General features: G+C 47.9%; 4 protein-coding genes across 10 annotated transcripts; 2 read left to right on the forward strand and 2 right to left on the reverse strand.

Moving 5' to 3' along the window:
* The first annotated feature begins 2,346 nt into the window (after positions 1-2,346).
* On the forward strand, positions 2,347-75,964 carry LOC139327709 (beta-1,3-galactosyltransferase 1-like). 7 transcript variants are annotated; one of them, XM_070957632.1, is made up of 4 exons: positions 2,347-2,449; positions 20,382-20,540; positions 34,080-34,135; positions 73,743-75,964. In XM_070957632.1, exon 4 carries the CDS (start codon positions 74,006-74,008, stop codon positions 74,990-74,992), a length of 987 nt encoding a protein of 328 aa, XP_070813733.1. In that variant the 5' UTR covers positions 2,347-2,449; positions 20,382-20,540; positions 34,080-34,135; positions 73,743-74,005; the 3' UTR covers positions 74,993-75,964. The 7 variants fall into 7 exon arrangements, with proteins under 7 accessions (XP_070813733.1, XP_070813732.1, XP_070813731.1 ...); XM_070957631.1 differs by lacking the exon at positions 20,382-20,540 and adding an exon at positions 23,655-23,705 and having other exon boundaries at positions 2,351-2,449; XM_070957630.1 differs by lacking the exon at positions 20,382-20,540 and having other exon boundaries at positions 2,351-2,449.
* A 17,121-nt stretch (positions 75,965-93,085) lies between these two features.
* abcb11b (ATP-binding cassette, sub-family B (MDR/TAP), member 11b) lies at positions 93,086-105,517 on the reverse strand. The gene is made up of 28 exons (XM_070957629.1): positions 105,439-105,517; positions 105,310-105,328; positions 104,648-104,677; positions 104,513-104,564; positions 104,149-104,435; positions 103,978-104,065; positions 103,186-103,319; positions 102,928-103,099; positions 102,718-102,842; positions 102,470-102,644; positions 102,042-102,155; positions 101,826-101,936; positions 101,594-101,719; positions 100,992-101,195; positions 100,733-100,903; positions 100,450-100,651; positions 100,304-100,367; positions 99,801-99,921; positions 99,471-99,641; positions 99,139-99,243; positions 98,679-98,840; positions 98,324-98,527; positions 97,446-97,687; positions 96,884-97,040; positions 96,385-96,582; positions 95,100-95,306; positions 93,786-93,932; positions 93,086-93,378 (listed from the first exon to the last, which is right to left on the reverse strand). Exons 1-28 carry the CDS (start codon positions 105,515-105,517, stop codon positions 93,178-93,180), a joined length of 4,068 nt encoding a protein of 1,355 aa, XP_070813730.1. The 3' UTR covers positions 93,086-93,177.
* Positions 105,518-109,827: 4,310 nt separating this feature from the next.
* LOC139327839 (retinol dehydrogenase 7-like) lies at positions 109,828-112,893 on the forward strand. Its single transcript, XM_070957843.1, has 5 exons — positions 109,828-109,847; positions 110,739-111,053; positions 111,980-112,238; positions 112,329-112,492; positions 112,577-112,893. The coding sequence occupies exons 1-5, from the start codon at positions 109,841-109,843 to the stop codon at positions 112,798-112,800; spliced, it is 969 nt and encodes a 322-aa protein (XP_070813944.1). The 5' UTR covers positions 109,828-109,840; the 3' UTR covers positions 112,801-112,893.
* Positions 112,894-116,085: 3,192 nt separating this feature from the next.
* atp5f1b (ATP synthase F1 subunit beta) lies at positions 116,086-119,477 on the reverse strand. The gene is made up of 10 exons (XM_070994148.1): positions 119,331-119,477; positions 118,285-118,458; positions 118,023-118,197; positions 117,752-117,873; positions 117,474-117,658; positions 117,214-117,372; positions 116,972-117,094; positions 116,618-116,830; positions 116,332-116,533; positions 116,086-116,209 (listed from the first exon to the last, which is right to left on the reverse strand). The coding sequence occupies exons 1-10, from the start codon at positions 119,431-119,433 to the stop codon at positions 116,112-116,114; spliced, it is 1,554 nt and encodes a 517-aa protein (XP_070850249.1). The 5' UTR covers positions 119,434-119,477; the 3' UTR covers positions 116,086-116,111.
* Between the last annotated feature and the right edge of the window lie 4,745 nt (positions 119,478-124,222).

Below are 124,222 nucleotides of genomic sequence, written 5' to 3' on the forward strand. Positions count from 1 at the left end.
TCACCTTTTGCAATACGTGCTTTAATCACGAGCTGTGTTTTCCTTTGATTGGACAGCTGCCAGCATTCATTTGCTGAATATATTCGTCTGAATAAAGAGGTTTCCCCTTTTTTTTTTCATTTCTGTTACGTCTTCTGGTTGCAATAAAGCTTCATGAACTCGACAGTGCGTGTGTTTAATCAGAGGGTGCACGGAGCAGTCGCAGCACTTGGCTGAATCCCGCTCGTTTGATCCATGGCCGACCTCGACGCCGCGGTCCAGCTGAGATCTCTTTGGCGAAAGGCGTATTGATTTTCACTGATAGAGCAGGCCTGTTGTAGGACTTACAGATTTTTCCATTAGGTGGCTTTTGTCACCTCTGACAGATTTTTTTCCCCTCGCTCAGTTACAGCTCGGACACGTGGGGTAATTGGCTGCGAGGAGAATATACTGCGATGTTAATTACAGCAGCACAAACTGTACTTTGCTGTCAGAGCAGCGATGGCGGCACAGATTCAGTGTGGGCCGCTCCACGCTGAGCTGACGCTTTAAAGTTGGGAAACACTGTTTGCTGGTTCAATAATTCACAATCCTTTCCGGAAATGCTGTTTGGCATCTTTTTAATTGGACTATTTTTCTCCGCCGGTAACGTTTTCATTGACAATCCAAAGCAGATGCACTTTTGTACATTTTTAATCGCTTTACCCTCCCTGCCAAGCAATTATACACCCGGACAACTGCCCATTCAGTCACATCGGACGGGCAGCAGATGATGAAACTGCTGGTGATGACACTCAAAATGCTGTTAAATTTTCCTGTGAAATGCAGTTTATCTAAACCAGCCAGGGTGTTCAGGCTCTCTGAGGTCCAGGTCCTATGTGGCCTAGCAGAGACAGAATCCAGCGTCCAGCCTCTGCTCAGTGTCTGCAGGTGAGTCAGGCTGCACAAAGCCTTTCCTTCCTCCAGAGGGAGCTGTGTAAAGTCCCCAGGTGATGTCACTCGAGTTGGGTGGAGGGAGCCGGCCAGACCTCTGCAGCTGCTCCTCATCTGAAGGCCGCGTTAGCAGCTGCTAGCTAACAGCAGGCGACAGCAACGCAGGCGACGTGTAAGAAGGAAAACAGGAACAGGAAGTGTGCGACAGGACGCCAACGCCAAAGCTCGTTTACTCTGAGGCCCGAGCAGGAGGCGCAGAGGTGTGTGCTGTGTGACACGGTGACACCATGTGATGCTAACAAGGCCGCTAACCATTTCTGACACACACACAAAACCTCCTGGTCAGCTGTCCGATCAGTCAGCCTGATTGTTTATAATGTTTTTAAAGTCGTGAGGTTCACTGTTCAGTGCTCGTTAGGTTTGAGCTTTAAGGTATTTTTATTATAAGTCAGCTCAAATAGTGACGATAGCATGATAGTCTGGGTTAATCCCTGATGCACCGCACGCCCTCTGTCACATGATGCTCAGCTCCTGTCAGCTCTCTAATAAAAGCACAAAATGACCAACATGCACTTAAACTCTGCAGCGGAGCAGGAAACTCAGACAGCATCTCTGGAAGATAACGCTCGCTTGGTCTGCTGCGGGAGTCTTCTCACAGCAGGTGTGGAACTGCAGCTCATGATTCGTTTCGTTATCAATGAATCTGCCAATTAGTTTCACAATTAACTGATTAATCGTTTAGAAAACAGCGAAAAAGCCGCTGAGCTCCCTGAAGCCTGAGATGACATCTTCAGGTAAATGGACTCAGTGATTGCAGTGATTAATGATTATTCTCATTACGGATCAATATGCTGATTATTTTCTCTGTTAACTTTGTGATTGATTGGTGTGTAAAAAATCTGAAAATAGTGAGAAATGCTCAGTCACACATTCACCTTCCAGCAGAATAAAACCTATTAAGAAGTGATTATCAAAACACTTATCGATTAATTAATCAACTGATTGACTGATTGATTAATCATTTCAGGCCAAAATACTTCAAATATACTTCATTTGTAAAGTAACTAGTAAGTGAATACTCGAGTACAAGTAAGCCCCCCTCAAATGTGTACTCAGCTGCAGTACTTGAGTTAAAGTACTTGGTTGCATTCCACCACTGAGAGCTGGAATATTAATTAAATTGTTAATTAATCTGCAGTCAATCGACTAATCAATCAGTCAGCAGCTCTCCCAGCACAAGCATGAGCTCCATCAGCCTCCATCAGCTGGCTTCAAAGTCATTCCCGTTAAACAAAGCAGCAGCATCCTCCTCCGCGCTCCTCGCTCCCTTCCATTGGCTGTATCTCTCCACGTACGGCGGCCGCTGATTGGACGGCTCCTCTCCTCTCCGCCGGCGGCCGCCTCCCCCTCCACGAGCGTGCAGCGCGAGGCGCCGAGCAGAGGAGGCAGCGGCGCGGCGTGGAGCGGAGCGGAGCGGAGAGGACGGAGCTCGGCGTTCAGGACAAGTTGTGCAGCCGGGACGCGGACGGCAGCTCCGGTAGGTGTTTGGAAACGCTGAAAACAGCGCGTGTGCCCGCTGCCCGCGCGCTTTCTGGGCACTCATTGTTCGCTCTGCCGCCGCCGGACGGATGCTGTGGTGCTCGGAAGTGAGCGGCTGGCGAAGTCCATCATGAGCCGGTGTGTCAGTGCGCCGTTTGACCCCCGCGCCCCCGTCTCCTCTTCTGTGGTAACCGACGCTGCTTGTTAATCGTCGTTTTATTGTCATTTTCCAACAAACGCTGACTCGAGGGACGTCTTTTTTTAAAACTTGCCGTCGGAGGAGTCAGTTGGTCTTTTCGGCTGCACCTGTGCTGCCTCGCGCGCGAGGCTGCTCCGTAGGTGAGCGTGCACGCGCGCACGGACTTAATATGTTAAGCGCACGCATTGATTTGGCTGAAGTTGGCTCGATCATCTGTCTCACTGGCGTGTGCGTGCGTGCGTGCGTGCGTGCGTGTGTGTGTGTGCGCGCGCGCGGCTGAGACGGCAGGATAAATCCAGATAAGTACATGAGAGCGTTGTGCGTTTTCTGCTGCTGTGCACTTTGCAGCCTCATATCAAGCACAATGATTTATCTGGCTGCTAATCCGCGTCACTTAACGTGAACTAGTGAAATGCATTAGCCCTCTGTTCCACTGCACAAAGGATGAGTGTGACCACGCTGAGCTTCATCACTTCCACAATACTCCAAGGAAGTGACAGGGACGTGAACCTGGGACGTAACCCTCTGTTCAGCTGCTCAGTGGGATTCTGCTTCTCCTTGTTGTCAAAGGGTCATACCTGCAGTCCAGAGCCGGCGTCTGTGCCGGCCTCCAAAAAGCCACGTCCAGAGATTTATATTGACAGCTGCTTTGAAACGTGAATGCCACGGATCTGAAGGCATCAGCCTCCTGCAGGACTGATCCTCTTCTTGGATTTACTCTGGCCCTTGAAGTGGCTCCATCAGGGTGTCTCGACGCCGTGGGAGTGACACCAGAGAAGCCGTCTCTTTTGTGACCACCGTGGCTTTCAACCTTGCAACGCCGCCCGGGTCGTTAACACCAGCAGCCCTGCCAAATTCGCTCATTTAAGCCTGTGTGCTGGCGCGTGACCAGATACTGATATTGTTAGAGTGTGTGGGGGGGAAAATGTTCCATTTAATCTGAGAAACGTCCCGCAGTCCCCCTCCATTCATCTCCTGTGACGTGAAGTACGGCGGCTTTAATCTCAATTAGGCAGTGACATATCAAAATGGGAAGCTCACACACGGACGGCTTCAGATGACAGTAATGAACACGGGTTTGGAGGCCTGCTTCGTGGAGCCGGAGGTGACAGAAGGACCGATTCTGTATTTTCTCAGCGAGGATGTTAATTGATTTCAGCTTGCTTGACTTCCTCTTATGATTTCCTTTTTTCCCTCGGCGGACTAACGCGTCTGCTTGATAAGCCCGAATCTTGATAGAAGTCGTTTTCTGTCACAGAGGCGCCGACAAACGCTCAGATTTACAAGCTATTTCCAGAATTAAGGACGTTCAGATCACAGCTAATGCAATCCCCACCACACCACAGCTGTTAGTCTTTTAAAAAGGATCATGATCATAATGATTGTGGGTCAATAAGTTCCTGCTTTAACCCTGGAAAGAGCCACGCGGACCCCCCCTCCCTCATATATCAGTGAGTTTAGTCGTATAAATCGCTGATAAACAGCTGGAATCACAGCCTTTCTAACTACAAACAGGCTGTTTACGTCTGCTGTGTTGTGAAGTGCACCCTATTGATATCCTGCTGGAGGAAGCCAGCCCCCGGGTGTGCGTCTGAGGAGACGCTTTTAACGTTTCTACGTGAAGCCATCCCGCCTGTCAGAGTTATTGGCTGATTGCGACACGCAGCATTGATCTTCTGAAATGTTCTGCACTAAATAATTTGATGCCGTTCTCGCTCGCAGCACACTAAACAGGACACAGAGGCCTTTTTTCTGGGGGGTGGGGGCTGAAATGAATCTGCGAGAAGTCCTCAGGCGAGACCAGATTCTCTTAATTACATCATATTTTTATCCTGGAAGTGATTGGGATTTGATTTGCGCCGCGACGCCGCTCCCAGCTGAGATAAAGTGCATGTGACAGTGATGAATGGCGTTTGTTAGCAGGAAGTGGATTACAAACCAGCTTATTAACTCGTTCACAATTTGGGTGCGCTTGCACTTTTTTCCTTGTCAACACAGTTTAAGGGGAAAGCCTGTCAGTCGGCGGGCTGCCGTTTGTTATCTTGTGCAGCGGCGTTTCGGCGCCCTCGGGGAGCACGCGCTGTTTTCTGGGAACTGACGCTTTGGTTTAGTTTCAGTCGCCACCGTTGGTTTAATTTCTGCCAGCAGGATTTGGCGTCATTCACTCGGCAGGTATCGGTTTGTCATCTGAGTCGGGGGCGTGGCTGCAGGATGGATTCGCCCAGATGCTCATTGGCTGCTTGGGAAGCGTCACATGCCCACCTGTGACTGACATCATCGGCTTCAGACGCGCTGTGCTGTTGTGGGAAACACGAGGACTCATGGATGGTTCCTGTTTGCACCGAGTGTGACAGGATGATAAAGTGCCTTCACATATTAAGGCTGAGTTTTCCCTTTGAACACACTCACATCACAAACCACGGACAGAAAGCATCTCATCACAGCGGTGGAGGTGCAGTCCCAGCGTCACACACACCATGACTGACCATGGACATACTGTGTTTATAGGACACAGCTGATGCTCGGTGTACCACGGACAGCTCCATGGACTGATCAGCCTGCTGATGTCGCCGCACACAGTGTGTACATGCAGCACGCCTCTGATACACACCCTGCTCTGTGTGTGAGTGTCTGCTATTGGCTGAACAGTGTTTTGGTCAAGTTAAAGATGGCTGCCGCCTGTAAAGCCAGTGGTAACGAGCCCTCTGCACGCAGGTGTTTGCACCTTAAAGGTGTGAAAAGACAGGTTGGTCTGCCTGATCGCCTCACACTCTGATCATCAGCGTTTTAATGAGCAGTGGTTTTCTCGTCTCTGAGCTGCAGCTGTGTTAGCATTTAGCCGCTCTCCAGTGTGGGAATCAGAGCCAGCTGTGCAGGCCGACTGAGAGACCACAATGCACTGCAGCTCGAGAAAACATCAGCAGGTATCTGCGGCTAACGTGGCCTCAGCCTGTTGCTTATTATCAGCCTGCAGACGAGATGCACGCGACGAGCTTCCCAAACCAAACGCAGAAATGGACGTACAGCTGAGAACAACAACAACAAAGCTGAGCCGAGAGCGTTTGATTAGTGTGCACGCGAGTGAGTGAAGACGATTTATGTGAAGTGTGCATAAAAAGAAACGATGAATAGCAGCGCAAAGTGACTGTACTCAAGTCAGAGAGCAGGAATAAGTGTGTTTACTGTGTGCAGCATGCCTGGGTTTGGACATCATAAACAGAAGAACCAGCTGGATGTGAACACAGTGTGCGCTGTAGGCCAGAAAAGAGGCTTCTGTTAAGCTAGCGTTGATGTCGTCTTTAGCAGCTTTAGTGCAGAGCTCTTTACAGCATTTGGGGTGCCACCATTGTTTGCCATCATTACCATCTGTGCTCCCTCGTCGGAGCATCGCTGAGCGTTGCTCCGGCCGCCGCCGACCTGTTCCCGAGGCGGTGGGTTCATCCTCATCCACTCGGCCTTCTCCCCGAATGATTAATTACCCAAACTGTTCAGCTTAATGGCAACACGAGGAAACGAACCAGTGGAGGGGAGCGCGGCCCAGTTGCTCGTTTTCATGTGGAATTAATGGTTTTTGTGCAACGAGTCATAATTTACAAAGCGTTAGATGTCACGGCGCTCTGGCTGACAGGACGAGGCTGTAGCTCACACGGCTGTCATCTTTTATAAGGTCCTGAATTGTGCGCCGCAGTCAGATTTCTCTGATTCTTTTCTTTCTCTGAGGGCGTTCGCTGGGTTCACACTGATGTGCTCTGACCTGTCTGCTGCTCCACACTGGCCCCCTCCCCCTCGCTCTCTGTGGACAGGCTTTGGAAAGCTGCGCAGGCGGCTATTTGTTTCATGTGTGGAGCCGAGCTCGCGCGTTGTGATCATGTCTGTGACTGCCGTCCAAACTTTATTGGATCATTTGATAATCTTGTTGGCTGGAGCTTAGCTGCATGTGTCCCCGGCTCTGCGTGTGACTCCAGAGGCACAGATGATGAAATCTAATCCAGCAGCGGCGCTGTGATCGTGCTGGTCTTCAGCCACCGGTCCTTTCAACACACGGCTCGTGAATAACACCATGGACGGCCTGGTTGTTTGTTCTTATGTCAGGATGTGTTTATGGATTTGACACATGCCACAGCTGAAGTAATAGCATCGCCAAAGAGGAAGCAAATAATAACACGTGTTGTCACCCATTGTCCTGCTTTTGTTTACAAAAATGACAAATGAGGAGGAATGGCAGAATAATAGGCTGTTATCATCCTAAACGCTCAGCAGGCGGACGTCTTGTTGCGTCCTCGTCGCTGAGCTTCGTCGTACGAGCGCCGGTGGTTCCGGCTCGAAGGGTCGCGGCGGTTCATTTTTCTGATCCGAGGCCGTGCAAGCTTCACGCCGCTCCCCCGCACCCTGTTATCTCAGACCCTACCAGCCGCGGGGCGCGTTGGCTGCCGCGAGGCTGTGCAGCAAAGCCTGCTGAGCCCCCTCCGCCACCACACTTGGCGCGGGATGAGTGCAGAGCCGAGTCTCCCAGCCCCGGCTTTTTTTAATTGGGTTCTGATGATGGGACTGCTGGTTTGCCAAGCTGGCCGCTGCGACTGCTCGTGTCTTCCAGTTCCCCCCCTCGAGTAGATGATTGGGTTTTCACTGGAGTGGTCAAATAAGGGGGGTGGAGGGCTGAGGACCCTATCAGCCGTCTCCCTGTGCAGCTCTACAGGCTGTTTGGCCTCTGAATTTACAGACGCGATGTGAGGAAGCTGTTTGTCTCAGGGTGCGCTTCCCTCTTATCTCGGCTGCCGCATGGATACCTTGTCACTGTAATTTCGAGGCTGTGGGTTGGAAGTTTCCGCAGACCGTTGTGATGAGCACATTCGGAGCCCCCGTGGCTCGTCGAGCGCACTCAAAACCACCCTTTTCAGAATCCATGATCCAATATGAAGGCTGCTTTTCTCAATTAGAGAAGAAGACCTCTGCGAGACGTTTTGGACAGCAGCATTGTGCCTCCCCTCCGCCTAGTCTGACTCCCCCCTCCTCACCCTGATCCTCTTCATGGAGGCCCAACACGGCTCTGCACTGATATTCATGTGCAGCAGGGTTCTGGGGATGAGGAGTCAAAGTCATGCTGCTTTTAGTTCTTCAGCTAAATTAATTAAGCACAGAGAGTGCAGCTCGCCCTCACGCCACAGAGGAGGTTTCATTTTTGAGGCAGTATATGGCGTTCTGTAGGCGCCATTAACATTTTACTGCATGCACGGCTGATTTCAGTCATCCTCCGCTCCCAACAAACACGGAGTCCTCGGCCTGGTTGAGCCGCCGTGTGTGCTCACACCCAGGCGGGCGAGCTGTCGCAGGGTCAGAGAGCACGCTGCAGGCGACCTGCGTGCACCTTCGTGACAGTGCAGGACAAACGTTACTGTGGTTTGATTTGGTGCAGAGCGTGCAGAGCGTGCAGCGTCTAATGATGCCGGATACGACATTCACAATCTGCTGGGCAGCTTTCTGTTGTGGTGTATGTAAATGTCAGCGTACCTGTAAAGTCAGGTGAAGTCATTTGAAAGCCTGCAGGGAGGTCTTGTTGCAGCACACAGATGAGCAGGAAGAAATAATGAGGCCTGAGCTCTGCAGGTTAAGTCTCAGGATTAAGGCAAACTTTAGGTTAATGAGCAACTTTTTAGGCCGAGATTTCTCCAAAAAGCCGTCAGGAGGCCTGTGCACATTAATCTAAGACAAACTGGATGCAGCACCTGTTATGTCAGGTGTGTTTGAGACACCAGCTGCATGTTTAAGTGTCTTTATCCTTCGAGGCCTGTATGCAAATGTGGCTCTCAGAATGATGTCGACCAAATTGATTTTGAGGGCTGCTGGATTTAATGTGCGGCCGTCTCATCCCCCTCTTATCCCAGTTGGTCTTGTTAACGGGCTGCGATCTCAGCAGCAGGAAGAAAAATATCTTTACATGAGACTGACAGACCTGGAAAGTAAACTCTCTGTGCTGATCTTCTGGACCGAGCAGATGTTTCCCAACAGCTCGATGCTAATGAAACGAAGCCGCAGGTTACGGCGTGCACGTGCATGTCAAGCTTTGTGCTGTTTGAAGCTTGACTTCGGTGGAGTCAGTATCTTCGGGGATTCGCTGCTCTTATTTGTTCTTCAGCTTCAAGTCGATGATTGCAAAAAGGATGAATTACTGTGGGAAGGTAGAAGAGAGTGGAGAGCGAGTCAGAAAGTTTTTATTGGCTCTAATTGTCTTATTTGCTCCGTGAGAGTTCCACATTCAGCGAGGCTGCAGCTCACCAGCTTTTAGTTTTGGTTTACCCAAAGATAATCAGAACAGCAGCAAATCTTCAATGTGAGGTGCTTAAAAAAGTCTATTCAATGAAGAAAAATAGATTTTCTGTCGCGCAAATGATCGATTAATGAAATTTCTTTAAGGATGGGATCAGATTTAAAGAGAAATGACACTTCTTGCTTTAATACGCTGGATAAATACTGAGCGAGGGGCTTGTCGTCGGGTGCATCCACGCCGGAGCGTTTAGTTCACTTCTCTGCAGATACCTGAATCGAAGGAGAGACGCGATGTGCGTACGACAGATTGTGAATGAAAATTTGCTCTTTCAGACTTGATCTGACGTCTTCAAGGTGCTCGCAGGGTGAAGAAATCCATCCCAACAATGCAGGCTTCAGCCTTGAGGTTTGTTCTCTTAACAAAGTCGCTCATTGTGCGTGTTCACAGCAGAGTGATGCAGCAGGCTTCAAGGTTTAACTGTATCTTATATACGTGTGTTTTCTCCATTTTCAGACCCCTGTACGCCCTTAAAGTGCATCTACAGTGTTTGCATTGAGCTCTCAAAGAGCTTTGTCTCTTACAGCTGTAAGGAAGCCTCAAAAGGTCAAATAACACCACGTTAAGACGCCTGAATGAGAATAAGATTTCTGTCCAGTGCGTGTTCTTCTGGTTTGGAGTCGACCAGTGAAAGCATGTGTGCACGTTTGTTGATGCTTTGATCACTTTGGCCCTTTTTCACTCGTTTTTCAAGCAAAAAAATTAACAAAAGAATCGCTGCTTCTTGTTTTCTGTTGGTCGGGCGGGAAAACATTTGTCCGCTCAGGCTCTGGGAAATCTTGACGGCTATTTTTCACCATTTTGGACCTTTTTTAGACCAAATCATCAATTGGAAAATAATCTGGCGCTGCGTGAGGAAAGGAAACAGCGAGCAGACGCGTTTAACGATCGGCGAGCCCGCAGAGGCCGCGTGGTTGAAGCAGTGACAAACGAAAAGCAGTCCTGGGAGTATCTGAGCGAGTGTGCACACACTGAATTTCTCTTTCTTATTTATTGCTCTACACGTAGTTTATTTGTTGTTTGACTGTGCTCTGGTAGAGGCAGAGTGGTAAAAAAGAAAAACAATGCTTCCCCTTGAGCTCCTGAGAAGACATGGGGATAGAGGCAGAACACGTTTGAGGTTTGTTTGGTGTAATCATTTCTTGGAGCGTGTTTATTCTCAGGCGTCGGGACGCTGTTTTGTTGTTTTTGCACTGCGGGCGAGCAGGCGCGTTTGCCTCTGCCTGGAAAGACGCGGCGTGTAGGTCTGACACATGCACACACGCTTTGTGACATGTGAGGGTGATGAACGACTTGTCTGACGCTCCCCTTTCATCTGCTCAGATTACTTCAGGAAGGTCTGTCTTATCGAATCGCCTTCACGGGAGCAGATGACGCAGCAGGGCCGCGCTGGCGTGCTTCGCCAGCTGCACGCCGCGTCCGCGCTAATATGTGAACCCCATGCATTTTTCACCATGCGGTTGATTGCGTTCACTGGATGGTTTTTCATATTTAATCAGCTCCAGGCGCCGTGGGTTTTACTTAGACGAGGGCGGCCATTAATATGCAGTGGATCCATATCACAGGCGTTTGCTTTGTTTGCGTTCGGCGTCATGACTTTGTTTTATGGACTCGTCTGGTTGGAAAATAATGTTTTTAATGCTGCCCCCTTATTCTGTTTATCACTGTCGTCTTTTCCAATCAGTTAAATGTAGTTTGATTCAGTCTCAGCAAAATGGTGAACAAACACAGGTACGATGATGAGGATCATAACTGCACCTGAAAGCAGCGGCGATGTGGGAGGGAAGCACATCGTGCGTCGTGATTGGACGTTCGGATGCTCAGCAGGCGAGCTTTTGCCTCGTCTGTCATTCATTCGTCACTGTCGCTCCTGAGGGAGAAACTCTACGAATAAAGACGCATTCACCTGTGAATGCACCGAGACGTCGTCTGTTTTCTGCCGCCATGACAGTCCCTGTGTGACGAACCACAGGATCGTCGTCCTGCTCTGTCTTTGTAGACAGCAACTGTCCACATTTGAGCTCAAACGTTCAGCCGTGCTGCGTGCTGAATGCTAACACCAGCGATGCTAACATGCAGGTGCTAACAAGCATGTCCTGTGTCTCAGTGTTAGCATGCTAGCATTTGCTAGTCAGATGGGAAAAAATGCTCCTCAGGTAACCTCAAGGTGGCGCCGCAGGTTTTCATCTGGGACCTTTTAGCATTGTTTTTCTGCAGTGTGTGGACCAGCTGTTGGCTGCCAGTGGAAGTCTGATTTTCCAGAAATGACAAAGCTGAACCGGCTTTGGATGTTCTGCGTGTTCGGCCTCTCGTCTTATCAGGCAGAGCTGCGAGCGCGTCCCTCTTGTTGGCCGTTATTACTTATTTTAGTGCCTCCTCAGCGACAGTGTGTCTCCGTGTGATGTCGCGCCCGCACACGGCGGACAGCTCCTGTGATGCAGAGTTATTGCCCCCCTCCATCATCCAATGTGTGGCAGTAGGCCCGCCGCTTCCTGCATTCATCACCATTAAGAGAGCAATCAGCAGAGCAGGAGATCAGCTCAGGCTGTAGGAAGCATGCCATGAGCGTAGACGGCATATTCCACATTCATCCCGCCTCCTCCTCCTTACCGCCCCCCCCCCCCCCCCATCGCTTTATCGAGCGCTGTGATCTATTGAGGGAGAAAGCCGAAGCAGTCTTCAAATAAAAGCAATAACTCTGCGGCGCTGGAGAAGGAAATCAGGAGGCAGGCGTGTCCGAGCGAGCCAGACAGCCGTCCCTCCCCGCCTCAGCCACGTATGTGGACATACGTCCCCCCCCACCCTCCCCTCGCTGCTGCTGCTGCTGTCTCACTCAGGTTTATCATCAGCTGCTCCGCGTACATGGCTTATTGCCTTTTTCCACCCTCGTCTGTCCGCCTGGCTGAAAAGGCCTCCCAGGAAGAGATTAGCAATCCAATAACTGGTGGAGCATCCGCCTCAGCAGCAGGTGCTCCCCCGAGTGAATGCTGATGAGAGCAGCCAGGACTTTATAATAACAGGCCGGCCGCTGTTTGCTAACAGCGAGCGGCCTCCCAGCAGCCCCCGCCCGCTGCTGAGCCTCACTTGTTGTTAAGTTATGGCAGGTTTCGCATGTGAGTGCACATTGTGTCACTGATGCAATCGCTTCATAATTACTGGCTTGCGAGCACTTCCATTCTGATGGTAACGAGTTAGCGACAATTAGACCAATTAAGTGTTAGAATGAAATCCTCTGATTGCTCACTCGATGTGACCCGACTCGGCTCCTCGGAGACGCGTCCTCGTGTCGGCCTGGACCCTTAAAGACACGTGGAGCTGGATTTAAGCTTTCTCCCTCACGCTGACGGATGGCGTTCGCCTCGCCTCCGTCTGCTGTTTGCAGCTTCTGCATTTTGGGATCCCCTCGTGTTCGGTTTGCCTTTTCCTTCATATCCAGCTGCAAATCAAATTTTATGCAAAAGTCTTTTTATGAGGCCTTTTACTCTCTGTTTTCCGTTTTATTGGCTTCTGTTTTATTGTTTGAACTTTTATATTCTTTCATGCTCCGTGTTTTATTGTTGTTTCAGCTCATCGTGGCTTCTTTACCTCGCTCTTTTGTTCAGTAGTTAACTGTCACCTGTGGTTTTATGGAGCTGTGCAACTTCTTTTTTTTTTTACTGTGGTGTTTTGCTGCTCATTATAACAGCCCGTGGGTCTATGCTAAAAACGCTTGTGGACGCGTCTTCACTGTCTTTTAAAGCTCTGTAAGAAGACAGATGACTTGCTGTGGACTCACGTGTGAACTGAGCAGTGAGACAGATCTTATCAGTGTGCTCTAAATTAAATGTACTTATTTTGTTAAACCAACTAAGATCACGGCTTGTTTGGGCGGGACAAGCGTCACCTGGAGCCTCGAGTCATTTATATACCTGCAGAGGTCGTCTGTGATCTTAATCTGCCATACGTTCCCCAGGTGCAGAGGGTCATGTGACCATATCAGTCCAATGCGGCTCCGTGTCTTTTCTCTTTTTTTCAACATCTGTTTGGTGTTGTCAGACAAATGAACGCCAGCGTTTGATGGCAGCTCGTAACACGGCGAACAGCAGTCAGCAGCTGTGCGGCGAGATCGGGCGCATTGATTTAAAATGAGCGATGGCGGAGGAGGTTAGGAGCTGCAAAAGGTCGTCACGCGGCCGCAGAGCATCTGCTGCTCGATCCAAATGAGCTGCGAATGTGTATTTATGCCGGCGACGTGCAGAAATGTGCATCCACCGGTGCAGGCTGGGCTGACGCCGCTTCGCTCTTACTTTATGAGACCTGCTCCTGATGCCTCCAACACAAGCACACACTCAGCACAAAGCAAACTGCCGGTGTGTGTTTTCTTTTCACGGCCAACGCTAAAGGACTTGAACGCCCCGTAGCGTAACTGCAAGTCATCTCCCTCGTCCATAAATCCCCTCCGGCTCTCTGCTGCAGGGCGTGCGGGGAGCTGACGCGCTCTGCTCGTGTTATCTGTGTTTTCCTCAATTTCACGGGGGCTTGTGTTTCATGATAAAGAGTCGGTGGGAGTCACTTCCTCAAGGCCAACACACAGCGCTGTTACGTGAGTGATGCGTCGTCTGCAGTGCAAACTGACCGCAGGGGTCAGCGGGGATTATTTTTAGGATGGATAGAAATTAAGATTGGCAGTTGCTGCATTGAAGTACTTCCTCCTGATCGTCTAGTTTTTGTTTTTTTGAGATCTTGTGTTTCCCCCGCTGCTGCAAGAATCATCCAGTATCTATTTTTGATAACTGTTTGCAGTTTAAATATCTGAGAGGTGGGAGACGGAGAGGCAGGCAGGCAGATAAAAAGAGAGACAATGATGAAAGGGCCGTCTTTGCGATGCCGTTGGATGTTTGCCATCTTCAGTGAGGGAAAGGGCGTACGCAGGCCGCCTCACGGAGGCACAGGTGCAATAAAGGCCTCACTAATTGAGTGAAGTGCAGGAGCCCAGGAGGGACAGGCCAGGTGCACGGATGCTTGTCAGGGTGAGCCGAGGTCTGCGGCAAACCGAGCGAATCCTCCCCTCCGCTGTTCCCCTGTAATATCGGTTAGCCTAATCTGTCCCCCGGCTTCCTGTCTGCAAAGAAAAAGAAATAAATAAAGAAGCAGAGAGCTAAGCAGTCATCTGGCACGAGCCTCGCTACGTCGGCTTGGCATTCGGCAGCCAGCGAGATGAGGAACAAATGAAAACTGAATTAGTAGGCTGGCAGATTAATGGAGAAAAATGAAAAAGGACGGGTTGGACCGTATGGAGACGCAGGCGCTACAGGTGTCCCGGGAGCAAAGATGGATGCCAGGCGTCGGTCTTTGGCATCCAGAGGTTGGTGGCGTTCCAGCAGACGGCGTCAGAGTAAGAGAGGCTGCTGAGAGGCAGCGTGGTATTAACTGCGACAGGCGTCCCTCCTCCTTCATCCCAACAAAGGGGATCCGTCCTGAACGAGTTCACGTCTCATTCCTCCGTCATTGTAGCAGCGAGAAATATCTGCAGAAGCCAGAAAAGAGGCGACAGAAGACACATTTCACAGCTGCTCGGCGACAAGCGTTTCATTTTACCGCACGTCCACAGATATGATGCAGTGAAGTATCGTCGTTCCTTTGCTCTCTAAACGGGTCTTCAGTCCGTTATTAATGAGTTTTTCCTCTGCTGGTGACATCTCGGCCTTTCAGCTGCCGTCCGGCGTTCATACGGAGCTGAACTTTAACCCTGATCCTGTTTTATTTGATTACTTTTCAGTCTAATCAATAAAGATGGTGAAAGCTGAACTCCAGCCGCAGTAATCCAGTTTTCAAATGTCACTGTGGATGTTGGCTTTATTCAGAGATTGGATTAGAGGCTGAGAAGTCGCTACACATTACCGAGCCGCGTCCTGCTAACGTGCACATTTGCATCCAAGTGTGCATCACAAACTTGTTATCAGCCGTCGCAGCTGTCGTCCTCTGCGTTGACGGTGAATGAGTGAACGCTTACAGAAGCCTTCCGGCAGCGAGGCGCCCCCTCTGTGTGCTTCTGGATTATAGATTGGGCCTTTAATAATCAATGACAGTGTGCTCGTCGGAACAGATTAGTGGCATAATCTCCAGTGTATGCCTTTATAATACTCTTTACACAGTAACTCTGAGAAGCAATAAAAAGCCCCAGATTAGTGCGGCGGCTGCAGCTAATGTTTGTCACGATATTGGTTTCCGTCGAGCGGCGGCGGCGGCGGCGTCAGAGCCGCCTGCTTTCAGGGTTTCAGGAGGTTATTTTTGAGGTGACATTTTTGGAGGAATTTGACATTTTGATCAAATTGAGATTATTGGACAGCAGAGTTGGCAGTCTGGGGGAAACGTCAAAGGTTATTTTAACTCTTCACCCTTCTCCTCCTCCACCTGTTGTAGCCACGCCGGAGCAACGCCCTCCATTTGCATTCCTCCATGTTTGTTGAGGTGTGAGACGCCGGCCCGCAAACACAATTACTGATGGAGCTGAGCCCCGATGGAGGACCGGCCGCGCTCTGCGGGCAGCACAGTAATTACGACCAAACAGACAGCAATCAAGCCCGGACCCTCTCTAAAGAGGCCGCGCTGCGTGACATCACAGCTTATATTTAGTGAATTGTGGGAAACAGCTCTTTTATGTGAGGAGCTCTCAGCGTGAGAGGGATTGTAGCTGGATTGGCAGCCGGGATTTAGAGGCTGAGGTTCACAGAGAGAATCTTTTTTGGGATTTTTGGGGAGAGGATGAAGCCAGTTTGAAGACACAGCTCGGCTCAGCCGTGCCCTCCTTACTTTAATCAAAGAGGAACAAACTGGAACATACTGACGGTGAGAGCCGTACTGATGATCAGGAAGTGTTCGCCAACAGCAGCTGCTTCTCCTCCACGTTTTCCCTGTTTGGGAGCGGCGGCTCAGGGGTAGTTAGTGCCTTCAAAAATGGCTAACACATCACTAATAAGGAAACATATTAAAGTGCACATTTAATAGCAGAGAGCTGGTTATTCCCGTCAGTCCCAGCAGGCCGGCAGCCCGCCCACGTTTAACTGGAGCTGCCTCCTGAACTGACTGATGCCTCTCGGATCAGTCGACGTGTCAGCAGATGTGGACGTGCCTGGATTCCTCCTGGTTTGATCAGTTTCTTGTTTGTGTCGTGTCAGAGCAGCACAGCTGGAATCCTGTTGCGTCACAGTGGAAACACGAGCCTGGAAATGATTGATTTCAGCTAATCTGAGTTAGCTTTGCTTTTGCTGCACGCATGAGATTACAATAGCTCATCAGAGGAGCTGTGTCTGGTCCAATCATAATGAAGCCCCCCCCCCCACCCCCCACCGCAGACTCACAAATAGAGTTCAGGATGTCACACATGCCGGGGCAAAAAATAGCGCAATCATGCTGCACATGGGTGCGTGGAATTAAATCCATCTTTGGGTAATTGAATGAAATTCAAGTGTCTCGTCCTCACAGCTCTCAGGGCAATTAGAAATGAACACGGGGGGGGGGGGGGGGTGGTGGAGTGGAAGAGGGAGGTGCAGACGGCCCTCTTCCCTCCATCCTCTTTGAGAAGAGAAAGTCAAAGGAACTTTGTTAGCAAAGGTTAACTCGGTCGTTGGGATTCAGCCCACAGCACGTTTAAATTAATCCCAAAGTGGCGTCGTTCATTTATGGATCTGCTCCACATTCAGGGCGAAGGCGGCGGCGAGATATCCATCGCACAGCGTCATTTAAAACAACGGCGTGCCTAATAGGAGGCACTCAGCTCGCCGTCTTTGTCTTTGACTCGCAGGTCAGGGCTTCGCCCCGGCTGAACCTGCAGCCGAGTCTGAATCATTTGACGAAAACGCAGCGTGAGGAGGACGCAGATTCAGACGCCTCGGCCTCGACAGACGTCGTCGGTCTTCATTTTCCGTCTCCCCGAGTAAACCATGGAAACAACAACACTTGTCAGCCTGATGCGCTCTCAGCTCAGGAAAGGCTTTCTGCGGCGCCTCCGTCTCTCCCGCTGATTAATGGCTGGAGGTGGAGGACCCATGTTGTGGCTTTGATGAAGCAATTTGTACAGTTCTGCAAGAAAACAATGGCAGTTCATTTTATTGCAACGCGTCTCCAGGGATACATCAGCACGGCTGCTGCGTCGTACAGTGAGGAGTTCAGCCCGATAATACATCAAGAGATGCCGGTGTGCCGGGGAGGGGCGGCTCTTTAATGGCCCGTGTGCCACTTGTAGCTCCATTTGGATGCCGAGTTTGAAGCCGGCGTCTCGCTGTATTCAGTGATGAAAACAGAGCCGGGGAGCGTCGCCGCCGCCGTGTTTGATGCCTCCCTCTGGGCGTGCAGAAAGCCTGCAGATCATCATTCAGCCATTGTGCTCTAAACATCGCATTTTCCAGCAAAGCATTTCCAGCAGTGTGGGTCCTGCTTCTCAGCCTGAGGACGAGCTGCAGCGCACCTCAGTGCTGACGGCCTCACCTCACCAGCACACACCCTGTGTATGTGTGACACACACACACACACACACACACACACACACACACACACACACATACACACACACACACATACACACACACACCCCGTCAGCTGCCGTCCAGCTGGGGCCCGTCGAAGGGAAACAGTGGACAATCTCTGCCGGGTAAATTGGCTTTGAATCTCCTCCGTCTCCATCTGTTGTCTGGAAATTTATGTTGCGTCTCAGGTCCAAAACACAAAGTGGTTATTGATCATATAGCCGCTGCTTCAGTGGGGCTGCGAAGAACTAATTTTCAGTTAGAGCCAAACGTCGATTATTCAATTAGCTGATCTTCAGAAAATGAATTGCCAACTGTTTTTATAGTCTGTCAGCGGCTGGAGTCCATTTTCAAAGCAGAAATGGCAAATGTTTATCTCCTTGGTGGTCAGGAAAGACGAGACGTGTGAGGACATCAGCGTGGACTCGGGAGAAAACACTTAAAGGATTAACAGGATGACGTAAAAACGCATTTAAAAAGCAGTTAAAAAGTCATTAAAGGTCATGAAATGATCTCATATACAGGCCGCAGCCTCGGACTTCTTCACCTGATGAGTTGATGGAAGCTTCTGCTGCACCTCCGCTCGCTCGTTCAGGTGTTTCTTTAACTGGTCTGCGTCCGTCCAGCTTGGTTTTACAGTCACTGTCATTACTGTCATCATTATTCAGTTGCTCAGTGAGAGCGACGGGACACTTGGCTTACTCTCCGAGCTGCAGGATGGTGAATTAACCACTGCGGCGTTAGCCAGGAGTGAAGGTGTGTGTCGATGTCCACCTGCATCCATCAGCCTGGACTGCAGGGACGTTCATTTCCCTTTTGTTTGGGGACACAATGGCGCGGTGAAACGAGTGCCAGGTCACAGCGTGTGCAGCGTGATGAATATTGATCTGGCAAACGCTCATTATGGGGAGTAATATTTCACTCTGTAGCCTTTCTAGCCTGCAGATGTTTTCATCAAACCTTGAGTTTTGTGAAGTATTTTTGCAAAATGAAATGCTAATTATGGTGTTTACCTGTGGGAAGGTGTGCCTATAGCTGCTGCTGCTGCAGCGTTTCTCCTCCTCCGCTCTGCCAAGTTTGTGTCATGTTTCCCGTCCACGGTGACAGATTCAGCCGCTAATGTTTCCATGTTAACAAATGTGGCAGCGAGCAGCGTTGAGGTTTGGTGCCAGGGCCGTTATTACTGCGTTAGCACAGGATGTATGAGCAGCAGCTCCACAGCAGTCAGCTCGGAGTCGAGCAGGACCACTTGATTGACTTCACAGGGTTTTCCATTTTGAGGGCTGTGCAGCCCCGCTGATGCCTCAGAAGAAGAAGAAGAAGAAGAAGAAGAAGAAGAAGAAGTGTCACAGCTGCACGCGGGACTGAATGATCAGTATTTGTTTGATTTGAGAGAACGATTTTCAAAAACAAGCAGCTTTAGTTTTAATCAGCGTCATCAGCACTGTCCTAAGAAGCAGGAGGAAGAGGAGGAAGCTGGAGGAAGGGGAGCACCGAAGCTGACCGCTGCACTCTGCTGTGAGCTGGCAGAAACGACTCAATACCTTTTTAGGAAGTTCAGGTGTAAATAATCAAAGGCTGAGTTCCATTTAGCTGCTGCACTTTCAGGGAGCTGCTGTTTGTGTTGGCTGAAGACGGGTTTGAGGAAGAAGACGCGTCACTCCGCATCGTTTCTGATGTCTGAAAAACAGACTGAGCCGTGTCTTCGGTGTGAGGACGAACAACTGGCAGACAGGTGTGAGTCTCCCAGTTTGACCTGCGAGCATGTGATCATTGCTGAGACCTCGGGGCTGCGGCTTGGGAAGCTAACATTAGCATAAACAGCTACCTCATCAGGGTCGTCGCTCACGGTTAGACGTCTCTGACCTGCAGTTCTTCTAAAAGTATTGACAGCAGTGTACCACTAATGTAATGTCATTTTAAATCTGAGCTTCATTTCTCTAGAACAACTTGGCAAATCTTCTTAGAGGTCGGCTTTCCTCCGGCTGACTGGTGAGGACCTCAACATCAAGCGGCTGCATTCTTTTATCTCCTTCTTTTCATGTAGAAGAAGAAGAATTTGTCTTTATACTCAATCACATCCTGTCGTTTGACTCACTGAAAATAATCTCAGTTAATCCAACAAAACAGATCTGAGGCAGTGTTGTTATTTTTCCCCTTTCTGCAAAAATGAGGCACATAATTGCGAGAAATGGGGCTGAAAGCCTGATGATCATGTGTGATCCACAGCGGTTTGCTTACACTCTGAGGCTTTGCTCCCTCTCAGTGTCATTTAGTCATTTCGTTCCTGAACAGTGGGCGGCTGCACGGCCGCATTCAAAACACAGAATCACGTACAAAAGACAGACAACACCAGCATCTTGAAACGTTATTTCTCACGATGTTGAAGCGAGACGGAGGAGACGGTGGCAGTGAGCGCTGGGGGAGAAATGGAGACCCTGTGAAGAGAAATATTCTGTTTTGCACACCGCTCATCCTCCACAGTCGCTCCATGCATAAATGAATACAGATCGCCGGCTGAAATCAGCACAGCTAAGAAGTAGCTTGGCACAAGATGTTGCTGCTAATCAGTCCCCTCAGCCGGCCGCCGTCCAGCCGTGCATACAAACCAGCTCCACACACACATTTGAGGGGACGTTGCATTCATTTCTCACTTACATTTACTATAACCATAACCCTTAACCCAAGTCTTTACCCTAAAATGTGCTGATTTACATCACGGGCTCTTCTGTTTTTGCTGCATTTGCTTTGCATTCGGCCCCATGCGTCTGCAGGGGACTGTGCTCTGCATCCTATTACACAATACAGACTGTAGCTGTTGTTTTGCATACACAGCATTGGCTTGGTGCTATTCTTTGTTGGCACATGCTGTCATTAAGTCACTTATCTCGCTGCTGTATTTTAGGTATTTCTCGGGTTTGTCGGCGCTGGAAAGGTGGAAAGTGGAAAGAAGAGCGGCGAAGCTGTCACTCCATCAAAATGACAAACGTGTGGTGGCTCCTGAGAGAACACATTAGGGAGGATAATGAAGGCGACGGAGAGCACCCAGGAGGATTTCCCCGGGGTAACGGCGCGTTTTCTACTTCATAAATTACAACGGTGCCGCCGTTTGTGCAGAACAAAAGTCTATATAAATAAATAACATCACAAATGCAGATTGAGAAAACAAATCGACTTTTCAGAGCTGAGAGCGGCGCTGTCTGTGAGTCTGCTCAGGTACAGCAGAGCACATCTGCTCACACACATTTCCTGTTTGAGGCTCCTGCTGAAAGTGTAAAACAATGCTCCTCCTGTCAGCTGTCAGCTGTCTTGTCAGCCTCGTCCTTAATTGGAAACCCAAAGTGCTGACACGCAGCAGACCCTCGACTTGAGCCGTGGAGAAACACCTTATTTCACTCCCGCCTCAGTCCGTCTTGTCACTTGCTTTGTGCTGTCGGCGGCTGAGTCGTGCTCGTCCCGCCGTTAAGCGTGATGACACGTGAAAAAACCTGCTGTTCAGCCTCCGCCGAGGAGGAAGCTCCTGTCCAGGTGTTGTTTCTGCGCCGCGCCGCACAGCTGGAAACCTCCGTGTGAGAGATCATCTGCAAACCAAACAGAGAAAACTGAGTGTTTCCGCTCAATAATTCAAAGTAATTTTACCAGATTGATTTGAAGAGTCGCGCTTGGTGCACAGAGGGCCACAACAAAAGCAAACAGAAAATGAGGTTAGCGTGGCGTGGCTGACGACGACGTGTTTGTAGATTTCTGCTTTTCATTTTGATTCATGCGTTGATCGGCACTGCAGGAGTCACATATTATGTGAACTTTGACCTCTTTAAATATTATAATTTTATGTGTTACATCATTCACTCCTGCTGCGAACCAAGTTAATCAGCTTATCATCATCAGGTCAAACCTGTTATAATCATTGATTTGGAGCACATTAGCATGTTAGCATGTTAGCGTTTCCTCAAAGCAGCACTGCACCTGAGCACACACAGCAGCTAGCATGGCTGTGGCCTCTTCCTCTTGTTCATAATGACCCTTTAATGCTTAATGCACCTTCCGCCGGTGTTTAGCATGTGCAGTAAAGGCTGCTTTAACTCTTTGCTAGCGTCCAGTGGTTGAACTCCTCACGCGCTGCAGCAGCATCCTCGGCCGCTCCTGTCTGAATCTGCCTCTTAATTGGACAAATAATGTTGAAATAGAATCTGTAAGCAGAGTTAGACACAGCACAAAGTGTGATCAACATCCTAATGACTCGCTCGGAGTTTGCACTCAGAGTAATCCCAACGGTGACTTCAAGGTTGTCTTGTTTACAGAAATGAAACGCACCCAAACAGAATGCTTAAAGACCCGTTCAGATATGATCACAGCGACATGGAGTTAAGTCCGTTAGAAACCTTAAAGCTGCTTCGTGAAAAACATGTTGCCTGCATGTAGCTACGTCCTGCATCTTTCATCTATGTCCTCCCCATATTATGCTTTTATTCATGGTCATGGGTTCCGGCCTGTTTGGAGTCACGTCAGTACAAATGAGAGTAATTCCTCTGAAAACGAGGGTGAGGGCTGCGTTTGAAACGCTGTTGTGAACATGTAATAATGCTTTTAAAGTTGCTGCTTTTGAAGAAGACAGTTCACAACGGCAGCCTGCAGACAGCTTATTACCTGAGCGCGCGCTCGCAGGAAGTGCTCGATTATGCACACGTCAACTAAAACAAATGTTTGCCCCTTTTTTGGGTTCGCTTTCTGTGTTGTTTGTGATGCGAATCTGTCGGTGAGTTGCAGGAAAAACGTTCATGCTGCAATCGCTACCTGTGTTTAATAAGCTTCAAAGTGGGGGGGTCCACGAGGGGCCCGTGAGCCCTGAAACACAACCTCTCGCTGCTCGTTCAGGGCCTGCGTCTAATTGCTGCTGTTTGGGACTGATAAAGGTTTGACGCTCGCTAGAAGCACATTTATGTCCCTCTGAGAGAGCCACTGTGTGGGTACAGTGTGGGGGTGGTGTGGGGGTGGTGTGGCGTTCACTGCCACTGCAGAGGAACCGTCTCTCAGCCAGAGCTTTTCAGTGCAGCCAGCCAGCTCTCACCTGTAGCAGCATCACACGCGATGATGTTTTCCTCTTTAAGGAGCCACGACAAGCTGTCGAGCTGTTACTGTCCTCTGAGGACACACACGTCTAAATGTCTGCCTTTAATACCAGAGCGATAGCATGTGATGCTTTTAGCTCGCTCGGCTAACCTGCGTTTGTTTTGCTGGGCCCGAGTGCAGAAACTTGATGTTGCACCGGAGGGATGATTTGTTTTTACATTAAGGAGAATTGATTAGCACTGTGGCTCGTAGCTGCAGCACACGCTCAGTCTGACACTCACATAATTACATAAGCGAGCAATCAGCGGCACAAATGGCCACCATGTGACCCTGACGCATGGTACGAATGGCCTCTGTGGACAGCCGTCTCGTATGGACCCTGCAGTATTAGCCAGGACTGCGCACCTTACAGTAGCGTGTACTATAACTGTGTATAACTGCTGTATTTATTCCTGTGTGCGTCTGCTTTGCCTTCTCTTCTCGCGTGTATATTGAAATATGTAATAGACAGTGGATGATTTGATCAAACAGTTCAGAGTGACGGCACAAAGGGGAGGGGGGAGGAGACAGGATGGCACGCCGTCAGCCCCTCACACCCTTTATTAGCTGCTCTGTGTGCATAAAATGAGTTTACAGACAGACATAAGGAGGAACCGTTCACGCTCGAGCGCGCTCACTTTGCCTCAGAGTAAGAGTTAATGTTTGCTACGTGTTTGTATTATTTGGACTCTATCTGCACTCCACACGCCCCCCCCCAGCCCGCCACTTCCTCATCAGCCATCAGTCTCATGAACACATGTTTAGTGTTCACTGCAGCAGTGCATCAGCCACCTGGAGGGGGAAATGCCTGGGTGGCATTTTGACATGCTGTTTGCAGCTGACAGCTTCAGGATAATCACTTCACGACTCCCATGAAATTTCCTAATAAGCCGTTCGCTGAATGTCAATCCGGCTTTACCTGCGCGAGGTGAATTCACGGGGATTTTTTTCTCCCCTCCTCCTCTCTCCTCCTCCTCCTCCTCTTCTTCTTCTGCTTTTTCCTCGCGCTCACTTCGCTCACTGATTTGACAGCTGTTGTTCTTAATTTTCTCCCTCGCTATTTCCCCAGGATCCATCTGGCGCTGCTCAGAGTGAGGGGCTGATGTGGGTGCAGTGCTCAGTGAGTCAGATGCACACACACGCACGCACACACACACATCCACAAATCAAATACTTGCCACACACCTGGTCAGGAGTATGCTGTGTCGAAACAGGAAGCATTAAATAGTCATGTACAGGAAATAATGGGCAGATCTCTGCTGCAGGGCCAATCAATAAGCAGAAACCATATAAACAACGCACTGAGCACATCCCTCCTCGCTTTCTTCTTCTGTGATTTTGTGTGTAAGCACAGAGCAAATAAAGGAGGGTGCGGGGCGCAACCTTCTCTGTAATTTACCTGCAAGCCGTAAGTTTTAAACAGCCTCAGCCTCAGTGGATGTAATGGGCTGAAAGCAGCTCAAAGTGGATTTGATGGTAGGTATTGACTCGTGTATGTGCACTGCAAAGCAGCCAATTATCGTGCACGTCTGGAAGACACGGCTCTCTATGTTTCTCTTCCTCTCCAGAGGTAGAAATGGAAGAAAGGCAAGCCAATTACAGTGAGTGATTTTTCTATTTGGGCTCTTCGAAACAATCAGAGCTTTCTTTTCTTTCTTTTGCAGAGTGCTTTTGGTAATGTTGTGCTGCGGGCACTTTGCTTTGTGTCTGCTCCCCAGTCCGGATTATTCCTGCTCGGAATGACTGTTTTCGCCGTGCAAACTTCTGGTGGACTGTCCTCCTTCTACCCGCAGCAGACTATTTTATCTGTGCCGCCCCTTGTTTTCTCTGTAGGTTGTGATTCTTTCATCTCAGAGGGGTTAACGACAGCTGTAATCCTATTGATCCAGAAAACTGATCCCTCCTAATCCTGTAACATGAAAGTTGGGCATTGTGATGTGCGGCGCAGTGCAGCGGCGCCGGCAGCAACGGCTTTATGAATTCTTAGCCAACGCTGCGAGCCCGCCGTCAAAGCCGCTTCAGAGACGGGGAATATCCAGGACTGCACCTCATCTGAGCAGAGGCAGTTCTTTATGAATCCATTATTTGTTTCTCCTGTGGAGGGAGGCACGTCTGTTCAACGTGCTGTTGTTGTGGACTCGGCAGACAGACGGCAGAAGACGAAAGAGCATTTTGAGATGAGCCTCGGGGAGTGAGTCAGCCTGACTCCACTCGCTCGCCTTTCTTCCTGCTCCCACTCTGCTTCTCACTTTCTCACCTTGCGTTGTGGGCTCTGACTCTCCGTCTCTAGAGCTGTGCTCCCGGCCTGCCTCGCACTTATCCCTCCCTTAAAACCCGCCATCATCTCTCTGTCCTCCTCTCTGTCTTTGCCTCTGATGTCTTTTCCTCTTTCTCACCTTACTGTGGCTCCGTTGAGATCTGTGCCAGCCACAGCTGTGTGTGTGATGGCGGAAAGCATGTGGCAGCGCCCTGCCACGACCGGCACTCATCCATGCCGGTTAATGACACTTGGAGGCATCCCATGGTGCACATCACCATGGTTGCCGGGCTGAGTGCCGGCTGAATCAGCGGTAAAAGTCGCTCTCTGGCAGCGCTCCCGGCGCAGGGTACAGTGGAGGTGACATCAGCGGCTCTGGATGACACTGCTCTGGCAGCCTCTGCCTCCCACACTCTGTCACTAGCATCGATTTTCACAGTGTACGCTGCGAGAGACGGAGCGAGAGCGAGGGAGACGGGGGATTGGGAAATTTGGGGGATAAACTGGTTATACTTGCAGTGTGGTGGAAGTCGTCATGAGTGAAAGAAGAGAAAAACATCTTGAAGTGTCAATTCATAAGAAAAGCCTCCTGCTGGTGCAGTCATCACCCCACCATTGAGACTGTTTACAGAGCGATGCCTTTAAAGACCTCTTATTCAAGTGCTGACATCCTCTGACAGCCAATCTGTTCATTTCAGGCTGTAGGCATGTGTGGACCTTTGTGGGAAAAGAAGAAACATCTGAGTACAAGCAGGTGTAATTCAGGTACAGTGAGGTCATAAAAGGGTCAGATTTAATGTCTGATTGTTCTTGCAGCGCTCTCCACTCAGTGCTAGCGTGCAGCTTTAGCAGTAGCTTGTGGCTAACGGAGCGACCTCCGCTGCACCCGCCTCACCTGGAATCAATAGAAAATGCTCCTCACTGAGTGATTTTTCTCGCTGCCGGCATCCTGTAAAAGTGCCTTTTCACAGTCCCGATGATGGTTCTCTGACACAGATAGTCCAAATGTTAATGCAGCGATCTGTTGAAGCTGAGGGAATATAACAGCCTGTCCTCGCTGTGGCACGTGCTCACTAGCTGTAAAGAAACTCTCTTTGTTGTCAGCTCAGCGTCTTGTCCATCGTCGGTCTGGGGAAAAGCAATCGAGGCTCGTCAGAGTGTGTTAGCTGCTCGCTGCTTTTAACACATATTTGAAGCCATTGATTCCTCAGAACTTTTAATGGCTTTGCTCGAAGAGAAGCGATGACTTTGGAAAAGGAGTGAACGAATCCCTTTCATGGAGATGCAGGAGAGGGTTCCTAAGGCAACCACTGGCCGCAGCCTTTTGTTTGGCGAGCTGTGAGTCATGTTCGGCCCGCTGTTTCAACCCGCTGCAGAGCAAATTACACATCTGTGCAGCCCTGTCACCTTACATGATTGGATTACACAATCTTGACGGTGCAGATAATGTCTGTGTTGGAATTAGGAGCTCACATGCTGCTCCTGAAGCTTGAAACCCAGTGCAGCGTGCGCACTGCGTGCATGTCGGCTGCAAACGTGTTCAGTTACATGTCACATAAGATGAAGAAAAGCAGGAACAGAGCATGCACACATCGCAAAGTAACACTGGAAGCACAAGCAGTAATTGAACACACATTTAACGCTCTAATCTGAATCAGTATGCTTCTAAAGTACAGCGTGAACTCACTGCAGAAGCTCCCTCGTGGACTGCTTTTAGCATCTTCGACGTCAAACGTTCCTTCATTATTTGTGTCACAGTAAAGCTCCTTGCTGACACTTTGTTGGCAGTTGTATTAATATTTTAGAATATTTTCAGGTTCCCTAATAGGACTGCTAACACTGTCACATCTGCTGTGTTTTCATCTGCTGATGTTCAGCAGCAGGACTTCCAGCTCGGCGGTGTGAAATAACATTTGATTAATAAAACTCAAATGGAGAAGAAGAACAGCCTTGATTAAGCTAACGATCGCCACCCTCGTGATCGGCCGGCATTTACCGAGTTGAGCTGAGCAGCTCATGATCAGGTTGTGCTGTTGCACCCGGGCGGCTCTTACGTTGGTTGGAGGTGAATGAAAACTGTTTTTCTTCTTGTAAATGTAATGATTGTCCTGACGCCACGCGCTTGATTCAGGCATTTTCTGCACTCCCGCACTGTTATATAAGGCCTCTCCCCTCACACGTGCGACCCGTGTCAGCGACGCACAGCGTGCCAGCTACACGCCTCGTCCTTGCTTGCAACATTAACCTCCACGAGTTTTCCCCGCAGCAACGAGGGATCCAATCAACTCGCACGCTTTGTCAACCCCCACTGTCTCCTTCTGAGACTGTGACACAAAGAAATTAATGGCCTGCATATTCATCACTATCACCAGCGCGGAGACTACAAATTTAATTGAATATGCAGCAGCACGAGGGATTGAAGTGGAGCCCGGCCGCTGGATCTCTTCATGGGAAGATAACAAACGCCGAGTCCCACAACGAGTCCAGCTGTTCTTCTAATAAGTGAAACATTGCTTCGAGATCTGTGGAGCGATGATAAACAAGGAGGTCGGGGCGCATAGTGCAAATAACAAGGCCGAGCTGTGAGTGAGGCGCGCCCCTCTGGGCCTGATTGATTGGCCGTATCAGCGCTGACAGCTGAATAAATAAACAGAAAAAGCAGAGAAATGATGTGTTGACCTATTTGTTATGCGCGTTTAATGTGTGAACCTGATCAATGCGAGCGCGGCGCCTCGTCCTCTGCGCTCGTGCGCCGCTGTCTGTGCCTCAGCGTGGTGATTGGAACAATTAGCTGTTAGCGCTGACGAATGAGCCCTCGGTGCGGACTAATGGCGGCGCTTTGACTGAAAGAAAAAGCCGACTCTGATTAACCGAGGGGGGCTGAGGGGCGAGGGGGTGGCGGTGGCGACGTGGCTGAGGCTCGAGTTTGGGTGGCGGCGAGCTCCTCCTGGGGCTGCAGCCACCTTGGTGAAGCACTGGGACAGACGGAGCCCTCAGAGCTCCTGTCAGCAGAGGGGAGAGCGAGGATGATGGGAGGCAAAGAAAGGAGGAGGAGCAGACAGATCAAAGGCGCACTCATCAAGGGGCTTGTCTCTCCTTTCCTTTGACAGGGGCAAAGAGGTGGGGAGGGGGGACGGGGTGGGGGCACTTCAATGGAAGCTCAGCGGCGATGACAACTGTTGGCTGAGGCTGCAGAGGCGAGCGTAATCCGTACCTGTAGCTCTATCTGCGCGAGCTCAGCCTGAACGCTTTATGTTTGTAACGTAGCAGCGTATGTACGGAGCACACTCTCAACCCTCGGCTGAAGCGCCGCTGCAATTATTTTTTCCATGCGTGTTCCAGAGAGCGGTGGGATAATGACGTTTGGCAGAGTTTCAGTTGTTTTACTATTACCTGAGAAAGGTATTTGGCATTGTGACTGTTCTGCTGCACACCCTCATTCTAGCTGTGATTGTGCTGTTTCCACAGGGCTGCAGGATGTATGAGATGCAGTGAAAAACAAGCCCACAGCGAGTGAAAACACCCAGAAACTTCTTGGGTTAAAGAAGCAGAAGCATCTTTTAACGTGAAGTGTTTGTGTCTTGAGTGGCGTGCTATTGGTTCCAGGGGCTCCATCGGCCGTGAGCCAAAATCACTTAAATCTTCCATTTCTGAATATTCACTAATTTGTTTTATTTGTGTGAGTTTCCTGAAACTTGAGGGCGCGTCTCACCACTTCATTACCGTGCAATATTTCCACAATTTACACCCATCAACCCAGGTTTTGGGGGGGGCTCGTAATTTGTTTGCTCACTCATGTGTCACATGCAATATGTCAGCCTCCGCTGATCTCGTTTTGACTAAACCCGAGGAGAAGATGCGTCTCACAGCTGCACCCGGCTGATTGGCCCTGGGCACGAATCAGTGTGTCCCATTTGTTATTTTTCAGCACAGGCTGAAGCATATTAGTTAATAATCCTGTTGCATGGGGAGACGGTGGGGGTGGGCCACTTACCTGCTGAAAGGCTCAGCGAAGATGACACACATCCACGCTAAAGAAAGCCTGGAGAGCGTCTCACTCATTAAGCGTAATCATAATGAACTGAGAGCTTACAGAGGCGATCCAGGAAGATATGACCTACTTCCCCCCCCTGAGTGCAGCTGCTCAGCACTGAAGGCAGCAGAGGAACAGGAGGAGGACACCGCGCAGGACGCGCCGTCTTCCTCGAGTCACTTTGCGTCAACAGCTTGAAAAACAGACTAAAGGAGGCTGGATGGAGGATGTAAATGTGAGCATGAAGTGGATGTTTTATGAATATTGTTGATGGATGTTGAGCACGGCTTCATCCGGCTTGTCTCTGGTGTAAATCTCTGTGAGGACGGGAGGAAAACGCTCCTTCAGTGTCTCCAGCACACGCCTGTTTTCAACATCTGAGCGTAATTGACAATATTTGGACGAGACTTTGAGAAAGAAAGCGCGCTGTCAGTCATAAGTGTTAAAACCCTTTGATAAGATTTCAGCAGCTGCTTTGAGGTTTGGCGCCGCGGCGGCCGTTTGTGCCGCTTCCTCTGTGACACTCACCGACTTCTAACTGTCGTGCTGACATTTGCCTTCGATGAACTGAATCTTTGTGTTCGAGGACTTAATTGACAAGTTCTCAGATTCTAATGGGACCCTTAATTAGGCCTTTAAAAAGTGCACGTGCATCGAAAAGGTCAACCAATTAAGCCTATAGTCATGTTAAAAACATGAGGCAGCCCCCACTCTGAGGCGAGGACACCGTGTGTTGTCTGCTCCAGGTGCATAATTAGAGTAATCAAGATCTAGGCCATATCCAATTAGATCTGGGTCATTTCCATCAGAATAAAAAGTCACAAGCAGCACTTAATTCACCGTTCATAACACAGCGCTCTGACCGTGATGCTAGCCGCCTGAATAAAGACCAAAGCTGTCAGCTTCTCTCAAAACCTGCATGAATTTAAACACTAAATAACTTTTTTGAGCTTGTGAATCACTCGTACTGTTACTTTGATACACTAGCTATTGATTCTGGATCTCATCCTGCATTTTTCACCTATTTCCAGAGTCCGTCCAGTAACTCTGTCCTCTCCACCCCCCTAATAAATCTGTTTTGTACCCTGGGACACTCTATATACCCCCGGTATATAAACACCAGCTGTCAGGCTAATACCGCTTCTGCTGCTTGTAAGCTAGCAGTTTAAAGTGTTGATCTCTCCACCTCCACCTCCACTTATGCACCATCTACCATTGCTGAAGCCTCGCTAAGCTAACATTAAGCTCGCAGCTCGAACGGCTCTGACCTGTCAGTCGAGGGACTGAAGTCGCCGTTGCTCGTCCCAAAAGATAAAAGAATCGATGAAACGAGACTTACATATGTAACTACGGTCTCGATGTCTTATAGATCCATTAAAGCTGCAGAGACAGAAGGACTGTGTGTGGGAGCAGAGGTTACCTTAGACTGTCCATCATTTGACGGACCGGGTCATAGACGTTTGTCAATCATGGGAAGACAAGACGGAAAAACAAGTCAATCACAGTAAAAAAACAAAGTTTCAGGGCAGGAAGTCAAGGCGGAGTCAGAGACGTAGGCGGGAGGCAGGAACCAGAGTGACCAGTGAGGGCTGAAAGTGGCAGGTGGCAGGAGCTCATATAAAGCCAGAGTGTTGCTCTGGTTTGATCTGGATATGTGGGGGGGGGGTGACCTTGACTTTCATCCCCCATGATGAAGTGAACGCACTGAGGGGCAGTGTGGCCTGGTCCCGGGCTCAGGGCGTCTGCAGAGCGTGCACCACCTGCAAAACTGAAATGAGGCTGGAGGAATAATCGAACGTGATTTCCATACCCGCCGCACGTCGTCAACAACGCTAACAGCAGCTGACAGGAAGTCCTGAGGACACCTTCGAGCTGAAAGTTAATTATCTCATTCTCCCCGGCGGCTATCTGAGGATCTGACGGTATCTGTTTGAACCTATCAGACCACACAAAGACGCACTTTGATTTGTGACACCCCGCACCCCCCGGTTAGCCGCCCTGACCGGCGCTCAGCGTCAATAGGACGTGGAGATGAGCGCCAGCGGAGACAGATGTGTCGATTAGATCATTACTGGAAGGAAACAGTGATCCATGAAACCCTGACGAAGCCGCTGCGTTGTTCCCTCCGTCGCCTCTTCAAAGCCGTATTCGCTCATTCTGTGACTTCATCTCCCTTTGAAGGGCAGTGCTTTATGGCCGTGAATCATGTCTGCTGTAATCACCGTGTCTCCATTAAGACGCACTGAAAGCTGATTGGCAACTCGTTGTGAAAGGTCAGAGGAACCCTGCAGGACTGGAGGATTTGTGGATTCAGCTAAAGCCTCAGCCTGTCTCTGTAATGAGTTTGACCTCGCCAACCTGGAATCACGACACGCAGACGAAACTCCTGTTTGAACTTTACAAAAATGTGCATCGCTTGTTTTAGCGTGCGTTTGAAATGAGAGCCGCAGAGCCGGATCAAAGCCGGCGTGCGCTCTTTGTCTTTGGAGGTAATCAAAACCACCCACAGTGATATTAGAGGTGCAGCGATGGTCAAAATAAATAATAAATAGGCGTTAATTATGTTTGTGGTTTGCCGTTAGCTGCAGAAATGTCACCAACTGCTGCTAATTGTGTTGTTTTTCTTCTTCGGACGCCGGGCTGGAAAAGCAGGCCTTCGTCTCGCAGTCGGCGTCTCCTCCCGCGTGTTGTCGTCACTCATCGGGCTCGTTATCCTTCCAGGTGAATCTTGTGTGTTTGGCCCATAAAAAGTCCAAGTCTGAGCGCAGGGCAGGAGGCGGCGCAGCGGCTCTGGTGTCTGAGCTCTGTGAAGTTCAGCAGCAGGTGACTTTCGTCTCGCTTTGATTTCGACCTGCACCGCCGATCCCACTCCCATCAGCTTCCTTTGTACTCTGTGTTTTGTCCTAATTAGCGATTGTTAGCATACTAACAAGCTAAACTACGATGGTAAACATTACAGCAGCCTCACAGAGCCTCTTAGCTTGTTAGCTGGAACATTAGACATGAGAGAAAGTCCATTGTGGGTCAAGCTGCTCGTCCTTTAAAGTGAGTCATGGATGTCAATGAAGAATATTTCTGTTGTGATTCAGCTTCAGCTCCAAGCCTGGGACCAGAACCGGACTGGGAACGGTCCTTCGCCCTCCCAGTCGTCACTTTAATAACAAAAGCCTGAAATTAGAAGTGGGAAAAAGGGTTTGCGAAGCACATTTTTATTGGGCTCTTATGGTAATTTCCGCACCGAGACAAAACACACGAGGTGTATATTCGGGTGGAAAAACAAGCTCATCACTCATCACGATCTTAGAAATGATTTCCACAACAGAGAACCGGAGCGTGCTTCTGCTCCCGAAAGGGGAGAGAGATACAAACTCTAATGACTGCTGGCAGAGGGAACTGAAGGTGGATCTGCGTTCCCTTTATTATCCCTCGTTGGTGAATAATTAAGACCTATTGTTATTTCTCGGTCACCTGCTGTAATGATGGCAATAATTCATATTATGCTGATTAGCGCGGTGACGGGGGGGCGTAATGCATTCCAAACGACTCGCTTTTTTCCCCCCACTGTCAGAAAAATTATGTTAATGGCGAACAGAGGCACATTTCCACAACGAGGTGAATGTGTGAGAGAAACGTCTGAATTAGCCTCAATGGCGCCAAAGCGTGTTTGTAAAGCACTAATAAGTATTTCTCTGCATCTGTATGCTCAGTTTGCAGGGTGGTTGCTCATCCGCCGCCCCCCCTGGTGCTTGTGCGTGGGCCGTCCTAAGCGGTCCTGTCGTGGCGGCCTAACCGTGAGCCGCGTTGGCGCGTGAGCGGCTTGTTAATGGAGGCCTGTGATTACTCCTGAGCTGAGCTGACAGCTTGAGGTGTGTGAGCGCCGATCAGGTAACTGACTCCACGCCACGGCGGCGACACACCACTCAAGGCCGAGGCCAGGAAGTTCTTCCCAATTACCCAGCACGCACTGCTCTCGGCCTGTCAGGGGAGCGGTGACAAGGCTCCATCCCGACGCGTCGCGGCGTTTCCTCTCTCTTAACCTTGATGGCGGTTAGATAGCAACGCCGCGTCGCTCCAGGCTGAAACACCTCGGCAGCTGAGGCAGAGCTGAAGCGATTTGTCCGCTCATTGATTGGTCCATCAGGAGGAAATCAATAAGCAGCTCCTTCGCTAATAGATTTAACAGTTGAATCTCACATCACTGTAAACAAAACACCTTCAGGATCAGTCGCAGGATGTCACCTGGAGACACGCGAGAAAAGAAATCATCGGTTGCGACCTTAATTATGGGATGGATTACCATGACAGTCGTGGTCCGCAGAGGATGAAGCCCACTGACTCTGAATTCTGCGTGTGACGTTGATCTGCTTTGGTGTTCGGCCCCACAATGCAATGCATCACAGCCCCACAGCTGAGACGCGAGCGGTTTCAGTCCGCCTTCGTCTCGGGAGGAGACGAGGCGACGGCGTGATGGAGCCCACCCTCGAGTGTCAACCTGAAATATTTTCCTTTGGGATGTTTTAATTAGACTTGGGCGTGATTATGTGCCGTCCTCGGAGGTAAAAGGAAGCTGAAAATGTCTTGAAACTCGCCGTGTGCGGGCGCAGCGTCTGCCACGGAGGCTCACTAATCAGGCGAAAAACTCAATTTGGTATGAGAGAATTTCATTTGACCTTTTCTGGCCGTAAGTGGGTCTTGAATGATAAGTCCTCATAAAAGAGCATATATCAATAGACTCCTCCGCCGTCCCCGCCTGTTTGTTGCCGTAGTTAGGAGGCAGCGGCGGCGGCGGCGGCGGCGGCTGCAGCATACTGATGAGCCATTCTCTGATTACACTTAAAACTCCCCTCATGGTCTGTGTCAGGATCGCTTGGAGCTGAGTCGAGCCTTTATGCAGCTTTTATGGAGTAAACCATACGGCGCCGCGTGAAGACGCACAATGCTGATTCATTGTTTCATTTCCTGACAGAATGGGTTCAGCTTTCAGCCCAACTGAGTCAGAATTTATTTATGTTAAAGAGGTTCTCTCTCCTTAATGATATTTAAGCCTCAATAAAACATTCGCATTTGGAAAGTTGGATTGTTTTTCAGGTCGCACCTTCGCCGCATCGTCTAATCTCCTGCTTTCCTTTTCCAATATCCTGTCTTTCTCAATGCCTCGTTTCAGCTCTCCTGACCTGGCGCTGTCTTTTTCTTATTCCTCGCAGAGATGGTGTGAAGAGACGGAGCCCATATCGCCTTGGACGAGAGCCAGCTGTGTCAGGTACGGCATGCTACGCTGACCTCAGCTCGCCGTCCGTTCGTCAAATAGCTGCTCAGTCAGGGATGTAGCCTATTCCTGCTTTTAAAGGGCCTTTCATAATAGGTAGACACAGCGGCCCTGTATCTCACACAGCTTTATCTGCTGCAAGAAAAGGAGCCAGAGAACTGAAACAGAAGCCTGGAATAAAAGTTATTGTTGCCTCTGAGGTTCACTGCTTCAATCTTGCCGTTTAATGAAGCAGACGCTTTATCGCCCTCGCATGCGTTTAAGTCCTCTGGGTTCGCTTTGTCATCAAAGGGAATTACTAAGTTCATTATCGAAGGGAAAATACGCCGTGCGGTGGAGCTTTCGCGGAGAGGTGGACTGGTCGACCGCCAGCGTGGTGCAGCGGTGAAGCAGCGTGGAAATACTTTAGCAGAGCAGACGATAAGCAGAATTTAGAGCGTTTAGAGGAGGAGGGACTTCCTGCGAGGAAGCAGCCGCCTTGTTACTCACAGTGGTTCACATCCTGAACAGTGGCGTTTTCTCTTGGAGGCCAAGGGAAGCCATGCTTCCCCTCTTTTTTCAGACCGTAGCTGTGACTTAATGAAAATACTCCTTTTAACAGTTTCGGTAATTCTTCTGAGTTTCGTCACTGTCATCTCTTCCTTATTTCTCTCCTCTACTTATTGAGCATTTTACGATGTGTAAAACAGCGCCCTCCTAAATGTTACGTGGCGAATGAGTGGTGAAATACGATATTGCACACTGTTGTCCACAAGGAGGCCAAGCCGAGTTGGTGTCCCTTGGTGAAAAAAAACAAGTGATTAACCAATCAGGTGAGGCTGCCGTCATGACACTGCTGAATAGCCAGGACTGTGTCAAGGGAAGCCACCCAGTCTTTGGCCTCAAACCAATCAAATCACAGTATCGTCATCATCAAGCCACTGAATGAAATCAGGGAGATTAGCAAGTTTGTGTTGACATTTCATTAGCAAAATTAGCAAGTGCAGTGATGGAGGGTGGACATTTATTTAGTATTTAGTAAGAAACAATTTTACTAAACTACCTCTACAGCAACAGCTAAAAATAAAATCTGACGGCAGGCCAATGCCTAAATTAGAGCTGCGTACGGAGAGGAAGAGAGGTTTTCGGACTTTCAATGAGGAGAATTATGTCCAGTGGCTAGCTGGTAGTGCTAAACCTCAGCGGTTATTTTGCAAGCGTGTGTAAGTAAAATGAGCGCTCTCTGGGCGCTCTTAATATGTCATTTCGTTACAGTGATATACAAGCTGCAACATAGTCTTTTATGCCCCCCACTCCCTAAAAAACATACAGATTAGAGGTTTTGTCTCACTTGGCTTCCTCAAAAAAAATCCCCACGCCATGCCACTGATCCTGAAGGTGGCGTCTCTCAGCCTGCTGTTTATATAAAAACAGCTCTGCAGGTCCGTCAAGGCTTTTTGCGTCTGCTTTGAATTCTGGATGTTAATGACTGAATTGAATGAAAGCTTTTTCTAACTCGCGACCTTCATCGCGCCTGTTTAACTGCACTGTGCGCTCTCTGAGGCCTGCTGCCGTTCGTGGGAACGATACTCAGCTCACGGCGTAATTATTGCAGATCTTGATGGGTCCAACCAAAGTGATGTTGGGTGTAACTGGGTCGAGTGGAGTCCTGTTGCATCGCTGTGGGTCTCAGTCTGTGTGTAAAACACGAGTGGCTGTTTGCTGGGATCGCGTGGAGCGTCGTAATCATCAGAGGAGAAGCCGGAGAGTCGAGTGGCTGCCAGTTGATTGATGGCGCATTATGCTGCTGCTAACACTGGTCCTACATCAGGCCTCAAAATAAAATACTCCATCGACCACTGATCAGCTTTCCACAGCTTGTCCCGGAGGCTGTGACGACCTCTCAGCTGACCTCCGACCCAGGAGAACCAGACGGGTGTTTGTGATGAGGCTGAGGCAGGTAGAGCGTCACGTTCAGTCTGCTTCAATGCGCTGGCCTATTTGTAATTGGATAAAGACGCATGAAAATAGATGCTGGACAATTCCCATGATGCAACTCGATCGCGCTTTCAGTCCCCTTCCTGTTCATGCTCACTCCTTCAGGCTTTATGTTAAGAATTCTCCAAGTTGAGGCAACCCTGATGACATCACTATGACATCATTCATCTGCTGTTTTCTCAGGCTGAGCAGCGTCTTTTTTTTTAAAGATGCTGCTCAGCCTAGCTGCCTAGATAGCCCGCAGAGACGCAAACAGTTAGCATACATATGTCAGATGCTCCGTGCGAGCTAAAGTTCAAACCCCCTCATACGTGCGCCCCCTCGGCGCTGCAGGCGGGGCCCCCGTGAAAAGGTCACGGCTCACACTGAGTAAATGAAGGAAACTGCCTGCTTTGGCTCCTTGTCTCATATTGTTTTCAGCCGCCGCTGAGCATTAGTGACTGCTGCTTACTCCCACTCACCTCATCATCGCTCAGCACGCTGCTTTAATACCTGAATCATATTACCAATCTGCATACCATTTACATTTCCCTGCCTTCTTTGAGCGTGATGTCATGTTTAACCGCAGCCGCTCTGCAGCCCCACGCTCTGTGCTTTCCAGCTGTTTTGTGATATTCGAAGCGCTAATCAGGCTGAAGTTCCAGTTTCTGCGCTGAGGAGAGCTTCGAGATGAGAGACGTTCAGTGAGGATGAGGTCCATCTGGCTTCAGTGCGTCTTTTCAGGGGCTTCTTGTTGTTGTCTGCAGTGGAAAAAAACAAAGCTGCGTCTAATCACACACGACAAATGGGTGGCTGAAATTTCCGCCCCACACAAGCTATTTCAGCGAACCTAAAATCTGAAGGCACGGGCGATCAGTGCGTAACCTCGTGCTGAAATATTCAGCGAAGCAGACAGCGTGTTGACGGGCCTTGGGGAGGAACAGCCAGTATCTAAGAGGAGATTCAGCTTTCTTTGATCTGCTTCCTCCACTTCCCAGACCAGGACTCTGGGACTTACTATGAATTCTGTATGAATATGTACAAACAGTTAAGAGGATGTCCGTTTTGCAGCACTTTATCTCATCTTTTCATTTAGAAAGCTCGTCCACCCTCGAGATAATTTGTCCGACACGTCGGAGGGTTTGATTTCTTTCTCTGAACGCGCCTCTGATCCGCATGTAGGAGTGCAAAGCTCACATGGTTCACGTGCTTTATGAGGGTCGCGTCTTTAAGGCTCCCATGCTTAACATGCTCTAATCTCAGCATCATCTTGTTTACATCTGCACCAAACTCTTAATATTGCCTTTGATTTCATCATAATGCTGCATATCAATCGGGCAGGAGTTTCAGTAATAGATGGATTCATCGCTCACCCGGTCCGAGTTCTAGTCTGCAGTGACGGCTAATTGAACAGTGCGCGCTGGAGCTCCAGCTGCAGGCCTCATTTGCATAGCTTCATCATAATTTATCAAAGACACCTCAGCAGGCATTTCATCATGTCTCAAGACCAATTTCTCCATCTTTTTCCCCATGAATACATTACAGCACCGGCTCATACGTCTTCCCCAGCTGTCCTCGCCCCCACGCCGGCTGCAGTTCGTCACGCGCGGCTTCCCGTGCGCTGTTTGTTTACCGTAAATGGCAGCCAACCACGGCGAGATATCTGCCTGGGCGCTGGCCAATGGCTGTGAGATATCAGGCAGCACAATGCTCAATACAGTCGTGAAGAAGCCTCTGAGATTAGAGCCTCTGTCCTGGCGTGGCGGCGGCGGCGGTGGCGGCGGTAACTCATTAGTCGATTTCGCTGATCAATCAGGGCTGAATTATTGAGGGTCATTAGGAACGTAAACCTTGAATGCTGGCCTCAGGGGGAAATCCATTCTGGCGCAGTGGGAGGCGAAGGGCCTGATGAGTGGGAAAGGGTGTGTGTGTGCGTCCCTCAGACTGCATGAACTCAACTTAATGACTTTGATCGTAAATGAAAATGGTAATTTATCCCCTAAGATAGCAGATTAAACACCCCTTGTTTCCTTCTATACGGCCTCAACAGCGGCAGCTACTGTGGTTACATTAAAGCTGCTGCTGAGCTGCTGGCAGATTTACACACACACGCACGCACACACACACACACACACACACGCACGCAGACGGACTGCGATGCAATGATAAAACTATTAAGGCTTTATTGCGTGGCTGCCTCCCTCAGTGACTGCCATTGTTTGGCGTTATTCCCTCTCAGAGTGTCTGTTTGTGATTATGGCATGGGAACAACAACGAGGCCTCTTAAAGTGTCTTCAGATCAATGAAGTGAGTCTTTTATAAGCTTTCCAAACATCACAGTGGGAAAGGGCAATCTCTGAAGATTATCCCTGTCAGATTAAATGAAACCGTGGTGGGGTTTCAGCCGAAGAGCCGCTCCCAACAATAACACCTCGCCGCTTTGAAAGCAGAGGGCTGTGGACGCACCTCGCAGGTCTCCTTTGGCCCGCCGCGACTTGATTTATAATGTGCGGCTGAGTTCAAACAAGTGCTCTGCGGGATGAGAGGTTATTCGTCTTGGCTCTCTATCTGCTGATGTACAAGATTTCAGATCATATCTGGGATCGAACGGGCGCCGGGGTCGAGCTGGAAATGCAAATGAGGCGTTCATCATGCAACCATCAGTCGCCCCGTGTCATTCAGGACCCATGGAGACGTGATGGGGTGACTCCATGCAGCTGTGCCCTTTGTTCTCAGCAAAGATAACCAGAGTGACGCTGACTGAAGGTTACAGAGTGTCCTGATTCCTTCAGTTTGACTGTTATGTGTTTATCGGTGGGGCTGCAGAGCCGCTGGGAGAAGAAGAAGAGCTCGCCGATGCCGTCCTGCTGACCTTTATCTCACTAATATTCAGCTTGGATCTGTTTTTATTAGCTGCTCTCGTTGTTAATGATTGCTAAAGGCTGTTTGGGGGGGGGCATGAACTTTTTCTGGCTTCAGAAGGGGGGCCGTGCCAGAGTCAGTTAGCACAGTTGTGCTTTTGTCTGTGTGGGCTGCTGGTGAAGCTGCACTTTCGTTCAGCTCGTGCTGCGTGGAGGCGGAGGCGATGCTTGTATTTTTAGTCGAAAGATTTTAGGCGTTTGAACAAGTTGTACATACAAGAAAGAGCGCGGAGCGTGAAGGCAGCCCCTGACCTCTGGCTGGAGAGCACACGCATGTGAAGAGGACTCTCTGAGCAGGTTAAATGGTCCTTACACGTATCGCTGAGATCAATCACTGCACCTGAGCGAGCCGTGCGGAGACACACTGTGTCACTGCAGCCTTTCACCCCTGACAGCCTGGACGAGCTGCGCGTCTCCCGCAGAGGTCAAACCGCCATCACTTCCTGTTCCCGAGGTTAAAATGTGTTTGAACGCCATGTTGTTTTTGTCCTGTGGCGACACAGATCCACTCCAGCTGAGGGCTCCGCCGTCCTCGCCAGTCAGAGCATTTCTTGACAAATGAAGGTTTCATTTGAAGTGAAGGTCGCGAGCTGCTTTTGTTTTGAAATCACCCGACTGAATCCCCCCCCCCCCCCCCCGAGCTGTATTTCACTTTGCTGCTAATTTAAAGTTTTTGGCTGACACATCCTCGTGAGGAGTCCATAAGCAGTCAGTCACCAGCGTGAGCTGTCTGCACTGTTTAACTGCTTCTGCTTTGTAGGAACTTTAATAGACACCGAACCACCGGAATGAAATCGAGGTTTTGTTTACTTGTGTTCTCCCTCGACCCCAGCGTGCTTCAGCTGAAAGCCCCTCCTCACGCACCATCTGACGGCGCCATCAAACGAGCACGCCCACGTCACGCAGCCGCCAGGTGTGCGGGGATGATGATGAAGGCGGGATTCGAGCTTGACACGACAAATTCTCTCACTGTTTGCAAATGCAGAGGAAGTCAACGCCCTCAAGGAAAGATCGTGCAACAGTTAGCCCACGTTTGACTGACAGCTGCTCCTCGCCTCTCTCAAAGACGCCACGGCGTTCGCCTGCTTCTGACAGGGCGCTGCAGGTCTTGAAAAGTCTTAAAGGCAGTGTTTCCTCAAAGTAATAAAAAGCCTTACATTTAGTTTCCTCTCGCCTGGATGAGATTGTGATCTGTTGTTGCACACCTTTAAGGTAAAAATGGGATTGTGCTGCAGGAGGCTTTCCACTCCCGTCCTCCATCACTCCTGTGGTTAACGCCGTCTCTGCTGGCTCATCTTACGATGGGTTAAATGAAGTTAAATGAATGGTTTCCATTTGTTGAGGGACCATCCAGAGGTGAGATGTAGCGTGCAGCTGACTGAGTATCCCTCGCCTTCTTTAGACGCGATTGGACGACTTTCCTCCTCATGCTTTTAATAATCTGATCTCCCAAAGGGAACGAACCCTTTTGGTTTTGAAGAGGTTGCGGTCGTCCTCTGAGCGCTCGCCAGGTTCGGTAACAGCATGTTTTTTGTCGCTGTGTTGTGGATTTAAATGAACCTTGAAGCCTCAAGGGGCCCTTTGCTCGGCTCTCGGCTGCTCCAGTGATCTTGTTTATGCGGACGATGTTTGAAGTTGACCATTGATGACAAGGTATCAAGGTGAAAGAGCCGGAAAATGTAAATGTCATTGCGCAGCGATGCACCTTCGGTCCATTTTTCCTCCTCTGCCGCAGTAAATCTCCTCAGCCCACTCCCGCTTCAGCCGTTTACCCCCTGCGTCTCTCTTACACTTTCCATTTCTTGGAGGTGTTTTCACGCACACACACGTCTCTCTTTGAACAGTGGTGTTTGATGTTAGGAATGAGCCAGTGTGTGTGGACTGCGAGGCTTTCTGCTCACCCAAATCCTTTAGTCTTTGTGCATTCAGTGAGCGATTGTGTACTCTTAACCATGCATGACTTTGATAGAGCTGAACTCGGCGTAGATGAATAGGCCCTCCCTCTGCACGCTGACAGCACACTTCATAAGGGGGCTTTTATGCACTGCGCTTCCTTTACTCCAGCGTGGGGGCTCGGACTTTGGCACAGTAGCGTTTTGATGCTGCATAAAATTAGAACTGGGTTCAAAAGGCAATATTTTCCAAGGCCATTCATCGCGTCTGCCTTCATCAACTAGGTCATTTTTCATTTTTCCCCAGTTTTTTGTGAGAGACGGGAAGAGAGAAAGCAAAAGGGAAGCAGGAGAACAGACCAGAGTGAGGAGGGAGGCGAGGTAAAGGATGAAAGGAGCGACACAGAAAGGGAAATTGCAGCATATATGGTGGATTGTCGCGTCTTTCCCACCACGCTCGTCTGTGAGTTTCAGTTTCACCGCTCCGTCTTTGTAAACATGTTGACATTCGCTTTCACATTTCGGAACATTTCTGTTGTGCTGAAGTGGAAAAGACAGCCTAAACTTTCAAAGTTCTGCCCAAAACTATTTCTCTGGACGTAAGCACTCAGCCACACATGCTTACTCTCCACTCCTATCCGTGGGAGTGCAGGCTTTGTAGCCGTCTCTGGTGGCTCCAAGTGGGTTGCATAGCATACTAAGTACTTTGTGTCGGTGGTATGTTATGTAAAAGTATTTCTAGGGCTAATTTCAGTTAAAAAGGGCACAGCTGTGGGCTGTGGTCGCCGTGCGCTTGCATGCTTTTAGCTGAAGTGACGTCTCTTCTTGCTGTGCAAACTGGAAATAGGTTAAAAAAAAGCTGGAAATATCAAGCTCACACTGATCACAGGGTCCTGTCCAAATCACGGATTTGCCAGTGTTTGCAAGCGATGAGCCAATTCGTTCATAGCCGGTGAGCTGCTATAAAGAGCCCAAGATGCCATTTTTTAACCAGCCTAAAACACAGAGCATCAGTATTCCTGCTTCAGCTCTGAACCTGTGCTGAGGTTTAGCCACTTAGCAGAGCTCGGAGCAGCTTGTCCATCCAGAACATTGGATTACTCTGCAAAACTGCAGTTAAAAATATCTGCACACGGTCTACCATACAGGTCAGGCTGCCGCTGTGAACTGTGCGTACGAGCTTCCAGGGGCGCGTGGAAGTACAAAGGAATGAATATTTCATAGCTAATGCAATAATTTATGTGCATGCTGTGGATTATGCACAGTATATGCAGGCTGATATAAACATCCTGCTTGGCTTTAGCACGATGTGTAAATCACACACAGCGCCGTGAGTCATCGCCCAGAATTGGTGTATGTGATTCTTGACTTGGACAGCTGTTGAGCTGAGCTATCGTGGCTGTCGGGGCTGCTGTAACCAGCACTTGATGGATGGGTCGGTGCTTAACTCACCCGGCAATGAAGTTCACCTGTCACAGTTATGGTTGCCCCTGCACAGTCGCTTGACCTGTTACAGCACAGAACATATCATTCATATCATATCATTCTCCTGTGTGTCCTCCTCCTGTGTGTCCTCCTCCTGTGTGTCCTCCTCCTGTGTGTCCTCCTCTTATGTGTCCTCCTCCTGTGTGTCCTCCACCTGTGTGTCCTCCTCCTGTGTGTCCTCCACCTGTGTGTCCTCCTCCCGTCTGCATCTGCAGGACTGTGTTTCAGAGAGGCAGCCATTTGTTTTGTGTTTGTGAGCAGGCAGAAACTAGAGGAGTTCAAGGACTCGACAAGGACTCAGGTCCCCCGAGGCCCCCCCGCAGAGACAATGATGACTCTCCTCCCACCCCCACCCACCCACCCACCTCCTTCCTGTCCTCCGTTTTGACACTGAGCAACGAGGCCCGCTCTGACCTTGCAGTGACTTGCAAATGTGCACCTAGCTGCTCCTCTCGCAGCTACCAGGAGGAGAAACGCCTGCAGCTGACGGAGCAACGCTGGAACATGCCCAGACTCTCGTGCACGCGTGCACACACACACACACACATCTGCAGAGGGGTGCTTTTTCTAGTCCCTGGTCTCCCCATGGAGCTCCCTATCATCACAAGGTCCAGCAGTCAACATAACCCCCAGACAGCTCTGCCATCCAGCGCTCCCTCTGCTCGCCCTCCCTGCGTCACACCTTCAGCATAATAAGTGTCTGCTGCAGTCTCACCACGGCAGCGTGTGACCCTCACTCATCAGTGGCGTAACCCCCACCTCCCTCTCCAGGGCAAGACCAATTTACAATCTGCCCGCCTTCGCCGGTGCCTCCCAGCCGCCTGTGAGGCCGCGCCGCCGCTCGCTCTGTTGTTTATTTATGACCGATGGCCCTCCAATGAAGGGCATTATGAAAGAGATTACACAGCCAAACAGCTTGGCTCAGACCGCACTCTCATTACTCACAGCTTGTCCAGGAAGATAGGGGAGGACTCCGACAGCAACGAGAGATGTGTTGGACTGTTTGATCGCTCTGTAAACTGAACCTATACGCTCTCGCCGGGTGAAGAGGTTCGTCTTTCCAGGGACACCTCGAGCGGCGCAGTGCTGTGGGGGCTCCTGTCGCAGAGGCGGCTGTAATTGAACTGGAAATGACAAAAGGGACTCTGGAGCCCGAGCTGCCAGGAAGGACTGAGAGCCAAGAGAGAAGTTGGACGAGCCAGTCTGTGGAGGAGGAGGAGGAGGAGGAAGGACGGTGATGCAGCAGGAGCTCGTCTCACCTTGTCATGCTTATTCACCTCAGCATAATACAGCGAGAGCATCACAGGAGGCGGCAGGCAGGAGACGGAGGTGAGCCTCGTGTTGTATGCAGGGACAGAGGTGCAGATTCAGCTTTAACTTGGTAACAACACGCTGTTCTTATTGGAGGAATTTATGTAACTTTGGTCTTTTGAAACCCGTTTCAAAAGCTGAGTGAAAAGTATGTGGCGCTCAAGGCTGGAAGCAAGGCTGCCTGATATTTTACAGATAGAAGGTTTCCACCTGACGGGGTGCACAAAAGAGGGCGGCCTTGTGCGCGTTGGCAGATTTAGGAGCCTTTTCAGTTCAGCAGCTTTTCTGCACGCAGGCAGACTCACAGTGTGCAAAAACAATGACACGCTCATCAGCGTAGGGCGAAACGGGCGCTGCTGGTGAATCAGGCAGGTGTGAGCTGAGCTTCTCGTCCTCGCACACAACAGATCTCCATGAAGGGTCGCATGCGGCGAGCTGACAATTAGCTTTGTGCCACGTCCAAAAGCAGCAGGTGGACGGATCCTTGTGTCCAAACTTTCTCAGCGTATGCAGGACGCCTTCCAAACTTTATCCTTTCTATTATTTTCAGTATTCTGGCGTTCGGCTTTCATATGAATCCACCAGCAGAGAGGCTGATGTTGTACATCCAGAGATTAGAGAGATCACACAGGCTCGGATTGTTTAAAGCAGTGCATGTCAGTGTGTGTGCGTGTGGGAGGTTGTGATGTGTGCCGGCAGCGTGGCTTGCAGCAGGTGGGTGTGTGCGGTACAGTAGCAGTGTAAGGACGTGGCTGGTTTCCACCTTTTTTAGTGCAGCTTGCTGTAATGCAGCGCTGCTCTCCTGCCCCGTCATCCAGCCTCTCCGCCTCCCCGTGGTAGCTCACCGCGGGACCCTCTGCTGGCAGCGAGCTGGAGAACAGAGGCTGGTGTCAAAGCGTACAGGAGAGCCGTGTAGCATCCCCCACCCGTCTCCATCCTTCCTTCTGTTCTTGATTCTTCTCGTTTCCTCTGCCTGCACTTCACGCACAGCTCAGTTCAACACGAGCTCCTCCTGATCGATGCGTGCACGCGTGACCTTCAGCTGCCTCCACCTTCATCTCAGTGCAACAAAATGATGCTAATTCACATCTCATGTGTGTAAACGTGGATCTTTATTTCGATAATTGCTGTGAAAGTGAAGATTTACAAACAGTGCTGACATTTGTTGCCGTGGAAAGGTTCTCGGTTCGGTTAGTTTCTGTTTGTTGGTTTGTTTGTCAGCAGGATTTTGGAAAAACTGCTGCCCTGAAGGGTGAGCATGAGCCTGAGGAAGAACCAGTTAAATTCTGGAGTGGTGTAAGAGTCAGGGGGCAGTCTTCATGGAGCATCTATATCAGGCTTTTGTCAAACTCAGGTATCCATATCATGCAGCTCGCGATGGCCGAGTGTGAAGCGACTGGAATGAGAATCTGAGGCCATGGTCCTCAGCCGGAAAAGGGTGGATTGCCCGCTCCGAGTCGGGGAGGAGGTCCTTCCCCCAGTGGAGGAGTTTCATGACTTGGGATCTTGATCACGAGGGATGGTAGGAAGGAACGGGAGGTCGATAGGTGGACTGAGGCGGCGGCTGCAGTGAAGTTGTGGTGAAGAATCTACGCTCTGACCCTCACCTGTGGTCATGAACTTTGGGTGATGACCGACAGAACGAGATCGTGAACACAGGCGGCCGAAACGAGGGCGGCTGCGCTGAGCTCGGACATCCAGGAGGAGCTCAGAGTAGAGCCGCTGCCGGTGAGGACGCCTCCTGTACTCCTCATCAGGGAGGCGTTCAGTGCATGTCCGTCAGGGAGGAGACGACCCAGGACACGCTGGAGGGGTGATATGTAGTGTCTGTGCTTGCAGAGGTGCATGTCAGAGTGTGGACAGAGTGCATGTTGTTGTTGGAGGTCTGCGCTCTCCAAGCCTTCGAGTGAGTTCGTGAAAAACAGATAAATATTACTGTCTTTGCTTCCTCCTACATGAAACTGGGTCATCTTACAGTGTCAGTTCGAGCGGACTCCACACGCAGGGCCTCAGGTGCAGTGACCCTGAGAGCTGAATGTGCTGCAACGCATCCGAACAGAGGAAACACGAGCGAATCAAGAAAACATCTTTACAGTCTCACAACAGAGGCACAGCATTCAGATGTCAGAGGAGGCGTGCAAACGCAGGAAACACACAGTTTAGAAGAAGTTTGAAGGCAGCGCTGCTGCTTGTGTTTCCTGTTTCTCTATTTGTTTGTTTTTAATCTGTTTTTGTTGCTCATTTCTGTCTGCTGACAGTCGCTTCCTGTTAGCTGAAAACATGTTTTCACACTACTGAAGTTACACATTTGTGATTGTCATGCGCGTGTAGCTGCGTGCAGTTACAGTACGTGCACCTCTGTTTATACCTGTGCATTATTTGTGCGAGGCTGCGTGTTTACTGAACATCTGCTCGGCTGCTCGTTTATATTCATATGAGGTCAGTATATTGTGCTGTCAGCTGCTGGTGCACGCACACATCGGTATCTGTGGTTTGTTGCTGATTAATGATTCATGTAAATGAGCAGACGTGAAAATAAACTGCATGTTTTTTCATGCTGCTCTCCCTCTTCTCTCTCCATACATTTCCTCTCCTCCATCCTCCCGTTAATTGGATGGAGCAAATCTAATGACACACTATTTCACGAGAAAATAGATGGGCTCCGAGCAAGTGGCCGCGTCTTCGCAGGGAGACTTAATGTCACGCCGCACCTGATAACACTTATGACATGCACAGAGGGAAAATGAAACTGTAAACTGTGGCCGTGCATGCGCGATGCCTATCTGGACAGCGAGTGTCTGAAGGGCTGCTGATACTGCCAGCGCTGGCCTGCCTGTGTGGGGGCGTGAGAGCAATTTAGAAGACAAAACAAGAAGAACAACGTGTGCCTCAAATGTTTCCACGATCAAAGTCCAATTAGCAGGAATCAGCTTATTTCAGAGCTGTAAATTCTTGCTATTAAAAGCCATTAGCTACTTAAGCGTGATTAGCACCCACCCGAATTATTGTTCCTCTGTAAGGAACACTAGAAATCCTCCAACACGTCTTTGAACTCAGACAACAGCCCACAGCCGTGTAAACATGTGTTTAAATCTGTGTCATGAGCAAATCCGCCGCAAGGCTTTTTGTCGAGATATTTGCACAAAAATAATTTCAGCCCAGCGATCGCGTTCCGGTCGTCTGATGCAGGCGCTTAAAAGGAATCTCTAAATATCAGCCCATTTAAAATGTAATTAAAAATTGAATATGGAAATGTAGTAAGATAGTCAGTAATAGTTCATGCGTTGTATCTCTTCAGCTGTAAGCCCTTCATCTGAGGAGGTTATTGTGCATGAAATGAGAGGAGGGAGTGGAACAAGCCTGGGTGAGTGCAACAGAAAATGATCTGCCATCCGGCGTGAAGACCTGCCATCCCACGCCGCTCTAATTTAACGCTGCCTCTGCAGGACACGCTCCGCGCTCGTGTAACGCGTAGCGCTTCGCGTGCAGGGTCGCGACAGAGGCGCTGATTGGATTTGAAAAGTCGTTTTGCCTGAGGGGAACGCTCGCCGCCATCGTTGGTGCTGATGCTGATCGCAGGGCTCCTCTCTCACCTCTGCGTGTTCACTGGTTATGGAGTCAGCTCACAAAGTGGATCCACGCTGGTGTTTCGCTGGTTTTCTTCTTCCCGTGTGGGCAGCTTTTTTTTTTTATCTCTCACAGCATTTTGACTCATCGTAGCAGGAAAAGCGCAGGTGTTACTAACAACAGTAACGACGAGAGCCAGACTGAAGCGGCTTAATGGAATCCAGCCATCGCTCCTTTACACAGTGAAATCACATGTAGCATCGCTGATAGCTAAATAATGTCCTGTTCTTTTCCTGATTGTTCTTTATTGTTTTTTCTTATTGTGTCAACACGTGCTGTGTTTTCTTAGCAGTCGTATTGAAGATGAGAAGGAGACTTTAGCAGGAGGGCTAACGTGGTTGTTCAGTCTGCCGCAGGCAGCGATGCGGCCATCTGCTCTGCTCGTCGTAGCGAAGGGACGTCGCTGCTTCGTGCAAATACGGTTTAAATTGAAGCCGTTTGATTGGCTGCGTGTAAACGAGGTGTCCAATTATGCAGACAGAGGACTAAAAGTGTCCTGATGAATCAGTGCGAAAATAGAAATCCGCCATGAAACTGAAAAATTCTATGAATATGAGGACATTTTGTGTCCAAAAGGTCAAAGGTCAGCTTCACTGTGATGTCATAATGCTCTTTTCTAATCTTCTGTGCTGTCAGCCTGAAGCAGCGTCCACATTTGAAGCTTTGTAGTGCAGCTCGAGCTCACCGGGTTTGCTGATGTTGAGCTCCAGGTGGTCGTTGGACAGTCGTGGATGTAAGAACAGCCTGAGTGGATGTCAGAGTTCATATCTTACACCACGACTAAATGAGCAGCAATGCAAGAGCAAAGATGAAAAAATGTGAAATAACCTTAACAAATGTGTGCACACGCTCAGAGTGAGCAGCAGATTGAGGAGAGATATCCTCAGCGCCTTAAAAACTGTAATTGTCCTCCTTGTTTTTGGTCGGGCATGAATCATCATCTGGAGGAAATTGGTTTCTCATCAGACGCTGGAACGACTGCGGGTAGAAAATGGACACTGAAGGTCGAGGTGGAAGACGGAAAAGGGACTGAACGGCGTTTTGGAGCTTTTAGCAGCTGCTGGTGATCGCAGATGATTAAGTCTGAAGCTCAGAAATCCATCTCAGACGCAGGTTAGTGCTAAAAATACTGCCGAATATCCACAAAGCAACAGCTCCACATAGAGACGATGGACAAAGACAGTCTTCGTTTCACAGGACCAGATCCATGTGGGAGTTATTGTCCTCAGCGCCTCTTTGATGTACCTGCAGAGGAATTTAAATTCTCCGCACCGAGTTGTGGATAAAGGCTTTTGCTTAACATATGTAGTTAGCCAAAGAGGGATTAGCGCTTCCTACATGACTGTTGTATCACTTGGCAGCGCGGCGAAGATAATTAAGAGTCATTAAGACGTTTTCCGCGAGAGCTTTGTTCATTTTCCGTTTCATTTCACCCAAAGCACGGGGTCGGCATTGTCATTCAAGTGCTGTAACGAGACGCTGCGGGTCACGCTCGCTAGCTTTAAATATTTCACTAATTTCCAAGTTAGGAGGAACAACGTTGAATCCATCAGCGGTGCAAATTGTTCTGAGCTGACGCAGAGCAGGAGTTCAGCCGTGGCCCGCTAATTGGTGAGACACTTTGTCACGTACACGCCGCGTCGTGAGGAACAGTTGGACACATAACGAGTCCAAGGACGCCCGCGCCAACGCCTACACGCCGCCTCTTTGTTTGGCCGCTTGCACTCGCAGGCTGTGCTGCGACTCGGCTGTGAGAACACAGCTGCATCCTCAGCAGCGTTTGTGCAGCTTATTTACGCTTGTGCACAAACAAGACGCCGGGAGATCAGCTCTGCCCACGTGCTGAAGGTGCGAGTGTGCGCGCAACAGCGAATCAGAGGGCGAGTTCACGAGTGCAGCCGTCGCTCTGGCCCGGCGCGGCGTCTCAGCGGGAGGCTCCTCTTCTGCTGGGTTTTGTTTCCTCCTCTATGCGTGGTGACATCCGCACGGGGAACGAGGACGCCGCGACGCCACCGGCTGTCACAGGGGACTCTTCAGTTTACAGGCCGGGGTCACGGGCGGCTGTGTTTCTGGTCCCCTCCCCTGTGACATCACAGAGGCAAAGCTGTGTGATATTTCCGTCTCCTAACAGCCGCTTTTGTCTTCTTCCTCTGTCATTCTTTGCACATCTATTGTTTGGGCATACTGTATAATTTCTGTCATGCAAACGATCCGTCTCCCACCAATCAGCCGCAGTCTCTCAGACAAAGGTGGAACGACTGCTGCATTGTCTTCAGTAGAGTCGCTGTTGTCGCCCATTGTGCGTGTTCTTGATGTGTTCCACATGTTTAAGAGCAGGAGGTGGAGAGCAGCTGCAGAGGAGCAGCTCTGAAAGTGGAAAGCCGTTATTGGTACGCGACATGTTGTTTCTGAAGCTAGTGACATTTCCAGTTTGAGCAGCGGCACTAAAAACATTTGACACAAACACACGCGAGCAGAAAACACAAATTCAACATATCTCCTTCTCTCCTTCCTCTCCTTTGTCTTCCTCTGACACACACTCACTCTGATGGCAGTGTGTGTGTGTCAGCCCAATATGGCGCTGTACCTCTCAGCCTCTCATGTATTCCCTTTGATGTCACCAGCATGTCGACGCCGGTCCAACCTGCGACGCAGCCACATGTTCAAAGAGCAGTGCAACACCTCAGCAGCTAATGAGCCAAACACACCCCCAACGCCTCTGCAGTGTGCGGCCTGATGTGCACGGTTAGTGAGGAAGAACCCACACCTTTGTCTCTTTATTCACTTTATTTCATTACATTTATCCTTCTGCAGTGTTTCAGAGACTCAGGCATCCTTTAAGGCCCTGATTTGGTATGTACAGTCACATATATTTGACAGATTTTGTCTTATCTTTGGAAAATAACTGCTTTGTGTGTATCTGAATTAATCAGAACTGAGAATATATTCATGTTTTACTCCCTTATTTACCAAATGAGTGATGTAAACAAACCTCATCACAGCCTTAGCGCCGCTGGCAGCTTGGTTTCAAACATGAAATATTCATTCACTAAACGAGCAACAATCACATCTGAAGTTAAAAAGCGTCTTTATGCTCATTATGTCCGAAAAACTGATCTAACGTTGGCGAAAGATCTCTTTCTGGATTTGGAAAACAATCGTGGACGCCGTCACAGCTCTCAGAGCGGGGTCAGTGCTGCCAGGTGAGCTGGTTTTGGACGTCTTTTCTTTGATGGGGCAGGAAAACGACGCTTTGGCTAATCCAATCTGCCAAGTTCCAGATGGAAGTCTGACTTATTATTCGTGCCGTAGTCGTCGTGCCTCCTCATGGATCCCAGTCTCAGTCTGGTGGTAGTCTGGGTCCAGCTCGATGTGCCGAGCTTTGGCCGCGGAGCCTCTTTTGTTTGCATGTGCAGCTTCGGTGTGAAGACCCTCTTCTTATTTATGCTCCTGTCGTATCTCACGGCTGCAGCGTGGATGCGTGTCGTCTGCAGAGTCAAAGGCGTTCGACCTGCTCTCGAGGTGACCTGCACTCAAAGCGCTTTCACTGCTTTTGGTCTTTTCAGCGCTGTGATAAATCTGTGGGGGAAACAATGCAGCGCAGATACTGAAATACCTTCAGCTGAGGACCAGTGAAAGCTAATTCCTCTTTGATGGGAAGAAGAAATACGGCTCTGCGCTTTATGTGGTCCTACAAATGTCAGTGCTGCAGAGGAGCCTGTTGGGGTTGAACCTCGTCTCCCCATCACTGACGGCCTCCGTACACGTGAAGCGCAGAGTATTTGCAGCTAAAACACTTGCCAGCCTCACTGCTGGAAAAACATCAGAAATAATTGGCCATTAGTGTATTTGGGGTAAAGAAAATAATGAAAGTCTCTTTAAACAGCACTGTTGTTTGTCTGGACATCTCCCCACGTCTGTATGTGTGTATGTTTGAGGAGTGACGCGTGGAGCCATTACTACACAGCAGGTTACTGACGGGGCATTAGGCTCTCCTGCAGCGAGGGCTGCAAAACTCTGCTCATTATGGCGTCTCACTTCAGATCCAGGCCTGATTTGCTCGCCTTTGCGCGGCTCCCGGTTATCATCGAGTGAGGCAGACGAAGAATCGGCAGAACAAATCTCATTAAGGGAAAAGAAGAATTTACAACTGCAGCTGAGATCAAACTGCAAGAGGTAAATATTGACGCAGCGAGGCAGGCCAGACTCAGCAGCACTTTTGTTTGTGGCCGGCAGTTTGTCTTTGTTCTTCTGACTCCCTGCATCAATGCATCGATGCTCCACCCTCCTCAGCTCCAGCACACGAGGAGTTAACCTCCACCCGCTCCTGTCCGGTTAGCTTAAACCGCCTACCCAAGGCGCACAGCGAGCGCGTTGAAAGCTCGAACCTCCTGGAGTTTCATGCACGGTTTTGGCCTCTTTCCAAATCTGCGCTGAAGGTTTTTATTTCGCCATGAATATTTCTTTGCATGCCTTCAGATGACTCTAGCTTATTGAAAATGAAACCACAGAACAGAAGAGTACGTTAAAAATAGGCCATCTATGCTTAATCTAGATCTGTACTTGCAGCATTTATCATTTCAAACCTTGTCTAAATCTCCTGTTTTGGCTGTAAAGTTGTGTTAGCGTGCAGTGCAACGTTTCACCGACACATGAATCTTTTGTATGATTGAGAGAACGGAGAAAATTGGCACGACTGCTGCCTTCCTTGGATTATTATAGCGTCTCACTGGATTGGATCATCTGGAGCTTTGCCAGTGTAAGCAGACTGTTTCATCAGTCAGTTTCAGGTTTGTAATCGTGGGTTTGTCTGTTTGTTGGCACTGATTGTACCTTGAAATGGTTAGCGTCGGTCAAATATCTACAAGGAATGCAAAGCTTGTGAGGTCTGCAGAGCCTCAGAGAGGTCTGTGGTGGACAGCTAATTGTTAAAATGATCCAGGCTTTGTGCAGACGTTTCTCAGGCTGGTGTCGGTGTAGAGGAAAAATTAAGAGAGATATTCACCGCGGAGCGAGCTCACCTGTTTACTTCCCGCTGCACCGCCGCTGCTGTGGCAACAATAAAGCCGAGCTGACAGCTCTCACTAACGGGCCAGCCGAACCAGAAGTGAGCTCTGACCTCAGGCGCTGCCTCACGTGGATCAGCGGCGGGTTCCAGCAGGGTTTCAGACGTGTGTTTTCGAGCTGACACATGGACGTATGCGGGTGATTTTAATGGCTCCCAAATATCCTGCTGCTTAGCTTAGCATGTAGCAAAAGAAGCTGTGTGAGAGGTCGGCTTCTCGTGGTGCACACGGACAGTGTGTGTGCACACGGAGGCCTTCAGGTCGGCCAGCTGATACACGCTGCAGCACAAACGACGCTTCCCCCCTCCCCTCACGCAGTTTGTCAGCCGTGTCGCTGAAGTGCTGGCTGGACTCTGCACCTTGCAGCATGTGCAATACAGAGCATTCAAAGACTTTCAAGGGACGAGCACACGTTTCTCCTCTTCCTCTCTCGCCGTCAGCCATACTTCTATCATGTAATTAAATCTATTTGCACACTCGAAGCAGTGAAGCATGATGGTCTTGGTAATTGGTCCCACATTAGAAGCCATAATTACCAGTGCAGCCGCAGGATAATGTGTTTTGCATCATCGTTGTCACTTCTTCTTGGCGAAACTGTTAACCATCAACACCCACGGTGGTCTCTTTCCTACGTGTGTGCATGTGTGTGTTTGTATGTAAATGAGATCAATGCAGTGCACGTCAGGGCTGCAGATACGGCACGATTAGAGGGAATGACCGTTTTTTACATCGCAGTCTTCATTTCCACTGAAAAGCTGTAGAAATAATGATGCAATAATGCTTCGTAGACACACGTTCGACCTTAGATGCTGCACTTATATTTCAGTTAATTGTTTCGCCGTCACACGTTCAAACACAGCGTCGCTACATCATGATGAAAAGGTCTTTAAGCTGCAGCAAAAGAAGAAGAAGTGTGCGTTCTTTCTTGGGTGAATGGATCGCTTCGTATCTCTGGGCATGTTATCTTGAACGTACACCACTTCCACCCATAAATGACACCCAGGTGATGATAGTAATAAGAAGAAGAAGCAACAAAGCGCAGACATCCTGCACTCTGTCACTGTTAGGACTCCTGCGCCTGGAGTCTGTGATAAGGTGAGCACATCCTCGCCTGCACACACCTTGTTATCTACAGGAGGACGGTGATAAGGCGAGCATTCAACACACGGACACCTTCTAAAAATACCCAGCAGCTGCTCCTTTTGCACCATACATGAACTCGTTGTTTATATTTACATGTTTTCCTCTGCAGCCGAACAGGAAGTGAAGCAGGGGCTGCTCTGCCTGCCGCCTCCTCCCTCATTGTTCTTGCCACGTGGAGGAGTAAATGCACCGGTGTGGGCAGCACACCTGATTCAATTTGTTCCACTTTAAGTGAGCTGTACGGGCAGACCTGAGCAGGAAAAGCACTTCAGGGCCTGTTTTTATTGAGAATCCCTCGCAGGAACCGAGCTGGAAGCTCTGAGAGATATTCATGAAACTTCCTGCACTTCTGCAGCGAGACATTATGATAAGGTGAACAAAAGCACGATGTGCTGATGGTGCTGTTCAATCCCCCTTTTTAAGTGACAAACATATTTGTCTTTACATGCCGCAGTAATTTGTCTTTAATAGGAGTACATTTCTCAAATATTATGACCCCCCCCCCATCAGCAGTTTTAAATCTGGTCTGCATCAGTGATTACCCATTAATCAAGCACGTCTTCTTGATTGCTTGTTTTGTCTGCAGAATGTCTGGAAACAGTGAAAATCTGCTGTTGATTCAAATGAATCAAAGCCTTTAAAGGTGGAGAGACGTTGCTGTTGCTTTCCTGAGGACGCTCTGTAACAGCCTCATCGTTCCTGCTCTGTTGTAAACAAATAACAAACCTCTGATTTGCGTGAAGCGGCTTCTGGAAATGACTGTGCGTTGTCTGACTGTTTGCGACGGATCAGGTCTTTGCGTCGACGCTGCATTTCCTCTTTCGCTCAGAGCTTGAGAGGACCTTGTGTTTTGCACATGCTCTGTTGTGTTGCCATCCCACACAAGGTCAAACACGATGAATGAATTCAGAGAGTTGGGATTGATTTCCCAGCCTGAGATGCTCCATAAACACAGGCCACGGACGTGTTTTAAAGGAAGACCTCCCCGGCTTTCACTTCCATTCACTTCAGTCTTCGCAGGTTGGATGGATTCTGAACACCTTTACTTGAGGAGAATACAGTATCTGCCAATCAATATAACTCATAGTTCAAAGGTCAAAAACATTGTATGCCTCTATTTAAGCTTTCCATAGTGTCAGCACAGTGTTAACCGCTGAAGGCCAAACATGTGGAGCCTCCAGCTCCGTCACACCGACGCACGTTCAGCTCTACCTCTGACGCCTTGATTAGCTGCTTTGACCTGAATTTGCCTCCTGCTGAACGACGCTGTGGGGCAAAACAAAACTCATCAGCTCCCCTGATTTATTGTTGTTATTAAAGTCTGCCTGATGAGAGACGGAGAATAAACTTGACCGCTCACCTCAGGCGAGTGATTCACAGCAAGAGCAGGTTCACAAAGTTCAGCAAAGGGGCTGAACGAGGCTGCATGTAAAGATTAATACCCAGGCTTAGCATGTCGCTAAGCTAAATAAAGCATTGAATATGTTTAGGTTTTAGTGCCAGTATGGAGGTGTAACAGGACAGCGGCCAAACACAGTTATTGTTTTTCTATTTCCTCTGGAAATCAAGCAGGCAGTCTGCAGTCCAACCCCGCTGATGACATCTTGATGAAAAATAAAGGTGTTAGCCGTCAGTGTAACATCCTGCCTGGGGCGCTGAGGCCGCGTCGGCTCATAAATGCTTCAGCTATCACGACCCGGCTCGCCAGAGGAGGCGGAAAACCCAAAGTTATTTATTCAGAAGAAACATAGATAATTGACACCGAGCTAAATCCCCAATCAGGGTCATCGAAATGCCAACCAGGAAGTGGGCTGCTCACTTTGTGTCGTTCCCCCCCAGCGCTCCCGTGAACCGGTGTTTAACGTATCGTGGACATGTGTTCATGTGCTCTGCTGTTGTCCTTGTTACTGTTTGCGACCCAGTTTCCACATCATAAAAGTTTCATCTTAAAATCTGAAACCCAAGAAGAGAAAGAGAAAGCTGCAGGACAGAGAAGCGGCGGCGGATATCATGAGTGTTAATCTCAGCCGACATCTCTCCATCTGACACGGCGCTCTTCATCCGAGGTGAAACCAGAGCGTGTCTGCTCGCTCCGGCGAAGAGTTAAATGAGGTCAGCATAGGAATAAATCTCCAGTCAATCCCATAAAACTCACCTTTTCAAGAGCTCTTTGAAAGATCAGAGGAGTGTTTTCATCCTCACTGACTGCAGCGCTTCGCGTGCACGGATGGTTTTCACTTGGCTTGAGTTGACCTTGCTGGCTGGTGATGCGTGTTTCCTGCCATCAGACACCATTTCCAGCACATGATCCACACCATTGTCACCTCTGTGCATAGCATGTCACCTACAAAAGGTAATTACTGATGATAAAGCTCTGGGATGAAATATAAAAGCTAGATTTTAAATGAAAAGGCATTTACTCTGACTGTCCATCGAGGAAATTAAACAAAATATAATCGAATTTATAACGCTGTAATCCTGATGAGCCTGAACGACGATCATTTAAAAATGCTATTTTTCCATAATTAATTTCAGCAGCCGCGTCTCATCAAATGAAAGTAATGTGCTGCGGCGTGGATGAAGCTGTAAATACACTCTTGGCACACACACACAGTCTAAATCCTCGGCTCTCGTAGTTGGAAATAAAAAGTTAATTTATGTTATTTATGAAGCCAGCAGGCTGACGTGTGTCTGCAGTGCACATCCCAAACAATAAGTCACCTCATCCGCGTTTTAATCACGTTAATTGTTGTTTTTATGGTTATTTTGAGCTAAAAAAATAAAGAAATCCTAATCCTGACTTCACTCCTCAACCATGGATACGTGTCTGTGTGTGTGTGTGTGTGTGTGTGTGTGTGTGTGTGTGTGTGTGTGTGTGTGTGCTGCTGGCTTCACACCCTCCGCTGTGAGGACTGATCCTGTGTGTACACACAGTTATTGGATTACATGAGCTGCTGTTGCTCACTTACTCCTCGGATCTAAAAGAACGAGCTGTGTGATTCCTCTCTGCGGCTCAGGCTGTAATACACGACTCTGTGAAACTCCACCTTTCTGAATAATTAACAGAGCGGCAGGATGTCTTTGTCTCCGTGTCGTCTTCGCTCGCTCGTAGCGTTGCATAATCGTAACCTTTCCGCCCGACAGCGGGAAGACGGATAACTCCGAGTCGCTCTCGCAGATGCATGGCCTGATACAGCTGATGTACGGCCCATAAACCGCTCGCCGGCACTAAAACAAGAAGAGGGCGTGATACAAATGTGCGTCGCAGTGGCGTCAACTTTAAACAGATAGCAGGTCCTTAACTGCAGCTGTATAAGCTGCCAGTCACACACGGCCTCCTCCTCCTCCTCCTCCTCCTCCTCCTCTGCCATGGTCATGAATTACGAGGGCGACGCCGTGAAGTGCTTCCAGCCGCCTTCAGCTGGTGGAGACGTCACTCTGCAGTCACATTTACAGTTTCATGACTAATGCATGTAAGAGGACGGACGCAGGATGAGACTTTCTGGGCGCATACAGCCGTTAGTTCAGATCGATTCGCTCAGCCAGAGTCCTGACCGCTAATTACATAGATGATTAACTGACACACTAATTAAAACAGATGCAAATGTCAGTGGTTAAAGCCCGCTCACATGACGTGTCTCTGTTAGCAAGTCTGTTAGCTTAGCTGCTAATGGGACAGTTTGTTCAGAAGACACTGTTGGAGCGTCGAGTTCTGTCCGCGCTCTGCAAACAGTCCATCTTTCGACAGAGCAGTTATGTAAAATCAGACGGTGCGACGCAGCTCGTGATTTGGAGAGCTCCCTCCGTCTTGGCTCGCTCAAAGGTCAGCGCCATCAGTATGGTTTGCCGTTGGTCCGGAGCTCAGATTTGCATTTTAAAGTTCATCAAATGCGAGCACAATGCAAAAGATTTGTGCCGGTTTCCTCCGCCGTGAGCGCTGTGACTTCAGCTTGTGCTGCGGCTCAGTGCCGTGCTGAGGCGCCAGTTAAAGCTGACCGGTCCGATGAGCTGGGGCCTCTGTTGTAAGCTGTAATTCATAAAAGATGTCTGGAGAAGGCCTGGTTTACTGTAGATCAGTTTGACCTGTCATGTGACACCGAGCTGATCGATTTAACTCTCGCACATTTCCAAAAATGTTGAACTGGTCCTTTAACATTATCAGAGCTCACCCTCTTGTTTCATGTTTCCACGTCAGGCTCATTCATGTTTAAGTAATTTCACTTTCTCGCCACCGTAGCCGCCACATCCTGCCCCCCTTTCGATGGAGATCAAGCTTGAACACAGAGCGCAGATTCACCGTGATTCAATGAGTGAGATGAATTTACAATGAGCGCCGCAGCAATCAGCTTAATTAAAGTGACAGAAAGATGATCTGTAAACTCGTGACATTGACTGCGGCTGCTTTAATTAGTGACTTAATGACGGCTACGTGCCGGCCGGCTTATTGAGCGGGAACAAACGAAGCCCCGCAGTGTGAAGCGTTCGTCACTGTCGTCTTTATGGTTGGAGTGAAATGCTCAGAAAAGACATAATTAAGATCAGGGATAACTAGATCTTACATATTTCATGAGATGTTGCACGAGTAACAGATTTATTTGTTTTATGGATATGCAGTCTGTGTGCAGGAGCCCCTGTTGTCAACAGCACGTGCAGCACTTGAACGCACCACAGGGATCAGGCCACGATTTTAGCACGATTCAAACAAAGTCGGAGCAAACGACCTCTGGAAGGTCGGAAAACACGTTAAGAAGGCGCAGCTTCACTGGGATGAACTGGAAAATGGTTGTCTCCCGTGGTCCTTTAACACATCAGTCAGCCCCAAAAGAAAGACCGATCGACCTGTTTTCATTACGTACTCATCCACCCTTTTCCTGGTTGAAGTATATTTACTTTATTGATCCACACGAACCGTTTTCAGAAAGTTTTTACATTTTGTGAGTGCCGCTGCTTCTTTCTCAGCTGTTTATTGCATCAAAAACTGAGCAGAAAAGCAATCAGACCAAGTGCCTCATTGAGGCCGGAGCCGGCGACTTCGACGTTTCACGCCGCCTCAGCGCGGCGGCTGTTACGCAGCCGAGGAGCTCTGATGCTGACAGCTATCAGACTTTCAAGGACAAAGACAGAGAAATGAATTGGCGTCGGGTGGAGAGGCAGCGCCCGCTTCTGACCGTCCTCCCCCGCCTCCCGCCCCCCGCCTCCTGACCTCCACTGAGGAGCGAGCGAGAAGCACAGCATGTTCGATTTCAACTTAACTGACAGCTTTCTCTTTCTCCAAGCACTCGCTGAACTCGTCTCGTTCAGCGAGCGGAGCAGGTGCACGGTTTGTTGTCAGGGTAACTGTTTCACTCCGGCTAAAGCGCCGATGGTGACGTGCGGAAGAGAAAGGCTGAAAGAGAAGCTTCATTTAAATGGATGTGTGACCGTCAACGCGGCGAGGACGGGCTTTGTCCTCGCTCTTTGTGCGCGCCATGGCTCCTGCCTTCCTCATCTTCACAAGATAAAGGCGCCACAGAGAAAAGTACACTGACCCACAGCGGCACAGTGGAGATGCCGGGAAGCCGAACGGTTTGAGAGCTCAGAGAAATGTCTGGAACTCCACAAAGGTTTTCCTTTGTTAGGCTGAATGTGCTCGCCACAATCGGAGTCAGTCCCACCCAGAAAACTGCACCGAAAAATGTCCACTCCTCTTCTTCAGTCAGACACACAGTTTAGGTGAAATGAAAGATGCATTTGGAAACTCGTACAGTTCAGTTTTTGTGTGATGCTGAACACCGTGACAGGATCTGCTTATATAAAATGGAGACATGTCATCTGAAAACATGTCCCGTGTTTTTAAAAATGATTACAAATCTGAAACCGGCTTCGCTTTGAGCCGAGCGTCCTTCAGGCAGCTGCTGCAGGTGGCTCAGCTCCTCGTGGGGTTTCATTAAAACACACACTGACGACACGTTAAACATGTTTCCCTCATAAAGCTGCAGATGCTTTCATGAACGTTAGCGACCGGCCGCGCTAATTTTGGATCATTAGAGGGTTGGTCTAATCGTCTGAGGACTGCAGCCGCGGGCTTGGAGTAACCTTCTGGGCTCACGTCTTATTTGCAAGTATGATCTGACTCCTGGTGGCTGGAGTCAGGGTCAAGATGGCCGCCGCCGCTGCAGGGGCGGTCTGCTGCTAACGGAGGTGTGGTTGATCTTTCCAGCGCAAGCGATCAGACGTCAGCTGAGCTGAGGCGGCCTCTTCGTCAGTCCCTCCCTCCAGCAGAGCTCCGTCAGCTGCTGGGTTTCTTTCCAAACGACTGCCCCTTCTACGAGGGGCTGAGTGATCTCGCTTTGATGGAGGCCATTTTTGTAGTTGGTCAAGGACACGCTGGAAGATGAGAGGAGGAAAAACATGAGAAGCAGCAAGTGAGAAGAGAAGCTGAAGGCCTGTGCATCGTTTCTGTGTTTTGCTCGTCGTCGTTAAACGTGCTGTGATTTCAGCCGTCATGATATTATCTAATTAACTGCAGTCTGCGCCTGTTTGACTGTTTCTGCCTCCACGCGCTGAACAGCGCAGCCCTGTCCCCACACAAACTCATCTTATGTGTGTGCGCCCAGCTCAGATCGATCCATCTCAGCCGCTCCAGCAGCTAATCACACAGATGGATCTCCCGTCCGACAGCCGTCATAAGCAGTGAGACTGCCGCTGGATCACTTCCTGTCAGCGCTGACACGCCGACGTCAGGACACACATGTCTGTCAGGGAGCGTGTGAGCGTGGAGTTTCTTTGTAGAACAGGAAGGAGCAGGAAGGTCTGCTGCTGAGTGAGGTGGAGTCCGCACACTAACCCGGCGGTCATCCGCGCCTCTTTTTGACTTTCACAACGCAGACACTCAAAATGAACCAATCACAGCCTCATTTAACGTGTTTGATGAAACGTCTCCAGCTGGAGTTTGACTATGATCCCAGTCATATCAGGTTATAACACTCTAATTCACCCTTTTTAGCGTTTTTTCATGTATTCCCTGGATGTGTGATTTGGCACATTGGCGTGAGGCTCCGTCAGACATGTTGATAATGCTGAGGCTGTCAGATTCACATTCAGGCCGCCTCCTCTGTGCAGTCATTAGCATGCTGCTGAGGACCGGCCGGATTCACTTCCCCAACGCCTAACTTTAAACCTCTCCACTGCTTGTCTGCTTAATCCTAATTAGAGAAATACTTTAAAGGGGTGTTAAGTCATCTAATGGGTGTTTTATTTACAAGGTTTCAAACTTGAAGCCTCAGCACTTGGCAAGATAATCGTTGAGTCACTGGTATGGATCAACAGCCCTATTAAAGCGGCTGCAGATATATTATGGTCATTCTGTGCTATGGGACAGTAAAAATTATACTCATGAGGTTTAGGATGGCCCCATTACTCTGTCCCACGTCTGTCCACGCTCCTCCCTTCCTCTCTTTATCTTCCTCTTCCTCCGTCTGACAGTGTCCCCTCTGTCAAAGCCCGGCCTGGAGGCGGACATGTTTGAGAAGCTCTCATTAATGTGGCGTTCAGATGCAGATGTTCAGCTGGAGGTACGGTCAGTCAGTTAACCTTGCCCAGTTTCTCCACGGAGCACTTTAAATATTCATGTTCCCGCTGCTGGAGGGGATGCATTTCATTGGCCATGTCCGTCCTTTAAAGAGACGCATGGCTTGAACTTTGCACTGTGGCATCATCAGTAAACACACACACCGAGCCGTGTCTCGCCCACGCCGCAGAGTCCCCCCCCCCCCCCCCCCCCCCGATTCAACTCCACACACTCCCTCTCACGCACACACACACATATTACACACACACATAATTCCTCAGATCTCATCGCGTTTCCTCGGGCTGCTCCAGCACAAACAAAAGCACGGTTTAAGGTTAATATCACTTCTTTGAATACTCGTCCAGCCAACGCTGATGTGTTTGCCAGAGGTTCAGAGGATTGCAGTGTGTGTGTGTGTGTGTGTGTGTGTGTGTGTGTGTGTGTGTGCTGATGGGGTGTGTTTTTTAAGCCAAACTGCGTCTGACAGGCTGACAGAACAATGAAAACTAGAGTGTGTATTTCTGTCAGGGTGTAGGTTGAAGCCAAACTCTGCTAAAGGTATACACACTGTTCCTCTCTTCCTCACACACACACACACACACACACACACACACACACACACACGTATACGGCACATAAACAGAAAAATGGACTCAAAGACACGCTGTCTCTGGCGTCTCACCTCTGTGAAGCCGAAGCTTAGCGGGTCTGACAGGTGGAATCATTTATTTAGCGAGAGCGCGGCGAGCAGCGCGGCCTCTGACCGGCCCTCACGCCGGCTGCAGAGAGCCGCCTCACCTCTGAGGGCCCCGAGGTGGCCGTGGGCAGCCAGGCCGCGGGTTATCACACCATCCACACACACACACACACACACACACACACACACACACACACACACACACACACACACACACAGCCTGCTGTGACTTCTGCAGGATAGTAAAGTGTGTGTGCCACTGTGTGTGTGTGGAGAGGAGCATGTCCATTAATATTCATCCACCTCCCATGACGTCCTCTGGCCGCCATTTGTCTGGATTATTTTTAGAAATCTCAGCTCACATTTATGCAAATTGACGATTTTAGATGTAAATACGCGACGTGTGTAGTACCTGCTGGATTTACTGTACCTCTGGGTTTGTGGGAACGACCTCGTCAAGCAGTGAATTAGATCCGCAGTCTGTCTTTGTAATGAAAATCTAATTATCCACCGTTCAGCTGCAGTTTGCACCTGCCAAACGCCATCAGACATTGACATTTCACTCACTGACGTTGAGCTAAAACGTGATTGTGTCCGAGCTGTGAGGAGTAGAAGATCACGTAACAGCTGAGCACAGATACGACAGAGAGAGACGCATGTTAAACAGCTTCTAGCCAAAAAAAAAGAAAAGCTGCTTGCTGTCCGTTATTCCAGTTTATGTGAGGATCAGCATCAGCAAACTTAGCTTGGATGCTAATGAATTACTTTAATGTGTCTGCAAGCATGACTAAGGCTGCAAGTGAAAGCTCTCCGCTTCCGTTTCAGTTGTTCATAACTTTATTAACTTACTTAAATGTTGACAGTTGAACTATGCAAGGGTTGACAAGGAGAGTCTGCAGAAACCAGTTATATAACAAAATATCGAGCACTGAGCTGTGGATGTGTGTCAGCTGATCATTGTTTAGCACATGAGTCCACATGTATAAACTCTGTCCTGTGTTTTCACGTCAGGACACAGTAAAGAAGCTCTGGAGACGCTGTATTCTAGCAGTGTGCGTGCATGTGTGTGTGTGCGTGCGTGTGTGCGTGCGTGCGTGTGTGTGCGTGCGTGTGTGCGTGCGTGTGTGTGTGTGTGTGTGTGTGTGTGTGTGTGTGTGTGTGTGTGTGTGTGGTGTTTCCAGTGCCCCATAGTAGGAGGAGTGTTATTTACTGGAAGGAGTGCTGAAGCTGCATGTCCTCAGCCTGTGCTGCCATCAGCAGTGGCAAGGCTGTGTGTGTGTGCGGAAGTCTGTGCATATGAGTGTGTACATGCGCGCATGTGTGTGTGTGTGTGTGTGTGTGTGTGTGTGTGTGTGTGTGTGTGTGTGTGTGTGTGTGTGTGTGTGTGTGTGTGTGGACAGGCTGGGAGACAAGGTAATTACCACAGGACCCTTCATCTGGCATCCGCTCAGCTCTCAGGTTCAACAGAGCAACTAAGAGGAGCTCAGAGCGAAGACACGAAGCAGGTGTGTGTGTGCGCGTGTGTGTGTGCGTGTGTGTGTGTGTGTGTGTGTGAGAGAGCACCTGTGTGTGCACGTAGGCCTAAAACATGGAGACTTTTTTTACCTGGAGAGACACTGGGGGACATCTGCATGTAAGATAAAAACCTGCGTGTGTGTCTATGCCTCTGTATCATGTGCGCCCCCCCCCAGCGTCGCCGCTCTTATCTAGACAGGTGCAGTTGTCTGCGCCCTGCAGTATAATGGGATGTGTTCAGCCGGCTCCACGCTCTGCGTCTGCCAGCCCTGAGATGCTGTTCCTGATAACTCCGCGCCGCTGAAGCTCAGTGGAGGAGCGCTGCCGTCGGCCAGCAGCGCTGCACATATGTTTGTACTAGAGCCCGTCCTCTGCCTCCATCAGCTCCCTTCAGGTGTTTCCTCAGGTAAATTAGTTAACGTGAGAAATGAGTGTGCGTGTTCAGAAGGGAGGCTTCTGCATGCATGTGTTTGCAGATGTGAGTTGGAGCTAATTTGTGCAGCAGTCTCTCCGGTGAGCATATGGCAGCCACGCCGCTACGTGTCGCCCTCTGAGACCAGGAAGCTGAGGCGTCACAGGGGGTCATGGGAGGTTGCTCTGTATGCAGAGTCGAGGTGACGTCATTGTGTGCCTTGTGTTGTTGGTTACGGTGTTATTAATTAACTGCTCTGCTGAATGCTAACAAGCATCGTTAGCAAGCATTTGGCTCTAAGTTCTGATCAGTTGAGGGTCGCTTTGGCTGGAAATACATGTCAAAACAACAGTTACAGACTTTGAATGATGTTTTTCAGTGTAGACTACATCAACCAATCCACTTACAGCAGAGCTGACAGGTGGTCCGACCTTTTCTCACTTTATTTCTCCCCACAAAAGTTAGCAGTTGAATGTACAAAGCGAGGCAGACGGGGAGGAAATTCAGCTGGAATATGCACGTTATTCACCGCAGTCATACATGTGAAGACAGCCATATTGGATGTAAACACGAGCGGTTGGTGGAGGCAAACAACCTTGAGGTGTTAATCTAGTTGGGAAATAAACCGTGATTCATTATCCTCAAAGTAGAGAGGCTGGTGTACTTAAAAGTGGTCTAATTTTATCAACTAAGAGCTGAAATTACCCATTTGTGTGGAGAACGAACATCACTTATCTCAATTTTGGTCCCATCCGTCACGAGCTGGAGGGCCACTCTCTTCGATTGGTGGTTGCCTCGTTTTTGGAGAGAACACTTCATGTGAATAACATAATATGCATGCAGCCCGCATCGCCAAGTGTCTGGCGGGCTGGGGCGTCTTTGTCCCAGTAGAAGCTGCTGCCATATGGACAGAGAGGAGCATGATGGGAGAGAGGTGATGACTGATTGGAGTATTTGCAGCTTTCTGAAGGATCATTTTGAGCTGCCTGTCCTCATTATTACCATCTCCATATATAACGGTTTACATTTGGCCCTCAGGATATTATTCAGTGTTATGGACTTCATGGACGCAACAAAAGGAAAACAAAATCACAGCAAACAACCCCAAGAGACCTTCAGAGCCGGATCAATAGCAGAGAATTTACAAGCTCATCAGACGCTGCTGCTGCTGCTGCTTTGAGTGTGGAAGATGCTTGTAGACGCTTTCACAGGTTTAAGGTCAATGCCCGAGTGAGAGGGAAGTCAAGGACTGAGGGGAGAGGTGGGAAAGTGTTGAAATGAAAGCACTGAGCTGAAGAGGAAGGTTTGAGAGGCTGGCGATACATGATGTGTCTACACTTCCACTGCAAGCTGCTGCTGTATTGATTAGCTTCTGGGTTTGTTTTCCAGCCTCACAAAGGTTCCTCCAGCGCGGACGGCCTTCATTTACAGATCATCTCCGTGAGCATAAAGTCTTTACAGCCGGAGGCTGACAATGAGCTGATCGCCTTGAATCACAAAGGTGGATTAAATCAGAAACAAGACCAGAGACGTGCAAGTGAAACTCCTGCTGAATAGGCGTGATGGAGCAGCCAATGTAATGACGCTGCTTATTCAGCGTTAAACTTCAGTATCCTTTTAATGGCATTTCATGTTGGTTCCAGTCGGTTCATGCTGACGAAGTCCGACGGGGCAGGCGGATATGCTTTACTGCAGGTGGAAAACCTGCAGCCTCGAGAGGAGACGTCACTTTCAAAGCTTGAAATTAGTTCGCTTGTTCGCTGTTTTCTCTCGAACATTTTGTGGTTGTTTCATAACTCGTCAGAGCAGCCAGGATGTCTGTTCCAGGCCTTGGCAGCTGCAGTGACACTCGAACACCCACGCTCGCTCCGGGGGTGGTCTGCTCGGAGGTCCAGTGTGTAGGATTTATTGGCGTCTAGTGGTGAGGTTACAGGTTGCCTCTGCTGTGGCTGCGTCGTTTGGTTTGTCCTCTCTGGGCTCCTGTAAGTATTGGTTAAACTGTGACCGTTGCACCGCAGCACGCTCTTCCATCATGTGCAGCTCGTGTTCAGCATCCCAGCTGTCTGCACGCACGGCGCGTTCTGCCGTCACGTGCAGCCCTCAGCACCGCCGACGCTGCCGCGCCGCCCGAGCCAACAGCGAGCTTTCATCAAAACTAGACTCCTCTGCTGGAGCGAACACGCTCTGTGTGTTTCTGACTTTTCATTTAACCAGCAGATAGCAGCCTAAAGCAAAGCACACAGTTTCTAATTTGTTAGCAACTTCGGCTCTTACCATGTGGGATGCAGCTTGATGGAGCGCGCTAATTGAGGAGTTTTAAATAATCTATTTCTGTTCATTCTTGTTAGATGAGTCAACTCGTTTAATTAACTAAACTGTTGATTTTTTTTAACATTTTCTATTAGAAGAGTTTTCAATTACGTCTGGTTATGACACGATGAAGGGTTTGTTTCTATCTGCAGATGACGTGGTTGATACAGGCTCGTCTTTTAATTCCTCTTATTTCCCTGCCTCTCGTCAGTAGGCACAAGATTCAATATTTTCAGATGCTAAAAGTCTAATGATTTAATTTATTTCCACAGATAACATCCAGTCCTACAGTGCGTCATCCAGCGAAGGGCAGCTTTGAGTTTTGTCTGTATTCGAGTATCAGGTTTGGTCATTAATGTTGTTTTTAAAAGAAAAACAGCATGTACAGACTGCATCAAGGGGGGGCAGGAAGTCAGAAGATTGCCAGTGGAAATGAAATAGAAAAATCATCCTGTTGTGCGCCTGGGACTTGAAGCAATTCCTCGCAGTACCTGAGAGCCCAGAGGTTGTCTGTCAGAGCGGCAGAGACGTAATAATAACAGAGTAGAAACTTTGTGGGGGTCAGTGTTCATTTGAATGTCATCCGGAGCCTTAAAAACAGAAACATACAGAATCCTGATGGGAATTTCTCAGAAAAAGAGGTTTTGCAGAGACATACATTTCCTGTTTGTGTTGTTGGAGAAGCTGAGCTGCAGCATGGCGGCGATGCTCGCGCCCTGCAGCCGAGCAGCAGAAACAGACTTGTGAATCGCTCCGCTGCAGATGTTCAACGCCTGGAAAAAAGAGCAGCTCTCAGGTGTGAGCGTGCGACTGCGAGGCAGGCAGGCCGCTGCTGAAGTGCTGAGAGTGTGTGCTCAGCAGAAGTGCGCCCTGGATAATGTAGAAGTTTAAAAAGCGAACACTGCCTTGCCCCGGGCGTCTGCGCTCTCCAGTGACTGCAGCTCGCACGTTCCAGCAGCGCTACAAAATTCTGACTTGTGCAGCCGTTTCCACGAAGGTTACTACCAACGTGTTCTCTCGAATCAGCCATCAGTCTGTGATTTGTTCATTTCTAGCACATCTGTAGTCATGAAACACTCAGTTCCACAGATCCTGGGTCTGTTTCCAGCAGCAGGCGCCGCTGAACCATCATGGAAACATTATAGGATGTTATAGAATACGACAGGCAGCAGCGTGTTTGTATGGCGCTGCCTGTCTCTTTGATCATGAAGATGATGCGACTCTGTGGAGCATCAGGCTGTCAGCAGCATCCATGCTTTTGATGCCAAGTGTTGAATCTCCCTCAATTATTCATTTGATCGTATGGAAGCTGTGAGGAAGAACGTCTACAAACAGATGAAACAGTCAGTTTCATCTCTCTGGAAGCATTAAGGCTGTGATATAGTATAGAATAGAGTCTTTGTTGTGCATAGTGTTTATTATGTGCTGCTTCAGCACCGCGGACAGCTCCATGGGTTCATCAATACGCAGCTCAGTGAGGCTGCTGACGTCTCAGTCGTGGTCGGGGTCACAGGCTGTAACCTGCACACAGCTCAGTCAGATACAGGATCAATGAGTCAGGCTGAGTGGAGCGCTCTGCCCTGAGCTTCATCTGCTGCAGAGGGTGGAGGGGGGTGGCAGGTTAACGAGGGGATGCGCTTTAGTCATTTTGTTAACAAGGGGGATGACACTCCCACTCCCAGCAGCACCTTAACCCGTCTTCGTCTCCTCGTTAGTCTAGCATTTGTCCTCAGCGGCCGATATGGCGTCATGTTTAGTTTTAGGTGTCCCCTCAGAGCGTCGTCCCCTCTTACCCAGACGCGGTCGGACAGTGAAATGTATTATCTGCATGAATCAAGCTGTCGTTTCCGATTTATGAGGGAGCTCGGCATCCAGAGCGCGGGGCCGGCCGGTGCAGAGCCGGCTCAGAAACACCCGCTGCTGTGTCTCATTAAGGGCCTGGACGCTGCAGAGCAAACCCAGTGCACCTGTGCCCGTCCGCTCGTTTTCCAGAGAAAACACCGACTGTGTAATTATGAGCTGCAGCTGTGTTTCTGTCTTTCCCAGCGCGCCGGCCTTTGCACATAACTCTCAGCTTGCTGTCACCTGCGTGGAGCAGCAGATGGGTGGGAGTCACAGCTCGCCACAAACCAAGCGCTGCCTGATCACTTCTCAAGTTCGGCAAAGTAGACCGGCCTAACTTTCAGCGATCGTTATGACGTCCTTTGTTCTTAAAACAGTTTTCTGCTGCTCGGCCGCAGTTTGGGCTCAAGTCAGCAGTGAAGGGGATGGAGCGTCAGGCCTCTGTACGGCGGCCAAATCTGTTGGCCGCTATTGATATCCCATTTCCTCTGTCACTCGTAAGCTGCTTTGCATTCAGAGGCTTTGCACGCAGCCCACAGCGTCCAGCCCGTGGCCTGCAATACCGACTCCTCGGCCGGCTGTGCCGCTGCACAACAATCACTGAGTCCTTTTATTATCCGGGAAACAAAAGCGTCGCCGGTGCTACGCTGGGAGCTTCCCAGCCCTGACATTTTAATTGTGCTTCTCTCATATTAGGTGGGATACGAACCAATTTGGCCATTGCCGTTAAATTCCTCACACATTAATTCCTCTTTTGAATGTTTAGAAGCCGACATAATGGATTTTACACTTGGCAGAAGATTGGAGGAAAAGAGGATCAAACGTTGAACAGAGGACAGTTTTTTTTCGCGGCTGACAATTATGAGCCTCCTGTTGAGCTTATCACTCGTCGAGCAGAAGAAGCTGGAGATAAGGTGTTGAGTTATGGGCTTTGGACGGTGCGTGTCAGCATCTGCGCCTCTGTTTAAATCCTGAAATGAAAAAAAGCGCCCTCGTCCCTCCAGTATCACAGCGTTCGCAGCAGCTCTCGTTGGCCTCCGAGTCTGTTTTGTTTCAGTGGCTGAGGCCAAAGAGTGTTTGAGTCTCTCCCTTCAGGGAAGCTGTTGTTTGTTCAGTAATCATAAAGCATATGTGGGCACTCTGAGTCAAAGTGCCAACTGTGTTTGATGAATATAATTTGCTGCTGAGTACCGATTTTTCCTCCGTCGGACATAAAAAGCAGCATTTTCCTCTTCCCGTCATCCACTTGATTCTTTTTTTTTGCTGTTATTGGACGATATTTGCAGGTCGTGCCTCTCTTTCAGATACTATTACGGCACCACGAGGCTCAATGTAAAGAATCTCTGCACACGAAAACGCTCTGACAGCTTTGCTTAAATCAGCAGTGGTGGAAGCGACGCAGGCTGCTTCCCGTTTCCCTCTGCCAGTCATTAAAATGTGTGGGATTGAAGCAGGCAGCGTGAAGGTTAGATGTCATCCCTGAGCTCAGAATATGATTTATTCACCTCCAGGTGTGCACGCTGTCGGAGCTCATCCCTCACACACACGCAGCCTCCCATTCAAACGACAGCAGGCGTTACAGTGTATAAAAGCAGCTCGCAGAAACACGGCTTCCTTTTCCCCTCGCTGATTCACAAACGCGCAGTCATCCGCCCCCTCCCCCCGAGCAAGGTCACTCTCTGCTCCGCTAATGACTGCGATCAATTATCTGGCGCAACAATAAACGAGCTCTCCGGCGTTTCGCTCCAGTTTCTAGAGGTCACGTGATTGTAAAAGACAACAGAGCAGATGATTCGCATCCATTCAGAGTCCCGGCGGCCGCCGCGCTGAAGTACTACATAATAGTAAAACCTGTCATTGATGCTTTCATGTAAGATAATGTGGGAGCTGGATTTTCTAAAAGCAGCATCAGGAGAATAAACTGTTTTTTATTACTGAGGCTGCAAGGAGTAATCTTCATATCAGTGGCTGATGATGTCTGCATGTGCCAGGCAAGCACAGAGGGGCCCTTCAGTTGCATTGTGGGAATTGTAGGAGGTTTTTGGAGCTTGGCATATTCAACGGACCCTCTCTAAAGAACACGTAGCTGATCATCAAGTCCGTTTTTGGGGAATATTTAATATTTAAATCCTAATAAATTTCAATATTTTAAGCTGAACTTCTGTGTTTGGAGGAAGTCGCACCTGCGCGTTCATTTTGGATCTTTCACCTTATTTTCAGTAGCTTCAAAATGTGTTTCTGCCTTCTGGGCCAATGAAAAGTACAGATATCAGTTAAGCTAAAGGATTAGATCCGTTCAATGAGGTGCTTATTCAGATGAGATCGAGCCCCGACCTCAGACCTCTGCCGCATCAAGCCGACTCTGTCCGGTCTGCAGCAAAGCCTCCAAATTTATGGAAGTGCAACAGTAAAACTTTCGACTGATTCATCATTTCGTCAATAGCACCTCAGACAGCTGAAGGTGAAGCCTTCAGATAGCTTTTTCTTTTCTTGTCCAAAACCTGAAGATATTGAATTTACAATGCTGTAAAGCAGCAAACCCTCACACGTGCAAAGCTGGAGCCAGTGAACGTCGGCCGTGTCGGCCTGTGAAACGACTTAAACAACAATGATGGCGTGTTCGACTGCTTTAGTCTCGTTCTCTCAGTGGCCACCTTTCCGTAAATGTTTGATGGCGGTGCAGAGGTATTCTAAGTGCTGTCTCCTCCTCCACACAAAGGTGATAATAATGTGGATCCGTGTGAGGCGTAATGGAGCAGCCACCAGTGCAGCACAGCTCAGTATGAGCTTGCTAAATTGGCTTCCTGTGGGGGGGCGTTTTAGCTGGCGTACAGCAGACTAACTGCTCCTGTCTCCCTCTGTCACTGTGCTTTCATGACAACCAGTTCAGATTAGTAGATCATTAGCAGTAATCCCTGCAAGTGTTAATAACTGTAATTATTACGCTTAAATGTGTTTTTTCCCTCACTTTTCATCACTTAATGCCAGCTTTTTACTGCAGCGTGGTATTCTGGACTTATTCTTTCATTGGCTTTGGTTTTACTGCCCTTTCATCAGCAGGCCAGTCATTATTATGATCTACAGTACTGCTGGCAGAGTAGTACTTGTAGTACTTAAATCCTATTCTTGGGCATTACTGTGCTGCGTTAACGTCACAGGTGAATTTGGGATGCAGAGAAGCAAATTTTCTTTAATGTGAAAAGTAATCTTGCCTCCTCGGGTGCAGCTGTATAAATTTCAGACATCCAGCATGGTTTTCATTAGTCGAGATGGGTCGGTCGGCGCAGGATAAAGCTCGACAGGAGCTGCACAGATGTTATTTTTACCTCGTGACCTGATGCTGACGATTGGCTCGTCGGCGAGGAGCCGAGGTTGGAGAGCTTTTCGGATCCTCGTCAATTCCTTCTGATTGTTTGTCGCGGAAATTGACCAGTGTGACCCAGCGAGGTGTTTTATCATCAGGTCACAGCAGCAGGCTCGTTTGATCGATGCGTGGTCAAAACAAGACCTTACATGCAACCTTTAAGCCATGGATGTGTTCATGCAAATCATGTGGTAACCTGAGCGACACGTCACAACCTTCTCGCTCTGTATTATTCCAGTAAAGATGTCGCGTTTCCGTGTGTGGACGTGCAGCATCGCCTGCTGTCAGTCAACATACGATGTTATTTTTGGATGGATGTAAAACAAGGCGTGAGGAGGAAGCAGCTGAGCACAGGAAGTAAAGCAGCTTGGACAGTTTCTGTAGATGTTTTTGTGAAGTAAACACTAAAAGCCAAACTGTCCGAGCGGTCCTTGAATCCCTCAGCAGACTGTGGTCTGCTTTGGCCATGCTGACCACAAATGAACATTTATTCCTGAACTCTGCCAGTGCACGAGCTGCATCACCACAGTGTAAAAGCCCTGATACTCAGCTTGAAGTGTAACATATTCAGGAGACGACTTCCACCGAGTGCTAATGTAATTCAAAGTGACACGACGGCATGAAACCATACAGCCATCTTTCAATTTGCTCTGAGGGGAAGTCAGGGCTCGGGATTTCGTGAGGTGCATCGGCGAATGGGGATATCAGTTATTCCCGAGCTCCAGCAGAATGAGTGTACAGTCGTTTTGGAGGATTATGAAACCAATAGACCCTCTTCAGGAAACAGCAGAGGTGAAAACAAGCCCTCTGCAAACAGGAAGGGGGAGCGAGGAGCGATCCAGGTCAAGCAAAGGGGATGAATATGATGATTTAGTGGTTTTGCCGGAGAGAGAGTGAGGAGAAGTGGAGGAGATTGAGTGGCTTTAAGGGAGGCTGAATGCGATAGGAGCTGTCAATAAAGTTAGAGGTGAGCTGTGAGGAGAGGAATCCAAAAAAAAAATGACAGAGAGAAAAGTAAAGGTAGCTCAGGTGATAAGAAGAAATAAGACGGGACTGTGGGAATGAGACGAAAACAATAAAAAGCCAAGAGGCTTGAGAGGGAGACAAAGAAGGGGAGGTAGTGAGACATATGAAGATGGATCAAGCACCCACTGAAGGAGAGAAGGAGGGAGTGATTGAGAGGGAGGAGGTGTGGAAAAGCAGCCATGATTAGATGGATTCTACTGGACCATGAGATTGATGACTCTGCCTCAGAAAGAAAAAGAGAGAGGGGAGTGAAAGGGAGGGAAGAGATAGTGGAGACGTCGACGGGGGAGGGGGGGGATAACAGAAAAGTCCTGATGAAAAGAACCGTGGCGCCCCGCAAGACAAAATCTGAAGTCTGATAAAAGAAAGAGCCGGGTTTATCTTTAAAACAGAGCACCAGCAGAGCATCTTTGCACATTTCAGTATCTCTAATAGGATCTATAACACTTTTTTTGTTCATCATCAGTTATGCACGGCTTAAAAAAAGAGAAAAAAAAAAGTATTTCCCTGGAATAAGAGCAGGGCTGCTGTTACATCAAAGGAGATTATGTCTGCAGCAAATAGAAAAGTCTGTTTGTAAAGAAGGATTAGGTTCACTTTGGCTTTCAGACACCTAAAATCCTGTGAATTGGTTATCCATCGATGCTTTTGAATGCAAAGCGGTGTTTAAATACAGCAAGCGCGCAGCGTCGGACTGTAATAAATGCGTGCTTTTTCCATATTTAGAGCTTAAATTCATCCCCTTATGGTCTGTCAGTGTGTCCAATTAGAGCAGTTCCTCCGCGGTGTCTATCCAGCTAACGAAGGAGAAGCTCATTATGGAGTAAAATATGTAAAATCCACACGCCGAGTTCAGTTTGACATTGAGGTCTGCAAGGGATGAGGAAGGGAGGAAGGAGAGGGGAGTGAGACCAGGAGAATGAGAGGAAGTGGATATTAATCTTTTCCCATGAGGACGTTTCACTTTCACCTTCTCTGCCTTGATCCTTCTCCCTCTCTGTCTCACCCTGCCTCCTCCTCCTTCTCCTCCTCCTCCTCCTCCTCCTCCTCAGACTGCCGGAGTGGCTCTGATTTGCCAGCCTGTGTCTGGTCCAGAGAGGATAAGAGGGAGATAAACAGCGTTTGCAAACAGAAAGTGGTCGTAGCTGAGGCAGAGCAGGGCCTATTGATGGAGAGACTTTCCTGGGATATTCACTCTGTTCAGACCGCAGAGCTCTTATCAGAGGCAGTGATGGAAAGATAGGGTAACCGTCTGTGGCGCAGTGCCGCCTGCCTCGCAAGGCGACTGATGTTATGGGCTGTAATGAATAGGGAATAGTTAACTATGTCACACACTTTGCTGCTGTAAAAGCCTTTTCATGAAAATAAAACAGAGTATGTTGGAAGTTGCACCTCCAGCCAACGTGCTCGTCCTCCTGCTGCGGTTTCATTATGCAGTTATGATTCATGTCACCACTGACTGTCTGTTGTCTCATCTCCTTTCAGACGCTGCCACAGAGGGCTGAACGCATCCCTGCCAGCTGCGATGGGACACAGTAAGGCCGAGGACTTGATAAGAAATCTCTGCTATGCTCCTTTTCAATCACAACGCCGACGCTAGACAGTAGAGTGCGTAATCTGAAGTTAATGTCAGCCGTGTTGCGGAGGCAGCCTCAAGCTGCGCCGCCAGATCTGAGACAACCCATGGAGGCGTGGCCTCGACGTTTCCAACGCTGCTGCCACTGGTAACGACAGCCGAGTGAACAGCGATGCCTTCTAAGGTCTCCTGCTTATACTTGCTGACAGTGGTTTGCTGGGCCAGCGCTCTGTGGTACCTGAGTGTGTCCCGCCCCTCCACGTCCTACGGGGGCCAGCTGACGATCCCCATACGCAAAACGCCCAAGCTGAGCAAGAACGCCACCTTCAGCAACATCCGCACGCGCTCGCTCAACCCGCACGACTTCGGCTACCTCATCAACGAGGCCAAGAAGTGCGAGGCGGAGCCCCCCTTCCTCGTCATCCTGATCAGCACCACCCACAAGGAGTTCGACGCCCGTCAGGCCATCCGGGAGACATGGGGTGACGAGAGCACGTTCCCGGACGTGCGCGTGGTCACGCTCTTCTTGTTGGGCCGCAGCACCGACGCTGTCCTCAACCAGATGGTGGAGCAGGAGAGTCAGATCTTTCATGACATTGTGGTGGAGGACTTCATCGACTCTTACCACAACCTTACGCTGAAGACGCTGATGGGCATGCGCTGGGTGGCCACGTTCTGCTCCAAGGCTCAATATGTCCTCAAGACGGACAGCGACATCTTTGTCAACATGGAGAACCTCATCTACAACCTGCTGAAGCCCACCACCAAGCCCAGGAGGAGGTACTTCACCGGCTACGTCATCAACGGTGGGCCAATCAGAGACATGCGCAGCAAGTGGTACATGCCCAGGGATCTGTACCCCGAGAGCAAGTACCCGCCCTTCTGCTCCGGCACCGGCTACATCTTCTCGGCAGACGTGGCCGAGCTCATATACAAGACCTCCTTACACACCAGGCTGCTGCACCTGGAGGACGTGTACGTCGGCGTTTGCCTCCGTAAGCTGGGCATCCACCCCTTCCAGAACAGCGGCTTCAACCACTGGAAGATGGCCTACAGCCTCTGCCGCTACCGCCGGGTGGTCACCGTGCACCAGATCTCCCCCGAGGAGATGCACCGCATCTGGAACGACATGACCAGCAAGAAGCACCTGAAATGTTAGCAGGACTGTTAGCGGTAACCAGTCAGGGGGGAGCTGAATGTCCTCTTGTCCCCTGCTTCACCATCCTACTGTACAGCACGTAGCACTGAGCTGGAGGAGCAGTGTGGACGAAGCGTCCAGGACCTCGTCCAGGCACTGACTGCTTTGCCAGGAGTATTTATAGAGCGAGGCCAAAGCAAAATCATCTGTATTCTCCATCCTCCCTCACTTCAAGGTGTTTATGAGAGCCGCTCCGCTCAGACTCACAAAGCAGGCACAAATTTGGAAATCTGTTTTCCAAAAATGTGCAAAATGTTCAGCCAGTTGGTTGTCGTCGCCAGCAGCACGATGATTTTTAAAGGAAAATACAAGACAGGAAGCTCGGAGGCTCGTGTTAAAGCACTCGTTTATACAAGACACAAACGGCCCCCAATTACTCAGCTGCAGATTACAGGAATGCCACCACACTCCTTTGAACCCAGACGTCCTCCTCTGGGTCCATCTCAAGCTCTCATTATGAATGTTCCTCATGTTTTTTCAGTTGTTGTACTTTCTGAACAAGGTGTTAATGTTGGATGTACCGCCTGGCGAGTTTACGACGTGACGCTGAAGACGCTTGGATTTTTGAGCCTCGGTGAGCGGACGTTGTCGTTTTCCTTTCAGAAGCAGACATATTTTCTTACAGCGGATCCACAGATCTTTGTATCGTGCAATGAGAAAAAACATTTGTTCGAAACGCGTCCGGACGGCGTGAAGATTTCGGCTGCTTGCGTTCCTCAGTGAATGTTCCTTCTGTTGATGTGTCGTGTGCAGTTGTTGGTCTCAGGCAGCGCTGCGAGCAGGCTGCAGACTATTATATTTTCTATTACTTGAACACGAAGGAGAACAGATGTACTGTAAGTGCGGCGTGTGCTGAGGACAAATATTACATTTTTGAGTGCTTTCTTCTTTTCATTTACTTGAGATTAAATAAAGCGCTTTTATAAGACTTGATATCGTATTTCTTACAGAAAACAAATGAAAGTTTTTATCCAGCTCGATTTAATACACATAATCTGGAAGATAATGCCCCAGCGAAAGTGGATTAGGAGTGGTAGAAATGAGAGCAGCTGAGCTCAGGTTGGCGCTCTCGCCAATGAGCGATTTTCAGTGCAGGTGTTGGTGTGTGCAACTGGCCAGAAATGTGGGATTAAACCAAATCCAGCATCGTTGTTATTAGCAGAACCAGAACCACGGAGGAATTACCGAGGCGAGGGGACGTGTTTAAAGTCCACTAGAAAACACGATGTTCCTTCACTCGGGTGTTGAAGCTTGACGCTCTGTTTAACACCTGCTGGATTTTCTGACACCTAGTTTAGAAGCCAATCACAGCCCGTTATGGAAGTTATACAGGTGTGAGGTGAAAACTTCAGACCTCTGTGTCGCACATGACGCCCAGTAGGTCAACCTGAGAGAGGAGTCCGGTGTGTGTCTTCGGAGGAAATTGAAATATGGTGATTTTTAGGGGTCTGAGTGATCTCAGATGAGTGGTGGAGTTAATGCCAGATGCTAACCTTCACTGTCAGGCTCATCAGCGATGACAGACGGTCTGTGGCGAAACATTATGAATGTGAGAGCGAGCAGTTATTAAACTTTTGTGTCTGCCAATAAAAAGGCAGACGGTGAAATCTTTGCGTGTCCTCTCCGTTGCCTTGGCGGTGCAGATTTGTAGTTTCATCATGAGCCAATGCAGGGAAATGCTCGTTTTCCCTAACGACTCTTTGGTTTGACGCGTTCGAGCGAGTTCAGGGACCCTCCATTGCATCTGTGTGAGGAGGGAGGCGTGTGATTACGCTGCTGTGGTGACCATGTGGTGCCATAACGGCTGGATGTTCACCTGTGAGCGAAGGTTATTACCAGTAACTCTGCTCTGAATCCTTCTCTCTTTCGCACGCCGTCGTTTCCCACTCTGATGCCTCTGATTGTTAATTTCTGTTTTCCTGAAGATCTTTTTATTTTCAGCATGAAGCACTGACGGATGCGTGTGTGTCGGCATGTGGACGAATCTGCTCCAAACAACATCACTGTAATTAGGTTGCTGAAGCCTCTGATGCCTACAGGTGTGTGAGCCTGTGTGTGTGTGTGTGTTTGTGTGTGCGTGCTGGATTTGTGAACTCTTTGTTCCCGGCGTCATCATCATCCGAGGGAGCAGCAGCTCTCCTGCGGGATTTGGTGCTGGAGAAATGAAAAATGTCTTCTGTTCAGCACTTGCAAAGATAAACATAAAAATGTGGGAAGCTCTTGTAGTGAGGCGCTTTCCTCAAACAGCTCCGCTCCCAAAACCTTGTGGGAGCTCGTAGGCAGAAAACACACCGTCGCTGTTATGATTTCTTCATAATAAAACTATTCCCGCTTGGCATCTTTACGTCAAATACTTCTTTTTGATCAGTTTCTGGAACAGTTTTGGAAACTAAAATATAATTGAAACTCCGGTGTGTCAGTCTAGGCTGCGTTATTGTGCATGAAAGAGGATTCAACCCCTAACGGCCACAGTATGTTATCAGTTAATGACTTTATTTTCTTGCTAAAAAAAAAAAAAAAAGCGCGAGCATCGTCTGCCCAGCAGTGTACATGTGAAGCGATTGTTGTTCCCGGCTTCTTATCCTCAGCGCTGTGTTTTGCATTCCTCTGATCGCCCCCTATGGCAAATGCAGTTTGAGACAATATGCTGAGTAATAGAAAGTCTGCTCTGTAATTGGCCAAACAAGCCAGTGGTAGAGCCTTTAAAAGGCGAAAGCTTGGGGAAAATGAAAAGCGAGTGATTATTCCGGGGCTTGTGCTAAATGAAGCTCATAACGAGCGAGGCGGAGTGCTAGACAATTGGGAACGCTCCGATTTCAAAACAAAGCGTTGGAAGGCAGGCCTGTGGAGCCCTGAGTCCAAATAAAAACTATTAGGGCGCAGAGCAGACCTCGGTTTGGCGTTGCGGTCTGGTTAGATGTGAAGGCTGGAGGCTGATTTCTTACCGCTGCATAATCCGCTTCAGAGAGCATCTCAGGAAGAAGCAGCTTTTTCTTTCATCCTCCTGTTCGTGTTCATATTCCTTCGCCTGAAATACGGTCTCCTCAGCCTTTCAGCTGGCGTGACCTCCTGGTGACCCGTCCTCTGCGGCACGGAGGACGTTTACGAGAAAATGGCCGTGGAATAAACTGGCGGTGTGCGATCTGCCATCTGTGCAGGCGCAGTTACGCCAAGGTGACAGAAAGAGGCTCGTTGAGAGCAGCTGCAGAGCCGCTGCACGATCCTCTTCTTCGGGGCGAAGCTGAGATGCATCGCGGCGCTGCAGCTTTCCTCAAACGATAATAACCGCTCGACGTGGAGCGGCTCGGCTTTCAGCTCGGCTCTTTTGTTGCCTGATTACGGGCTGCGATGTTTGGATGTGCCCTGTGTGCGAATGTCTGCAACAAGTTTTTGTTATATTAGCAAAAATGCCCTTTCTGTGTTTTTCCTCCCCTGTAAAACACCCCCCTCTGGACAGGGCACTTGGTTCCTTCCAGCTAAAGGGCAGTTGTGGACCATCAGTGGGCTTCTCCTCTGGATCCTTCTGGCAGAAGAGATGACATGACATGACACAGCTCTTCTTGTGAGTAAAAGTAAAAGTGAGTAAAACTGCAGCAAAAGGAGAAACGATTATGAGATTATGAGAGCCAGCTGTGCTAAAGTATGACACTAAATCCAAATCTTAATGTTCTGTCAGAAACACATTTAATGATCCCTGCCGTATGCATAATGCATACCTATGTTCAGTGACAACAGGCATGCTAACAGATTAGCTTTAGTAGGGATAGCTTGGTGACCCTGTCAGTCACATGACCCCCTCTCTGCTGTTTCCCCTGTAGACGGTCATGGTTTTATTGGATTAAATCTGGCAGTTATTGAGCGCTTCAGAGATAAAGCCCTCTGCAGCTGAAGGGACATTAGCATCACTGTTAGCCACTGAAGCACCGGAGCTTCCTGAAGGTTACTTGTTCATATGAGCATCCAGGTCGCAAACATGCAGCCAAACGCAGACAAAACTCTGCCGGGCTCCTTTAACTGACCCCATAATCTAATATATTATGTTGCAGCTCCACCATGCAGATCAATACGGGCTTAGAAATTGACTCACAGCGAGGCGAACCTGTTTGGACACGTGACGGCGCCGCGTGACGTCTGCGTTCATACAAGCATCAGTCAGCAGCTGCTCGTGTTCTCCACCTGGAGGAAGCGTCTCGGTGAGGCTGACATTTATTTGCGACTCACTAAGACTTGAAGGTCAAAACTTGCTTCAGCTCAGCAATCAAAAGCACAGCAGCTATTCATCTTCGTCCTGTCTGCCACCTTTTAAACATTTGATAAATATACATCAAACAGAAGTCGATTTGGGACGGCGGCCGCCTGCGAGACTGAACATTCAGATTTGTTTTGAAATGACTCCTCTGCAAAACAAATCAATGGCGGCGGGCAGAATGAGCTCCGGACTCGTGCGTCCGCCTTTGCATCGCTGCATAAGTGACGTACTTGTCACATTCTCACGTCTCGCCGTCGCTCCGAGTGGGTCCGGCGGCACGAAGTTAACCCCTCGGATCAGTAAAGCAAAACTTTGATATTGATATCTGCCATTAATATTGATACGTGTCCTTGTCAATGACAGCATTTCAGCAGCATGAATTATTTGCTGTCATCCGTAACAGATAGATGGGATTTAAATAGGAAGCATGCATCAGGACGCGAGGCAGGGCTTGACAGAGATAAGTGTGACAGCCACGCTGAATTTCAATCGCACCAGCGATAAATTAACTCTTAATGCCCTGGGATGGAAGCGATGGAGCTCAACCTCGCACTCTTCCCAAGGCAGCAGGCTCGTATTTATGACCACCTGCAAGCTCGGGAGGAATATTTGCATGAGAGCGGAGTCTCATAAATACCTGATGGGCTCGTGAAGATCAAAATCATCTGATTCAGGGCGCAGGTAGAGGAACAAGGTGCCCGTTACAGGCTTGCTGTGTATTTGATGTCAGTGTTTTTATCATTTAGAACACCTGGGGACAGTCTGCGACTCATATTTATCTGCCTGGAGGCCTCTGCAGCGTGCAGGGTCTGTTTGATGTATATGGATGCGAGCATCCAGGCAAACGGCAGCTCGCTCAGCCCGCCCAGAGGCCACTGAGGCGGCTCAGCCGTTCACAGCACGCAGCCTTTTGTCCGACACACCCCCGCATCAGAGAAGCTGGAGTCCCCCTTCACCTTCATCACGTCGCCCTCTGTGCTCCAGATGTGCTCGTGTCATTCATAACGTTTCAACTGTTCGTCCATTATTTGAGGGTAGCAGTTTATCCTGTACTGTTAGCTAACTACTTCAACCATATTGTCACCTGTTTATCCTTCGTTACGGACAAACAGACTGGTGTACGAGCACAGCTGCTGTGCTCTTTAAAAGCTGTTCATGGCAGTTTTTTCTTATGTATCCTGAAACTCTGGAGATGCAGAATTTGGCCACTTTGCATTCATCTTCCAGCGAATGTGAGAGGAGGATACTAAGTCCTTGTTGTCTTAATTAAAGCTCAGTGAAATGAAGCTGTCACGGCCTGAAGCCACACTGTGAGATACTTTTGGGAAATTAGTTAATTAGTTATTGTTGCATGTGCTCAAAGAACAGAATTAAAACTCTTTCTGCAGCTGAAGTTCAGCATTGCTAACATCATCCCTGCTTAGAGAGCTGCATCTTTGTTGGTCTTTGTGGGCCAGTTCTCCAGTATGAGTTCAACAGATGGACTCTTATGGGGGGTCTCAAGTGGTCTCGTGATGACACTGATCTCAGGATAAGTCTTATTTTCTTTTGATCACAGTATAATTCGACTAAGATCCAAGAACAAAGTGTTCTGGCAGCATTCTGAGGAGTGTTTTTAAGCTGCAGCAACATGGGAAAAGTAGTTCCAAGCTAACGTTGAACCAGCTTCATTCAGTCAGAGCTAACAGTGATCAAGACCACAGTCAGGCCAACACACTGGCAGGCAAAAAAAAGCTAAATTAAGCCGCTAATTAGACGGTAAACTGTGCTCTGACTGCTCCAAAACCAGTACAGCAACTAAAACAGACAAACAAACATGTTGATGCTGTGTTTGTGTGCTGTTTTTATGCTAGGCTAAGCTAGCCGTCCCCTGGCTCCATCCTGTCTAACAGACAGATCTGAGAGTCGTGTCCGTCTTCGTAGAGACGCTCCCTGATGATGTTTAACAGCCACAGCTGATGTGTTCTACTTCCAGGCTTCTCCTTCTTCCTCCCTGCCCGGGGTGAAGCCCCCCTGGTCCTCTCCGCTGGGTCGTGGCTTTGGTTAAACTCCGACAGCACTGAGACTTTGATTCAGCAGCTGTGGTCACTTTACATCTCATCTGCTCGAGAATCGAGCTGCTTTTGTCCACTCGCTGGGTCTCAGATGCTTTTGTCGTGTGCTTGTGGCCTAAAATGGACTCTTTCAGTCATTAAGCACGGTCCAGGACGCTCTGGTGGAGACCCGTGGGGAGTTCATTGCCTTATTTGGGAAGTAATTAATCTCTATTAAAACCACATCCATCTCGCTCCTCACCTGACCCACATCTCGCTTGCAATTTTGCGCTTCAGAAGCACAAGCCGCTGGGAACGCGCCCGAAGAGACGGCGAGGAAAGGGAGGAAAGATGGAGGAGTTTAAAGACGGCAGAGCGCTGATCGATGGCTGAAAAGGACTCGTAATCTCACATAAAGGTGTCTCGCAGGAATAATGGCGGCCTGTGTTTTCTGCATACTTTTTCTCCATTTGTTTTTTCCACTTCGTGGCCCCATTTCTCTCATTTCATCTCCTCTCTGTCTCAGATAACCTAAGCCAGGCTTAAGCCTCCATCGACTCCTCTCTCGCAGTTTCCCCCCGTCTGATTCTGCTCTCACCGCGCTGCCCGGGAAATCCTCAGCAGATGCCTGAGAGCCTGTTTGGCTGCTTCCACGCTGTTGACAGACAACACAGCTTTAAATGTGAAAACAAGGCTATTTCGAGCAGGCTTTGCAGAGATGGAGCGCGTGAATTTATAGACAGAGCGTGTTGAGGGGGAGAAAACCTCACAGACGTTTTCTTGTTTGACTTGTTTGACATTTTTCTCCGAACTTGTCAACACGAAATGCTTTGTGAGAACACCGTGGAGGAAAATGCAAACATTTTGTGCCTGTCATGGTGAGGGCTTTTATCCCGAGCTGTTCCATATACTGCACATGGATACGCACCAGAAAATAAGTTCCCATTGATCTGAATTCTGCAGCAGGCGTTTTACATTTATTAATTGGCTGTAGCTCGCAGCATTTGTGACTAGTTGCTAAATCTGGCAAGGTGGAGGGAACAACCGCTCCTCCGTTTGATATTCAAGGCACTGCCAGTTCAGTGTTATCTACAGAAAACGCCACGACTTGACCAAAATGACTGTAGGCTTTGAGGAGATAACGCGAATTCAGAGAGAATTCAATCAGGCAGACTGCCGCCGTGAATCACAATTACATTTAAGGTGCCAAAAGAGGCAGAATTATCCCACTTTGGCCGTTAATTGTCTTTGAAGAGATGTCAGAATAAGCGGCCCAGCATGGCGGCACCGCCAGTGGAGGAAGCATGCAGCGAGGGTGGAGGTGGAGGTGGTGGATGTGTCCCATCACGGGCCTGTAATCTTATCCCGACCTCAACTACTCTCTTCTTTCTTCCTTCCTTCTTTTTTCCATCCTCAAGTCTTCTGCGCCAGCGCTTGATTGGTCTAATCAGGTGCACCCGACCCTGCTTACCTAGTAAATAGCGTCATTGAGGCTGCACACTGAGGAAGACTTCAGGCGAAGTGTTTGTGCTCGTTAATCTTCTGCGCTGAACAAAAAGACGCATTTGTGCAAACCGGTTTAGCTTCAGTTGGATTTAACCCCTTTTGGCCCTGATTTGTTTTTACAAACGTGACGTCCAGTCGCTCTCCACCTCCTGTAATCAGCCCCCCCCCCCCCCCCCGCGGTGCAGTCCTCTCTAAGTTTGCTCTGTTTGCAGTCCGTCGCATTTATCACACAAATTTGGGCCAAACGCGAGTTTACAGCGGAAAAAATGACTGACAGCGCGAGGCCTGAATAGATGGAAAATCCTGCGCGGTGTCAAGGCGAGCTTCACGGAAAAAATTCAATCAAACCTCAAGTGTCCGGGAGATTAATAGCTGCTATTATTCATACTTGACTCGAGGTGCTGTGTGTGTGTGTTTGTGTGTGTGTTTGTGTGTTGTTTATGTGAGTGTATGAATGTGTGTGTGAGGGTGAAAGAGATGAATAGAGAAGAAATGGATATTACCTCTGTGCAGGCTGCGGCTGATAAAAGTTTTCAGAGATAAACACCAAAATGGTGAGAAGTGGGGGGGAATAACCTCCATTACCCAGCAGGCTGGAGTCAGATGGGAAGGGGGGGGCACAAGGACAACCAATACATTACATCAGAGGCTTCTTCTTCTTCTTCTTCTTCTTCTTCTTCTTCTAATTCACTCCTATCGCTTCCAATTTACTTAATACAGGAGAGCTGCTCTTCCTCCCCGCGCTCTAGCAGATAATCGACAATGAAATTAAGTGGCAGTGGGCCCGTGTCGCTGGGGGATTGTGGAGGATGTGACGGCTCAGGGCTGATGGGAGATAATCGCGGGACACAATAACCGCTGGCAGGAGAATGGCTCCGGGCTTCTTTATGGTCATAATAAGCGTAACCTTGTCTGGCACGGTGAGGGGAGTCAAACACACATTTTGTTTGGATGTGCGGACACACTCCTGAGCTCGCTGACACCCCCCCTCGCTCACACTGGACAGACGCTCGCATGTGAATTATGTCAGCGTCAGCTCAGAGCCCCCCCCCCCATCCTGGAGCAATATCGACTCCCAACACACACACTCATAAGGAGCGTACACCTTCCCAATCATGACAAATCACCCTTTCCACTGGCTGTCCCACCTCAGGGGGCTGTTACAGCAGTGTCAGCTGAGATGAGGAAAGAGGTGACTCACCGACACCGAGTCATTGAACCTGGCGACCGCTCTCACTTTCATGTTAGCGGCCTGCTTTATTTCATTACGCTCTTTGAGGCTTTGTCGCAGAGATTGAAGCCGAACAAAGTGTGTCAGAAACGGCTTTTATCTGGATTGTTTTGATCTCAGATGTGTGTGTGTGTGTGCGTTATCTTAATTGCTTTATTTCTTGCATGTAAAGAGCAATTTGGAATAAGAGCCATCACTCACTTTTTCAGTGTTTTCAGTTAGTCCTTCCTCTCGTTAGCATTCAGCTAGCTCACGAAACAGGCTTAAAGACCAGTGTGTGTCACTTCTAATTACTGATGCAAAAGCCACCGCGCAGTAATTACACCCTGCCAACAGCGTGAATGCATTCACACGCACGGTTAGTCCACCTTTGCAAGGTAAAATATCCTCATCTGTTGTTTAAACTGCAGAATAAAAAGGTTAACACACAGCTGTATTTAACACATAATAACAATATTTAGTCATGAAGCTAATTGTGGCGCAGTCGGTTCTCCTGCAGCTCTGGAGCTCGGTGGAGACCAAAGCAGAGCTAACAGGAGAGTGGATGTTGGTTTACGTTCGTCAGGTGGACGCTAACACGACCCCAAATGAATGCAGATGTTGTCACACATCTGCTGGATGTATAAATAGGCTAGCAGCCGTGTGCTAAACCGTTAGCCGCAGCAGTTTTATGAAGTGTGATACGTCCACTACTTGCAAATCAGTAAATGCTCCTTTTTAGTTCAGTTTCTGCTCAAAATAATGTCTATTTTTCAGATTTTTCTGGTGAAATACCACCTCCTCAGGCACCCGAAGATAAAACTCCTACACAAGTCCATAATCTGCGCCGAGGTCACAAGTACATGCTGCTTCATTTCGAGGGTTCATGAGCCAAAAAGTTTAGGAACTAACTGGAAATTCAATCCGAAGAGGAAGAAGACGTCTTCGCATACTGTTATACCATTGTTCACAATCAATATGAATTCATGCTTCATCTTTTTTCTAACGTGTATCACATTGTACAGTTTCACATCGAACATTTTGGAGTGTGTTCTTTCTCTCGTGACTTTTATGACTCTGGAAACTTCGTTGATCTGGCCGGGAGAGAGAACAGCAGTGTACTAGTTCCTTTCAGCCGTGGGGTTAAACATGTAGGTGGAAAGCAAATCAAGCGTTCGTCAAAAGACAATAAGTTTTGTGTCTGCATTGCATTCTGGTCTACTGAGACCGCTGTCGGATGTGAAATTGGTATTTCTGCCTCTGCTATGATGGATTTCTCCCTGTGGGACTGTTGATCGTTGGAGCAAAATGGTGCATGTAAAGAGAAGCTCTCGTGCTGGGACTAATGTTTACCTTTGTCTGGAAGTGGAAGTATTTATTTCTCTTTAAATGTTGTGTGCGTGCATCACCATCTTGCCTGTTTCAGCTGTGGTTAAACATGTCTGCGTCCCATCCTCTTATGGGAAAACCCATGTTTTGCTGGTTGATATATGGAGGTCGTGATGTGCTGAGAGAATAATTGATTCATCGCTTACTTAATTGAACTATCAGATGTCTTAAATGTAAAAAAATATATCCTATCATCTCTATGAATGAAGCATTAGGCTCCAACAAAAAGGATTATATTCTTAATAATGGGGGAGGTAAAATCTGCTCTTTGGGCCGCTCGTATGGAGCTTTCAAGCTCCTTGATGCTTGACCAGGCTCATAATAGCATCACAGGAAAGTGCAAGTTTTTGTTTTTTAATCCAGGTATGAATGGACATTTTAGTCCGTGATGACACGACTTTGTGCATAATACAAGTGGTTTTCCAATAACTGTTTGCAGACAGACTGCTTCACTTATAATTCACTATGTCTCAATCCTAGTGGTCACAAATAGACATGCACTAAACTGGCTTGCCTTTAGATAGCTTGGCTAATGGACATCATTTGAGTCAACAGGAGCAACGTACATGTGGACTTATCATCAGAATATTCATTTTCCGTGTTATGCAGCTCTTATTTTAATGAGAAATGTATATGGAGCAGCTTCATGATATAACAATTGTTATGCTAAAATGGGATAATTAGGCGATAATAACGAGAAAAATAAGTCATTAAAAACATCTTCATACATCAAAGGGATCTCTTTGAAACACTGCTGGATGGTTCAGTGGAGATGTGTTTCCTTAATAATGCTAACTCTGCTGGCTGTATGTTATACGTCTGCCTGCGTCAGGGGTGGACTGCTATGGAGTAAGTGGGTGTTATAAAGATAATTCATCAGCACAAATGGCAAACCCCTGCCACTGTGTCTGCACAGAGATGGTGTTTCTGCAAATTGTTTCATTACCAAAGGCCCGGCTGCAGACTGATGTCTTAGTTTAGTCGTACTTCTAAACCAGCCGTTCACAGCTCACACGGTGGGATTGAAACAACGAAACTCAGCGAGCTGGATGAGCGTCAGCCCGGCTCGCAGGTTGTTCAGCTGAGTATCACTGCAAGGTCAATCATTGCTTCGTTTACTGAAAAGCTATCTGCTAATCCTGCTAATGGGTCTGTTCAGAGACTGTATCTGGCTGAGGATTTGCTCTCAGACGGCCTACTATTTAGACAGCAGCACATTAATGTTATCTTCAAGGGGATTGAACGGGGGGATTTCTCGGGAAGCTGAAATGAGAAATATCGGCTGGGTGCAGCAAATCACATGAGGCCACAGGGAGGTGGTCGCTCTGGTTCCTCTGGAGCAGAGGCTGCATCAACAGTGAACCCCGAGCCGTGATATAGTTTAATATGGCTGTCCACGCGCCTCTTTTATTCATCCCAGCGGGGACGTTCTCTCCTCGCTGCGATCAGCAGGGCCGAGGCCTCAAAGAGCTCGTAACCTGGCAGATCTGATTTAAAGACGACCCGGCATCACTCCGCTTTCCTAATAAATCCAGAGATGAATCTCAGACTTCATGCATGCTCTTCCACCGAGCAGCGTCCAAGGTCAGAGAGCTGCAGTGCACACAGATGTAGCTCAGCGTGAGACGTGGATCAGATCTGAGGTGGGTCCAGATTGGCCTGCGTGTTTACAGAATGCTGGGCTCTAATCCTCAGCCTGACGCTCAGATCGCTTCCACCGAGTCGCCGAGGTGCATTTGATTTGAACAAACAGCTGTGAGTGATTCAGGCAGGCCATGCAAATTTTATTCATAAATGCTGAACGGCACATTAGCAAGGTTCACTTCTTTGCCCTAAAATGAATGAATACACCAGGAAACCCATTACCCAAAATAATCACCTTGATTTTAAGAGTCACACATCTCGGTTATTTAGAAATGTTGAATTTAGGTTGACAAAGGTCTGTGCTGAATGCAAGCTGAGCTGCTTACACAGCTCGCACACAAGGAGCTTACATTACCACTTGAATGCTGCAGTGGACTTACCCGAGGCCAGCCAGCTTAACAATACTCACGGGTTATAATTTATGATTTATGTCCCGCTTTTATAATTGTGATTTTTATCAGGCGTATTTCACCGTTACGAAAACTGTGACAGTCCAGATAAAGAGGAAATTGAATTCTGTTTTTAATGGAGGCGTAATGTCATTCATTCGTATGTTCCAGCACTGCGTGTGCAGAATACTAGAAGCTGCCTGTCATAATACAGAACACCTGAGAGGTCACCTTGGAAGTGCAAAGTGATTGTCAGGTCTTATCTTTGAATGGAAATATTAATGAATGCATCCATCACCTCTGGTAATGAAGTCGCTCACAAAGTCGTGTGTTTGTGTTAGAAAGACCGGTTTTCTCCAGCAGTGTTGGGAAAGTTAGCAGCCGCCAGCACCTCGAATTAACATACTAAATCGCAATTGTTTGGTCTGCAAACAAACAGAAATGTGTTGTTTCTTTGTTTGCGTCTCAGTCTTGAACGGAGGCTGTCAGCGGCTGTCATCAGCATGCCAGCATTTGGTTTTAAAACGCCATTTAGACCAGAAATTAAAAATCGCTAATCCGTTGAATGAGCAGATAAATGTCCTAGAACGTTTTGTCTGCTGGCACATCACCACCAAACATGGGCAGTGATCCACTGGGCAGAGCACATGTGCATTGGAAGTAGCATTAGCTGCTAATGCTAAAGTGTTGTTGTCTCTGGTAGACTGCTCCTGTCTGTAAATTAACCACCGTGAGACCAACGCTGGACTCGACAGCTAGCCTGCAGCCCAGCTTTGAATCACCTGTGTGACTTAATGACCAGGTTAATGAGCTTGCTAACTGATAGCAAGCTCGTTAGCATGGAGAGCTTCTTTCCCCTGTGTATTGTATAACTCTGTGTCATGTCTGGTGTATTTCGATGCTAAACTGCAGGACGCTCATGCTAATGTTGCTTATATCCTGTAGAACTGTATGTATGCTAACATTACTTTTCATGCTAACATCACTGGTGTGAGGGCGCGTCTGTGCAGCCCGCTGATGCTCAGGGACCAGTGCATTTCTCACTCCCTGCCTGAGCTAACAGCAGCTTCATTCCTCCTCGTAGCTGCCATTTCCCACTGGATTCAATGTGTCGTGTTAGCAAGCTGAACCTGACAGCTAGTCAAAAACATTACCTCTGAAATGAAATGAAAAGGTCCATATACAGTAGAATCTGACACTGTGGCTTTGTGCTTTCCAGCCCTGCTGCATGAATATCCTCTATCTGCGGCCAGCCCCGGACATCCTGAATCCTTCCACACTCGTAATAATGACAAACTTCTGACAGGATCATCTTCTAATTCAGGCCCTTGCTCTCTCTGTCGTCACAGTTCCTCTGTTATTGGTGCTGTAATAATGATTATGATAATGAAAAGCTTTAATGGTAATGACTGTCATCAGTAATGATGAAATTAGGCTCATGTTATATCGTGGCTCCTTTTCACTTCCCCCTGGGTTAATGATACATCTTCAAGTGTGGATTTATTTTACAACGACCGCTGTAATTTTGCTTTTATGGGCCTCTCCGCGTTTGAGCCCGACAGAAGGAAAGACATGAAGCCTCAGCAGTTTTTAATATTGTTCCTGCCTCCTTTTGTCGAAGCCCAAAGAGTCAAATCAAGTCCGGGCACAGATTACATAAACTAACGTCAGATTCATGACAGAATTATGCAGAAAAATCGGGGAATTACCATTTTCTTATTCAGCTATGTTGTGTTTGCCATCACCTCTGTGCTTGTTGGGTGCATATAAAAGGTCAGGCGTGTATTTTCAGATATGGCTTAATGTTAAGAGGACACTGCTGAACATATGAAAGCCTTTTGGTGTGACTGAGCTCTTAAATGAAGAAGAACAGCAGCACAAACTTGCAGCCGCTCCTCAGCTCAATGCTGGAATATGTCCTCCAGCTGCCGCCTCAGATCAAACGTCTCATTTTAATTTCTTCTCTTCTCTTGAGTCTCTACCACATTTAAATTCTGACTCACTCCACCGCTGCCCTAAGGCCAGCTATTGACGAGGCAAAAAACAAGGGTCTCCTCCATCTTATTTACTACTCCTGTGAGCCAACCAATTTGCTGGCCATCCCTTCAGTGAGCTGTAATGGCTTCTTGACTGTCAGCACTTTAAATCCTTTGGAGACCTGCTGTCCGGCATGCGGGAGGTGAGGCTGGAGCAGAAAGACAGTAAAACGAATGATCCTTATGGGAAATTAAGGGGAGATTCTAAATATGAGGGGTGGGCGCAATAACCCGTGTGAATGCATGAAATGAAGCTAATGTGAGTTTACTTTGAGCTTAATGAATTATTAGCATAGTTTTTACATTTTATAAGAAATTACACTGCAAGTCAGCTCTGGGGAAAATTAACACCCAGCAGCATCAGAATGAGACGAGAAAGCACATTATTCTGTGTCGTACGTCTTTATGTGACCATACAAAACACTGCGAGGACCTTGCTCGTCTCTCAAACCTAACAGAGACACATCAGTTGCCTCCGGCGGCTGTTTCCATCCATCAGACTCGCATTGACATTACATGGCACAAAGTCAAACAGTGTCCTCTCGCTGAATGAATTGGCAGAAGCTGCGAGATTAGGTCGCATGTGAGGAATGCTAATTCACCTGGAGTCTGGGCCTGGAGATGTCGTGATTAAAGACTCAATTTCCCAGAGGTCAGTGTGGTGTGATCACATATTACCGCTAACTGATGGAGTGTCTCTGACATCTGCACTCTGATGGCGCGGCTGTCACAAGCGGCGGCGTCAACGCACATTAGCAGGGAAGAGAGAATCAGGCAGCTGCGTCAGATTAAATATTCTTGTCAGAGTCAAGAATTCATTCTGCCACGGAGTTCTTAAGTAGCTGTGTTATGCTATCAAACTGCTTATTCATGGTTTAGTTAATGTAAGTGAAAAAGTGGAGGGAGAGGCCTACAGCAGCCTTCTGCTAGAAACGGCTGAGCCCTGAAATGCTGCCATCCAGCATTATCTTCATGTAGCAGGAAGCCCTGCCATGCTTTATCCCAACATGTGTCTCAGCAGAAGGCGTTTCAGAGCAGCAGGTTTTAATGCGGTTGTGCCTGGCTGTGCTGCTACAGACCAACACTGACAGCACTTTTCTGTGTTTGTTACAAGCATATCATCTTACCATTTGAATGACTGACTGACGACTAGAAAACGAAATTCCTGATTTACAATTATATGGCTGCACCGGTGATTTTATATGTTCTAACCTATTAAATACAAATCGCATTGACTTAACAGGGTGCACAGCATGCCATTCATTTTTAGGTGGATTTCCTCACAGCACCTTGCAGGCAGCATGTGATTTGTATTCATTTCTGCCAGGGAGCTGAGAAAGACACTTGGCTGAGATATGAAATCCATCACAGTGACCATTTCTCTGCCCTTGTTTTTCCATCAGAGATGTTTTATCATCATGTGGCAATGCAGCTGAACGCTGGAGCCATTTTCTCTCGTTTAGCGGTGAACCCAGGGAGCCCCAAGACTGATGAAAGGCAGCAGAGCTTATATGCTACTGAATAAATCAATGCGTAAATACTGCAATATAAAAGTGTTAAATAAATAAAATGGAATAGAAAATCTAAAGCTTTATGTTTCCCATTAACCTCCAGTGAGTTTAGAAAATAAAGCTTAAAAGCTTCTACCTGAAAACACTGAGCAGCAGCCAGCGCGGCTAATGCTAATCATCCATTTAGCATCATTGTATAAACTCTGTTAGTAGCATTTTAGCCATCAAGCTAATGCTAACAAAGTCAGCTATTATAGAGATGTTTTTCTCATTTTCTACCAATTTGCGGGCAAGAAAAAAGGAAGCTTGACGTTTCTTTCCATTTTAATTATCTTTTACATGTTTACTGTCAGTTATTATATGGTTAAAAGTCCTTGAACGAACCACCAGGTAGTTTCACAGCAGCTTGCTTAATTGGCCGTGGACACATGTGGTAAAGCCAAACAGGCGTTTGCACTGAAATGATTGATTAGAACAGATTTGATTGACATCTCTCTGACTCTCCTGTCGCACCAGCAGCATAGCCACGCCCATCATCGGCCTGAGCAGAGGGCTAATTAGCTTAAATGACAACACCTGTGCAGGTGCGCAGCTCCTTCCTTTTAAAATGCATTACAGCACAGCAAAAGGATGAAGGACAGCAGATATTTGGCTGACGGGACTGCACACAGGTAGGTTGGAGAAAATGTCAACAGACTGTTTATTCTGTGTTTCTTTTGCTGGGGAACATGTAAACACAAATACTCACTTGTGTTTACACCAGATAGTTTATGATTTAATTGCTCCACAAGATAAATAAATGTTTCCAAGCTAGGAAATATCTGGCTTTCATCAGCAACAGCTTTACTGCGGCTCCCACACCTGCAGTTTTTCAAGGCGCCTGCTTGTGTGGTGTGTTTTGTGTTGACAGCGGCGCCCAGGAGCCTGTGTAGACCATAAGCATGTAGCAGTTTACAGAGCTCACTGGGACGTCTTTGGTAAGTGAGGCCATCCCTCCTTCATCACATCCATGGGGATACTGTAAGAGGCTCAGACGGTTTGATAGTTTTATTTAATTTCCACATAAAGCATAAAAAAACAGGAGCATCCATACAGCATTACAGTTGCAATCACATGAAAAACACACATTCAGGGGCGATTCATGAAGCCATTAAAAGGAATTATCTAGAAGCATTACTGTACATAAGAGGCATTACGTGATGTTATTTTTGATTTCTGTCAAATGAAATGTTAAAAAGAACAGTCTATGTCATGTCTGTATGCTAAATGTGAAGATACAGCAGCATTAGCTTAGCTTAGCCTTAAGACTGGAGGCAGGGGCAAACAGCTAGCTAGCTAGCTCTGTCCCAGTTAGCTCTTCTGAACAAAAATGTTGTACCTCATTTGTTTACACCGTTCACAAACATAAACGCTCACAGGAATAGAAGCACCAAGCTAACTGTTTGCCCCTGCCTCCAGTCTTTATGCTAAGCTAATTACCTGCTGGCTCTAGCTTCATATTTATCCATCCTCTCATTTAACTCCTTTTACTATACCTAGAATGACAGGCTGTATTTTGTCAAAACCATTGATTAAATTACATATTAAATGTTTAATTATTTGTATATACATATTTATTTTCACTTGGCAAGAACAAATTTCCTATATTACAGTAAATAAAAAGCATTCATGGAGGTTCTGCCATAACTTCCCCATGTTTGGACATGAACGCTGTAAAAATTTTCCGGTTTTTGCATTCAGAAAACCAGCTTATAGGCAGATTGGCAGGAACCAAAGGGCTGATTTGATGCAGCACTGTGGGACACACTTAGCTTTGACTACCTGTGCTGCATGTTGGCATCATTTTAAACGTGGGACACACTTTCTGCCACCTGATGGTGTGAACATGCACTTCAGCGCTCGAGGCTGTAAATGTGGGAACTGGAACAGACCCAGTGTGAAAGAAATAAACCGTTTCCAGCTGACAGACGATGAGTACCTTAAAGTGCCCCAAAATAGTGTGTGTGACTAACAACACCCCTCTCTTCATGACAAATCCCTACCTAAAATAAATACTGTACGAGGGAACAGGTGTATGTTATACTTCCAGTCCCGGCCTCTCTTTACATGCAGCAGTAACGCTGCTCCTTACATTCGCTTCTCGGCTGCCTTGCTAATTGGCGGCTGTTTCCCCGAGCAGTTAGCTGATTGGTGCTCCCGTGGTAACCAGCTTGTAGTAGGCTCCCTTCAGGCTCATGAGCTGGTCGTGCGCCCCCTTCTCGATCACATAGCCCCTGGACATGACGGCGATTATGTCCGAGTTCTGAATGGTGGACAGGCGGTGGGCGATGACGATGCAGGTCCGTCCCTCTCTGGCTCTGTCCAGGGCGTCTTGCACCGTCTAAAACACACACATGAAGCATCGCTGACAGACGCGCACGAAGGCGGGAGGCATCATCGCTTCACAATTACAGCAATTTCACAATCATGCGTTGATTACTATCATTAGAACGCCTCAGAGGATCAGTGAGCCGCAGAGGCCTCTTTGTCCTCAGCGGGGTTCAGCCTTTTTGAGCGGGAAAAGCCACTGCGTGGGCCTACAGGCCATTTTCATCTTTAAGAGGCTCTACTGGAGGCTCGGTATGAACTGTGACCTGCTGGAGATAATAATGGATATGATGGATGATAAAGATGATAATAATAATTAACTGCCGGCTCGCTTTGCTCTGTGTGCCCGGAGAATATCAAGCAGCTGCACTCTACCGCCGTGAGGTTTGTTGATTCAGCAAACAGTTTAATGAAGCGTACCTTCTCGCTCTCAGTGTCCAGGGCCGAGGTGGCCTCGTCCAGCAGCAGGATCTTGGGGTCACGTATGATGGCCCTGGCGATGGCGATGCGCTGCTTCTGTCCGCGAGACAGCTGAGAACCCTGGGCGCCGACGTTTGTGTCGTATTTCTGAGGCAGGCAGAAAGAGGAGCGTCTATATTAAACGTCCTAAATATTACGGTGAGTCGCGTCCTCGTTTGGACGTCTTATTTGTCTTGAAGCTCAGAAAAGAAAAGCCTTCATAAAAAAAAAATGAACAGGCAATAATGACTTTTACCTGGATTCAATAAGAAACAGCAACAAAATGTCACGAGGCCACGTTCCCTCTCTCATCTTCAGACCTCTTTCCTCCCTCAAGCTCTGTATTAATGGAACTTTCCACATGTCGCCCTCACGCTGTCTGACCTCTCCCAAACACCCGATGGCTAAACGTACTGTAGCTGCTAAGTTTGAGAGCATTGCTGCACACACAGGACAAATCTGCCAGCCTGATATTAGCTTACTGCAGATATATGGATAACTGCATAATTTAAACAAATCTAAAGGAGCCATATCAAGTTTATTTTATGTGTTTATATATTAAAGACAGCTTCAGCTGATTAATCGTGTTTCTGCTGTGGAGGCTGTTAAACCTTTCGTAATGTTTGTAAAGGATTTGACTTTTTAACCGCTCTCGCCAAGAAGTTCAACCTGGAGGTCTTGCAGAAGCTTTTATGTGCTGAAAACATGCAAATCTCTGGTGACCACGTGTTTCCTGCTTTTAGGTCTGTATTAAATGAATTTCATTTGATTTTAAATTCAGGTTTTTTTATTTCTGTGTCGACTGGGTTTGTGCAGGTCGTATGAAAATGTTTTTTTTCCTCCAGGCTGTCAGAACTAATTTCAAACCAGTGAATGCATCCTGTTTGATTTTGCCCAGATGCCCACACATGCTGCAGATCAGCCGGCAGATTAGTCTGCGTTGATGAATATTTGATTTCACATTTGCAGACCTGTCCGCTGCCTCTGCAGCCCGGTGCTGTGGATGTCCTCTCAGCAGCTCCGTAAAGTTTGCTCTCAGCAGATTTGGGAAAAGCTCTTAAGAGGTGAAACTTGTAATGGCGTTGAGTCCTAGTGGTGAGATGAGACACACTCACCTGAGGAGCCACACCTGTCCCTCATCAACCCCAGTGTGTGTGTGTGGTACACCAGCCTCTGTCCCATGACCTGCGCTCAGTGTGTGTTCGCCTCTGCTGACTAAACCTCTTTTCAGCCACACCTGCTCTGAAAACACCCCACCCAGGATGTCCACAGTACCTCAGGGAGTGCCATGACAAAGTCGTGCAGCTGGGCCTTCTTGGCGGCGGACATGACCTCATTCATGCTGATTTCCCTCATGTTGTCGCCGTACTTGATGTTCTCCGCGATGCTGCAGTCGAACAAGATGGGCTCCTGGGACACGATGCCGATCTTTGAGCGCAGGAAGGGCACGTTGACGCGACTTGTGTCGTGGCCGTCAATCAGCTGCAGGAAGAGATCGATTTCACCGTTAGAAGAGAGAAATATAATAATCAAATACAGGAAATACAATCCACCTAATGAGCTGTCATAGCAACATCTCTGCTGTAATTTCTCTCCTAACTATGCAGAGGTGACGCCGTCCTTTTTAAATCTCAGACAGAGAATCAGGACGACGCCTTTCCAAACCACTTCCAGCTCAATTAAGGCCATTTGAATCTTGGCAGGGGTTCCTTACTGGCACGAAGGCGAACCTCCCTCCTGGTTGTTTAAAATAAAGCGCAGAGTCAGCATGAATGTCTGATAGATATATGATGTCATGTAAGAGACAGAAATACTTCAGGTACGCCAAGTGTCCAGCAATTATTCTCTGACTTTGACCAATGACAGATTTTACTTCAACAAAGTGACACAGGAGGTACAGCCGAGCCTCACGAGGATACGCCGAGAGCGGCCGACACGTGTGGCTTCTTCATTTCAAAAGGAGATATCTGACATTTCCAGAAAGGTCAGCAGCTGCTCTGACAATCTGAAGTCAGACTTCTCATCTGCATGTTGAACTATGCAAAGAATTCACCAGATTCTTCCTGTGCAGCTCCATGTTTTTCTACAATATGTATGTGTAGCAGGAGTGTTTACATCCTTGACGCTGTGGTTCATAATGGCAAAACAATGAGTTGAAAGATGGTAAAACGCTCTGTAGAGCTGCAGCGTCGGGGGATAATTCATCACTATAAGCGACACCTTTCACATACAAGCACTCATCTGTTAATGTAAAAATGTTCATTATATCAGGTCAAAATTGAGGGACCTGTGAGAGACAGATTAAAAAAACGCTGCGACTGCAGAGGCTGATGTTCTGACAGCATACAGCTGTTTCACTGGCTTAAAGTAAAAGTAGCTCCTGTGAGAGTTGAATTATTATACTTTCTAATATTGGATTAGCATTTTGCCAGTGCATTGCACGTGTTATTATAAGCTGTTGAATAAATGAAGTGCTTTAAAGGCGGTACCTAAAAGCTGTACCATTAACAACGTGCACTCCATACACTCAGTGTGCACGTGCAGTATTTGTCCTCCTCACCACTCTGCCGTGGTCTGGATCATAAAACCTCTCCAGCAGCTGCACGCTGGTGCTCTTCCCGCAGCCGCTGCTGCCCACAAAGGCCAGCGTCTGGCCGGGCTTCACGGACACGTTCAGCCCATTCAGCACCTGGATGTCTGGCCTGGTGGGGTAGGTGAACTTGCAGTCAATGAAGTCAATGTTCCCTTGGAAGTTGTCCTGAAAACACAGCGGCGGGAGGGAGGGAGAGAAGAAAAAGCGCAAAGGTTAAAAAGCTGGTTAGAGTTTTTAGCTCTTTGTTATTGACATCTTTGAAATGGCTTTGTGTACTTTGTGTTTTCAGTGATAAAACAGCTGACTATCCTTCCTTATCTCCTCCTGTCCCTTTCATGATTGATGTGAAAAACAATGAACATGAATAAAAGAATAACAAATCTGACTCATGTCTCATTTTTTACACGCTCGGCACTCAGTGTGGCTTCATGGCACATCACACGCAGCGCAGCAGACGCCCTCTTACCCATTTATCTCCCTCTGAACTGTAGACGCTGATCAGAGGCACGCGGTCCAGCAGCTGGAAGAAGCGTGCTGCTGAAATCTTGGCTTTGGCGTAGTCTGGGGTGTAAGACGAGGCTCTGCCGAGGGCCGTGCCGCTGGTGACGATGGCTGAGATGACCCTGCCAGAGAAACCAGAGTAAAGTAACTGATCTATCACTCTCTTTTACCTCTGCTGGCTCACCACGGGGGCCGATCCTTTCTCCTCCTCCTGGTTCAACTGTTTGTTTTTGAGTTACCACTTTTAAAATATTCATGAAATCAGTACTATAAGGTAGTTTTCATTAGCAGTGGCAGAGTCAGCAGCTGCCACGTGGGATTCAATTTACTTTCACACACACGGATTCACAGGAAACGACTCCTGTACATTATGTACAGCTACTGCTAATGCTAACCCAGCATTTCCTACTGCCTTCAAGTGGTGGAACACTTTTATTGTGAAGCAGTCACAGGAAACACAATGCACTGGTAACTGAGGTGAGCACAGACGCTGATGCTTCACACAAGAAGCCCTGACCTCCTCTCACCTGAACACCAAGCTGAAATGCAGCCCCTCCTGTCGCACCAAGTAACCTCCAAACCTGTAGGAGGCGGAGTTGGTGAGGAAGACGATGCACTGGGCGAAACCGTAGCAGATGCCGTACACGTTGGCCTTCTTGAGGGCGGCTTGATACGGAGCATCAAGCTGGCCTTCGTACCGCTCCACAAAAACCTTCTCCTTGCCCAGGCCTGCGATGGTGCGGATGTTGTTTAGCGCCTCACCGGAAATCTGCAAGTAAAGGGCTGAAATTTTAATATCAGATACAAAAAATGGGCAAAAAGCTGATCTGCACCTCATTCTTGTGTGCTTTTAATGTGAAAAGAAGGGTAAGATATAGATAAAGCATTTGCTGTTGCTGCAGTAAGCCCCTATAGGGATCATTAAACTTTCCTCTAATCTACTCTGTTTGGTTGGGTGAGGTTTACTGCGGCGGGATGATGAAGATAGCTCAAGAAAGTTCATCGTAAATTGACTCTTTGATTGTGAACTTTCTTGCTTTCACTGTACTGTCCTGAGGTTTCCTCCGCTGCGTGTTTCAGTACCATAACTGCATTTTGAGCACGGGTGGCGCCAGCAGGAATCGAGCCTGACATTGTTAGCTCCGTTCCTAACTTGGCAAATTACAGGAGCCCCTAATAAAATGCTATTGTACCAGGATCTGAGTTGAGCTGCGGGGCTGTGGAGCTGCAGCGATGAGAGAGAGAGCTGAAACCTGGAGCCTAAAATAGACACTGTTGTTAAGCTGTCTCTTATCTGCTGTCAGTGGATAAGTCAGGATTATTGAGATGATGCTTTTGACTTGTCACTCATTATTGTGACAGAGAAGATGCTGAAGTTGTACAGTAGAAACCAACAATACGCGACCTGTCCGGCCGCCTCCATGGCCTGCTTGTCCTCCTTCGCGAACCCTGTCAGCATCTTGGCCTGGAAGCCACCTGACAGAGCGATGAACGGCAGGAAGCACAGGATGAGCAGCGTGAGCTTCCAGCTGAAGTAGAAGGACATGAGGACGGCCACGCCGATGTTGGTCAGGGAGTTGACGATCATGCCGATCTGCGAGCCCGTGGCCTGAGAGGACGAGTGGAAAAGGAGTCGTGTGACTGGGCTGAGCTTTATCGTCACGTCGGGATGTAACGTGTCAGTATAATACAGTATAATATAAAACTTTATCGCTGATTTTTCAGAATGGTTATCTTTGTGCACTGAGGCTGGAACTCACTCCTTGAACTTGTGAGGCGTCGGTTGCCAGACGTGTGGTCAGAGCTCCGGGGCTGTTTCTGTGATCATCGAACCAGCCGATCTCTTGCCCCAGCATGGCGTGGAAGCCGAGCCGCCTTAATCTGCGGGTCAGCAGCTCCCCAGACTTTGAGAAGGCGTAACTCTGGTGACACACACACACACACACACACACAGGAAGTATTTTATTAAAGACCACCGCAGTGATCTTCAACATAATGTCATTTTCAGCGTCTTTGCCATCTCTCTGCACCAGGGGCCCAGAACTCATGACTCAATTATAGAACAGCTTAGCAGGACGTAGGACAATCTTTCATCCACAGAAGGCACTCATTTTCCAAAATAAAGGCGGCCTCTTGTGACTTTACTCAACCTTGAACACAAGCGGGAGGTAAAAGCAGCAGCAGCACCAAAGCAATCAGTCGTGCTAAAGCAGACTCCACCTGCAGCATCTGGGTGAAGAAAGAGACCACGCCGACCATGACGAAGAACAGGCAGATGCCATCAATCTGCCTCCTCTGAACCGCAGGATCTGTTATTGAGAAGGTCTGCGCACACAGAAAAACATGTCAGTACAGACCATCATGCAGTTTCTATGTAGATATAAAGACTTTATTTGGCTTACTGTCATATCAGACAAAAAAATAGAAAATAGCAGTTTAAAGGCGTGCACCCACACAGCACCCCAGATCCTAGATCTGTTGTTGCTGTCGCTGTGTCCACCACTGGGTGGCGCTACGCTTGAAGTGACGCGTGATGAGAGCTTGAACCTCACCGCCAAGATTTGACTGAACAGTAGAGCGTAGACGGGGTTGACTCCTCCATTGATGGCCGCTCCGATGGATCCAAAAAGCATGTAGGGCCACTCGGGTACGTTGTACTTCAGGATCCTGGCGACTGGAGCGGGCTCCACAAGTTCGTCATCGTCGTCCTCCGGGATGGCACTCTGAGCGTCACACAGACAAACACACATCAGCAGGAACCCATTAACAATTTACTGTACGTGCTCTCTGAGGATTGATATGAAAAAAAAACATCTTACTGGAACATTTCTAGCAACCACCCACATATAAAAATGCATGCGCGCACACACACACACACAGACCTTGGATTTGTCCGCCTGTAACGCAGTGTAGGCTCTGGGGCCGACCTCTCCAGCAATGGACACAGAGGACTCCGGGATCAGGTTGGACAGCTGCGATCGGGACCGCTGGCGGATCGAGTTTCTACAAAAATGAGCAAGTTTCTGAGCTGCTGTAATCCATCACTTCGTGCACAGGAATATGGACGCGTGCACTCATTACTGGATGCTTGTAACGGCGGCGACAGAGGACCTCAAGCCTCCTCTGTTGTTCACCATTTGTAAGTGGCTCTGGATGACAGTGTCAGCGAAACGCTCCAAATGTCAAAGTAAATTTAAAAGGGTAATTAAGTAAATGAAGGTACCAGTTTCTGCCATGACAGCTCCATTTCAGCCACAAAATGACTGCTGTAATAATTGTGTTTAGATGCACAGTCAGGACCAAGTAAATGGGTATTATACACAAGCGAGCAAACGAGCAAGTGATTAAAGGGCAGGGGGCGATTGGGAACGTGTTTGTGTAATACCTCAAACTGGCACGGTAGCTGCCTGCTCTGGAGAGCCTCCCTGACTCCTCTTCTTTGTCACTCACTAATGCAAGAGATGCAATAAAGGGTAATGATCACAATCAGTAAGCCTTAAAGTCGCTGCACGTGGGTGGATCTGGACCTACTCTGTCGAGCCTTCTCGTTCAGGGCCTTGTCTCCTTGGCTCTGCAGGGTGACCAGAGTGAAGTAGACCCCCTTCCTCTCCAGCAGGTCGTCGTGTTTGCCCTTCTCCACAGCTCGGCCGTGCTCAAAGCCGACAATCACGTCGGCGTTCTTTATGGTGGACAGCCGGTGGGCGATCGAGATGGTGGTGCGACCCATTCGTACCTGCGACCAAACGTTTTAGCCTCTCTCGCCTCGCTAGATAAACCCAGGATGATTAATTGATCACAGACTCATCAGACTCACTTTATCCAAAGCTTCCTGAACCACAGCCTCGCTCTCGTTGTCAAGCGCAGAGGTCGCCATGTCCAGCAGCAGGATTCGAGGATTCCTGACCAGCGCGCGAGCGATGGCGATGCGCTGCTTCTGACCGCCGCTCATCTGACCTCCGCCTTCACCCACCAAGGTGTCGAATTTCTGTCAGATTCAAAATGGCGGGCAAAGTCATGAAACGTGTGCTTTATTGCACATGTATACGGTTGAATGCTGAACGCTGCTGCTTCACCTGCGGCAGGTCCATGATGAAGTTGAAAGCGTTGGCCTCCTTTGCCGCAGTGATGATGTCATCCATGGAGACGTTGGGTCGACCATAACGTATATTCTCAGCAATGGAGGTGGCAAAGAGCACAGGCTCCTGCTCCACGATGCCAATCAGCGAGCGCAGCCATTGGATGTTCAGCCCTCTGATGTCATGGCCGTCGAGGGTCACCTGAGACGCAGCGCACAAACGGTTTTGATGGATGATGCTTTTAAAGTGCTCTGCAGCTATAATGTGTGTGGGGTGTGTTTTTCTGCAGCGACTTTCACATTGTGCGGCTGTTAGTCTTGTGCACAACCTCCATTGTGCTGTAAGTGGCTATTTCCTCCTCTGGAAGCAGAGAGGAAGAAAGTAAGGTGTGCAAAGACCTTTAATTCCAGTAAAAGTGAAAAATGAGGCTGTTAGGACTCATTGGCTGAATAATGAAAGAGATTATCATGTACTTCTATCACCCTCGGGGGATGGTTATTTTTGAAATGACTGGAATAAAAGCTTAAAAGGGAGGGGGCGGCGGCTTTATTGTGTCGAGGGAGTCTTTCATCTCAGGAGTTGACAAAAGTCAAACCCACCATTCCCTCCTTGGGGTCGTAGAAGCGCTGGATGAGCTGAACAGCCGTGCTCTTCCCGGCTCCGCTCGGGCCGACGAACGCTGTGGTCTCCCCCGACTTCACTGCAACGCTGAGCTGGTCCAGGATCTGAGGAGAGATCACATGACAGCAGAGAACACCGCTGAAACTGCTTCCAGAAATTAAAATATGCCCTCAGTTATTCATGGTAACAAATGCAGAAGCACGCAAGTACCTTGACTTCAGGTCTGGAGGGGTAGTGGAAGGTCACGTTGTGAAACTCAATGTCTCCTTTGACCCTGTCGAGCTTGTAACCGGCCTCAGATAAACAGTCAATCTCAGGCTCCTGCGAAAAAAGAGACTCGTCAACGAGGAGCCGTGATTTCCTGTGAAAATAAAGTCAATTATAAGGACCGGAAACGTGCTAAGTTGTAACATCAGGTATTCTCACTCTGTCGATAGTCTCAAAGATGATGGTCGCAGCTCCACGACCTGCAGCGAAGGCCTCCAGACATGGGGAGGCCTGCCCCAAATTCATGGCTGCTATCAAAACACCGAAGAACACCTGGAGTGAAGAGGTCAGTATGTTAGAGCTGCAAACCTTCCTGCCCTGCACAAACATGCTGCACGTGTGACAGACTTGGATTTGCACAGGATGGTGGTGAAATTCTACATGTGATTATTTTTCAGAGATTTCATCTTTCTTGTGTGTTTTTTCCACGTGCGTGATAGAAGCTAAACAAAGGAATTCAAAGGGTGCTTATAGGAGATGAAACACCAAGAGGATCACAAATTAAACCAGATGCTGAAATCCGACAGGAAAGAATCATTTTTCCTGCGGTGCTGATCTAAGAAATGCGTGTGTTGTCAGTGTGATACCTGCAGTAGCGTTCCTGGTGAGTACTCCTCAGTGTCCACCACCAGACCGGAGCCATACCAGAAGGCCAGAGCATAGCACAGAAAGATGATCAGCCACATGTATCCGGTGAAAAAGCCCATGATCAGACCCTTTCTGATGCCCCAGCGCTGCGCCGAGACCAAGTTCCTGTCGTACCTGTAGACGAGGAGCGGAGCTCACCTCGGCTCTGTTTACGTGTACACTTCAACGTGCGTCTGGCAGATTTTACCTTTGCACTTCTTTTAACTCTCCGCCAAAAGCAGCCACAGTCCTGATAGACGAGAGGACCTCGTCGGCCACGGCTCCAGCTTTGGCGTAGGCCTGCAGCTCCATCCCTGTTAGCTTGGCCACAAACTAGAGGAAAGGCAGAGCGAAGCAAAGCTGACGGAGAAGACGCGACAAAGCTGCTAAAGTCAAGTGAGGTTAAATCAAGTCTCACCATCGCCATAAAACCAGCTCCGATCCCGATCAGTGGACTTGCTGCGATGATGATGAGCGTTAACTTCCATCCTTTCACAAAGCCAACGCAGAAGCCACACACAAACGTGGTGAAGCGCTGCAAAAAAATGGCGACTTGATCCGCAATGGCATCGTTGATCTTGTTGATATCACTGCAAGACAGATACAAGCACTGTAACCTGCCAATACAGCGAAACGCTCCGTGAGACGGAAATCACGCGGCCTCTGTCCCACTCACTCCGACATGCGAGTGTTGAGCTCCCCCACAGAGGTGCAGTCGAACCAGCCGATCTCCATCCTCATCACTTTGCTGAAGTACATTTTCCTGATGAGCTGAATCTGCCTGGCGGCGGCCGTCACCCACAGGGAGATCTGTCGTAAAAGAGGTTATTCTGGGATCTGTTTATTGTCAGATATACAAGCAAGCGGGGTGAGAGGGTGGCATCAGAGCCCTGACCTTTGACCTCCTTTTGAAGGATGAAAAGTGAAGAGGCACTACACCCACTTCACATGATGAAGATTAGCATATTCTGACTCATATTCAACTATGACTCAGTTCAGTTTTCCTCAATTTTCCAATATGGAAAGGATTTTTACCTCCGTCTGCGGAGAAATATCATAGAAAGCCTCCAAGTGGTACAGAAGGTGGTTAGAAAAAGAGCTTTTTCAATGATTTTACTCATAAACGCAGGTTGGATTCAGGCCTGTAATTGTTCATTAGTGGGGTGTCGGGGTTGTCATGAAAGGCGGAATACCTGCAGTGTTTAGGGACTGTGGGAAATAGCCTGAGAGAAGAGAAGAGATGACTATTTGCAGGAAATCTGTTGCCATGCAGTTAACATCATTTAAAAGAAAAAGGAGCTTGCAGGCAGAATGCGGGCTGCAGGAGGAGGCTGCACTTCATCGTCAGATAGGATCAAACTGTGCCATGCTGATTGAATTTAACAGGTTTCAAGGATAACAGACTAATCTAATTGTAGATGCGCCTCTTTGTGTGGAAAAAAGAAATAATGGCGAGTTCAAGACCAACCTGAAAGTATCCCAGCACGCACACAGCTAGTCCAATTCCAACATAATAGAAGGCGAATTGAGTCATTTCATGTTCAATGTCGAGGATCCTGAAAGACACAGTAAATGAGTTTCATGTGACATGTTGATGGTTGAAGAAGACCACCTCAGGTATGTCTCACGGCCCACTCACCCACACGACCTGACCCTCAGCATCCCCAGCGCTGAAGTGTTCACGGAGCTCCAGTCTGACTGGTCCAGCAGCGCCATCAGGGCGGACTGGTTCTTCCACTGGATCGTGTTGTTCACGCACTCCTTCCTCTCGTCGCTCAGCTCGTTCAGCTCGATGTCGTAATTGACGAAGGTGTCGGTGAGCATGCCGAACACCAGCAGCATGAGGGGCTGGGCCGAGCCGTGCAGCACCGCGCACACGCTGCCCACCACCATCATCAGCACGTCGTGGCACGTGGCGAAGCGGAACTGGAACACACGCTTGCATTACAGTAGCACCGGCAAAGGGGGAGTTACACAGGATGAAATCTGCAAAGGTGTTTTACCAGCTGGAAGAAGCCAACTCTGATGGCTGGTTGCTCTGCATTTTCTGCACCCCTGTTTGGAATCAATCAATCAGTCTTTATGTGGGATAAATGTGGAAAAAGTAGCTGCGGCCTTTATTGCTTTGTTTTACTCACTTCTCGTTGTCCTTGGAGGCTGGGACCTTCCTGCGTGGAGGAAGACAGAACCCAGTGTGAGCCGAACATGTCACCACACCCTGCAGCACTCTCTAAAAGCTGCATGATGATTTCCATGAGTCGCGAGTCACTGCTTAATAGATCATCAATGAGCTAACTTCATGCATGTACAGCAGCTTTAATTCAGCTGATGAATACGGTGGCCCTGAGAGCTTAACTCACCAGATTTCATTGTGTTTTCTTGCTTGCGTTCAGCCATCATAACTCAAGCATTATTATTCTAATTACTTAAACATTCTGTGTTTTGAAGCCGGAATAAATGCATGTACACTGGCCTCAAGTACACACATGCAGTACACATACACAAGTACACATGGCCAAGGTCATTGAACTCCATTTACTAGAAAACTCTCTTTCTAGCTACTGAATAGCTGAGCCTGAGCCAGCTGCTTTTTCTGGCTAACTGGTGGTTGGATTTAAGTTGTGGCACCGTGCACAGATATTAAAACTGATGTAGTCTTTGCAGAACATCAGTGCCGACACCAAACCCCAGAGTAAAAACAGTTGAGTATTACTTGTAAAAAGTCATTTGTAGATCCTAAAACAGTAATCCAAGGTGATCTCCTAAAAATGCATTCATGAAACACTCTGAGAATACCTACATGTTGGGGCCAGATGGTTCTGCAACACAAGAGTAGAAAAGAAATTTGTTTATAATTGACATCTGTAGCTGAAACTCTATATGATCGGAGCATCTGACAGTCTGCAGATTAAACATGATATTGCATTACCTTCGTCTGAGAAGTCATAGCTGTGGTTCTCCTGTCCCAGTTTTTTAATGCTTTGCAGTTTCACTGATCCCGACGGCATGTTGACTCATCTAGGAAAAGCAAAATGAAGGCGCATTTCAGATGTCCAAAAAGCAGAATAATTAGAGTGTGACAGTCACGTCAAAATTTAAATCCCACTTGAGAGCACGTTTATTCTTCTTAGCAGTCATCTGCTTTCCAGGAAAAATAAGGCTTTTGATTACGAGTCCGCTTAAACATGAGAAACTTACCTGCACGAGTCCTTCTCTCAGAGAAAACTGTCGTTCTTATCCTTGACTGACACTAATCATGAGTTCAAACAAACGGAAAGTGAAGCAGCACTCCTGCAGCAAGAATCCACACATGCAGTCGTGATGTCCTCCAGCGACACACTGGCGGATATTCACGTGCTCTTATTGAACACGGCTGGGCTTGGTTGGAGCTCAGGGTCAGGGTGCTTAGTTTGAGGGTAAGTGTCCTGTCGGTTTGTGCTGCCGTAAAGGCCACTGACCCCGGCGGGCAAACATTCCACTGTTTCTGCATCCTCACTGGGCGAACGGGGCTCCTCACTGGTGACTGTGTCGCCCAGAGGACACTGAATCTTCCTTAGATGTCAGTTTATGAGTCGTGCTAATGAGCTCTTTGTGTAAGGCTCCAAACATGAAAACCTTGTCCAGTTGTTTGCTTGCTTGGTGCTATGGTACACTGGATTATTACGCCAGCTTGCCCATCAGCCAGGCGCATAATACTAATCAACTGGAAGCAGCATAACCCAAACTGCTTCAGCACTGACAAATGGTGTTTGGAGTGTTTGGCCTGCAGAAAGGGCTTATTTCTCCAAGGCTTGAAATGATTTGTTGGACCCTGAAGCTTCATAAGGTCCTGATTTGTGCAGGGATTAATAGGACTTAAGCGACGAGCGCGGCTTTAGTTGAACAATTCTTCAATTACTTGGGTAACTCAAGCAAGCTGAGAGCTGCCCTTTAAAAACAAGGCTGTTACAGCTTCACTGGACTAATAACAATGGCTCTACCTGCAATTTGCAGATCACTTGATTTAATAAATTCACTTACAGTTGGGATTACTATTGTGTTTTCATTGCACTGCAAAAGAAATGTCCAAAGCCAAACACCCCGAGTGAACCAGAAGGAAAATTAGCTCAAAAGTGTCAAAAGCATTGAAAGAAATATGAGAAAATTAAAACTCTAAAACTTGTCCAGTGTTGTGTTTAATGGACATAAAGCCCAATTTAGCTTCATGTGTTATCGATTTAGGTGCTGTTTTTGTTCTATTCTACTCTTCAGCAGGCTTGTTGGGCGGCAGTTATCAATATAAAGTGTGTGTTGACATTCATCATGTACTCGAGGTCGTTGCCCTCCTGCAACTCGACTTCCTGGTCAGCTTCATGTTGCACATACTTATTTTTTCATCTTGAATGCAACAACTAGAAGATTTTCATACTGCTGAGCAAATTCAGATAAACACACACCCGAAACGGGCTCAGCGACGGTTGATTGTGATCTTAACGATAAATTAAAAGTGTCAGCTGAGTGTTTGTTAACCCTAAGAGACTTTTCGGCTCATTCTCTTGTCTGCTGCGTGCTGACAGGTGATTAAAAATGAAATTAGGGTGCAGGTTTCCCGCCTGTGTGCAGTTTGTTTGGACTGAGTGTTCCTCTTGGAAGTCCAAATTGTGAACCACAGCTAAATCTAATATAAATGTTTTCTGCCGTCGGTTTGTTTATATCATTAAAGTAAAAAAAAACAAGAGTACAATAGGCCTGTATTTTAGATTTTAATCATTTGAGGCTCACACAAAATGCTTAATTTATTTATAAATCCGAGCCTTCAGTTGTGTGTGAGAGTGCACTGCTGGCTGTCTATACTGTGATGAAGGTGACTGATTGGGCCTTCGTGCTTACAAATGAAAACAATTGATTGCTCGCTGGTGGTCGTGTACCGTCGGTCATTCACTGCTGCCTTCAAATGCTGTCAGGAAACTACAGAGAGAAAGATGGTGAACATACATCCAAAATGCAGGGTTTCTCCAGAGGAGGACATGATAATATGACGCAACTTTAGAAATGGTAGCGTGGTTTATGAACCCTCGTTCTACCGTCTGAAGAGTTCAGAATGAGATTAACTATAAAAGAAAAACAGCCTTTTAAAAACAGCTGTGATTTGTCTTATTGTCACGCACTAAAAGCACATTCTGTGTTTTTAGAAAGCACCATTTCAAGAAAGTTCATCTTGAATTGTTGCCATGCATGAATGTTGTGTTAAGCCAACCTAAAGAGAGCTGTGCTGACTCCAGAACAATCAAGAAATATAGATATTATACACTGAATGCACACAATCCCTGATAGTGTCAACGGCTGACAGCAAATTGTGTGTCTGTGTATTTTGTTACTTTATTTTATTTAGCAGCACTGTGGAGTGTAATGTTGTGTATTTCTGTGCTCTGTTTTCTTCCAGAACATCAAATACAGGCCTGAAGCATGTGCATAAAGGGCACTTGAAGGCAGCACCTGGACAACAGGACAGGAAACACCAAATAACACTGCTGTCACCTTGTGGTAGAAAGCTGGCAAAGCTTCAGGTGACCGTTGACACACTAAGACAAATGAGGTGGGAATATTCCTAATAGGAAGCAGCTTATTTTCCCTTTTCTATTAGCATTGCTCGCACTAACTTCAGCGTTCACAGCCTGTTTGGGGATTTATGTAAAAGTTTGACATCAGTCAGTCATAGCTGCTGTCACTGAGCGGCAAGAAGAGGCCCAAATTTAACTCTGAAGGTGTGAAAGGAAATGAAAGTCAACCCAGCACCTCTACAGACAGACCACCGCTAGCAGCTAGCTTCTGTCCTGCTCAACAGCTAACAAGCTAAAGAGCTAATATGTCTCCAGGAGCTGGTGGACAGCAAACAAAAGCTAAACAGTCAGTGAATACTGGACTTGAATTTCATCAGGGGGCCAGAAACACAACTCCAATGTGGCCGAAGTGTTGTTCCTTATCTGCTGGAAGTCTAAGTAGTCAGTAGTTTGCTAACACCATGCTAGGCTAACCGCTATATGAGGTGATGCTATGTGTCAGGTTTGTGGTCAAGCTTGTTCTTCTGCTCACTAGTGATTAAAAATGGAAAAATACATGTTTAATTTCAAATAGAAAGGAGCATTACAACTCAAGGGGAGGTCATATAATGCTGAATATAATTTTTAAAAACTGACAGTCGTCATGTTATGAGCCCTCTGAAGGTGCGTTCAAGTACCCAGCTTTGTTCACGCTACAGAACTACGGAAGCTTTTAGTCCTAAATACTGGTGTACTTCAGCTTCTTTTGACCAAAGTGAGCACTACAACAACCAAGTGGAAAAATGATCCTGACAAAACCAAAATAATCAACCTGCCAAAACTTATTTTAAGCCAAAAAGCCAAAGCTTCTATAGAGAACAGCTGTGCTTTCAGTTATTTTGTTTTTAATGCCGTTATCTTGAGATCACAAGTTAATTGTTTCATTATCTTACAAAAAACAAAACCTGTTTTCTTGCGATAACAGGTTAATTTATCTTGTTATCTTGAGAAAAAAAGGCAGTTTCCCAAGATAAGGAGATAATCAAACCGTCATCAGGAGAAAACAAAAGCTCGTTTCCACTTACTATCTATAATGTTTATCAGAGATCAGGAGCGCCATGCCAGCATGCACAGATGGCGTCTTGACAACTGTGGCAACTGATTTAAGCCAAAAATGTCAGACGAGGAATTCACACTAATAATCAACACATCAGTCTGTACTTGAGTCTCATGTATTCATGACTGATCGGCCAATGAGAACCAGGAGGGACCGCAACGAATGCCTGACACCTTCCCTCATTATCATAAAGGAGGAAGAAATACATAAGTAAATGAGCAAATAAATAAATAGAAATGAGATACAGAAAGAATAAATAGTGAGAAGTGTATAGATATATAGAGGGAATATAAGAGTTTTACAAGGCAAAAGTGACAGTGTTTGTATTATGGCATGATCTGGTGTATGTAATAAACAGTGGCCTGTAACATATTAACATGATATATATATGCAGTATAATATGGACTGGGAATATAGTATAAGATTAAATATAGCAATATAGTGTGATACAATATCAATGTAATATAACTTAATAACTTAATATAATCTATAAATCAGTCTAACAGAGTTTTTCATTTCTAGTTTTATTTATTGATTTTCCGCGTCACTGTCAGGCTGCAGACTTCTCCTGCCAACAGGGGGCGCATGTTGCTCACTGGTGATCATGCACCTCCCACTCTCTCTATTCCTGGATGGGGGCTAACCCTTCCATGCGGGAAGCTGGCCACACTGAAACAGTCCACAAAGACCTCTGCATGCCAGGTAAGAGGAGAGCTCATGTTCATGATTCGGTTTTGTTTATTCTAGCTAGGCCCGAGCTTTAATGACAGATAGAAGAACAGTGAGTTAGTTTGGGGGAGTTTCTGTCCACACAGATGTCCATGAAGGACCTCTGAGCAGCATGTGGATCTGCTCCTCCTCAGGAACCTCAGGTTACTGAACTCTGACTTCATGAGCAGGTTGTGTAATGTGGCAGAGGCGTTGTGAGGAGCTTGGGCAGAAATGTCTGGATTTTCACCTGCTGTTGCACCATTTTCAAGTTATTTCAGAGTCAAAGGGGCGTAAGATGTGTCATGGTGACATGGAGCTCCGCCAGCCGAGAGGCTGCAGTCAGGCTGGCTTTCCAACATGACATCAAAGGAGACAAAATGAGTTCAATCAGACTTCACTTTTTCTCTCATTTTCTGCAGCAGGATTCAAACCCTGACTTAAGGGGTCATGTGATTGTTCGCTGATTGTTTTGCTCTCGTCTGATGCTCTTCGTCTTCACCTCCTCATAGTCAGCGTGTTTCGACGTGATGATCAGATCATCAGCGCCTTATTTATCAGCTTATTTTACGCATAGATTTAACCAATTATGCGAATATCAGATTAGACAACAGCAAGCCATTAATGCACTATTCCACCTCACGGGGGCTAAATAAAAGCAACCCAGCTGCAGGCCAGAGTTCAGTGCAGCAGCAGATGTGCATCAATCAGCACTCTATCGCTGTCTATTACCTGAAGTGCAGGACTCATAGAAGAGAAGTGTCCATAATGACAGTCCACCAGTGCTCAAGTCAAAGTCTTGCATAACATTGTGTTGCATCATACTGGTTTACTCAGCTCAGCGTGGTGAGAACTGGAGACAGTTTGTCCTCTTTGTCCTTGTAGTCATGTACCTGTTCCTCCTGGGCTTGGTGGTTTTCTTCTACCTGTACCGCTGGGTCAGGGAGCTGCCCAGGGTCTCCGACAAGGGCAGCAAGTATGTGTACATCACAGGCTGCGACTCTGGCTTCGGCAACCTCTTGGCCCGCCATCTGGACAAGCAGGGCTTCAGAGTGATCGCCTCGTGTTTCACCGAGAAGGGAGAAGAGGATCTGAAGAAGTCCTGCTCCAGCAACCTGACCACAGTTCACCTGGATGTTCGCTCCAAGGACAGCGTTCACAAAGTTGCAGCGATGATCAAGGACAAGGTGGGGGAGCGCGGTGAGTTGAGTTTTTATTGGTCCACACTGAAATATCTCGAGAACTGTTGCATGCATTGTCATGACTTTTATTAAAGTTTTTAAATTTTAAATTTTAACGTAGGCTGCACGGTGGTGCAGCAGGTAGTGCGCGTGCCTCACAGCAAGAAGGTTGCCGGTTCGATCCCCGGGTCAGGCGGGGCCTTTCTGTGTGAAGTTTGCATGTTCTTCCCGTGCATGCGTGGGTTCTCTCCGGGTACTCCGGCTTCCTCCCACAGACCAAAAACATGCTCATTAGGTTAATTGATGACTCTAAAATTGTCCGTAGGTGTGAGTGTGAGTGTGAATGTTTGTTTGTCATTGCATGTGGCCCTGCAATCGGCTGGCGACCGGTTCAGGGTGTACCCCGCCTCCCGCCCATTGTAGCTGGGATTGGCTCCAGCCCCCCGCAACCCCGAAAGGGATAGGCGGTATAGATAATGGATGGATTTTAACGTAGCATCAGCATGTTAGGAATGTCATTCTGAGCATGTTAGCTTGCTGATGTTAGCATTTAACTCAGTGAATAATACTGTACCTCACATGTAGAGTCTGGTTTCTTAAGTCTTTCTTCCATTTAAGGTTGGAACGACTGATTTTCTTTCAGTGGGAGTTTGACGGCGCTGCTGGAGATTTGCTCTGGTTCAGTAACCAGCCAAAGTGTTTGCCTTTCATTGTTTGGCTCTGTACAACACTGCTGTGTTAGATATCCTAAAATCACACATGTCAAACATTTAACCAGCACACACTGATAGCAGCAAGCAGCCAGCTCATTACTCATTCATCTCGTCTGTCCTGCGTTCAGCGCATGCTTCGCTCGTCCTCTCCTGAAGCTTGTTTGCGCAGGTGAAAAGGTCAGAGTGTTGAAACTGGTTTTATTGACTGGGTGTCTTCCTGTGACCCTCAAAGGCTTATGGGCTGTAGTAAACAACGCAGGTGTATCACTGCCCTCTGCTCCGTGTGATTGGCTGACCATCGATGATTACAAGTCCATGCTGGACGTGAACCTGAATGGGGTGATCTCGGTGACCCTGAGCGTCCTGCCGCTAATTAAGCAGGCCTGCGGAAGGGTGGTCAACGTGGCCAGTGTGTTTGGGAGGATCAGTGTTGTAGGAGGCCCGTACGCTGTCTCCAAGTACGGCGTGGAGGCTTTCAATGACAGTCTCAGGTGAACATTAACTCACACCATCAATTATTGGGGAGAATGTCAACATGGACATGGTTTGGACTCAAGCACTGAAATGAAATTTTTTGCCAGGTTAAATATGTTGCCTTTCGGTGTCAAAGTCCTCTGCATTGAGCCAGGCTTCTTCAAAACAGCCGTGACTGACGCTGATCTCCTCTGCAAAAATGTGAAGCTGCTGTGGGAAAGACTTCCCCAGGAGGTCAAAGACGACTATGGACCTGAGTATCTCCAAAGGGGTAAGTTTGGATCACCTTTTTCCTTCATTTCTGTGTTTGTCTTCAGTTCATCTGTTCATTTATTCCACTCACTTTGCCTCCTAGCGCTGGATGTAGTTTCAGGCAAAGTTACCAAGATGAGTGATGCAGATCTGATGAAGGTGGTCAGTTGCATGGAGCACGCTGTGTCCGCCGTCCGGCCCCGCACCCGCTACTCCCCCGGCTGGGACGCCAAGTTCTTCTGGCTGCCGCTGTCCTACATGCCAACCTGTGTCTCTGACTACATCATGGCCAAAGAAGCCATTCCTGTTGGCAAGCAGAAGCAATAAATCTTGCTCGTTCTTGTCCATTTGTGTAGATTTTATGCAAACAGCATCAGCTCACCAGTGAAATCACTGTCATCCCGATTGAAGCCTTATTCACATGCACTTTTTCCGTAGCCTGTATTTAGCTCAAAGGCAATCATGGAGTACTTCTGTGACATAAACAACACAATTTAAAGAAGCTCTTTGTCCGTCTCCCTTCTGTTTATTTTCTGTAGACTTGCTTTTCTGACATGCAGGGGAACTTAGTATTTCAAAGGCCACATTATTGACAGACTGATGTTCTCTGCCTTGATGATAGGTTGGGATGAAAGGTTAAAGAGTCATAAAAAGCAGCCTGATCCAGACTTGATATGGAGTACACTTATAGCAGGACTATGCTGGTTCCTGCTGCTCTTAGGGGGAAATGCTGATATACTATAACCTTGGCCTTGAACCCAGCATGACGGTGTTCCCTCATGAGCTTCCCTCGCAGACTGTAAAGATCTGACGCTGATACTTGATAGCCTTTTAAGGGCTTGAAGCAAAGTTACGCAGATGGTACACAACTGTACATCTGTGCTGAACCAAATGATGCTGCAGCTACAGGCTCCTTCACTAAATGTCTTCTTCAAACTAGTCAGCTCTGATTAAAAAAGAAGAAGAAATGCTGTTCACTAGTGTTGGAAATTAACTCTGTGCATTAAATCTGAGGTTACAAGTCAAACTGATTCACGCCTTTATTTCAGGCCAACTTGATTGTTGTCCCACATTGTTTCCTGGCCCCTGAACACAGCATCGCTAACTTCTGTGTTAATTATTTGCCTTCAAGAACACTGTGATCATCTGCTGATGATTTATTTGAGGTGTCCAGGAACAGCCAAATTATATCATGCTTGCAGCCTTTGTCTATCAATGCTATACTACGGCCCAAACTTCTCTCTTCACTTTAGCCTCTAACTAGCTCTGACTTTCCTGATATAGGTGTCTTTCTTCCTTGTAAACATGTACAATGTGCATTATCAGTGTAATATGCAAGTTACCGTGCAAACTTGAGACTGTGGGTATGGGGGCAGCGCAAAGGCAATGGTAGTGTTGTCAACATAACATAACTTCACAAATGGGTGACATCTTTGCATCATGTCCACTTGGACGGCTTTGTCAATATCAGCAATCAACCAGGCATAAAAAAAAATTCCAGTGATGTAGAATTTACTGAACATTAAAGAAAGATTCCTGTTTAATTCAAGCAGTGTCAGTGAATGAAAATGGTCCTCTAAGCATCAAGTGTGTGCTTTGCTGCTCCTCACTTCACTGCAGCTTTATGGCGCCATCTAGTGGACTGATAGTAGAACTACAGCAGCTCAGCCTCACTGCTGTCTGAATGCATTCAGCTGACACTGACATGAAACAAGATAAGAGTCAATCAGAGGAAGAAGCAGCTCATGTTTTGACAGGAGAAATGATGATCTCTCCAGTGTGTGTGAGTGGACTTGCTGAGCTCATGACAGCCAGACCAAAGTTCAGAGGTGATCAAACCGTTATCGATCTGTGAGACATCATTGATGAGTTGCCTCAATTTTGCATTGAATATGGTTGTTTGTCTGCTCTTATTGTGTCTCATGTTTTGATTATATCTTTGAATGGTTTGCATCAATAGATTCATGGGACTCCTAGCTTTCTAACGGCATCCAGCCATGATCCCTGAAATTGGTCAAAGTGTAATTTAAAGACAAAGGCCTGTTTTTTTTTGTGTTTTTTTTTTGTTTGTTTGTTTTTTTAAAAAGCTTTTTTTTCCAGCTTGTTCAATTTATTTGTAAAAAGTTTAAATATGTTCATTGCTGTGACTCAGATCAACAGATCAACTCTCACAGCCTGTGTCAACTCTCACAGCATGTGAGAGTTGATCTGTAATCTACCTGTTGAGCCTTTTTTGGAAAGAGACGCTTACGATTGATTAGCGATGCCTGCAGAGAGCGGAAGGGGGAGCTGTCGGCTCGTGCCTCGTTCTCGAAGCTGCCGGAGAGGGAGCGTCATTTCCGAGCGTTTTCACTGGCGTCTTCCCTTTTCTCAAGCACGAAATGAGTATTTATGCTCTCAAACGTTGAAATATGTTTGCTGAGTTGTTATGTGTGTTTTCTTAAGCTGCTGCCGAAATGATGAGAGTTTTAGAAGTGGTATTTCGATTTAAAGTCTTAATTGGTTCACTAGCTAGCTAGCTCGGCTCGCTAAACTCCGTCCGCGCGAGGCTAGCATAGAGGCTAAAAACGTTGTGTTTTTAGCATATTTAGCTGAGCCCGAGGCTACTATTTTCAGTATATTTCAATTTTGGAAAGCTTGTTTATTGAGTCACGTACAATTTCCTTAAATACTTACCCATAAAAAATAGAGTGTCGACCACCACAAACACAGTATTAGTACGTGCACAGCAGTAATATTTTCATGTAATCATCAGTCATGAAAGTGTTATTCCCTCTCAGGTCAAAAAGTAATGTACTTCAGTGGATTATCAGGTGCTCCATAGTAAGGAGGCCAGGTGGAAATTTTAATTTAAGACCTGATGAAGTTATTTTAAAAATTTAAGAATCACTGCTGCAATTCCTGTATGAAAAATGTGCCGTACAAATTAAGTTTATTATGAAATTAAAAAAAAAAATTATAGGTCTTCCTGTTCCTGCTGGTTTCCCTCATGTTTGGGCTTGATATGACCATAAAACAGGTGCATTTGCAGTTACATATAAAATGTAACTTCACTTACTGTACTTCCTACAGTACTTGCACAGTAAGTCATTTTACGCTTGTTTTGTCCTGTTATGTCTGCAGGTCTTCTCCCAGCACTGACCTCCTCTGGTGTTGAGCATAAAAGCTGCATGTGGTCACTCAAATTACATTTTCCTGTTGCTTCTGTGAGTTAGGCCACAAGCGAAATGACTGATGCAAATGAGCTCAAAAGTGTCACCCTCAAAGTTGAGACAAACACTCGTGCAGTTGTTAGTCCACCGTTTTATTTCAGCAAGCTGTAACACAGTTCAGATAGCTTAGCATGGCTCAAGACTGCCACCGTGTGGTCAGAGCGGGTGAGGACAGCCATTTAATGTAATCCCCCTTTAAGAACAAGACTCAACTACAACTATGAAAGCATGTCGGAAATATACAGGTGACAAGCTGTTTTATGTAAAGACAGTGTTTTATTCCATCTTCCATTGGACACATTAAATAGAACTTTCTTTCAGGATGACAGGACAGGTATATTTTGACATGTTTTACAAACCAAGTGCTCCTAACCAAAAGGACCCTTCTCTTGTTTTCTCCTCTTCTCCCCACAGCAGTTTGGATGTTTATGAGTGCTCCTCAGCCAGCTTCTCGGCCTTCTGAACGACTTCCTCGATGGGGCCGACCATGTAGAAGGCCTGCTCGGGCAGAGCGTCGTACTCACCTGTGGGGAAACAGGTACATAGGCAACATTGGTATTACAGATAGAGCTGAAAAGGTAGAGGGGCACATACACAGATTCCAAAAAAATAAAAATACTTCAAGTCACATCACTGATACACTTACCACCAAGGATGCTCTTGAAGCCCTTGATGGTTTCCTTGAGGGGCACCAGCTTGCCCAAATGGCCAGTGAAGACCTCGGCCACCTGGAAGGGCTGGGACAGGAAACGCTGGATCTTGCGGGCACGGGCCACAGTCAGTTTGTCCTCCTCAGACAGCTCATCCATACCCAGGATAGCAATGATATCCTGCAGAGATTTGTAGTCCTACAAGAGGAAAATAAACTGGTTAACATGGTAAATGTTTTGTTTGGCCCATCAAATCAAAAATAGGTTTCAAAAAGTACAAACCTGAAGGATTTTCTGCACACCACGGGCAACATCGTAGTGCTCAGCTCCAACAATGTTGGGGTCCATGATACGGGAGGTTGAGTCCAGAGGGTCGACAGCGGGGTAGATACCAAGCTCAGCGATGGCACGGGACAACACAGTGGTGGCATCCAAGTGAGCGAAGGTGGTGGCGGGGGCAGGGTCAGTCAAATCATCAGCAGGCACATAGATGGCCTGGTGGAAAGAAGTGAGACCTCATCAATCTTCAAAGAACCAATTCACCTTTTAAAAGGTCGTTTCAGCTAATACAACGAGGGATGAACGTGCATTGGCATGATGCAGCTCGACAGTTATCCTCCTTTAAGGCCTGTTTACCTGCACAGATGTGATTGAACCCTTCTTTGTGGTGGTGATTCTCTCCTGCATGGTACCCATGTCAGTGGCCAGAGTGGGCTGGTAACCCACAGCAGAGGGGATACGACCCAGCAGGGCAGACACCTGAGAAGTAAGCGACGACTTCAGTCAGTATCAAGGCTTCCAGTCGACAGTGAAATTTTAAACTGTATTATAAATTCATATTGTGACATTTCTACAGACATGACGGTTGTTGCACACACCTCAGAGCCAGCCTGTGTGAAGCGGAAGATGTTGTCGATGAAGAGCAGCACATCCTGACCCTCCTGGTCACGGAAGTACTCTGCTACGGTCAGTCCAGTCAGAGCCACTCTGGCACGGGCACCGGGGGGCTCGTTCATCTGTCCGTACACCAGCGCCACCTAGCAGAGACAAGAATTGAAGTAAGCTGTTGATTTTTTATTTTTTGGCTATTATGCCACAATTTCAGTCTCCTCTGGAAATCTACAAAAAGAAACGTTACCTTGGAGGTGGTGTCCTTCAAGTTGATGACACCGGACTCAATCATTTCATGGTACAAGTCGTTTCCCTCACGGGTGCGCTCTCCCACACCGGCAAACACTGAGTAACCACCGTGGGCCTTGGCCACATTGTTGATCAGCTCCATGATCAATACGGTCTTGCCGACACCAGCACCACCGAACAGACCTGCGACCATGAGAAACGGAGGGTTACTTTCATCACATTCCCAAAGTGGCTTCAAAAAGGCCATAATGCAAACATGTACATGTTAACACTTACCGATCTTTCCTCCCTTGGCGTAGGGGGCCAGCAGGTCCACCACCTTAATGCCAGTCACCAGAATCTCCTGCTCCACACTCATGTCGGTGAATTCAGGGGCCTCAGCGTGGATGGGTGCAGTCCTGTGGGAGGGGGGAGAAACATAATTATTAACTTGACATCTGTGTATACACGCTAGGGTCACTTTAATGTCTTTAATTCTGTGAGACATTTTATTTGTTATAGTAATTCTGACATTTAATAACTATGATGCCATTTTCAGAGGACTCACTGCTTGGTGGAGATGGGACCCCTCTCATCGATGGGCTCACCGATGACATTCATGATCCTGCCCAGGGTCTCAGGACCCACTGGGATTCTGATGGGAGCACCAGTGTCCAGAACTTTCTGTCCACGGACCAGACCTTCAGTACCGTCCATAGCAATGGTGCGCACTGTGTTCTCCCCTGAGCAGATAATAATCATGATTTTCATTTATTGTCTTTAACAAATATTTAATGTTTTCTGTTCATACAGGACTGAAGGTTGCTCACCAAGATGCTGTGCCACCTCCAGGACTAGCCTGGCTTCGCGGCCAGCGACCTCCAGGGCATTGAGGATGGGAGGAAGGCCCTCATCGAACTGGACGTCGACGACGGCACCGATGACAGCAACAATACGCCCGGTGGCGGTGGCAGCAGCGGCCGCAGGTGCGACATAATCTCTGCCTGTAAAGTAACGCAGACAGTGCGTGCATTTAGCCCGGTGTCATACATGTGTGCTGCAATCGTGACCTTGTTATGTAGGTGGTCTTCATTTGTCTCCATAATATGAGCCTGTACGTCGAGAAGCACCGCGCAGGGCAGTCAAACAACTGCGTGTCTGGCCGCTCCGGCTCAATGTCAAGTCATCGCTGTCGGCCAAACTACCCATTAGCTTTAAAAAAGGCACATGAAATGATCAAATGACGCCCTCTACGAAACAATCAGCGTGCTTGGGTGAAATACTAGTGGATTTTAATCAGCATACAATCTAACAAGCCGTTTCCCTGACCAAATACCGCTAACGTGGACAGACGGATGAATGAAACGTACTTTAAGCTAACTTTGCTGAAGCTGCTTCTGTTGACGACAGACGCAGGACATTCAATGGCAAGTGTGTTTGTAATGTCTCACTATCTTCATACTTTGTCAGATGCTATCTGAATTTAATATGTCTACGGGTTAATGTTGCAGACTGTTCAATCCTGCTAATCTGAAACTTGCGATGCTAATTTAGCATCCTCTGAGACGCCTCATGTCATTACTCAAAGGTCATTGCTGCTAGCACAAGAAAAACACAGCCTGCTCATTTTCTGGTGCATGGCACCTGTTAATAGGAGCACGTGTGCACAGGTGTTCACATCTAACTTTCAGGAATAGCGCCTGCAGATTTCATTTTCGACATTTCAATGTTAAGGCCTGCTGCGGCGCCGGCAGGGCAGCCAGCGTGTTGCTAGCAACAGCTAACGTTAGCATTGCCCCTGCCCTTCTGACAGGAGCGTGAATGCGTTTTTTCTTAGTTCGATTTCCGACAAAAGCACCAAGCATGCGGGACTTACGTGAAAGGACGGCCGGGGATCCAACAAGAGCCTTTAGAGGCTGGACCCCAGGCTTGAGAGCCTGCAGAGCCCCGGTGCAGCAGCGTCCCACAGCTCCCAACATTGTCAAAATGGCTGAAGGTGGAAAGAGACGGGGGAAGTTGCAGCTTTATAATGAATGGCCGTTGAGGCGAACTGCGCAAGCGCAGAACGTAAAACCCTGTCTGAGCATGCGTAGATGTTAAGCACGTCCAGCTGACATTCTGCCCTCCAGAAGTGGCCTATTTCACAGTAAATGTGACTTCTGAATGACAATCCAAACAAAAGGGTACATACAATACAAGTTATCATTTACAACAGCCAACAATTTATGTAAACCTACAACGGAGCAGATGGTTCAAGCATCTTAATGTCCTCCTGTCCCATTTGTACACATGTCCCATGTTTCTGCTGCACTCCTGAAATGTGTTTTTCATGTCCACTTAAAACAGTGTCTCATCCTCAGAGACAATGCAAAAACATCCACAGTTAAAAGTTGCGTGCACTGACTGAAAAATAGAGGACTCAAAATATTATTATCTTCACTACTTTACCTCAGCATACTGTGTTGGGTGGTGACACATTTAAGTACTGTCTTGAGGTAAGTTTATAATTACTGCATAAAATATAATTCGTTATTAAAACTGAAATGACCGCCTTGCTTAGTGCTGCGCTATGAGACCAGCTCATTTGTAGAAGATCCCAAAGATCGGAGAATATACTTTACAGTATGTTGAAAACTAGATAATGCAACAATAACGATAAATAATGATCCATTGTAGGAAAAACACAGGTGTAATAAATGAGATTAATGATGGCTGGATTCCATTTAGTTTTGCTGTTGTGCATACTGGCACACTGGAGAGGCTTGTGCAGTGGAAGCCTGCAGAAGTGAGTCCACCATGTTTACACTAGAGGGCGCTGCTGTACCAAAAGAGACAGCTTGTGCAGAGGATGGGTTTGTGCAAGAAGTTTGCGTGAGCGTGCGTGACATTTTGGAAGTCTTAAATCATCCGTGTGTGGTAGCCTCAGTTTAACGCACATGCTGTCTGGTAGAGCCGTCTTTACATTTCAACACATTCAACTCTTTGGTCCTGAGGGCTGTTTTTAATCAACAAAATATTGTGCTAAACGCAAACAGAGCATTGCAACACAACTACTGCTAATGTAACTGCCTGCACAAGGCTTGGCATCACTGCCCCTACCACACAGATGAGTATCCGACTCTCTGCAGGCATAGATGCAGCTCTACTAGTCTGTATTTGTCTGTGAAAACACTGCATATTTGAATTAAGCATCCCGTGCATGCCCCAAAGTAAAGCCTGATGAGTGATGACTGAGGGTACTTTGTGTTGGCAGGCTTTTGTGGTTTGTGTTCTTGGATTATTACAGGTACACGCAGGAGTCGACACAAGTCGTTAACACTCAACACGTCACTTAATGTCAAATCTCTGTTTTTAAAAAAGTTGCATTCTTGTTGAGGGAGCAACACTGAGATCACTTGCCAACATTTCCCAGAAAGTTTCCATGTGTTACGCCTCAGTGTTTAGAAAGATTGTGCTTGCGTTGCAGTTACTGTAGCTACAGCGATCGGGCTGAATGAGTTCTCGATAGTGTGAGAGGCGAGGTGATGCAGGAACGGACATGTTCCTCGACAGGATCCAGTGCAGCAGATGCCATTGTGATGTGGTTACCTTTTTAAAAAGGTCGGCTTTGTCCGCCATTAGAAAACTCTGATGACCCACACTATGGAGCGAACTCCACAACAATAACCTCTATTCGTCTCCCGTTCCAAAGAAACGCTGCCTCTGTGTACTGCTGGGTTTTGCAAAGCCTCCCCTTCATCATACTTCCGACAGTTTGACCGTCGGTGACCTTTGACCACCCACAGATCTGCGACCTCAAAGGTGGCAAGAATTCACTTATGGTGGCCATTTGAATGAGACACTAGCTTGTAATGCCACACTGATGAACTGGTGCCAGTAAATGTCCTTTTTCCTGCCCTGTTTAGCCTTGCTAGGAGCAAGACTCCAGGCAGTGGAGCAATGCTGTCTGTCTGTCCGGCAGTCCAGCACTTTGGTCCAGACTGAAATATGAACAGTTACTGGATGGGTCCTCATGAAATGTTGGACAAACATTCACATACTTTTCATCAAGCACCATCATCAGGTCAACATTTACTTTTGTCCAGTACTTTGGTTTATATCTTCAAGAGTAATGACTCAACTGTGTTTAATGCTTAAGCGTAAATGTGAGCATGCTAACATGCTAAACTAAGACGACACCTGTGTCCTAAACCACGCCCCCCTTCAGTCGCTCATATAACAGATGTTCAGTAGTTTACTGTGAGCAGTAAATTGAATTCTAGACACCTCTTAGTCATCATTTTACCTCACCAACAGGTGTAGGACTGCAGGACTTCACATCTATAAAATGTGATCCATTGCATTATGGGTCTGTTTGCAGAAAATAGTGCACATACCTGACCAATATTTTCATGATTAATCAAGTATTTAATCTAGAAAATGCCAAACTGGCGTTTTTAAATTGCTTCTTTTGTGCAACTTTCCATCTGAGACTCCTAATTTACTGTCATAAATGACAAAGAAAAGCAGCAAATCCCTCCATGAAGAAGATGAAACCAGCAAATATTTGACATTTTTGCTTGAAAAATGACTGAAATCATTAAACCATTATCAAAATAGTTGCCAATTAATTCTCTTTCAGTCGACTAATTTAGTAATCGACTAATCATTGCAACTCTGGGGAATTTTTGAGGGGGCTATATAGAGCATAAAATTCACACTTTTCAGCCAAAGGTCATGGTTGAAGTACGCAGCTAAACGTTAGCATGTTGTCATTGCTTGCATGATGACGGGTTTGTGTCAGATTTCTCGACAAATACTGGACGTATTACCGTGATGTTCATCAGCCTCAGAGCTGTAGCTGATGTTTCCAGCTAATTAGCAAATGTTAGCACACCAAAACACTAAACCGAACATGGCAAACATTAGATCTGCTAAACACCAGCACGCTAATATTACCGTTGTGAAGGTGTTAGCATGCTCTCGTTAGCGTTCAGCTCAAAGTGCAGCGTCACAGAGCTGCTGCCATGCTGTAAACTTTTAATCTGATTATGTGCAAAAGACAAACAAAACAAACAAACGCCATGACGGTCACACAGGAGGGATCCTCTGAAAGCTTGTTGGGGCATACATGTCAGATTCAAAGCTCTGATTTTACAATCTCATGCATGATTTGCCAGTTGTCCACTAACAACGCGCAGCCAGCGATGTGAGTGTGTTCAGTGCTGTAACTATATGTTGAAGGAACATGCATTATCTTGTGAAAACAGTGGTTAAACCAAATGTCACAGGAAGGATACCTGGAGGCGTAGGGAATATCACAGAGCTAAGTGGTGGCTTCCGCAGTGTCATAAAAGAAAGACTCTCGCTCTGTTCGCGCCGCACACCTTTTCCAAGGAAACATTTGCTCATTAAATCAAATTGTGTGGCGTGACATAAAAAATGCCATGTCCTGCTTTTTATTGATGCCCTTAACTGATGTCTGCATCTGCTCAGAGCATCACGAGGACCGTCTTCATGAATTTATTCCCAGGTAGTCGTTGGATGAATGAATGTCAGGTAATTGCGGTGTAGCTGGGATGTCTGCGGGTCTTCTTCAGAAAACCTCCCGGCAAAATTAATGCACACTTTAAATGCAGCGCGGTGAACGTGGAGGCTCATTATTTCAGGATTCCTGCCGTGAAAGAAATAAGGAAAGTGAGAACTTCAAAACCAAATGCTTTTTAAAAGAAATTATTATAACAAGCATGTGAATCTGCTGCTGCCCTATTTTGGCTTACCATGACGAGAAGCTCTGCGGTTTTAAGTGTCTGAGCAATAGTTTGATTCATTTTTGTCAGCTTCCTGTTTCTCTCTGCAAAGGTGTTCCAAACAGGCGTAATATTGAAATTCTCATAAATCCTCACTTTGCTTAATGAGCTCTCCACGAAGGGACGGGAGCTGAAGCACATTTAAGGAGGTCCGTCTTTCAGGGGGAGCATTCTTGAGTGGCAGCTCACCTTTCCTTCCTTTCAGTCATACGGTAGGCAATAAAAACGCGTCGTCATCCCTGTTGCAGAGTTATGTGATTCCAGTTCCAGCCGTCACAGTCGCAGACAGTCTCGTGGGATCAAGACTCCTCTGATCCAGGACTACACAAGAATTATAATAAGATTTAGGAGTTAGGAGACTTTTCCTCTGTGCTCAAAAGGACATGCACCAATAAAAACTGGACTGATTCTGAAGAAGAGCTGCACTGTTACAGCTTTTCATGTCCAGAGCTGCACAATCTGACTCTGAATGTAGATTCGGGGTGCAGAGGATGTGTAAGACATGCATGTTAGGCACATTTTGATGATATCTGAGCATGACTGAAGGAGCTGCTGCAGTGGCACTGGCCTTTGTATTCATTCATTCTTTCTGGCTCCTGGAAATCGATGTTGACAGTGAATCGTGCCAAGAGAAAGAATAACAGATGATCCTCTGGGTGTTTTCACAGGTGAATCATGGTACACTGCTCTTGCGAGGTGTGTTGCCTGAAGGTATAAATCACCCATCAAAACTTTTCCAGCTTTTAATCTGAGGGCGAGGCCTCGGGAGGAGAGAAAACATTAATTGAACTACTTTAAAACATCTATGATAGGTAACAGTGTAATGTGAAAGCGGCCACTTTAGTGATGAACCACAGAGAGCTGTCACACGACTCTGCGGCTCCCCTTGCAGCATCCTTTGGCTCGTTGTTTAGGTTTTACAGCCTGCAACTTTATTATTTTGGCTCAGACTCTCAGCTCTGTTTTATAGCTCCTCTTA

The sequence above is a fragment of the Chaetodon trifascialis genome, chromosome 24, assembly GCF_039877785.1.
Source record: "Chaetodon trifascialis isolate fChaTrf1 chromosome 24, fChaTrf1.hap1, whole genome shotgun sequence".
Classification (NCBI taxonomy): domain Eukaryota; kingdom Metazoa; phylum Chordata; class Actinopteri; order Chaetodontiformes; family Chaetodontidae; genus Chaetodon; species Chaetodon trifascialis.

Bases quoted from the DNA above. Each gene is read 5' to 3' on its own strand.
- LOC139327709 (XM_070957632.1), top strand. From the start codon at position 74,006: ATGCCTTCTAAGGTCTCCTGCTTATACTTGCTGACAGTGGTTTGCTGG.
- abcb11b (XM_070957629.1), bottom strand. From the start codon at position 105,517: ATGCCGTCGGGATCAGTGAAACTGCAAAGCATTAAAAAACTGGGACAG. The intron at 103,320-103,977 runs GTTGGTCTTGAA...CTTTTACGACAG, and splicing joins GCGTGCTGGGATACTTTCAG to ATCTCCCTGTGGGTGACGGC. The intron at 98,841-99,138 runs GTGGAGTCTGCT...GTGTGTCACCAG, and splicing joins TCTTCACCCAGATGCTGCAG to AGTTACGCCTTCTCAAAGTC.
- LOC139327839 (XM_070957843.1), top strand. The intron at 112,239-112,328 runs GTGAACATTAAC...ATTTTTTGCCAG, and splicing joins GCTTTCAATGACAGTCTCAG to GTTAAATATGTTGCCTTTCG. The intron at 112,493-112,576 runs GTAAGTTTGGAT...TTTGCCTCCTAG, and splicing joins ACCTGAGTATCTCCAAAGGG to CGCTGGATGTAGTTTCAGGC.
- atp5f1b (XM_070994148.1), bottom strand. From the start codon at position 119,433: ATGTTGGGAGCTGTGGGACGCTGCTGCACCGGGGCTCTGCAGGCTCTC. The intron at 118,459-119,330 runs GTAAGTCCCGCA...GTTACTTTACAG, and splicing joins ATCCCCGGCCGTCCTTTCAC to GCAGAGATTATGTCGCACCT. The intron at 116,210-116,331 runs GTAAGTGTATCA...GTTTCCCCACAG, and splicing joins CTTCAAGAGCATCCTTGGTG to GTGAGTACGACGCTCTGCCC.